This window comes from Parambassis ranga, chromosome 3 (genome assembly GCF_900634625.1).
Source record: "Parambassis ranga chromosome 3, fParRan2.1, whole genome shotgun sequence".
Classification (NCBI taxonomy): Eukaryota; Metazoa; Chordata; class Actinopteri; family Ambassidae; genus Parambassis; species Parambassis ranga.
In genome coordinates, this window is record NC_041024.1 from 16,332,248 (window position 1) to 16,476,426 (window position 144,179).

The 144,179-nt window shown below is 41.3% G+C and overlaps 1 protein-coding gene across 1 annotated transcript; it reads left to right on the plus strand.

Annotated features, from left to right (window-relative positions):
• Positions 1 to 5,217: 5,217 nt before the first annotated feature.
• celf6 (CUGBP Elav-like family member 6) lies at positions 5,218 to 116,694 on the plus strand. Its single transcript, XM_028401043.1, has 13 exons — positions 5,218 to 5,452; positions 13,746 to 13,828; positions 83,056 to 83,104; positions 90,953 to 91,081; positions 94,943 to 95,022; positions 102,874 to 103,017; positions 103,925 to 104,069; positions 105,460 to 105,609; positions 106,422 to 106,484; positions 107,098 to 107,178; positions 109,870 to 110,013; positions 113,622 to 113,771; positions 116,625 to 116,694. The coding sequence occupies exons 1-12, from the start codon at positions 5,272 to 5,274 to the stop codon at positions 113,747 to 113,749; spliced, it is 1,377 nt and encodes a 458-aa protein (XP_028256844.1). The 5' UTR covers positions 5,218 to 5,271; the 3' UTR covers positions 113,750 to 113,771; positions 116,625 to 116,694.
• Positions 116,695 to 144,179: the final 27,485 nt, after the last annotated feature.

Below are 144,179 nucleotides of genomic sequence, written 5' to 3' on the forward strand. Positions count from 1 at the left end.
GAAGTTGCTGGGGTCCCGGGTCTCATCTGCCACAGATTCCATCATCCCCTGACCTCTCATCTCCAGTCAGTCTCTCTTGCCATTCATATTGCAATAAAGCTTTATGCCAAAAACCACGAAACCCTGTCCTGCTATGTAATGCTGATGTCTCTTTAGTCCTGAAGCATGTGCTCCTTTCTGTGCATGCAAGCACTTTTTAGCATTACTGAATTGTGTTTCACATTTGCAAGACAGAATAACTAGGTCAACTTATCAAAGTAAGGCCATAAAACAATACCAGTTCTGAGTGGCTTTGAAAATAGCTTTGATACATTTTACATCAAAGGATACTCTACAATGATATAATAAACCTTTGACACATTATAGCACTTTCCACTGGAGTTAAAAAAAATCTAAAATACACTAGCTATATGCGAATAACAACAGTTTTAAAAGTTGGATGAACTTCTGTTACAGACAATGTGCTCACACAGCCCTAGGTACTTTGTAATCCATATCAGAGCAGTCTAGGTTGACAGAAAAGTGGCATCAGTTTTGCAGTTACAGCCTAAGGGAAGGGTAGTGAGAGGAGAGAGTGAGTGTGCACGTATGTATACACCTGAACATCACACTCTCACACACCACACATACAGTATATTAACACCATCCAGCTTCACAGTCGCAATGCGTCAAACTCTGGCTAATCAGCAACACTCAGTCTTAGTAACCACTCTTTGAGTAACACATCTTTATCTATTTAACTTTCTTTTCACAAGATGACCTCACTGACCTTACATCTACTGCTGGCTAAACTTTTCAATAGTTCTGCTAGTGGATATTGAGAGATATTCACTGCCCACGCATACAGTACACTGATTTGCAGTGAATACCAAACAAAAAGCAAAATGCTGCATTTCCATGCAGTACCAATAGAAGTAAAACCCATATGACTGCACTCAGGGGAAGCCTGCACAGAGCATTGTGGGATTCATTAGTTGCCAGAAAGCAGATGACTCACTGTGGTCTCTCTGACCTCTTATTTGTTTTTCACTCATTTATTCCCCACCTAGCATCACTGGTGAACTTAAACATGCAGACTGCTTATCATTCAACAGTACATCGACAGCAGCACAGGCGAAACACTACCCATAAAGGGAAAATAGACATGTAATTCACCCTTTCAAAATAAAAATGAGCAAAACTTAATTTAGCAAAAACATTGTTCAGGCTAGACCAACAATCACTCCTGCATTTTCCCCACAGCACAGCAGCAAATGAACTGGCAAGAAATTGTGTTTTAAGAGAAAATTATGGCTTCTGAGTGAGTGGTTCTTTATCTTGCAGAGCCTGTGTGCGTGGGGGGGAACGGTGCACCCCTCCCTCAGGCAGAGACTGCAGTTGAGGTTTGAGGCTGCTCTGGTATTACCATATACACTCACAGATTCACAAAAAATGCTGTCACACCTCATACCGGCTGTGCCATGAATATCAATGGTTGCTCTCCTTTTGGACTCTACAAAACAGACAGTGAAAAATGTTCATGCATGACTACGTTCCACCTGGCCCACTCCATATATCCAGTTTAATGGGATAATGAACACACAGGATAAAGGAATTGTGCATGACACCAAGCTGTTATGCACAATGCATGACTTATGTCACTGATTTGGCTCCTTCAAGGGACTATATTTTTGGTCGCTGTTTCAAGTGGTGTGCCTGTGACATTCCAACAAGTCACCTTGACAGAGGTGTGAATAATTTGGGTAATAAAAACACAAATGGCACCCGCTCAGGTCTGGGAAATAGCAGTTGTACTGTGTGAAATACTTTGGGTAAATATTTTTTTGCATTAGTCTAGAAATGATTTTGCTGACACATTTACAATGTTCACACCCCCCTCGATCCCAATTCTAGTAAATCTGGTAAGGGAAAACTCTTCACACAGTACTAATGAGAAACTGCAGTTTCCATCCAGAAAATATAAGAAAATAATTTGAGTGAAATGTGTCTGCCAGGAGTGCGTGATCCTTGGGGGATTTCTTGTCGTCTGTGTCATTCTACTTGCAGGTTCATCCCCACTTCACAAACCCAGCTGGAACTATTCTGACTGCTCTTTTGTCTGAAAGAGGAGCAATCGGCAGAGGTGCCCTGTGCAACCATCCAGGTGCTGAGCTTGGCACAGACAAGAAGGAGAACCCTGTCAACCTTTCTGATACGCTTGCCTGTGTTCGAACAAAGAGGATGCTTACACACAGGCATAATTGAAGAGATCATGCAGTACCTGTATTTCCTCCTGCCAGGCAGTTTCCAAGTCTTCACAGCTGTGCAGGAACACTAGCCCGCAGAGAAATGACAAAAAACAAGGAAACAAAAATCACAAAGCCAATAAGCAGCATTGAAGCTAAATTAGCTATGTCTTACTGGGAAACAATGGCCCTGATAGTATTGACAAGGGAGACCCGTCGTTTTTGATCCCCATTCCGAGAAAAAAAAAACCCTCGATGTGTTTTTTTCTGAGATAGTCTACAAAGATCTGATTAAATAGAAAATAAATAAATATTCATAACAAAGAGAATGCAGTGCCAGATGTTACTGTTGCTTTCATAATACCATTTTCCCCAAAGACCATTCACTCTGACAGACATCAGGAGTGAACACATACAAACACACATATCAAACACCACCTAATCCATCAAAGCTGACTTCTCTTCTTCCTGGTGAAAAGTTCACTTGGTGCGTTGTGACACTTCCCACTGGGTTGACCCCCCAACAAATGTCTTATCAATGTGATTTTATTTAAAGGTGGCGACCCAGTTGTATATTTCTAATAGATAAGACAAATCCTCTGATAGCACAAACTGTAAGTTACTGTGGTACAAATGCAAATGTCAAATTTGCATTTGTACCACAGGAGGGGAAAAAAATGGTCAGTTCAATTACTGGCTCATGGGATATGCTGTATTTGTTTCATTTTACATGACAAAGATGTTTTTAATCAGTGTAAATGGAATTTAATTAGACAATAAATAGAATACAATTGAATATTATGTCACAGATAATTAATAATCTCCGTACTGCGCATACATATCTGACTCAAGATAGATAGATAGATGACTGTTAAATATTATTGTGAGGGTACTTTACTAATTAGCAAAACCAACCAATCTTTCATCATTACTGTTTTATTAGAGGTTAAGTATAGTTTAGTTATTTCCATACTGATCCTTGAAGACATGTTGTTTCCCCTTATTTACAGTTTTCATGAGAAACTGGCCACATGAAATCAATTACTAATAAATAGTATCTACACAAGTGCTGTCATATTAAGCATAATTACTCCGATCAGTATGAGCTGGACTGGCCTTGTATTGATGTTACATTCCCATCTGCATTAATTAGCCCTTTCTGCGTACAGAATAAACTGGCCGAGTTATGAAACACTGCCACAGCACGTGCTCACTTGCATGAATAAAGAAAACGATTTCAAACACAGTAGTGAAATATTCCCTGGTCCCCAGTGTCAGGAAAAAAAAGAAGGTTTAGAAATGTGCACAACAAATAGAGAGGAGGCATTTTAAATTTGTAGTGCAAACATGTACTGTTAAAAATTGTAGTTCCAACAATCTATTTCACGGTCTATGAGTGTCAGCGTTGGTTCAGCACCATGGACAGTGACACACAGCAGAGGTCTGAGCTGCCATTGCTACAGAGTACAGTCCAGCATTCTGTGTTGCTTAACTATTCATCGTCTACTCCAACACTAAGGGTGGCTGTGTGTCACGTCTCAGCATGCTACAGTCTTTTTAATTATTCACCCAATACCATCATAACACCTGATAAAGCTGCCATTTTCTTTCAAATGGTGCTTTTAAATAAAAGCAGCCTGAGGTTTCAAACCACAGACAAATATGCCGACTAAATCCCAGCTGCAATGTTGGGACATGCAGTCACATCAAAACATGTATGACATTTTGCTGCATATTCAAAGATTGATAGTACCTTAAGCCCTGAGTGAAAAGAATAGTCTGCATATTCAACAGTTTATTGATGTGATGTTTTTATCTTACATGCAATATGTATCAGAAGAGATCCTGCCTCAACAAGAGAATTTCTGCTGCTCAAGTATCCCCGAGGAATAATGCAATGTGTGGACAAAATGTTTAACCCTCCAGTTTTATTATCCTTAAAATTTAAAAAGACCGTTATTGATGGTACAAGATGTCTCCATTGATTATCTTAGGATTCTATCAAAATCTCTCAAAATGCAGACATTTTGAGAGAAGGGGTTCTCAACCCTCATGTTGGTCTCTCTGTTGGCCCTCCCAGACAGTTAATAGCATTCACTTGGTGTCTAAGGTGTAAAATAGTCCCTGTTAGATGGTTAGAATGAAAACCAGCAGGCACGGGGCTCCTGAGGACTGGGATTGAGAACCACTGCTGTAAAGATCATTTCTACAAGGCTTCACAGCAGTGTTTTTCATGACTGGTCCTCAGGCTTACAGCCCTGCTGGTTTCCTTTCTAAACATCAAACAGGGACTTTTTTTGTGCCCAGTATGCCAGATGAATGCAATTATTTACCTCTGGGGACAGAAAACACAGACATATCTGGTTCCAAAAAATGGACTCTTTAGTGACACTAACTAATAAATCCTCTGAATACAGAAATAAAAAATGAAAGAGCAAAACACCAAAATCAACACATAAATGTACTTTGCTGCTAAGACAAAAGTTCCTGATATAGGCTGGAGGAGAAATACAAATGCTGCCCTTGCATCATTTAAATGTTCCAAGCTTTCCACTCTACACAAATGTTTGCGTTTCTTACTCGGCCCCTTGGGGCCTTCAGCCATCCTGCTCTCCCATTGGCCTGGGCCGCGCTCATTATGCAAATCAGGCGGTGGGCGGGGTCTGTTCAGAAGAGTACGAGTTGACGTCACGGGACTGAGTGGCAGTTTGGAAAAGGAGGGGTGGTGGTGGGGGTTAAAAATGAAAACACCAAAAGCATAAGGAAAAAAAATAGGTTGACTCCAAACAAGGAGGCTTAGGTTGTAAAGGAAGAGAGGAGAGAGTATACGGACTAAAGAGGAGAGGGGAGTGGAAGATATAACGGAGGGGGGAGTGTGTGCACTGTGCAGTTGACTAGAGAGAGAGAGAGAGAGTGAGTGAGAGTGAGAGTGAGAGAGAGAGAGTGAGAGAGCTGCCCGCCGGCCCATTGAGGAAAGATGGCTACAGTCACTGCAAACGGAGTGCAGCAAGAGAATGGATTCAGCACCACGAACAGCGCCGGCAGGATGAACGGGCTTACCATCGGCCAGAACACCATTCCAATGAAGGACCACGACGCCATCAAGCTTTTCATCGGCCAGATTCCCAGAAACCTGGAAGAAAAAGACCTGAAACCCCTGTTTGAGGAATTCGGAAAGATATACGAACTCACTGTACTGAAAGACAGGTTTACGGGAATGCATAAAGGTTGGTTGTTTTGGTCTCTTTACTTTTGATGATGCTTTGAAGGCTAAAAAAGAGATGCACAGAAAGAAACACAAACATAAAGACACAGATGCAGTTTTAGTTTCGGAACAGAAGGCGCGAAAAGTGTGTTAATTTGCAGATGTTTGGGACAGAGAGTGGGAGCCCCGTAGAGCCTTTACGCGCACAGATCTATGAGGCGTGAGAAGGGGAACACGTGGAAGTGCGTGGCTTGCAAGCACAGGGTTAATTGTTACCGCGTCCAGCCAATCCACGTGAATACTACAGCTGAAAACGCCTTTGTGTGTTTACATTGACTATCATGTGCTGAGCGTCGCTGCTTAAGGCCAAGTGGAGGGGGGCGGGACAGGCAGGAGCGCGACGCCGTGTTATTTCTGCAGCTGCATGAAATTTCTTCACAACCTAAAAAAATCCACTAAAGATTGTCAGAGATAAATAGGAAGAAGGAATAAGCAAAAGGCATCATCAGGCAATCAGTCGCGCTGATTAAGGTGTTGCTGGCATGCTGCTCTGACCTTTCAGCGGGCTGATACGCTGCCTACTTTTCGGACGTCATTAGCTGTGGAAAACACTATTTACATGGCAGCTGTATTGTAATGGTGCGCCGCGCAGTCAGGAAGTACAAAGCAGGATAATAGTAGAGGCTGAGATCCAGCGTGCATCGTCTCCTCGCTTGCTCTGCACACACACACAAACCCCTTAAAGCCCCACTTCGTTGTCCAAAACGACCGGGATCTGTATTCACTTTGTAATTAGTCAGACAAGCCACGGATAATCAGGGATCGATCAGTTCTAATGATAGTGATAATAAGGAATGCCAGTATGTGGTTTAGTGTTTTTGTTTCAGAGAAGCTTTGTAGGGTGTTTCAGTGGCGAATAGAATCCAGCCCAAGTCCAACATTTAAAGTTCAAGTCTGGTTCTTATATATTGCTTTTTTTGCACTATTAAATGTTTACATTTAATTTAATGCATTTGAACTGAATTGACAGTAACTTCATGTCAGGTTATATTCAATATTTATTCTGTGTATTTTCAGCTAGAATAGTCTTTTATTTTACTGATTTTACTGAAGTTACTATTAATCATATGGTTCATGATATTTTAGATCAACATAAGCAGACTGCCGAGTCTACAGTTTTTATCTCGACTAAGACTGTAGTAAAGAAAAATTACCACAATACTTCCACTGCTGGGTTTGCTTGATACTACTGTATAGATAGTTGTTAATTTGTATTGTCTCTCTCTCGCACACACATTGACAAATCGCACACATTTACATGTTTAACATTTGAATCCACAATCAATTTATTTTTCTCTAAAAAAAATTTAGAAGGTGAGCATATTGTGCAGGAAATGTGAGTCAGTGGCTACAGTTCATAGTCGTGTTGATCAGCACATGTAAAGTGCGCTCATGGGAGAGTTAAATGTGGGCTCAGCATTGCTTATTTGTGTGTGCAGCCCTGAAGATCTCATGCACCACCTGTTCCTCCAGCCATCAGCCGCTGGTGTTCAGCCTGCCTCTCCTCTTTCTTGATGGCCCTCTTTGAAACACAATGATCGATTAAAACAATATTTCTGATGTTCGTGATGTTTACGCCTGTCCTCGACCATCCCTGAATGTCAACACTCTAGAGGGTGGTTGCATCGGGAAGGATAATCCTGTTCCAAAGCCACACTGTATGCCCGTTCAAATCATCCTCCAAGGCCACTCTGATGCATGCATTATGCCCACTCTTATCCCACATGACATTCAGAGTCACTTTGGGAGCACAGGCGTGCACTTTTAATAAGATTTCCCCAATGCATTATATGGATGAGTTTTTCTTATTGGTCACTCATCTGAACCATGTTCATGTCTCCTGGTGCGCCAATGTGCGATATTTGTACACTAAGGCAAGAATATACACAGCAGGAAAATGGGATTAGTGTCGTTAACAAAACTGAGGCAGGTATGGAGTGAAATCAGCTCAAGGAGAATAAACCACTGACTAAATGGATATTCTGACACAGACAGAAGCTTTTATGGAGGAATTGTTCTGAAAGTTAGAACACTTCAATTTAATTACAAAATAAAACCAATAGCTGTAAATAAAGAAAAGTTTATAGCACTAACAATTGTTCTGGTTCTTGACATACTGGAAATCTATTTCCTATTTTACTTCCTAAATTCAACTGTAACCCTATATTTATTCAGTCAGTGCTCTCTGTGCTTGCTAACACACCACTACAGCTGCATAGATATGGTTGCATGTTGGATAGAGGGCATAACTTATTACAATTCCCATTTGGATTACTGCTTAACAGCCAACATTATTAGGTTCCCCTGGGTTCTACTGAGTTTATTCAGCATGTAGATATCTCAGCCATCAAAGGCACCTAACTGCTCCAGGATTCTGGGACACTCATTAAATATATAGCTTCAAGTCACTTTTAATATTTTTTGTATTAACAATGAATTCAATGGACATTTGTTTGCTAAATGGGTCGTGATAGTGGAGTAATGAATCCACAGAGAATTATTAGGTGACCCATCAGATTGTTGGTTTTCTCAACAGAAATGTCACGTTTTTTCTTTATTCTCTTACTATTTTTGGCAGCAATGTCTTCAATTAATCAATTCTATTCAAATGAATTTTTAATAAAACTGCTTACCCAGCCGAAAACATGACAAAGCCATTAGGCATTTTGCTTAGAAGACACTGAAAATGCAGTCAATACAGGGCAAACTTTGGTTTTAAATTCATCAGATTATCACCTAACACACTGTGAGTAACAAGCCAAGTCTTCTTACATGTTATTTCAACATTACATTACAAACACTGTGTGGTTTGGGAGTGTTAACTCACACTATGCAGCCTCAGAAACACCACTTAGTCCAATCCTTATTTCTATAAGTGTCAATTAAAGCTGCAAAATGACACACAGAGTAGCTTTAAATGTGTGATTTTCCATATGTGCTTGACAGGTTTATGATGATATTATTGTCTCCACGTTGTAATTTTCACTGCTAGCAGGGCCAGACACAAAGTGTCACATCTCTAGCAGTGAAATGATTTTCAGTTTACTAGTGGTGTGTCTCACTAATACAGTAATACATCATATTTGTTCAAAACAGGGACTGAACAAAATGCACCTGGTATATAAGCTTTAAAGCTTCAGGCTGATGATAAATTATCTATAGGACTCCAGTCAGTGAACATGTAATTCTCCTCATCCATTTCTGCTGGTTGGTGTTGAGACATGCATGCTTTAACCTCTCTGGGATCAGATGATAGTTTTTAGAGACTCATTGCCACCGAGCAGAAGTCCCTCAGGTGATCTTTATTCTTTACAGCTATGGTGCAACGGATAGTTTGATTCCTTGATGCTGTTGTGTGTATGAATGGCAATCTACACAGACAAGCTGTAGCTGTGTATCTGCCATCAACATATAGTATGCAGCTTGAGTCATTTCCTCTGCCTTACAATACAAGGCTTTGCAATAATCTTTTGTAGATATAGTAAACAGTGTTTTAAAAAGTAGTTTGTGTGCTGCTTGGTTCCCAAACATGGATAGCAGCAAGCTATTATGTCACAAGGGCCAGGAGGCTCCAAATACCGTAATCTAACATTATCACAAATTCAATTCACCTTTTTTTTTTAAACACAGCAGAGCGGAGGCACAGAGGAGCGTGTTAGGATATAATCAGCTCACCTCTGCGATCCCTAAAAACATAAAGTTTATAAATATTTAGAACTGTGACACAAATTTAGTTTGACTTGTACTTTCTAATCCATCTTCTAGCTGAGTTTGTGTTTGAGAAAGCCGTGATTTGTTTCAGATAGGTGGTGTATATGGCTCTTGACATCCGTTAGTAAACTACACCTAAGTGATGATTTGTAGCACAACCTTTTTTTCACAGCCAAAGTCCTGTGACACAGAATTGGACCGTAATTATGAATTTAATGTTAATCCTTAATTCTTAAAGACAGATCAAAATATGCTCATGACTAATACATGTGGATTGTACTGCAAAAATTTCCACAGATGTTTTGTGCTTTGTAAATTCTTTGGGTTTTTAGGATATCTCACGGGACTTGTCTGAATACCTGGGGAATTCTACATTGTATGTCCTGTCCTGTATGCTCGAGTGGATGAACGTACACTCAGAGGATTTTTTTTCTGTTTCTTTTAGCAGATGATTACAGTATTTCCTGCCTTGTAGCTGTTAGACACCGTTGCCTTTAATGTCGGCTTGATAGTTTGTGTGCCGTCGGGGAGCCTTATTCAGTGCGTGGGATGACTTGACACTATTGGCGGGCATGGTGCTCGTCGGTATGTGGTGAAGCCAGGTCGTGCTGTTTAACATCCATCATTTCACTGAACACTACATTATCATAATACTTAGTGTCAGTGCCAGAACGCATGCATTGTTCAGACATGCTGAATGTTGGTGGGGGGCAAATCTTTTGCTTGAGTAGCGTTATCTATCAATCCGTCTCTGATGCTGAGAGGAGGGACTCTGAGCTGCACCACACAGTCAGAAAGAAGAGATACAAAGAGTTGTTAAATATCCTCATCCATTCTCCTCTCCTCAGTAGGTCCTTGCAGTGTAATTGGCGATAAATAGCCTGCCAAACTGACATAAAAACTCTTTTAGCCACTAAAATGTCAAAAGTAAACCACAGTAGGGTAAGGTCTAATTCTAAATGACTTTGAAAGCAACTCCTATTCCTTGAACGTCTAGTTTCAAGTTGTAGACAGTTCACTTTTGGTGTTGGCCTCTGAGTCACAGAGACATGCTTGTACTGGGTTTTATCTACAGTAGGAAAGTTGTAGAGGAAGCGTTGGACAGTGACTGACAGTTTGTGTAAGCTGAGTGACAGGTGTAGCTTAAGTTTACAGATGACCTCTTTGATCATTAGAAAAGGGGCTATGTGTGAACCAGACAGCAAACGGCTCTGAACAGCCTGCTCCGAATGTAGATGGATGGAACAACAGAAAGATAGAAAGATGCTCTGCAGGTAATAGTGTGGTTAACACAAGCCGAGGAAGCAGCAGATGAATCGTCATGTTGTATTTGTCTCAGTACCCATGAGAGGGTCAGGCTGTCACAGTTGGCAGCATCTAGTAAGAACTTTTTACTTTTTTTTTCCCACATCGATCTTTTTTGTAAATTAATTTGCAATGTTTTTACCAGTTTAATGAAGATTCTTGGATCAGACATGTGTGAAGAGACTGAAGGAGATGCTCATGATTCATGAATTCACTGCTAATGAATTGAAATTTTATACAAATTTGTTCTGGAGTAATTTCAATTACAGCTACCTGATGCTTTAAAAAAGCACAATTTACTCTTAATGCTTGGATGCATGCAATTGTGAGCACATACTAATTTCCATTTTAAAACAAATTGTTAGAAAAAGCATTTCAGGGGGAAAAGTTCTTTAAGTAATTACCCAAAACGTGTCCTGCAAACGCAAATACTAATTTTACATTCCTGCTTTCTCTTTGAACTGGTTTGCAGGGTTTACTTTTTCATTTGCCTTAAATACAATTGGTTGAACTTTTGTCCCCTGCTGAAATTATGCTGTGGTAAATTGTATTTGATTACCAAAGTATTATTTTCACCCCACTTAACCCTCTCATCACAGGAAGCCACAATTCCTTCTGTTCAACCACCACCAGAGCTTACCCTTTATTTTAGAAACCTATCCATCTTCACTTCTCTTCTTCCTCCTCCCACTTTATGCAGCCAGAGCGTTTAGTCAATATTTGATCATATCAGTACCAGCTCATGATAATAGCATGTAGCATAATAGCATGTGTTTTTTAATATTATATAATGTAACAACATTAGTGCTACTGATCTAAAGCTTGCTGTAGTTCCTTATAGTATTTGTGGTGGTGATAGTTCCAGGGGAGAGCAACAATGTTTTTATAACTTGCATATAATCCCTTGCCAATTAGTCAATTTCAGTTTTGAAAGTGACAGCTCTAACCTGCTACCAGCTGCTGGATCCCTGCCTTCCTTCTCTCAAATAGTATCACTGAGTCTCTCCTCATGTTCTCCAAGCTTAATGCTCATCTGTTCCACAACTGGCTTTCTCAGTCATTGGCTCCTTTGGGCCTCAGATATCCCCTGAGCCAGCAAGCACTGCTGGATGTGAAGCTTTCCTAAAGTCCTGCAGACGTTCACCACTGAGAGGGAGCTGAGGCAGGCAGCTGTTCTGGATATTAAAGGCTACATCGCACACAAGATGTCCAGTTTAAAAAAGTTATTTGTAGCATTGAAATTTTTGTGTTAACTTCATTTAAAATTTAACCATGGTTTGAAACACTGGTGGAAAGAGTGTATTTTTCTTATTAGTGTTATTACGATTAGTAGTGGTAGTATAAAATATTTATTTATTCATTTATTTAGCTGTTGTGCTATAGAGTTTTGAAACCTCATTGTTCAGTATTCTGCATCAGCCTGTTCTATTGTGTAAAATAATAAACAGACTATATAGATTGTAATATCACTGATTAAAATGTGCCATTTTAAGGCAGGATAAAAGAAGGAGGGGCAACCAAAGGCCATTCAGTCAAAAATATTTTACTGCTTTATGACTCTCTACAATGATTTGTGATATGGACAATTTATTGTTAAGAATGATGAAGTGATGTTAGGATTTACACTAATCTCATCAGTAATGTGCAGCAAAGCTGCATGATGAAAAATCCCAAATATATGTGAGGGCAGTGGTGGAAGTGTGTCACCATCAGCCTGCAATTCCCATAAGCCTTTGCTAGGACATGCCTCCTGGGAGGCCTGGGCTCATGTTCCACAGTTTTGTAATGTCACAGAGGATGAAGAGTGTTTCCCCAGGCTCTCAAACTTTTTCTGCTTTGCTGTGTGGCATGCTGTTTCATCAGTGTCGTTTAGGTGATTTTTCCTCTTGAGTAACCGCCTAGTTGTGGAGGTGGGTGAAGGTTGTCGTGAAAGGGAGCTCTTTCTTGGCCAGATGCCAGAGTGTGTTGTTGGCTTTAGGGATGATAGGTGCTAGGCATGCTGGATATCATCTGTATGTGTGTGTCTGTGTGTGAGACTCTTCTTCTCCCATGGGAATCCTTGGCAGTAGGTGTGACATGTAGTAATGGGAAATTATGCTGCACAGTGCAAAACCTCTTCTGAATGGGGTCACCCATTGTCAGCTCCGCCAAGCGCGTAACAGAGCAACAACTCAGCCTTTAATGAAAGCTGTATCTAATTTGTATAGGGACCTATTTACTTTAGTTATTTCTGTTTTTCCACTTAACTTAAACAAAGGTTTCTTTGCAGCGGCTCAGTGTCAGCTCATCGTCAGAGGTTTTTTAATTACTTGGCAGCTAAAGAAGTGCACACTGTTGTGTTGTTCACTATCTATGAGAGTGATTATTCATCAGAAAGCAGTATGCATATTTTGCTTTACTAAGTGAAAAAAAAATCATCCAATCTGGGTGTGACTAAGCATTTTTCATCACTACTCTATTTAAATTTAACCTTGAGGAACACAGCGGCTTTTATAACTATGCATCAGACACCTGTCTCTGTTTTGTGTTTCAAAAGTCAATTTTACTATTTCTCATTGAAAGGAAAAAATACAAGCAATGAGGACAACATTTTATTCTCACAAAATTGTGAAAAAATATAAGAGTTCACTAAATCTCATCTGAAAGGGTTGTCACATAAAAATTTGAATCTTATTTCTCAACCAACATGTTATTTTCTCAGAGGGTATAGAGCTATAGAGCTATTAACTTCCACATTCCAATTGTCGGGGTATATGAATTTCATTTTAATACAATACTTGTTTTTGGCAATGGGTTGTAAAACCCCGGTAAGGAGTATAATTTGGCCATGCGTAGGATGGAATTGCTTCAGTGAAACCTTAAATCTCCGGCTCCATTTAGAAGGTTAAAGCATGAATTCAAGGGGGGGGTGCATTAACTCTGAAACAGAGGTTAGGTCAGCTTTACAACTTAGTGATGTTTTGAGTAGTATCCAGTAAAACTCAAACATGTTTAAATCAACAGTTTGTGCAGTCTAAATGGGTTTAAATGAGAGCAGACCCTCCATAGCCTCTAACGCCTGCATCTCTATCATTACAACAAAAACATGACTACAATTCTTATGCTTGTGATTACAATGCATGTAATTTTCTTTTAAATCTACCATACATCCTAAGCAAGTGTTCTTTGTTTCCTGTTATTATTAAATATTGTTGTGTGTGTAATAGGTCTATCTCTGTCTTGTCTCCCTGATACTACAGGATGTGCCTTTCTAACATACTGTGCCAGAGAGTCAGCACTGAAGGCCCAGAGTGCCCTCCATGAACAGAAGACTCTGCCAGGGGTAAGTGCCCCCAGTCTGCCCTCTGTCATAGGCTAAAGCCCTCGGGGCATTCAGCCTGGCGACATTAACATAGGAATTATATCACACATGCCGAGGCACATTGGGACACGGTATACATTAATACACACATTCAGGCACATGCAGAAGTGGAAACAGATGGAGAGAGTCACTCATACCTTCTCAGCCTCTGTTTCTTGCTCGTTTCTCACACACATCCTTCATTACACACACACACACACACACACACACAGACGTGCAGACATACTAAAAGAGTGTGAGTGGCCTATCTCACCTTGCAGTGTCTTATTACACTAATCACCCCGCCGGAGATATTTGATAAGCGCTCCTTCATAACAGCCCGTGCCGTCCTTCCCCTGTCCTCTCACAATATGGCTGCCGCAGACACTAATTGCCTTGAGGAATTCCACTCTCATTATCACATATAATCAAACAGTAAGTATAAACAATCATTTTTACCATGTATATCACCATCTGGTGTTTTTGTTTTAATTCTCTTCACTGATCTTTTTTTCCCTCCATGTTCCATTGTTTGCCTTTGGCAGGCGGGTAACTTTTTCAATTAAAATAATGGCCTCTTCAAACGACACAGGTAAAACGTACCCAGTAGTGGGCTCTTAAGCCCACCCAGGAGGTGATCCTGAACCTGGGATGAGCGTGAGCTTGTGGTGTCTATCTGTACTTGATGCGTGTGAGGGGGATTCGACTCACACATCAGGGGAATTATCGAGGTGTGATTGAATTACGCCCGCGGGTCCCTAAGAAGGAGAAGCTGTTCTAGTACCCAGGCTCCTCACTGGCCCCCTCTCCTCCCTCCCTTTTTTTCACCACCAAGACCACCTCCCACGTTGGGTCTTTAATCAGAGCCTGAGGATATTCATCTAAATCTCCAGGGAAAGAAAGAGGTAGAGAAGGAGAGGAGGGAAGAGATGAGAAATAAGAGTGGACACGGGTAGGCATATGGACAGGTTTGTAAAGGGGGGCAGAGGTGGTTGATGCATTTGGGGTGGGGGTGCTTTATGTTCTTCCTCAGTGTTGGGTTAATCAGTTGTTTGCACTTCACTGCATATCACAGACACTTCAGTGAATGTTAGGTGCACCTGCACACTGCAGTGAAAGTGATCCTGGGAGACCGGGCTCCCTGGATCCTCACCGCCTCCCGCAGCTTCATAATGAGATGATTTCATGATGGGCCTGGATAGGTGTTCCTGTCTTTATTGCCCTCATGGAGGGACATTCTTGTTTGTCTTCTATCTAGAAAGAGGTTAATGGCATGTACTGTGGGGTTTGAGTAAACATTTCCCCTGTACAGCTCACAGCGAGGGGTCAGTCCTGCAATCTCAGGCTGAGCACAGCCTGCATACAGAAGACTAATAAAGATGCTCTGTCTTCTGTGTGTGTATGTGTGTTGGAAAAATAGAGTTCAAAAGAGAGGGAGAGACAGAGAGAGCAAGCGAGAGAGAGGAAGCAAGGAGAGTGTGAGGGAGACAGACAAAGACTGGGAGAGGTGACACTTCTGGACAAGCCTCGTTGTCATTGTCATGGCCTGATGGTTTGAGATGCACGGCTGTAGAATGCTGCCATTTCACTGGCTTGTCTGCACAGTGCTGCAGACACGATTGTGCAGTCCAGTTCAGGCTGTGTGATTGTCAAGTAACCAAATGCAAATTTTACTCCGATGAGACGTGGTATTTAAAAAAAAGAGACAGATTAAGCAAAAATACGACACACAGTGCTGGAAAATGTTTTGGAACCTAGGTAACTCACACAATAGAGGCTGCAAAGTCGGGTTATGTGGTAAAATCAGCCTAAATGTGGATCTGGATATGAAATTTCATAATCTTCATTTATTCATGTGTTTGATTCGTACTTGAAAACACTCAAAAAAAGAAAAATTGACAAAAAAAATCAGACAACGCACTGTGACTCCTTTATGCATCAAGAAAGCAGTTCTTACTGAATGTTGTGTGAAGATTATCTGGAAATAATTAGTCAGTCAGGAAAAATCTAGTTCTGAGTAATTCTGTAGATTTAACCATTAATAGATGACAATAGCACACAGAAGGTCTTTTCAAAATCTACAACACAGTGCTTTTGGGACATAAATTTAACTCCAACAACTCCAGCTGCAGGCTATTCAAGGGGCATGACCCTCTGCAGGAATAGCTTATAACTGGTGTGTTGTATTTTGTGTGAGGAACAATCACAGCAGACTTGTGTCTTGTTTTCCATCAAAATCATAACCAGTCTATGTAGCATAAGAACGCCTGTCTGTTTGAAGTGTAAAATAAACTATATCCTCTCTTCTTGTCCACCGAGCTCTAAGCGCATCAGCTGGCCTTAACACTGGAATGTTTGTTCATCAAAAGCACTGTAATCACACGGTGTACTATTTACTGTGGTGGCCATGTCATAGCTGCCATGATGCTATAATAGAAATAGCCATATAAGTTTCAAGGACATTGTTGAATATAGAAAAAGTCCATCAATCATTGTGGAGGGATGAAAAAGAATGTGTGCCTGATGTAAAATGAAACCATCACCAAGCAGAAATCTGTTCTTATACAATCTGAGACTACATCATCTACTTGTGTGGCCTTCGTGTATTATTTTCTCTGCTGTGAAGTGTGTTTGTCTTAATTGTTCCATCACACTGCAGATATTTCATTAACACACTGTGCACTCACAGAATGAGGAGACTATAAGCTTAACAGTGAGACAGAGCAGGGACGGAATTATTGTCTGAACTCAGCAGGAAGCTACAACTATTACATCATTTCCAAATTGGCTATGAGTATTACGTTTTTCCATAATTCACATCCATTTGCTAAGTCTTGTACTGTGTGCAACACACTTGAATTGCCACTGGGGAATCCGGCTCTGTCTGTTGTGGCTGAAACAAGCTTTGTTTACATTGTTTGATTAATTGCATGTAAAGAGTATAATGAGCTCTTGATGTCCTGTGCATCAGATCCTGCTGCTACAGTTTGTACAGTAAATGTAATCAGAGATTCAGCCTCTTGCCCTCGGTGAGCTTGTGGTGCTGTTGTGTATATGTGTGCGTTCCCCTCCATAAGGCAGGGTGCTGCTATGTGTGGACAGGTCGGGTCATACCAGTGAATGATTTCTCTCTGGACATGATTATTTTGTAAGACATATACATATACCTTGGTTAAAATGTAGTTTATGCACAGTGCATTTGCATTTCTTTTACATTGAGACAATTTGTCCACATAGGTAATGTGTTGATCTCAGGGGGGAAAAAAGTCCTGATGACCAAACACTTTTCTTTGATTGGCTATAAACTTTATGGCAGTTATATTTTCCTTTTGTTTTACCATCTAGCAATAAACACTGCAAGAAAGTATAAATAATATTTGCAATTGCAGCAGCAAAATATTATTTACAACTGTTTGCCAAATAGCCTCCCACCATGGTACTATTGGAGCCATGAATCTTCAAATGAATCTTCCTCTCTCCTTTCAGGACTGTGCTGCTTTTTCCTCTCAGACCAATTAGCTCTTGGTGTTCGCATGTAACAAGCATGCTAATTGGGTGCTACTGAAGCCCAAAAGCCAATTAAAAATTTCTAAGAAAAAAAAAAACATCCAGCTTCTCTTTGTCTCTTGCTCACTTGCTCTCTTCCTCTTCCTACTCTCACTTCTTCTGCTTAATTGTATCTCTACCAATTTAACTCCCTCTGACTCTTTTTTTCACACTCTTTCTGAATGTGTGGTGATGCCACAACCTTATACGTGTCACTTCCAAAGAGATTTCTGTGGTGGGATCCACATTTTTTGGGGTTTCTGAGTGAGCATATCAATAGCACCTGACCCCTGTATTGATGATGAGGCAGCCAAGCGCAGCAGTGAAGAAGATAGGACAGAGAAAAAAGTTACAAACTCACTTTCTCTTCAGGTGTTTCTCTTCAAAACTGAAAGGGTAAGCTTGAAGGCTTCAGCTTGGGTAGCAAAACGCTGGGGCTTCTAACAGTTTTTCTTCTCCTTCTGTGCATGAAAAGTGCAGAAAATTGAGTTCAGTACGTGTCACACAAAAATGGGTCAGGGGGAGATTGTGCAATACCAGTATTATGTGTCACTAAGCGCAGCGCCATGGGGCCATGGATCAGTGCATCCGTGTTCTTGACACTGTCTCTGCATCACTCCACAGACATGGCCACCCTACACCTGCCGTATGTCTGTGGCTCAGTGCATGCTGAGATTAAGTAACCAGCATTTTAACTCTACACCATACACAGGTAATGTATATAGATATAATCATTTGTGTAAACATCAGTGATGGGAGGATATAAATAAACAGCGTTACTTTTTTCAGACGAATTCAAACGAATTACTGTTTCTAACGTTACAACACTGTTACGCTTACTGACAATAAATTGCTGCGTTACTATTGGGCTCAGCTGCAACGTTTTTTATTTTAAAACCACATAAGTAATGACAGGCTAAGGTAGAGGACAATTTCATGGTAAACCAATCACACGCAGAGTGGGGCGGGTGCACACACATGCACATACACAGTCACACATACCAACGAAGAAGAAGTCACACATGTTGCTATGGCCATCGAATTCTAAGGTATTTTTTTTATAAACTGAAGCTACAACAAACATTACTTTTCCCTAGTTGATATAAAAAGCAGAATTGTATATGTGACCTGTACATTTTGTCCAGGAACGTGTGTTTCCACTTCGTTAGGAGCAATCCTAACTCATGAAGCAGCTTCAACTGGTCATGTTAGATACTGTTGATAGCAGCCCAAACACAGGTGATAATGCCAACTCCACTAACAAAGGAGATGGAGCCACCACAACCAAGCAGACCAAACTTGATTTTTCCACTCTACAAAATGTTGTGGGAAACGTGCTGCTGTTATCAAAAGTTCTAAAACATCCATTGTGTTTTATTGTTCCAGGAGCCTTATCTCACATCATCCCACAGCAACATTAAAACAGTGTAGATCAGTGCACAGTGTTTTACGCTAATGTATACTTTTGAGTGTCCATGTCAGTCATTTGGTATATTTCTTTAAAGTAATGTTGGAAAACATACTGCTGTTTTATTTTAGTCTTAATAAACAATGCTCTTGTTCGTTGCTCAGGGGAACTGGTATAAAGGCAAGAGAAACAAGTACATACATGCAGTACAATAAGTAAACTCATAGTCAAAGTCATACGTGACATATGCCTTTATTCATATTTATCTAAAATGGTAATTGTATTAATTGCTTTGTGAGAAGCACAGAAACCAGTGTATAAGTTGCAGCGTCACAGCCTCTTGTCAGCAGACACACTGAGCCCTCCTCCAGCAGGTCCACTTCTGGACAGACATCCTGCAGTTTAAACTAATTACTTAGGCCACACAGGGCCTTTACCCATTCTTTGAAAGGGGCAAATTGTGTTTTGTTGTCGATCAATTTGTCCTCCGTGCCAGATTTGTCAACCTCCAGTGCCCTGGAGCAGTTGCCATTATAAAGGAAAAAAAGACCCGGGCACTGGACATGAGACCTCTACTAAGGCTCCCCCTGCTCTCCTCATCATCAATTACGTCTATATCATTTTCTTTCTGCTGCCTGCTTTAGAAAAGAAATTAAAAAGGGCCATTGTTTTTCTTATCCCCCTGGGATGAAAGCATTTACTACGCTGCTGCACTGTGCTTGGCCATCCTGCCGATTAGGGAGTGAATGGAATCACAATCGAGGGATGCACTCGGCATTGTCTCCTATTATGTGGCTGGTGGCCCTGAATATTGTGCAAAAATTAATTTCGTTCCATCTGATGGGATTTTCAACCTTGGAGAGTACAAAATGTTAATCCTAGTAGGCAGGCGGGTGGACATAGTGGTATGCCTGGTTGTTTTTACTGTGCGAATGTGGACAGGGAACAAACATAGTAGATTGTGAGAGTGCCCTTAACCAGCCTATAAAGATGGCAGGCTAGAGGCGATGGACAGATGAGCAGGAGAGATAGTGCATTTAAAGGCTACAGGGCAGGGGGGCTTTGGTGTCGAGAGGACAGCAACAAACAGGCCCATTTGTCCTCTTGATCTTGACCCTATATTGCAGTAAAGCTTAGGGCCCAGGTTCCTCAGATTGGAAAGAACTCCTACATGTGTGGAAAGATAGATCTCATTATTAAACTCACAAGAAAGTCACAGTGATTCTAACCACTCTGACCACATAGTACACACAGTAAACATATAGATTTGCTTTTCAAAAGCAAAAAATAAAAACTGATTACAGGGCTTAGATCAGAGACCACTAAGGATGATAGGTAGAATAGAAATCCTTGATTGACAAAGTATGATACAACTCAAAAATACTGAACCATGAAGCTCAGATAATGATTTCTGAGAAAAGAGAACATGCCTTAATGGCTAAATTTTATTTTAATGTGTTGAAGGCTGAGCAGTTCCTTCACACCTTTCCTCCATTTCTACATGTTCACTATCTTTCCCTCGCTGACAGGTGCAGTCGAACTCCACCGTGCATGCTCTCCTGCGCTAATTTATCCGCTTCTTTAGCTGTAATGAGGCAGAACTGGTAAATGTGGGGACAGCATTGTTAACATTGCTGCTTCACTGGGGAAGAGGAGACGCCTGACAAATAGTGGAGAGGGATGGAAATGAGGCCTGGTTGCTGTCATACCTCCAAAAATGATGCTTTTACTCTTTTACTTAGACTGGATTGCTGTCTCTTAGTTAAGCTGGAACGCTGGAATGTGACATTTCCTAAACCAATTAAACATCAAAGTTTGCGTTGCATCAAGATTGGGCTATTTGGCAATAACAACTAGAAAAAGAAATCAAAAGAGAAATCAAAAACAAACAAAAAACAAGTATTTCAGACTGGATTTCACTCCTTAAAGTCATCAAAAATTCAGCAATTTAAGTTAATTAACTTCAGTTTCATTTAATTTGAGAAGAACAAGGTGCAAATCTAGCATAAAGGTTTGGTGTTATCCAAAGAACGACAACAGGATGTCTCAGTAAAAACAGGTGTTGACGCCACAGTGAGCTGGTGTTTTCTTTGACAGTTACATTGAAAGCAGAACTACTACTTCCAACTATTCTTTTCTTTAACTTGAACATCAAAGAAATCCAGGCAATCTACACATATTTGTTCAAAACAAAGGGTAAAGAATCATGATGTCAGTCTTTTCAACAAATCATGCTGGCAGAACAAGGTATGACACGCTGCAGTAATAACGTGGAGAAGAAGCTGCTGATTTGGAAAACATCTGATGGACACTCATAGAGGACAAGGAGGTCTCAATGGACTCGTGAATATTATGGCTGACATGTTTCAGAGGGACTTGCTGGGGGGGAGGGGGCAGGGTGAAGCAGGAGAGAACATGGGAAAGAAAGGAAAGAGATAAACTGATGAGTCATCATAAGAGAAAGAGAGCGACCACAAGAGGAGACGTATTCTTGCATAATTAACACCCGAACATCACCAGGACAAACTCCTCCATCAGCGTGTCCAAAGGATTAACTGCGCCACGCTCCTCTTATCTCCCCCATTTCATTTAAGAAAGAAAATGACCTTGTGCTTGTTTACATGCTGATTAAAGACAGGAGGGAGAGAAGGAGACGGTGAGAAAGTCAAACTGTAATCAGAAGTGAGTTTGTTAAGTGAAGTATTTTTGGTGGTGCGCTCTCAGCAGATACAACGAGCTGCAGCCAGACTGTGTCACAGCAACACTGCAAAAAACAACCACCCCAATGTAGCAGCTAACGAGCAATGAGTGGGCTGGGACAAAAACAGAGTGTGTGCACGTGTGCGCTTGTTTATGAAAGCGGTGTGCGATAAAAAGTATGTTTGGTGTGTGGGTGGTTCCATTAGTTAGTCTGCCTGTTTTATTGCACTGGGAATAACTGCTGTTTCTGGGCTCCTGTGAGTCAGTCTATACACTATACTATCTGTGTGTGTGCGCTGTATGTGAAGGCTCTTATATTTCCTTTCTCACAAGTTTGAATTTTAGACCTTGGAAGAAAAGACTTTTCTGACTTCTTCAAGAGGGTGTCTTAATTCCTCTTTGGATTGGAATTAAAGAAGCCATGTTTGAGATTTTTTTTCGGATTGTTTCTTAACATGAAGACAACATCTCTCATAATCCCCCTACTTTGTTTATTTGTAAAATGTATTTAGTGTTACGAATTTGTGTGTCTTAACATGATCTTTACCTAACCCCTTACTGTGCACTTGAAAACTGACTGGTTAAGGTTAGGCATTACACCCAACCTTAACCAGTCAGTTTTATAACCATATTCAGCTGCCATTGAAATGTTAACCTTAAAACGTTAACCACAGGCAAAAATGAAACTTAGTTCATGGTGTTGGGGGACTTGAACCTTCAGCTCAGTGAGGGTCCAGCCTGTTGGATACCATCCACTGTCCCCTGCCTACCTCCTCACTAAGACCTTTTGCAGCTTTACTGGTCCCATACTCAGAAGACATAGATACATCCATAGGCCATTAGCATAAATGTAACCTAACTCCCTCTGACCTACATAGCACTAAAATTTCCCCCTGGGATTAATAAAGTATTTCTGATTCTGAATTCATATACATGACACACACAACATGCCTAAACATGCACACTATTCATATACAATTCCTTGATAATATGCAAGCTGGTGAAACGTTGTGTGTCTCAATGCACTGCAGGGCCATTAAAGGCTGCTAGCAATGTTTGTAATGGTCAACCACTGATGTTAAAATGTAGCTCTATTGTCAGAGCATTTTAAATCAAGAATGTTTTTGAAAGTAGTGTCCCTGCTATGTAAAACACTAAATTTTTCTTTCTTTCTGTCTGTCGTTGGTGCTGTCATAGCTCCTGTTCTTGTCACTACAATATTGGTTCTTTATCCTCCGCAGACAGTGACTCACACAAGCATAAAAAGAAAGTTCTTTGGATAATAACACTAAAAAAACTGAAATAGCATTGTAAGAAATTCTGAATCAAACCTTGAGATTTTACTCTTTTGTATCTTACACTATCTGCCCTACATTTCCGCAGATATTTTTTCAGGGACACTTTAAATTACTTAATTGGGATTCATTAGAAGGACATATTACATGTTTATTTTTCTATGTTGCTATTACATCCCTGGACTGTGTCAGGAAAAAAAAACTATTTATGTGCATGCAAAGAAGAAGGAATCTTACTTTGGTATGAGTCCAGCTGCCCTGATTTTAAACTCTTAGATATAACATGACCTGAATGACGAGTCTTCACAGACATTCAACCATTACACGTCATTCCTGAAGATAGAGGGTATTAAATATCCGATATCAGTGTGCACAAAAAGTTACTCATTTCTAAGCAGTGTTTAGTTCATAATATAGGGTTTTAGATGTAACTTAAACATTAAATAAAGCCACTCACATTACTGTTTTTTTCAATTAGACTGTTTGATAGCCAGAGAGAGGGGAAATGAGAAGAAACAGGATACAGAGGAATTGGGGTGAGATGGGGTTGCTCGGGCCCCCACTAGTTTCCGTTCAGTCAGCCCCGCCACTGCAGAGGAAGGCTCTGACAGTGAGGTGTCAGAAATAGCACCAAGGCTAACACCTCACCTCTTGCTTATTAATGCATCGCGCCCATATCACACTCACCTATCACCCACACACAAACACACACACGCTCCTGTCACACAAACATCATGACACACATCAACAAACTTCGTGCAGCTCAGTCACACAAGGCAGGTATCTCACCCAAACACACACACACACCTGTGCAGGCTAAGGGAAACACACACCTGTGCATGTGCGCACACACACACACACACACACTACATTGTCAGATCAATATTGCATTACTGTGGTATGTTCCCCTCTGAGAGGTTACAGTGATAGGTGAGGGGTGTGGAAAAGAAACCCTCTCTTCTGTCTGTACAGTGGCCAGACACACAGGGCAGATCTGAGGAGACTTCACAGCTCTGACAGCCAGTTTCACCTCCCGGCTTCATTGCTGTCGCTCTCCAGTCTCATCCAAGGCTCTGCCTCCGGCCTATGATCATTTATAGAGCGTGTGTATGATGTATAGAGTGCCTGTGTATGTGAGTGTGTGGGCTGGACTGTGAGCAATATGCGTTTTTGAACAGCTTTTAGGTATCCAATAAAAACTTTCCAAAGAATTACATTAGATGTCAATGGATTTAACACCTGCAGACTTCTTTTCCTTTAAAGAGTGAATTTAAAACATATTTCAAACATCAGATGATTACATTTCTTGATTTGCATTAATAGGAAAAGACATGCTTAAGTGTGTGCTTGACTGAGTGTGTGAGTGTATACTTATGCATAGGCTACCTGTCTAGATTTTTGTGAGTGTGTGTGTGGACCAGAGGGAGAGGAGTCCTTGATGCTGACTGAAGCTCCAGCTTTTCCATTTAAACTGTATCATTAAAACGGGCAGAGAGGCGAGGGAGACGGCCTCTCCACACCTCATAAAGTGTAAGAGCCATGCCAGGGAAAGTGCCACGCACCACTGCATTTACGGCGAGCCAAACGTACTTTTTACACACCTTGTCCTCTCACTCTCTTTTTCCAAAATCGCTTTCATGACTGTTTATATGATATTACTCACTTTTTGCTTTCCTATTTTTTTTTAGTTTGCCCCTGCTAAGTATTGACCGGTATTTCAACTGCCCCTTCAGTTCCCTCTCACTTTTTTTCAGTCCAATTTCTCCAACAAGGAGTTGGAGCGTAACATTGAAAGGGTATAATCAATGGAAAAGCACCACTTAGGGAGCCCATTTGATGCATACTGTAGGGCAGAGTTGATTCAAGGGTGTAGATTGAGTCAAGCCTCATTTCATATCCTCCCCAATTAGTCATCCAGCTTGTGCCCTCTATAACCCTGTATTCAGAAGAAGCACTGGGCCAGACGGTCTCTCGTTTTGCACTAAACTATGGATGAGTTATTTTATTTTTTAATTTTTATTTTTTTGTTATTCTTTTTTTCTACTATAAGATTTCTTTTTTTCTCTTTTGCCACTGATTTTCACCTTTGCCAAGGCAGACCCCCCCCCCCCTCTCCATCTTTTTTCTCACCTCCTCCTTCACTCCCACGTGCTCGCACCTCTCCAACTTTTGCACCCGTCCAGCCATTTTCCCTCCATCATAAATCTCTACCCAAATCCTACTTAAACCCGCATCAGCAGCTGTCCTTAAAACTCCATTATCTACAATTACTTCAGCATTAGGGAGCCGGAGCACACCTGCCCCCACATAAAAGTGCCCTCACCTGAAAATATTAAACCTGCCCGAAAGGGATTTGTGCTATTTTATTTTTTCCTCCTTTAGTTGTACCTGCGGAGACGCTGCCCTCATAGCGGGGCTCGTGAACCAAAATGCCGGCAGTCTGGATTAGTGCGTCTGATTAGTGGGTGGGTCTGTAATGTGGGTTGTGTGCACAGTATTTAGAAGGGTGGGTTTCTGAGTGTGATCACAGGAGGGAGGTCAATGGCCCTGCCTGATTGAAGGAGAGTGGCGATGGGCTGGAGTGTGTGACTGTTCATTTGGCTCATCTACTGTGTGTATGACTACACATCTGTGATAAAAGTGGAGGCCTTCTGCTTTTAGTATTTATTTTACCAACACCCATAATTCCATTACTGGCTGGCTTCATTCCTCCCTGGAAGGGGCTGGTCTTTATAAGTTTGCACAGGAAAAATAAAGTACAAGTATAAATTAGGAAAAAAAAATAGTAGCGCTGATGACAGTTAAAGATTTTAATTTGACAATTAGGGATACAAGAAAACTACAACAAAAAACTAAATTAAACCAACTCTCCCTCAGCAAATTATTAAATACACCTTAAAGTTAGTCAGAACTGGATTATCTTTAATAAATGCATCAAAATATAATTAACTCCATCTTATTTTTAAAAACTACCAATACCGTGAAATCATATATGATCATTCAAATTACATTTTTCTATATCTATATAGTATATATATATATACACAAGTATATATAATAAGTAATATGTGTACTGTACATTTCCAGTTGCAAAAGAGCTTCTGTTTACTTCAGTACTTTCAACTAAATTAATGCTGCACTTTGACTCCATTCCCTTGAGGAAAGTTTTAATCAAAATTAAATTTCACCCTTGTTTTTGCTACGAGCAGGTACAAGAACAGATCTGGTAATTAGCTGGTACACATGCAGAGTTTAGTGGTCAAATATGCTAATAAGGCTCTGACAAAGGAAGAAGCATTTGTGCACCACAGATGCTGAGAAAATAAGTCACAGAATAAGACACGCACAAACATCAGAAAAAAAGGTGCAGGAAAAAAGGTGGTGGTAGTGTGGTTTTTAAAAGTTTGCATGTCTAATTGTGTGTCAAATGTGTGAAGGGTGCTGCATGCTAGGTGCAAGCGTGGTGTGACTCACTGTTGGACACGTAGAGAGGCTGGCTGGTGGGGGCAATGGGAGGAAGGGGGGTGAGCGGACTCAGCTGTAGGTAGCCTGATCTGCTCTGATTGACAGCGATGGCAGATAAGGTGCTCGCAGAGAAGGGAATGTGAGCAGAGCTGCAGGCAAAGATAAGGGCCAAGATTAGCACCCTGCCACGTCACACACAGAGAGACAGAGAGGCCGAGTCCAGTGGAGAGTGAACGATTGAGATGTTGACGTGGAAAGGTATTGGCTACAGTGAATACAATGGGCAACCGAGAGTAAAGACTCTAAGTTTATTGTACATATGTGGCTGAATGAATACTGTGTGTATGTGTGTGCGTGCAGCTGCTCAGTAGACCATGTCTCAGGTAGCATGCACACACCCTGTTGAGTTGAGGCGGACTGGTTGAGGGGGCTTTGAGGAGGAGGGCAACTAATCAGCTCATAATCCAAGCGGCTGCCGTTTCCAGGGCAACGCTGCTGTACATTCATGCGTGGCAAACAGATACACTCTCTCCCTTATTTCTTTCTCTCTCTTTATGTTTTTCCCCACTGCTTTTTTGTAGCTGTTTGCTATTTCCCGCTCCTTCTTGACCCTTTCCTGACAATTTTTACCTCTAATTCTTTCCCTTCACTCTATTTTCAAGTCTCTCTCTCTGTCTCTCTCTGTTTTGTGCTGTTTTCTTTTTCCTTTCTGTAAATACAGAGACCCATATTGCCCTTTCCCTTCCTGCTCCCTTCCCAATTTTCTCTTCCTCCGTCCCTACCCCATCAAAATAAGGCCATATATCTCTCTCCTCTCCAAATATTCCTTTTTCTTTCCCCTGCCCATGCCAAGACATCCCATTCTCTCTATTTCCACCCCCCACCCATTTCCCCCATGTAAACATCAAGCCCATTTTCTCTGTTCGTTCCCCGTTCCACACTTTTTTTTTTTAAATTTCCTTTGTCTCCCCTCCGTTCTCCTCTGTTTTTTTTATTTTCTCTCTCCCTCCCTTTTTCCTGTAAACACTCTTTTGTCTTCACCCCTCCTCCCTCCCGTCATGCCAGGGGGTCCAGGGTTGGTGTATTTGTGCAGTGATGTTGGAGGCCTTGATGATCACTCTCTAGGAGATGATTATGTGGTCAGGGCCCTGCAGCCTCCTCTCCTGCCCCGCACGGCTGGAGCTCTGCTCCGCTTCTGTGTGTCTTGGTGTGTGTGTTGAAATGCATACTACGTATACATAAGATCATTTTTGAGTTGTGTTTATGTAACAACTGTTGTACTGTTGGGATAACAAAAGGAAATATCTCCACATTAAACATGTTTATTTCATAATTTTAAGATTTAGAATATTGAGGAATGTTTGTAGTTTGTAGTCTCAAGCTTTTGCTACAATGACAATTCCTGCTTGCTTGTGTTGTGTGTGTGACTGTGCGTACCACAGTCTCCCTCTCTCTTTGTCTATGTCGGCCACATATCTTTCCCCCACCGTATGTCTGCAGGGGAGCTGAGCAGAGATGGAAATGACACAAAACTGTAAATAAACCACACACATGTGCAGCACTCATCAGTCCCACCACTGCTATCACTTTCTCTGTCCCTCTCTCTCCTTCTCTTGACCTCTGTCTGTTTTTCTCTTCTTCAGTCTGCCTCCAAACTACCGAGCCCCACCCTCAGCGCAAACACAGATGCCCAGCGCCTCTGGCATTTTGACTAGCTGCTATATTTTTACCAGAGCCGGCTGTCTGATTACTCTGGTGTAAATGTGAAAAAGGTGTCGGTTGTGGCGTTCCAGCCAGCCAAATTACCCTCTATCTCTCTCAGTCACCAGTGGAGCAACTGCCTGGCTTGGCTCATCACTTTTACCTAGGAGCACAAGCAGAGGTTGGGCTGCGCCTCCATGCCACAGAGACAATCGATTGCTTTCATAAAATAAAATGGTGGACATGAAAGGAGCTTGATAAATGGCAGGCTATTTGGCCCTAATTGCAACCCTTTAAAATGTCTTGGTGATGATTTGAGCAGGCTTCGACTGAAGTTACTGAGATCAAAGTGAAGAGAAAAAGATTAAAACACACTGGCTGGCTGCGTCTTAACTGCATGTCTCCGACTCGTGACCCCACATGGCCTCTAGCTCGGAGGAACGGCTGATATTTTGCACCTTACAGCCAAATAAATCAAAGTCTCCACAGAAAGCTGTCTTATCATGAGTTACGCCAGTTTCTGGTTTCTGTTGCAGTTAATCATCATCCTTCAGCCTCAGCCTCATTATGGCTTACTAGTCCTGAATAAACATAGGATTGTAGTTGGAAAAAATGTGAGGGCCGGGTTATGGATGTTCATAACGCACATACTGATGAGAGTCAACTGTCAAACATATAAGCTACAAACACACTAAGAGCAAATTTAAATAAAGATAGATGACAGGCAAACAAAGGCAAAAATGACTTGCAGAGTGATGCTGTCTATCTCTGTGTGTGTGTAGGGGGAGTGATAGAGATAAATGGGGTTAGATCAGAAGGAGCCATTAGAACGATGGAGGGGAGCAAAGCCGGGGGGGAGACGGTGCTGGTCTGGCCGGTATCCCCTGAGCCAAGTCTGAGACGATGTTTAATCAGACCTGTGAACCTACGAGACTGAGGTCACCCCGACACACTCATTAGACTTGATGGGAGCACTGTACCACGACAGATGAGTGCAATCTTTACTCTGTTCATCCATCTCCAAAAACACACACATATAATCACCTTGCCCACCCAATCCTTCCACCTTAACTCCCCCTTACCCTGTAACCCCCACATTTCTTCAGCATATTTGTGTGTGCAGGAACACCCACCCTGGCTTTGTTTCTTATTTGTGGTTTTGGCAGATACACTGTACATAAGCAGTAGCTGGGCAAGAGCCAGGGATCTCCAGGAAAAGATGGGCCTCACAGCTGATAAAGTGGACAAAAGGAAATTACAGTAATGGATGGCTGAAGGCTTGTAGGAACAAATAAATACAAGGTTCCAAATGCACCATCAGATTAATAGCAGTCAGTCTGAAAGCTTCATTTGCTACAGCACTCCCTTAAATACATTCATAAAGACTAAATGTGATGTTTAATCACCATTGTCTGCCACCTGGAAATGACGATTAGCCATCTCGGACCAAACAGGTTGGAGTCTAGGAAGATGATAAGGGGGTAGACAGGGATATTTGCTGAAGCTAAGCACACAGTCCTGCATGCTTCCCCCACCTACAGTAAGGAGCAGAGATTTATTACCATGCAAATGACAATCCACAGCATATGCCAAGGAGTTAATTACATGCCAACCTATCAGAGGAGTTACATGGCAAAATAGATTTGGCATTGGCAGATTAGGATGGAATCAGGAAGAGGAAGAGAAGGTGAGAGAAAAAATGGAGGGAGGGAGGTGTTTGTACTGGTTGTGCATCAATTGAGTGTATTCCAGTAGTGGTCACAAACATTTGTTTGGACACACACGCATCCACAGAAACCGGCACAAACCAGGCAGGTTAGCCTGCAGTATTGTTGTTCCATCCAGAAAGACAATAAGTATAGTATCTGTGTTTTATTGTCTGTTACCTTTTTCTCACTTCACCACTCAACCAGTTGGAAATATAACTGTTTATATTACAGCACTTCTTTTGCAGGATGTTGGTTATTGAAACTGGCAAGGATGAGAACTGTCAATATAATGAGACAATATTCACAGCCCGTGCACTCAGCACACAATACAGAAAAAAACAGGGTTGCACAGGCATCTCTGAGCAAACAAGAAATTCTTATCCATTGTGCCAAAAGAAACCTACCTCTGCAAAAGAAAGGAGGAAATAAAGCATACTTTATATTTCTCTTACGGGGAAGAGCACAGAGATGTCCTATAAATCCTGATCGTGACAGCCATGTAAATATTTATGTTCACAAGCCAGACCGAGACTAACAGCAGAGGACATTGTGACTGGGGAACTGGGAATGTAGTCGTACCCTGCTCAGCACGTTAACTCAATATTCATCCTTCTCCCCTGCTCTATTTCGCCCTGTATCATCCATGCAGCAGGCCACACATGTATATTCATTACTGACCTCTGACTGTCTCAGCTGTGCAAACCGTGAGCCCTGAAGGCCAGTATGACGGCACTGGGAAGCTCATCATAAGTGCACAACAGTGGCTTTTTGTGTGTGTGTGTGTCTCCAAAATAAGAGGTAATGAATGTAGATGCAAGTACGACTGTCTGGAGAGGCCATTTGTATCTTTGTTTGCCTCACTGTAGTTCTGCCAGCTCTCTTCAGGGCAAGTGACTTTTGTGCTGTGGGTGGATGGAGGAGGGGGTGACAACATAGGAAAGGGCATGACTAAATAGGCTTCTGGGGATGCTGGGGGGAAATTTGCCAGTAGATAGCAGGGATTGGTGGGTGGGTGGTGTCTTCTTGACTAGACAGAGGATGGCAGTTGGTGTCAAAGCCACTTTTTTTTCCTCATTTTTGTTTTATAGTATTAAATGCCTTAAGGGCAGGACAGACAATATCTGTGGATATAAACACAACATTTCCTAGCATTTGTTACAGTTAATTTTTATGTGGAACTGAAAACAGCCCTTGAAAAGGTATAAATGTGTTGTACCTTTCACAATGTATCAGAAACTAGGTCAATTACTGTTGGACGTAATCATTAGTACACAGAGGTAGGGGGAGTTTAAAATCAGGAAATACAATATCTAAAAAAGAAGACCAAATAATAAAATTTCAGCTTTTTTAGTAGTTTTCTGGTCTGCACAAATTAAGTACTCTATCTTTATTTTTAGCCTACATTTGTGCATCACATTATTACCAGGTCAGGAATATTGAGAGAAACACATTATGTATAAATAGTGATGGGAGAATGTGTGTACGGATATGTTTTTGTTTGGCTGTGTAAATGTGTGTGTATGTGGGAGATGAGGGGACTGTTCTGGCCGCTGGGAGACAGGGGGTCTAACGAGGATGTATGGCTGTTTCAGCATCCATCTGCAGACATTTTTCTACCGTCATTCACTCCTTCTGTCTACCCACAACACACCTCATCCCACCTCTCTCTCCACACACACACACTCCAACAACATTCCTCCTTGTGCCATTATGTCCACTATTACAGCATTCTCCCAGAGCTGACAAATCAGAAGTGTGCTTGGAATCCAGAGCTGCAGTGGTCTGAGACTCATCTAAGCCCCTGTAATGGAGGTAAAAACTTTGTCAGTCTTTCAAGCTGCTGAGGTCCTATCTGTGCCTCTGGCCTATCTGGATTATTTGGACATGTACTTTGCTTTAACTATTTAAACAAAGGTTATAAGGAGGACTGATGTCTGCATGCAGTTGATTAATACCAGAACAGAAATGTGCCAAACATTTCAGCTTAGTTTTAATGTATACATGTATACATATACCGCATTTAAGTGGTTATGATACATCAGAAGTAGCTCTTAAGATGCCCTGTCACACAGTGGCCAACTGCAGCATAAAGATGGTTGGAAAGGTAATAAAGGAAGAGGTAACCACATTATCCAAACATCCATGATGCAGCACTGTTGAACATTTTGTGTGAATCATTTCTTTAAAAAACAAAGAAACAAAATCAGTGATTGGCAGTCTGGGTGTGGTCAGAGGGTTGTTATTCCCCATACATGCCATCAATTACTTCCAAGGTTTCTGTGGATGAGAATAGAATGTGTATTTATGTGTGTGGTTTGATGTGAAAGCTTCATGTCTCCGAATTGGAACAGCTGCTCGGTAACAACTCCATACTGTGAAGCACACCATTTTATAAGAGCCAAAATTATTTGGATGGATTCAGATCTTTAAACCGTTTTCAAAACATCATGTTCATGCAGATTTTTTTGGAGGGGGATCTAGTTTTGTGCCATTTTTAAAATAGGCAGGAACAACACTTGGCAGTTGATCCTGTTCCCTTGTGTTACCCACAGAGTAAAATGGGAGAATTAGAACAGAGCGTAAACTGTTTAAGTCGTTCATGTCATGTTTGTGGTACTTTAAGGCAGGTTTGACAGCGCACACACTTGTTGATTTGTACTCATTTACTCAAATGGGTACTTGTTTTTTAACACAGCATGGATTGAACTGGAAAAAATGAGATTGATTCTCATAATGTATATTTACATACAGTTTATGCTTTTGGAGTGTTACAGTTAAGTAAAGCTCATTTCCTGATTTAGGTTTTATTCAGGATAAGCTGTTTTCATGCACCTTCATATTTCCATCCCATGCACCATTGCAAACACGAATTGACAGACTATTACCATGTAAATAGAAATTACACACGCTGCAAATTGGATGAAGTGTTTACTCAACCCAGCTTTACAGATACTATTTCCATATCCCAACTATATTTTTGGCATTTCTTTAAATTTTATCTGAGGATGATACTTGTGATAATATTTGTTTTTTTCTCAACTTAATTAGAATAAGTATTAAGAGCATATGCTTGGAATTAAAAAAATGCATGAATAAACAAAATACAAGATGACAAAGCTGGTGGGCTGTGGTTTATAGAAAACATTTTTAACAATATTTTTTCATCACCAGCTATCACCATAGTACATACAACTGCAATATGGTCTCACATATTGCAGGGATTAGACAGTACAAAAGTCCACGCATGCAAAGAGTTCTCTCCTGAAGGTGTCTTCACGATCCAAAAGGCACTTGGAAATAGAGAGGATTTTGTGTACCTGTTCATTTGTTATAGCAGAAAATATAATCAAATTAAATTTCAAGGTCTGAGCTTAAAGCTCAACTAATCCAAATATTGAGCTGAGAAGCGCATTTTAATTAAAGCATTGCGAGCACAATATGGCAATGTTCTGACACAGGTGAAAGGTAAAAATCACACGAAAAGACAGCAACATCCATATCAGACGGTGTCATTTAAATCAATAAACTGCAAGACAGACTGATTTGCATCAACTGTACAAACACACTACTTATTTGGGGGGGTGGGGGCGGTGTCTGGGAAGAGAAAAGCTGCTCAGTAAGTTCCACTCCTCTCATTACTCATACTAATGCAAGTTAGCATATTTTATCAGGCAAAACAATGCAATCCGATTAAAAACAAATTATGACAGCACTGTTTGTTCGGAGGACTAAGACATTAGGCCAACTTATTCAGCTCAATTACTATATGACTTGTCTGCCTTAATGAATGGAATCCTCAGACACCAAAACAGTCGGTGTTTGAGATAATTAACTCACCCAGGATTCATTTGTCATACTGGATTTCTTTAACATACACTTGTCTTTCTGTCTGACTAAAACTCAACAATGTGTAGTTTGTTATTTAAGAGTGATGTTCTAAAAATAAAAACAAACATGCCTCAGTATGAAGTGATGTAGTGTGTGAATGTTTTCACACCTTGCATTGTTTGGCCCAAATGTGCTCATAATGGTGGATTTGTATCCAGCTGCACCCCTTTGCCCCTGAGCTGAGTGATGTCATTGTCACCAATGGGCTCACCAAAGTGTGATAGGTCAGCATGTTGCCTCGGCCTCGACTTGCTCTACAACCATCCTCTCCTCTCCTCTCCTCTCCTCTCCTCTCCTCTCCTCAGATTAATTTCTCTGTGACAACTCCATTTGAACCTCAGTCGGTGAGGGAGGACAAAACAGAAACCATAGCAGAGGGCTTTCCTACGGTCTTTCACAGATGCCAGGTTGAATCAAACAATATCAGCATGCAAGTGAAACACCCAGGACAATAATGTAATATTTGTCACGCACAGTTGCAATCACACTGACATATCCCTGCACGGCGCACTGTTGCACACACATACACGCAACCTCTCAAGCCCCAAAGCTTCTTGTGCCCCTGATGAGAGACAGTGCCTTGCTGGTAGTGGTGATAAAGCATTTCCAGGCTGTTCAGCCCAGCCTTAACCTCCTGCCTGTGTCTCTTCCGGCTCCACAGACCCAAGCCCCTGCTGGTTAAACCTATCGATCCCCACAGCCACACAGCTACACCCAAAGACAAAGCTTCTGTCTCCCCCGTTCTCTGTCTGAGAAGAGACAAAGCTGAATCCTTTGCCATGTTTATTCCCTCTGGTGTGTCAGCAGTGTGGATCTAAAACCTGTCTGTTCTGATGTCAGTGTGAGAGTGTGTGGGTCCTTGTGTGGATCATCAGAATAGGTCTGACACATTGTTTCCCTGAATGTGCACGTTTTCTCACAATGATGTGCATATGAAATGTGTGAGTCAGTTCATGATGGAAGGCCAGGGCCACATCTATGCCCTCCAACTTTGATTGCAATTAAAAGGCGGGGGGAAAGACTGTGTTAAAATGGCACTTAAGGAGCTGGGAGCTCAGCTGGCTAGACCCATTTCTGTTAGAGTGGCCACTGACGACTCCCAATTCTCTCAACCAATTATCTGAGCACTCATCTATGCACAGCGGGGCCACTCCCATCCCTTGACCAATCAGAAATCTGAATGCCTGAGGTTAGTTACTATGGAAAATTAGTCTGGCATCTTTATACAAAGTCAAAGGTGATTTGCTAAAGTGAAACTTATAATAATAGAAATGTAAATAAGTTTTGAATATCTTAGAAGCTTGTTATTAAAATACTTCAACAAGGGGTGGTGTTGAATATTTAAATGGAAGGGGGGGACGTTGATAGACTCCAGTTGTGAATAGAAAAGAAAGGAAAAGGAAACAGGCTGAAGTTCACAGCTGACAACCCAAGGCTAGTGTCAGATCAATATAAGGCTTCACCATCATCTCCTACTCACTTATAGTATGTGAGAACACACCCACTCATACGTGCGGTGCATGTGCATAGTACTCACATGTACAGTACACTATCACGAAAAATCCTGAAACATTGAGGAGTTATTTCCACATTATATCTAGGGCATCCATTTTATTGGAGGCCTGGAATTAAAACTTCATCCACTGGCAAAGAGGGCTCTGTGAGTGGCAATAATTGAGGGAATATTGCCTGTCTCGAAGAGCGAGCCACGCTTTTACGTGAGGGCCCAGAAAGTCATTTCATTTTTCTGCCCATTACTTTTTCCTTCTTCGGCTTCTTTCCCCCCTCCCATCCCTTTTTTTGAATCAAAGTGATGTTGAGCTGGTGCTTTGAGACTGGGGGATAGAGATGTGTGTGTGTGTGAAGGGGCAGTGGAAGGAATGGGGGGAGTAAAAGCAACGGGAGATGAGTAGGACTGATGTGACCAAGGGAATTACCTGAAAGAAAAATGGGGAAAAGAAAGAGGAGGGAACACTGATGGGAGTGAGCAAGTGCCAGCATCAGGAGAAGATGGGTTGAGAGTGATATATGTGTCAGAGTTGTGTGTGTGCGCATATATTTGGTGTGTGACACTCTTCCCTTTGCATCCCACCTAACATGCCCCACCCTGCTCTCCCCACTCCTCTCCCATCCAGTTCCATCCCTTCCTCGTTTATTTCTCTCCTTCCTTCTCTCCCTCTCTGGCCCACTGTTTACGCTGACAGTAATTTGACAGGCGTGGGGTTGACAGACTTGAAGGCAGCAGGGTAAGCGATTGTCAGGCCTGGTGTTGTTGGGCAGCTGCTGACTGGCTGAGGAGCTGGCAGTGAGATTGGGAAGCTGCGACTGGCCAAGGGATTGATGGGGAGACGAGGGAGAGCTGTCGCTGCGGTGATGCGATGGAGTGGGATAGACGGCCCTAGAGAAGCCCAGAGGGGGTTTGGGAGGGAGTGGTGTTTGCAGTGCAACCTCAGCTCTGCCTAAGATGTCCAAGCAATGCCCAATTGGTCTTGTCTGTCCCTGGATGGGGGGAAAAAAACTGCCTGAGGATGGTTATGACACTGTGCCACCTCTTTGATTACTACTCGACAATCTCATACAGACAGTACTGAGACACCTCTCATACCTCGGCCTTCACGCAAATACTTTTCCCATCAGTCATCAAACTGCACAGGCGTGCGGACAGTAACATATTTTTTTCTTTGAGCTGCAGTTTTGACCATACATTTGTGCCAGACAGGATTGAGTAGATAATATCTAGCCAGCCGGAACAACAGACAACCTCACCATCAAAAATACAGAATGAAAAAGTGAATTGTCTCTGCGGCGATGTGAGCTTATATCAGCTAAGCTCTGTTAGTCACCCCAGTTAAGACTATCTAGAGAACAAATAATTCAATTAAAATGAAGAAAAAAAAGTGCAGGTGAAAAGGGAGATAAATAAAGGCAGTTATTTGATGGAGAGAAAGAGTTGTGTGCCAGCTGGACCCAAAGCTAGGGAGTCCCCCTGAAGGGTTCGCACATACTTATGTAACCTATTGAGAGGTAGCCAGGTGGACACACACACATACACACACTAAGGACATAGTGGATAATCTGTGGGGTCCCAGCGTTACTCACCACATTCATGCAGACTCACACTAGCAGCATACACAATGCAGCAGATGCCAACCTGGCTTGACTTCACAAGTGGACAAACAATCTATACACACATTTTCTATACACATGCATCCATCCACACACACAGCAGCAGCAGCAGCACTCTTGGCAACCTCAGCAACCCAGAGGAAATCAGCATTACTTAGGATTAAAACAAAAGGGCCTAAAGCTTTGACGAGTGGTGCATGCTTTCTCATCCATTCTAATCTTTTTTTTTTTAACTTTCTCTGGCTCTCGACAGTTTTCATGGGTCCTTTCCTCTCCTCCGTCCCTGCTTCTTTCTCAGCTAGCAAAGAGTGTATGAAAGAGTGGAGGATTAAACTTGTTTTCTTGTGGATATCAGTGTATTTGTAAAACTGTGCCATGTGGATTTACTCAGGTTACAAAAGTCTACAGGTCATGGAATTCACTAAAAATACAACTAAGTAAGCTTCTACCTCAAATAAGAAAAAGAAAAAACTATATAACCTACAGTTACATGCTTTTTATCCACCATCAGCAGTAACCTAGTACTGCTGTACCTGTGGACACATCAGAGGGGTTTATGGGATCTTTATTTCTGATTGCACCCTTGTGAGCTGACAACGGCATAAATCTCAGCGGTGCTTTAAGCAGCAGCATATGCAGCTATGAAATGCTCAGGGAGGTTGTTATAGTGAAAAGGGGAGAGGAAAAATCTTCCTTACATCAGTTCGGTCTACGTGCTTCCCTAGAGAGTTTCTCTCAGCTTCCACGCTGCAGAAAATGTCTGTTTGAAATGTTACTGAATTGCTCTTGATCATTAAATCTTATTGTTGTGAATCAATTGGATTGAAGGATGGCATAACTTTAAACTTCAAATGAAGGGTTCAAGCATTTTATTTTGTTAAAAAAAGACAGACTGATCATCATCAGACTGATTGGAATGGAGGTTTTAATTTTTAAGCCAGTGCACAAATAAAGTTTGACAAGTTTTATTTAATCAGAGGTATATCAACTTATTTGGAGCTAAGCTGTTTTCTTACTGTAATTCATCTCTAGAGATAAGACAGTGACGCAAAATGGGACTGCTTCTTTTCTTCACATCGATGTATGTGCTCCAGCTATATTTATTTGTGTGATAAAGGAATTCTAATTAACCATGAGGCATGTCTATAACGCCTTCAAACTCTTCATATTCTGTATTATGTGCCAAATGTAACTGTATTTTCTTTTATGATCCAGCAGCTCTATAAAAACCACTGAATGTATTTCTTTTGTATAGGTTAAGGAATTCCTGTGCCTGTAGAACTGCACTGTGATAAATCACTTGTTACCGAGGACATTTTTTGCAGTGTACAGATGCTAGTCAACACCATCATCACTTTGGCTTGTCCCAACCTGCACCTGCTGCTCCCTTACTAAACAGAGCTGAAACCTATTCCCATCTCTGTCTCTTAATCAACACTGAAACATCAAGTAAGGCTAACTCATTTTGGCAGAGGTGCAGAGGCCCCATGTTAACGTCCTCCCCAGTGCTCAATTGAGCAGGATTCCTCAGGCCTCTCTCCCTCCCTTCCTTTACCAAATCTCCTAACCAAAAACATTTTCTCAAATAAGGCTGTCAGAAGGCACAGACATAAGCGATATTTTGGAGAAATTTAGTCAAAGAAAAGGTTGAAAGGTACTATGGAGAGTATGTAAGAGAAACGGGTAAATATCTAACATGTCTGGAGGGAAATCATACATATATGAGTTTAGAATTAAGCTTAAGTCCTAGGTTGCTGTATCTTTAATGAGGGAAATGGAGACATGATCACACTGAAAATGGTGGGGCCATTAATTAAATATTTAATTAAATCTTTTCCTCTCCATTCCTGCTCATCTATCGGACGGTCTCTCCTCGCAGTGGTGTTTCTTTAACGAGGACTTTTCTGTAATGGACCCTTAACGAGGAGTGAGCCTCCCTGCCTGGCCCAGCATCTGTGCTCTGCCTTGCTGGGTAGATTACAGCGTGCTCCCGCCAAAGTGCCCATCACCACTCCCTCGCAGCCTGTTACTCCATCCCTAATCCAGCCTGCCGAGACGGTGCACTTTGTTGACTCTCAGGCCATATGCTCACCCAAAGATCAACTGAGATGGGAGGGTGAAGGGGGCACAGCTTGAGCCCACTGCTTTCTGACTTAGGGTGTACGTGTTTCCAAAGAGAGTGAACTCGTCTCCTCTCTCAGTGAAGAGTGAAGGAAGGCAGCAGCAGTAATTCATGGCAGCAGATGGAGATGTCAGATCTTATTGTTCTCCTGTGCGAAGTCTGAACAGGACTGGTAAGCCACAGTCGCTAATCATGGCCCCACACACAGTCCCAGGCTGATGTGGTGATTACGGGTTATATGGAGATGTCTGACATTATGGATCATGCATGCTGGGAGACCAAACTGGGCTTGGCGCTTCAGGGCACCCACTGAGAAGCAAGTCTGCTCTGTGGTCCATATAACCTGGATGCTGTGGGAGTGGCTGCAAGGGACCCACCATTGAGCTTTGACCTTTCTGTAGCCTCTTTATAATCTGGTATACTAGTGAGGCGTAGAGAGCCTAGAGGAGGAACAGAGGAGGGGAGGGACAGCTTCTGAGGAACAAAGGTGTATCCTACAAGAACTGGCAAGAATACGTCAGACTTAGCAGTGCAACTAAGATATAAAGGCTTAAAGGATCTAGACCATTTATTATATGTATACTGTCAGCAAATCATTTTTTTAAAAAAACCCACAAAAATAGCTGAGCAATAACCAGCAGATTGATTTGAGAAAATTATTGCTCATAAAAGGCATGTGTGCTTGTTAAAAACTAATTTAACAATGGATTAATACAGTGGCTTTTTTGAGTTGAACATGATCTAGTCCTGATTGCCACAGTATAATATTTTCACTGAGAGCTCAGAAAAAGGCCACATTTTTTTGGAGGGGCTATTGTTGCGGTGGGACTCATGAGAATCAAACTCCAGTTTACTGGTTGAAAGTGCTGTGCCTACAGATGTGTTGGCCTTGTATATGTTCAGTGCAGGGGCTCAAAAGAAAATAAAAAGGCATCTCACGGTTATAATGTGAAACTACTATGTTTGAGTTGCGGACAAACATATTATTTCTTAATTTTGACATGAGCTGGAACAGATTTAAATGTATTTTCCCTTAATAAGAGCTAAAGAAGAAAAGGATAAGGTTCAGACAGCAGGCATAACATGGACTGCTATACAGTTGGTAATCAAACCATACTTGTTGTATTTGTGATATGTACCTTTAATGTGAGGCCACTGGCATGCAGACTTTCAGTGATCTATCTTGAACACTGTCACATAAAGCTGAAATGTTGTTCCATCTCCATTTTCCAAGGTAGCTGGCTTGCTCAGACTTTGAAAGATTTGTGCCATTCAGCTTGTAATCAGCATTCTTGACCTGCACTGGGGTGACTAAGTTTGAGTTGCTTGCACAGCCTATTAGCTCTTTGTGGTTCAGTATTTGTTTGTCTCTAAATAAACAGGACGTTGTCAGTGGGAGGTCGGAACTGGGAAAGATGGCAGTGTCAGCTTCCATTATGGCTAAAGACTCATTTAGAGCACAGTCACTCATTTACCTGGCCTGTATCCTTTCACAAAAAGAAGCTCACTTCTTTGTCTCTATCATTACATCTCTACTATTTATCTAGTCCCTTTACTCTTTCTTTCTTTCATTCTTTCTTCCTTCATTTTTATCTCACTGTGTTCATCAAGACATGTTGAGATGAAGAAATCCTCTGATGATTGCAGCACTTGCGTTGGAGGAGAGAATTCAAAAGTATGGATGGGGGATATGCAAAGCGTTTTAAAGATTGAAAGGTCAGGCTGGTAAATTGCCTCTCTGTACATGAGTCTCACTAGTCCTTTGACTATAATGTGTAGGATTAATACTTTCTGCTGCCCTTTGTGCTCGCAGTGAGTGAGAGACTCTGTAATATGTGAGTGGCTGATTTTTGGAACACACTGCAAATATTTTCCCCTCCCTCCCAAGTGCTCTTTAAAAGAGTAGGTCTTTGAAAGCTGACGCAAAGGGAGATACTGTTTTGAAAGTTTAAGAGAGAGAAAAAAGGTGAAATGTCTTCATATTGGTATTGATTTTTACATAACAACTGGGATGTAAGATGCATTTCTTATTTTAACAATAATTTATGTATACATGGAAACATCTATCTGCATAATGATTTGCATATGTTTTTTTTCTCTTCTGCTCACTTCTCTGTGGATGGGCAGGCTGATATCTGTGGTGGGCTTCATTTTCATATAATTGAATCGAGGCCCTTCCCACTGCGAGGCAGGATTTGGTTAAGCTGAAAGTCCTCCTTGACTGCTGTTACCTCTGTGCAGATTCGGTTACAGCTGTTACCACAGCAGCAGCCTGCCAGGGCCTGTCTCCGTGGATACTTCCCCTAATTACTGTGTTTATTGGAAATTAAAGATATACCAGCTAATGAAACGCGGCAAACATTACCGCCAATGCAATGTCATTAATTCTAGCCTGGCTCCCATCTCCCTTGCGAGGCTGAGGCGGAAAGAGGTGCTGCATATTAGCATAAATATGAATTTTAGTCAGCTGGAAAGCACTTGAATGAAGAAAAAATAATGAAAAAAGGTGTGTTTTCATTCCTCTCTTTATTTTCAGTATCAGAATAAATAAATAGATGATGGTGGACTAGGCACAGGGAAGGCAGAGGACACTGATAATGTTGTGAGTGTCTCTTTGAATATGGCCCAGAAGCAGTATACAGGGTGGACATGGCTTGAACACAGAAGCATACAGCAATAGATGTCAGCCTTGTTTCCCTGTGGTTTGTCACCACCAGTACAACCATTTTCACAGCTCACTCCCCCCCAAGGCAAGAGAGGGCACATTAGAGTCCCTATATTATAAACACCATCAGATCCCAGGAGATTGCCCAAGCTGGCATGGAGCTGGTGCTTGTTTGGGTATCGGTAAGTGCTAGCACTTTAACAAGTCTATATTTATGCCTGTCAGCTTCACAGCATAATTAATTCCCATCATTGTGCTGTTTGTGTATATTTTGCATATAATAATCGCTTTTATGTTAACTTTTATATTTTGCTGCCTCAACTGTCAACAAGTGTAATCTCTAAATTCGGTGATGGTTTACAAATCCAAGAATAGGGATCTAGTGTGTCTGTTGCAATTTTTATGAAGCAGTGCCTCCTGTTCACTGTCATATCTATTTTCCTGTTGTCCCAGCCTGGATCTTTTACAATGCTGTTTTAAGTGATCTATTCAATTAATTGTTGATGGTGCTGCTATGGCATGGTCTGACTAGCCTATCGACCTCCTGGGCTGATGCTCCGCATCTCCCTTGATTCACAGTCATTGAGCTGCTATCTGCATTAGAACAGCCCGTTTGTGTTCAGAGGAGTAAACAGCACAATAATCTACAACAGGTACATGCAGAGAGGCAGTGAAAAGATACATTAAAAAATACATTAGATGGTTATAGCCTCATTCTCACATTTCTGTGCTTTTGCTAATGACATTTCATAAACACCACATTTTCTACAGTTAGTGGACATAACTCACTATAGAAGGAATCAACAGCTGAGAGTTGTTAGAATTTCTTGCCAATCAGCTTCCCAATATTTAAGGTGCTTATTTACAATATGTCTTCCTGCCCATACGTGGAGGTGCTCACACTTACATTTAGATTTAGACCATAGTTCAGAGTAAGACTGTTTCATTCATAGGTCAGCTTGGGTCATAAAATATCTTTTGCATGCACTCATAGGCAATCAAGACTAAACACACATTCACTATCTGCAGGGAATATTTGGTATTAGGGCAAGGTTGTACTGTAGGCAGCACATTAACAAGATGTTCCATTTCCTTCTCTCTTAGTTGTTTATATGAAAACAGCCCTAGTGCTCCCCTGTTCACTCTCTACCTTCTCTTTCCTCCTTAGGGTGCCTCATTTTTCCTTCACTTCCCCTCACATGTTTTCAGTTGCATGGTGTTAAAAGCGAAAGAGAAAACCCAGGTTTATACCAGAGAGGAGCATCAAAGATGAGAGAAAAGAAGAAAGCAGAAGAGTGTTTTACTCTTCTTGTGTTTTTTTTTTTCCTTTCTGTTTTCCGGTGCCTTATGAATAGTGCCTCCCTAGAGAGCAGGGCTGCTGAAGTGTCGTTCAGAGTGGACACAGAAACCCCAGGGAATGCCACTCTCTTACTACTTCCAGGGAAAAACTTGTAAGGAACTATTTTATCACACTGGCCCAACAGAGAATTCCTCAGTTTTTACCGTCTTTGTTTTTATTTGGAAAACATGTAGATGGTACTGTAAAGAGAAGAGATCAGAGGACACGGGAGACAAAGCTGTGGGATCTTTTTGTTCTGTAAAGATGCCATCTCCTCGCAGAGAGTTCAAGGATATGCATCAGAAGCAGTTTCATGTTGCGCACTTTGTTGTCTATTTGGCGCTTCACAGCTAATTACGCTCCCCGTAGAAAGTTACAGTCTCTCTGCATCTTTAAACAGTAAACACAACTACTCTGTCTGTACATTGCTGTAAGCTAGAATCCCTGCAGTGGCTTGGGGTGCTGCCTTGCCAGTTTTGTCCTACACACATTTCCTTGTGTGCAAATGTCCTCTGCACACCTTGGAGCGGTGCTGTAATATGATTAACGCAGAAGTCGTCCCAGCAGTGGCCCATGCTCCAGAGCACTGTGTCTGCCCTTTGGACCGTCTACAGCTGCAGTGATGAAACCAAACACATTTATCAGCAGCGCAGATATTAAACTGCACCAATTTCATCATCCCACTGCCAGGCACCACACCCTGAAAAAACAAAAAAATAACAGCAGAATCCAATTTGATAAAGCAATAATTGGATTTACAAACATCTGAGGAGAGATGTGATCTCAGATTATTTATTTAATGAAGTCTTGTGATATTGGCTATATGTAAATTGTTAACCATGGGAAGTGTTTTTAATAAATCCCCTGGCACATTTGCAGGAAAGTGGTGAAACGAATACATTATTAGTGTCTTCTGTTGTGAAACCCTGCTGGTGTGGACTGTCAGTGATGTGGGGGTGCTTGATAAAATTATCGACTGATTGATGGTTATGAAGCAGGGCCTGTTTAAGCGAGCTTTGTCGAGGGGTAGAACCCGAGGTGTGTTTAAAGGCTTCCAGTCAGTCGGTCTGTGAATGAAAGCTCTCAATAAATAAGCAGGTTAGGCCGGCCATCATGACAGTTCTCCGAGGAAGAGATGAGAAGAGGCATGTAGAAATGCCCTTTACTCTCTATCTATCTATCTTTGCCACTTCTTCACTATTTAATCCCTCTATCCTATCTGGGGTGAGTTGAGATTGCATGGCTCTTTCATTCGTATAACTTAACTCCCAATGAAACTTGTCCCCAGTGACTGTTGGCTCCTCACAGGCTTTGATTAAAGCCATTCTGCCTTGGGACAGCCAGCGTCTATAACGTGACGGCTCATTCCAGGCAGGCTTATAATGACATGAGGACTCTGGACTGTATGGAGCCCTCAGTGAAGTGTGCATTAATCGCCCGGATGGAAGAGAACATAGACACCCCTTACAATTTGTCTTTTGTGAGTGGCCTTGAGGGACTTATTCTCGCTTGCCCTCGATGGCATGCTGTCTTGAAGCTCGAAGCTCGTCAAAGAGCTCTAAAGTGAAATTTTAATGAGCTACAGTATGCATTACCCCCCAGTGTGACTTTTCCATTTGATTTAAAAAATAAAAAAACGAGGATGCCTGTGGTTGCTGTCACTGAAATTATCAGCAGTGCACAGAGCTCAAGTGTTCAAAAAGCATCTGACAAGAGTGGAGGAAATTCTCTCGTTTCTCTTATTCTTCCATACAACTTTCCCTTTATCGCCCAGCAGGCCAAGGATGATGGACAGACAGACAAATCTGTCCATTTCCTGTCGTAGCTGTGGCAACCTCTGTGCCATTCTTTCAGGCTGTATGGTATCGGCAGAATGACCTATTTTTATCAACATGTCCCCATCCCGCCTCCAGGCCAGATGCAGCTATGGCTCTGAGTAATGCGGAAGGAAGATCTGCTGTTTACCAAGCCACTGTCCCCTCCACATCTTCAGTAGAGGTCACCACAGCATGGGCTCTGTCACACAAACACACACGGACCCATCATACATACAAATGCTGAAACACACACACACAAAGTCTGTTTTTGTTTTTGTCTTATGTGTATATTCCTTAAATCATTTGTCAGCACCTTTTTTGTATCAATAAAAAGAGAAAATTTGAAATTGCCTCGCTTATGAGCACTGAAGGCATACCACTCAGAACCTGGTCTTGTGGCCCAGTGCCTCAGTGCAGACACTGAAGCCAGGACAGGCAGAGGGATGAGTCTCACTTTGTTAACAGTCCCTGGCTACAGCACAGCCCCTGTCGCCTGCTTTTGGAGGGTGATTTTTCAGCCTCCAGGTGTTTACCTGCAGGATACGCATCCCTCCTGAGAAACACATCAGTGTCACACACTAGCTGTGGGCAGGCACATCGCTCAGTGCTGAGTGAGCGAGTGAGCGAGACAGTGAGGGTGGGGCTGGCGGTGGCAAACAAACAGAGAATCGAGGGCAGCGCTGCTTTATGTGCAGCTCTGCTGGAGCTCAGACTCATTAGGTATGAAGCCATCTCAGAGCAGGCATCTGTATCCTGTGAGAGATCCCACCAGAGACTGTACTGAGAGAGCCATCAGATCTTCTACAGCAGGCCCTTTGAACACAAACTACTAGCCCCCCTTCCTTCCCTCATTCTAGCTCCCATCTAAACACAGAGATGGGATGGAAATTTAATGAGAATCCTGTGCTGCTTAAGCCTACTGCAGCTGCTGCATGCAGCACAGATAGAAATGTTTTGTTCGCTTATTTTACCCTCCATGTGCAGGCTGTGGGGTGAAAGTTGCAAATGGAAGGGGGAATAATAGATGAGTATCTGCTTGCATCTGATGAAAGGTCTAAGTGATACAAATGTGTCCCATTCCAGTGATCCATCCAGCCCTGTGTCATCACCGTGATTTGTGGGAAAGGTCGTGCAAGAAATGACTTTGGCTGAGGAGGCGAATCCCCTGTTTATATTTGTTGTGCTTGGTGCGACGGCCCGCAGAGCGATGGGCTGCGGAGATGGGCGTCTGGTGCAGGTGGTGTTTTTGGAGGATAGGGCTGATATATCATTTGCCAAGGTCGTACTCAATTAGGCTATTTGTTGAGCATAGCTGCATGAGGTTGGTTTAATCAACCGAGGAATGGAGACAACAACGACAAAAGAGGAAATAAATTAGGCATGGCCAGGCCACACTCCCAGGCACGCAGCAGCATGCTGGAGAAATGCTCCATTTAGCTGGCCATCTCCTTTCCCCAAGAACCTACTGTCCTCCTGCTGACACATACCACACACATACCTCTTTTTCTGTGAGTTTCCAATACAATTGAAACAACCTTTCCTGAATCATGACAGGACATAGACAAAAGGTCAATTATGCCAGATGGGCACAATTAGTGAATAAATAAAGTGGAAGCAACTATACCTGCAATGTGTGGCATACATCAAACAAAGTGGCGCCGCTATGACAAAGAAACAACATTTGTTTACCCTGATTAAACCAAGACCTTGAGGGGTGCTGAAGCACCTGTGTAAGTGGGTACAGCCCTGGAGGAGAGGAGTCAGACTGTGTTAATAGTGGCGCAATCAGCGGCCATTCAGGTTAATGGGCTTTCAGCTAGTCAGCCCTGGCTAATGTGTGATTTGGAGGGTCAGCCCATAGCTCAGCAGCAAACACTGGTCATATTCAACCTCGCCACAAGCAACCAGCGCAGACTTTTGCTTTCCCACCACACCCTCAGGCTTCTCCGCTGCTTATGACAGTAAATATTTGATTAAATAAATGAAGGTTGATTAGCTCTCAGAGGCCCGGCAGTGGACTGGGTTATGATCAGGTGTCGGTGACTTAGGTTTCGGTTTCCTACCAAAGGGACTATCTCAAAATTAACGTTGTCATCTGTTCACACTGCAAACAACGTTACAATGTAAGTGGGTGGACTTGAGGTTGATGCCAGATGATTAATTTGATTGTACAGAAACTCCATAGGTAATGTGACAGGCTTGCTGAAAAGATAAGGAGCAATGCATCGATCCCATCGCAGTGTTTCCTCATACTTACCTGTACCTTTTTCCTGCCTTTCTCTCTGCTTCTCTCTTCCTCACTTGCTTTCTGTGAGACCTCTTAAGCTGTGACATTTCCGTTTCCCTGGAGACAGAGCGTGCCAGGCGGTTGCCATAGCAACTCACTGCTCTTTAGGGCCCGCACAGCATTAGCTTGCCCCCCACCCATCCCTACCCCATACCAAGGATTGGGGGTAAGAAAGGAGGAGGAGGAGGAGGGTGGGGGGGGGCTCCAGAGAAAAAGCACACCTGCTGGCTTCTTGCTAATTGGCTATTTCTCTTTCTCACTACTTCCCTGTTTCTGCTTTAACTTTTTACCCCCTCCCTGGATTGCCTTTCTTTCTCCTCCTCTGTATTGCTCCCCATCCACTGTGGATGTTTTTTTTTTTTTGCTCACTATTGCTCTCTTTCGTTAACTCCTTCTTGTTCTCTCCTTTATATACACTCTGTTCTCCTTTTTCTTCTTTCAGAGCTCGATCACATCCATGGCCTCCAGCATCTGACATTTATCTTCATCTGACCCTGTCTGTTCCTTCTTCCTCTACTTCTATTTCATTTTCTAGCACAACTGGTTTATACTGTCATCATGCGGCCCTGCCACAATAGTTCTGACCCTTGCATGTACTGTACTTATTATCAGTTGCTTGTCAAAATGGTGATATAACAATTTAAGGGTTTTCTGATAGGCGGCCCTGATTACGAGGTAAACGTAAAAGGTTAGATGTAATCCTTTGTCCTTCCACGTAAGCATCCTCTTAACATTTAAAGACAAGGATAAATCTCCTTCTCACACTCACTGTTGTGCATTTCACCTTCATACAAGCTCAGTCATGGCATGGGTGAGTGTAAATTACCAGGGGGTGTGTGTGTTAGGGCTACGGTTAGTTGACTAGGCCCATCTCCTACTGGTGACTGATCCTCTCATTCTCGAGAGACTTCAGTAGATTAGAAATCATCATCTCTCTTTCTCACACCGTCATCTCTATGTCCTGATCCCCATGGATACTCAGATATGCTGCTCCTCCTGCGCACACCTTCATTCGGCAAACTGCACCATTCGATTCTTATCTTTCTCTGTGTTTCACGATCCCTGAATGTACCGTCTAACTGAATGACAGTCTGTCTCAATATATAATGCAATGTATTGTTTTTTTTCCAAACTAGAGATTGTTCATTAAAAACATCAGGAACTGTGTGAACTAATGATGTATTCTCAGTGTCAATCTAAATCTACATTTAATAGGGTAAATACAACAATCCTGAAACTCATTTTGGTGCCTGAGTCAATTTTTAATGCTGGGCTCAGGGTGTTTTCTTTGGTGGTACTTGTCACAGGGAGGCTTGACAGGTGGCTAGACCAGCCTGTCACCCCATCGGCTGGTGACATTTGAGCGATATGAAAATGACTTTGCGTGCACAACGCTGCGGCTCAGCCATTCCTATTCAATTAAGTCCATGAACGAACCGTCTGTGTGTTTTCCTGGCGATAAAGTCATAGCTGTTGACTTGTGAGCAACGCGAGTGACGATTATAAAATCTGTTTGCTGCCACACAATGAATGTTGAGCAGCCGGTTTGTCTATTTGCCAGTAAGAAGACAGGCAAATAGATGGTTATATCAGTAAAATGGGACTGAGGGAGATAAAACAACAGCAGAACCTAAAGGCTAAACCCAAAACAATACTGCTATAAATGTGGCATACTGGATAGACGATACTGGCTGTCCCAACATTTGTAAAGATATATCTGTTTCTGCTGTCAGTTTTTTCTACATAGTGTACATTGCTAAAGGTGTCTAAATAGGTTCACTCTGATCAGGTTACATTTATGTGGGTGACACACTTCAAACAAAAATGACAGAATGCGACCATAAAAGGCCCCGCGACCTTTTATAGCTTGCGTCTGCTTGGTCCTAGTCAACTTGGCCTATTTAGCCCTAGCACCTGGAGCTCACGATTACAGTATTGATCCATTGACTGGCTGGGCTTCATCTGTCCTACCCATCCACCTTTGAGCACTTCAATTATCAGAGCCATCACAGCCACACTGCCACGAGTGGCAGCTTGTCCAACACTGTAATCTGTCAGGGAATGAGATCCTGACCACAACATCATAGTGCCAAACACTCGCCCATAAGTCACCTTGATCATGAAGGGCTGACAGGGTTGTGAAAGGCTGCAGCTAGCCTTAAAGATCATTGCAGCTCTGCTTAGCTGTACAATTTATCCCACTTAGCCCAACCCAGGGATTGAGATTTCAGAGTTAGATTTAAACTGAAATCTATTGGTATGCTATATCCAAATAGTGCAGCCTGATGCCTTTCACAGAAACAGCTATGTGTGGTTGCTGTAACAACTGATAGGTCCACTATGTGGTGTTTCTGACTCATCAATATCGGTTTTCCTCCATATATTCCTAAGATATTCAATACAGTTCCTGTATGTACTTGTGAACCATGTATTCTACTTCTTGTGCTGCTCTTGTATACTCGTTGGTGGGTAGTGGGTCATGCTATGCAACTTATAATGCCCCATGTTAGTAATAAGTTGCAATTAATGTATGGAGAGTGTGTGATGTAAACTGTGCAAACAGTGAAAAGTAAAAAATAAATCTATAATTGTTTTGAAAATCAATAGTGAAAAATGGCACATGCCTTATTTTATCTAACTTAGTGAGTGTACATTTTTCTAGTCAGAAAACAAAGCAGTAAATGGTCTGTATGCAGGCTGCCCATGGGGATATTATAGACTGTGCTTCAAGTGTACAAAGGAAATTTCACAGACAGCATATAAACGGTTTCCTTCACAAGTAATGATTATTATGGTTACCATGGCATTTCCACCTGCTTTATTTGACAGTGTACAAGACCTGGCTCTCTTCTGGCTTTTTCTTAGTGGAATAGATTATCCCTAGTATAGATGGTATCTTTAGACATATATATGTATATTTATATATACGCTTTTTGAAAGGTCTGTGAAAAAACCAGTGTTGTATCTGAGAATCTATGTAAAAAGGCACAAATCCTCAAAACAATGCCTAATCATATTATGTAAGATTTCATAATCATATTGTAATTCATGAGAGAGGGAACAAACTAAACATAATTTACCACTCATCACAGGGACAGACAGGATAATGGATCACTTCCACACTGACGATAACACCACCAAGACAAAAACAAACACAAACCAACAAGAAGCAGATTGGCAAACATAACAAGCTGAAGGAGCATGCTGCAGTCTGTGTTCTGCGTTCAGCTCCTGTGATTGTTACTTGTATGTTTACAGAAGTACTACACTACACAGTTACTACTGTGCTCATACATACATGAAAATCAAGATGTACTTTATAAGAAACTACCATAAAGCTATGTTGAGGGCTGTGATGAAAGTGTTGTATGAATCAGACTTTTGTGACAGACAGCAGATATGAAAACACAAGGACAGATCTACAGAAGCAGCCCAATCTGAACTAGCCGGCCGGCGGGGGGACAGGATATTGATCTAAGATCCAGTCTGAGCTGGGTGAGACAGCACGGCCAACTACAATGCACATATGCTCTATAATAAAATCAGACTGCTCAGGATAAAGAAAGAAAGAAAGAAAGAAAGAAAGAAAGAAAGAAAGAAAGAAAGAAAGAAAGAAAGAAAGAAGCAATAGGAAGAGACTGTGTGCACAAGGTAGACAGTTCATGCTTATGTGAACAACTACATGCTGGCTTGTCTCTGTGTTTGAACGCCCCCTCCCAAGGCAGAGTGACTCTTGCCTCAGGTCTGCAGGTTTGTGACTCAGAGATGCAGTAATGGACTGAGCTGGGTTGGAAGCGAGGCCAAATGGACTGCATTCAAGACAGAAATTAGTCACCATGCTTCTCTTTGAAAACACCATAATGGTGCTACTACTTCTGCACAGAGAATGAGTAATGCCAGCAGTAAATGCAGAAACTACAATTTAACAATTTGAGGTTTCAACTACCAACAGACCCAGAGGTTGTAAAAAGAAAACAGAATAGTTGCAGAATAGTTGTGAAAAGATGTTCTTGATAGGTGAAAGGGCATTTTGTACATCATCACTTGTTTGCATATATACTGTATATATACATAGCGCTTTGCTTTGAATTTTGATCAAGCCATACACACTTCTCTAAGATTACTAACTAGAAAATACAGCATTTTCCCAAGTGCCTTGCTTGCTAAAACTTTGGCCCATTCATTTGTTTCATCTACATAATTTCACTGAGCTGTAATTACCATAACAAAGATTTGGTGTCCTCCGGTGACATTGCTCAGAGAACAAATTCAAACTCAATAGCTCTCAAATAACATCTAATATAAATGAGAATTGGCTGGAATGTTGACAGCTTTATGATATGCAGCAGATAAGGTAGAAAATATAGTTAGAGCTATTTTCACAGCAAAGTGCCTCTTAAAGCTCCGGAGAAGCAAAGCAGTGACAGACTCATCTTCAGCCTATAATTTCTGTTAGCCTTGTCTCTCATTAACAGAGAGCAGTGGGACTTTTACTCACTTCTGCATCCCCAGTAAACATGAGTCCTATTGAGCCAAAGTTTTCCTTTTATGGATAGACTTAAGTGGCTTTTAAGTGCTGCAGAACCTCAAATAAAAAGCCAACAAAGAATATAATCTTTGTCACAATCAGTCCTTACAAAGTCCACATTTTCTGATCACTTGTTTACACCTTACCTGTAACTCAAAACAAATGGATTATTTGTGATTATTAGACACCTTTATGAATTTTGACATTCACTTGCTATAGATAAAATGAAGACTCATTGGAGGTATAAAGACCAACAATAAACACAGATGATTTAGTTTCCTGTGGATGTTCATGTCTATAAAAAGATCATATTTGTATTACAACAAGGCTAGTCCTCTAAGGCTGGAAAATTATACTAAAACACCAGTACCAAAAATCTGCATTGTTCTTAAGTGGCCACGTGGCGGTGACTCATTCTTGCTATCATTTAGATAAATTGTAGAAAACCTCTGGGCAATGTCAGACATGACAAACGTGCTTTTTTGGCAACCAAATACTGCCAGAACCACCAGGTTTTACATGCACTTGTCCGATCAGCAAAGAAACTAACATTGTTTTATCTATTGTGAAATTTTGAACACCACTCAGACAGCCCACAACATGGTGTCTATCTGAAGGACATGATGTCATGCATTGTACCTGTTGGTAAGATAACTGTGCTCAGTCAAAGTTCTTTCTCAAGGTCAATCTCAAAGAGTTTAAATGTTGAAGAAAACCACATTGTAATATTCATTACTGTAGGTGCCACTGCACCCTATAATACAAACATCTCTATCCCGCAGTCATTCTGCTGGTTTTAAAAAAATCTTTGTCAGTGAAGGTGAAAAATGTATGATAAATGCCAGCAACAAAAATAAATAGCCAAGTCAATGTCAGGAGATCAAGGAATTCCTTTAAGTCGCAAAGCTGGAATGACAAGGCTAAGAAAGGAATTATCAAGATGAGCCTGGCCCTTCTTTGCCCCTGTCGAGCTTAAACAGGCACTTTGCTGTGAAAATTGCTCTAAGTCACTGTATTTTCTAACTTATCTCCCACATACCATAAAACTGTCAACACCCAACCCTATTTTCATTTATATTGGATTTTATTTGAGAGCACTGAATTTGAATTTTGTTCTGTGTGGGTTCAACTTCTTTGTTATGGTGAATTCATCTCAATAAAATTACACAGGAGGGCAGCACAGTGGCTCAATAGTAAGCACCAGCCCCTCATGATAAAAGATGATGCCCTGTTTATTTCTGTGTGGCACTCGCAAAGTTCTTTGCAATGGATCCTTGGGGCGCTCTGACTCCCAAGCCAAGGAGCAGTTAGGTAGAGCACAAATGTATCAAGCAAAGTGCGAGTAGTGTCCCCCTTCTTTATGAATACTACCCCCTGTGAGTATAATGACTAATAATCACAAGTGTTACTCTTATCATGTTTTTAGACGATTCTGTGTTTTCCATGTTTTTGTGCCTTAGATCTGAATGATGCCTGACAGTAACTTGTCCTTGTAGTGCCAAGCCCTGTGCCCTGGTTCTGCCTGCGCTGTGCCCTGCTCATGTGTTGTAACAGATTGTCCATGCTGTTTCGCAGGAGGAAGACTCCACCCTGCTCCTCTCTTTCAAAGTAACACAGGGATTAGTATCTGTGCAGCCTCTCCATCCTTTTATCCAGAGCTAACACCTTTACCATGACACCAGCCACACAAAACAAATGCCGGCTGAGCCTTGTAGCGCACACGCACACAGCACGTTCCACAACATGGGCACTCTGACTGCGCCTGGGTGTCAACACTACCCAACTCAATTACTTTAGTCTGCAGCGCACCACTAATCCCCACCCCACCCCTCCTCCACCCCGCCACTATTATTCCTGTACATCAACAGATTTGCATGTACTTTCACGCCACTATTTAGTTTGCTGTTTATTTTTAGAAGCCCATGCCTAATTAGGGGGAGCTGGTGTAGAACACAAGCATAAACGGCAACATTAGTACAGGCGCTAATGAGAGAAGATATTGTGGGTAAAGCTCAGTAATTTCATCCTGTACTCTATTATTATTCTTTCATTATCATCTCAGCGGATGGCTGACCCCTCTACCTCTCCTGCTTTTACACTCTTTCTCTCCTTTGCATGCTCTTGGGAGTCTTAGACTCCCTTCTCCCCTAATGTGTGGGGCTACTGTACTATATATTGAGTGTAAACATACACATTTGTTTAGGTTGGCATGTTTGTGCGCATGCTTGTGTATGACAGGCCCTTGTGACAAAGTGCAAACAACAATGAGCCATGGGGAATGATGTGAGAAAACCACTGAGTCGTCCCCTGCACACCTATTTTTCATATCAGCCATTAGATACAAGTCCTCATCTCCAGTTCCCACACCCCTCTGCTCTGCTGTTCACCTCATTGGGAAAAGAAGACACAGTGGAGAGAATCAAAAGTAATCAGTGTACGTCAGGAACGCTTCATAAACTCTATGCCCGTGTTGCAGCAATGATTTCCCCAATCATTGGCTGATTTACGTCTCTCTGATTTTATTTTTCACCATGATAACTCTCATCAGTTACCGTAATGCACCTGGGCATGTTCCATGCAGACGCTGATGATTTTTGGTGCAGGGTGGTGCGATTAGATGGAGTGGTGGGATGGAATAGAGAGGTATTGCACAAATTATCCGTCACACTAGCAACGTGTCTATAGAGGCAGAGCAGGGGATGTATTGCTCTGGGCAGTCAGCTGTGCTGGGCTTAATGCGAGCCAGCCTTGTCATGGGCTCCTTATCTTTATCAATTCGCTCGTATCATAGGGACACTTTAAAAAGAAGATGTAGAACTTGCAAGCAAAATATGCTGTCCCCTCGATTAGCGTGTAAACATGAGCAATAATTTCTACATATTTTCTCGCCTGCTGCAATTTTGACTCATAGGATCAAGAGGTTCTATTTTTATATGAACTTGGTGAGTGAGTTTTCCCTGATTCATCTTCTATGGAAGGGAAGAGGGTCTGTGAGTTGTCATCAGTTACCTGGTCATTGGTGGCAAGAAGCTGCTGGGCTGTGTGCCGTCACGCCTGTCTCCCCACTGGCCCTCTCAGGCTGGAGCCCCTCTGTGCTCCTCTGCCTAATCAGGCTGCTCAGTATGCAGAACAATCTCCCTGACGGCCCCAGTGCTCAGCCCCCAGTTGCTGACCTCCCCTAAAGCTATGGAGCCGAGCTGGGCTGAGCTGTGCCCAGTCAGCCGATGCCAGATGTCAGATGGGATGGATGGCAAAGATAGTTATGCAGGGGAACATGGCGGTCTGGATCAGGTAGTATTGGCAAAGGCTTTTATAAAGTTTGCCTACTGGGGAGCCTGATGGGTGGATGCCTGTTTGCCACATAAAAAAAACGTGTTAGAATGTTGATCCAGCCACAGGAAATTAACTGAAAAGGTTTCTTTTCTTTTCTTTTCCTTTCTTTTTTTTTTTTAAATTTTGGCTCAGGAATCATTTTACAACATAGTTCAAAACACACTTACTTATACATTTAAAACTCAGCTGACATGGTTCAAAACTACGGAAACAGCAAAGACTGCTAAACAGAAGAGTCTGAGTAGGTAATGTATGCAACAATAACTGCTATGCTATAACCCCAATACCTGCTTGATTACATAAAACAATATAACATACAGAAAAAATACGAAAAATAACATGTTAAAGAAATGTGTGCTTAAACTTCAGAATTACTGATAAACACTTGCCGTTTTTAGTTAAAAGAGCAAAGAGTTGCACTGTTTCTTTTGAACTCTTACGTTTGACTCATTATTATGGTAGCTGCAACACTATTTCTTTCTCCCAAATTAAGTTTCCAGTGGTGACAACAACTGTTTTAAAGAATATGTTAAACATGCCTAAATTTTCATCGTCTTAAATAGAAGAAACTTTACATGTCCTTCTGTCCTGTTTCACCTTGCCCCATCACATGGCCTTCTCTTAAATGAAAATAAAGACATTAGTCCACACTACCTTTTATAATCATTGTACAACATGGTTTTGATTATGATAGCATCTCTGGTGTAGTTATACTCCATATTAACCATGAAACTACAGCCTACATGTGCAGCAGGAAAGCTATTATTCAAGCAATTCATGTCAAAATCTAGTCTGCAGTGGCACTGTCAAGCTCACATGGAGCACCAAGTGTTTTCATAGCTGACAGAAAAAATGACAGCAGTGGTCAAAATTGAAATGACTGCTGTCCACAGATTGTTTTCTACCCAATTAAACAACACCATGTTAAAACAAAAACAATCTGTGGACGAAGCCAGAAACTTGCACTGGCTTGATGCATATTTGGCACTAGTAATGGAACACTAACCACATTATTTGTGCTTATACTGAACAGGCACAGACACTACCATTCACACTCCCTAATGAAGATGAAGCTGATGTAATCCAAAGCAACACAACACCCATAACCACATACTGATGTTCACACACTTACTATATGTCAGGCAATTTCACCAGAAAATCACATAAAAAAATCTCCTCCCTGGGAATTCAGAAGTAGAATTCCTTGTCTGCCTCTCAACATGTCACACTTTAAAAGAAGTCTGGGTATTGATCTCTGGGAAGAGAGTCTGTCAGACTTGCCGTGTGCCTGCCCCCGGCTCCCAGCTCAGCCAGAGCCCAGAGAGGATACTAAACCCCCTGAGGCTGATTAGAGGCATTTCTCTGGGAGACTCCCAGGTCACTCTTTAAGCTCCTTCCTCCTCCTGCTACAAGTCTGCTATGTCAGAAACCCAAGACACAAGGAAATGACTCTTGAGGAAAATGACATATTTTTACAGCTGCTTTTCCAGTTACACTAGGTTTTTGCCATTGTGTGGTATGTGTGCATGTGTGTGTGAGACAAAGTTCTGGATTAATTACTGCTGTTAGTCTCAGCTTTCCACTGGGTGTGTATGTGTGTGTGTAATCTTTCACCCGTTGGTCCACATTGTCACCGCTGGGCTCTGATGGATCACATAGTCTGATTCTGTCAAACACTGGTACCAACCCACTCACAATTGTAAGGAGAGTCAATTATGGAAGAGGAATAATCTGCTTCCTTATAGTTCATTGTGTATTATAATTCTACTATTATGCTCAGCTTACATTTATGTATTATTTAAACGTAATATGCCTTTTTTGAAAGTCATTTTTAATTGACCAGTATTAATATGATGTATGTGTATGCGTACGAATTACAGATCTTACTGTAATATTGCCAATGCTGATTTCTTTTCACCTACCTCTACCTTTGTACACATAAATCAACAAATAAGTGGATGTTATAACATAACATGGATGTTAGTGGAAGTTAGCAAGTTTTGAAAAGCACTTTAGGAAATCCAAAGCTCTCTCCTAAAAGGCAGCCAAGAAGAAAACTCATACACTGCTATATCAAATATTTTCTGCTGTCCCTTTTTTGTATTAAATCCTTTTCTATAAATCACATCTGTGCACCTGTTGCTGACATTCTAGACCTTAAATTGCTGCTGCAGATTTAAAGCCATTGGGAAAAGACCAAGCTTTGAAGGGAGTTTGTAACTGAATAAGCCTGGATAGAGCCTCAATCAGAGGCCCTGAAGTTGTGGTGCCATGCCTTTTGTCTCTCAGCAGGTCAAAGCAGGGACAGGGAGTCTACTGGGGGCAGACTGACCTTTACCTTATTGAGTTAAGCGTGATGAGATTACAGAACAACCTGAACTGCCAGGCCCATTACCACCATGTTCTCCATTAGTGACCTCTGGCTGGGACTAAACGCATACAGTACGTGCACCCGGGCTGCACAAAGACACACATCCAAGCACACAAAGACAAGGTTACATGTAATAAACCCATACACAAAGACAAACAAAGAATGCATACAACCACATATGCCTATGGGTACGTTTTTGTGCTGAGCTGAAATAATATTATTTCACAGAATATCTGCAACATTCAAGCGCATACATGCAAGGACTATATGTATGTAGGTGTACAAGTCTGTATTTATTGTGTAGCAGAGCCGGCCTGCGGGGCAAGCATGCTCTGTGCTTCTTTCGCCTTGTCGCGTTTGTCTGTTCCTATCTGCCTCACAGCCTCCTCTGCCTCCCCCACACTCTGCCTGGGGAGTGATTAAATCAGTGTACGCCTGTCCACAAGCCAAAGAGATTGGCATACACACACACACAAACACATACACACCACTAACACCCGCACAATCATCTAAACAGACATGCATTTACGCACTGTGACACAGTACAGGCCCAAATGTATAAATATACAGATGCATATATTTACCTACATCCCCCTGACAAGCATTTGAACACACAAACTCAAATATTTATTCAGTCTTAAACATGGTCTGCCAAAAGATCACATTCTCTCAACCTGTCACACTGAGACAGGGTATAGCAGCTAAATTTCTGTACTTAACAGTCTGCCTGTGTGTGTGTGGTTGTGTGTGTACAGTGCTGTAATTAAGCATGTCCATATTAAGTCCTGTAAGATTTGTCCACATATATTTTCCTAGATGGCTCAGTGCTGCTGGTTGTAAGGTTCTCAAAGATATTCTTAGTGTGTGTGTGAGTCAGAGTGTGTTACTGTATCTGTACATCCATGCAGTCACACAGGGCTAATTTGCCTCTTTTACATGCTTGGTTGTAAGTGTACTGATGAAGCACTGTATGTGTGCACCCTAAACATTAAGGTTGTCCATATGTGTTCGCCTCTGTGTGTGTGAGAGAGAGCGAGAGAGAGCGAGTGTGTGTGTGAATACGCATGCATGCGTGTGAGGCAGAGCGTCCTTATGATAAGTGACTCCCAGGCTGATTAAAGAGAACTCTTTCCCTCTATAATGAACACAGGAGATCCATCAGCCATTGCCTTTGAGGAACGCCAGGCACATCAGCAGCTAAAGTGCCTGTGATCTCTCGGATTTCAACCAACGTTGATTAACTTGGCAGCATATTAAATGGAAAGGTATTGAGCTGGATGGAACAGCAAAAAACACATCACTGAGAGTTTGTCTTGTAGGCGCTGTTAGGAAGTCATATTTGCATATCCGAGCAAAGTTAAAGTGCTTATGTTTGGGAATCAGTGCAAATATGATTAGAGTTTTTCAGGTCAGCAGAGTGGGTCAGAATATTATCAGGCTTACGTCTGGTCAGGTCTAATGAAGCAGAGGGAATGTCTACTTACATGTGCACTCAGTTGTACTGACTATGCTTATTTTACACACATTAACACATTAGGTCCCAAACTTCAGTCTGCAACACAGGAAATATGGGCCTTCAGGTTGTTTTTAAAGGATCAAAAGTACAACCATCGTTATTTGGTGCAAGTAAAAATCCATCACTCTAAAATATAACCATAATACAACTTGGCCTTGCATTACACAGTATTAGAATATTCATTGTAATGCAGTTGTCTACATGAAAGGTTCAAAACAAACAAGAATTACTTGAATTTTACTAGTTCATTTCTCACAGCTACAAATGGACATGTCAGAGGGAACTGAGCAGCATAGTAAAAGAACCATTTTGGTCAGCAGCACAAAGTGAAAATGTTATTACACAGACAGGATACTGTGTCATAACATTCAGTGCTTTGCATTAATAGGTCTTGTTCCTTGTAAGGACCACATGCAGTGTGCTTCACAATAAACTGCTCTTCCAAAGTTGGACTTGGGCAGCAAATTCTTTACTTTAATATTGTGAATAGGAGTGTCTGGCTCTTGTTATTGTGGTTACCAGATCATTTAAAGGTAATTTCAGTTTTGAGGCACTCATTTACCAGATATTATAATATGACTAAAATTATATATATAAATATTTGTAGTGAAATATATTTTTATTTTACAGCTGATTCTGTATAGATGTAGTCATCCTGAAGCTCTGTTTGATCTCCTTTATCTCCACTTGACAAAGGCCAGTCAGGTAGAAGTGTTCTAGATGTGTCTGTGGGTCCCTAGACTTCAAGAGGGTAGACAGTATGAGTTAAAAAATGCAGTGAGGGCAAATTGGGATTCAGTGTAAATGTACAAAGGTAAACTTCAATAAGGCAGCATTGGGACTAGTCCTGCTCTTTTATCATTTATTGGCCAGTGCTCTCACAGCCTGCTGGGAGTTGTCCCACTTATTCCACCATACACACCCTGCCACGTAGGTGAACCCTCCTAATATGGGATAGGCCCCTGCCTCTCCTGCAGGCTGCTGCCTGATCTGATATCAGGCCAGTGGGAAGGTTTGCACTCCAACTTCATTTCCCAGAAGGACTTACTGTTGGCTATACTGAACCCAGGGGCACATTGATAGAGAAAGGTCCTCAAATCTGATTCAGAACTAAGTGGAAAAACACGAAGAATGAATCACCCTCTGTGCAAGCTCATATTTCATCTCCAAATACGTCAAATGTAGCAAGCTGTCCTATTTTGAAGTCAAGTTGTGAGGGAATTTTAAGAAGTCGAGGCATTCAAATGTCTCCAAGTCAATTTCATCCTTCTTTTCCTCTAGTCAGTCATGGATTGTCGCTCCCCTACCATCGTGAGTAATTTGTTTCCTCATGTTTACAACATCAGACATGGCTTTTGATTACGCATTTTGTGTTTGGAAATGAACTTGTCATTTCAGCTGTAGATGGCACTGAACTGAGCTCTTGCTAAATGGACCTAGATGTCAAGCACTTTTGATCAGTCTACAAAGCGACTGACTCCATCTGACCTTTGGGAGGTCATGTGGATATTGTCATTGCACGCTGCAAAGTGCACATCCAACTCTCTTTTCCCTTTTTCCATCTGGTCTTGATAGACTCGAGTTTGCCTTTGTCGCATGGTATTCCACTGACACTCTCACCCTGGATTAAAATCTTAATTAACTTGAGTGTCAGCCTGTCTTCCTATAGTTGAAAAGAAGAGTGGGGAATGTAATACACGGGATCAAGGGATGCGCCCAAGTCTACTGCAGGGGGCACCCTTAGTGTGGCTGGCACTGCTGCTATGCTTTGTCTACTGAGCCCCCTCCCCTCTACGCTTCGTCTATGTTTATGTCTGCTATGAGGACCCATCACAACGTAGAGGTTAGGGTATGGATGAGGTGCCGATGTACTGAACTCAGACTTCAAACAGACACAAAACCTGCAGATCTGGCTCAGAGCATGACCTCATGTTATGAGGCCGACATGGCCACAAAATGAAGATTTCTTCCAGTTTTTCTTGGGAGGGTGAGCAGAGAGTATGAATGTTAGCCATCAGTCGTTGCCACGGCCGAAGGCACTGGCTAGTCGACAGCGTCTGATTGTGTGGGTCACCTTCATGACACGCCTGATCAAAGGCTGGCCATTTGCCGCTGGGATGCCTCAGTCTTTGCACCCTCCTACTTGCCTGACCTTGGCCTTGCATCATGAGAGTTTGTGTGGCAAATAAAGGCTATTATGGCACAAGCTAGTGCTCCTTTGGTGTCCTTCTCTACCCTTGTTTTATCTCGGTATTCTATTTGAACAACTATATGAGTTCCCCCACTTTCCATGGAGCATTGATAAGTGCTTGTAATTGGAGGATGGACATTTGTCTCAGAAAAAAAAGCCAAGATGGGCAGTGGGTGGTGTTGGAGAAGGAAGCAGAATGGATTAAATATATGTCGCTGTCAGTCATAATTTCTTAATGACAAAACAACAGCTTGTCAAAAATTTCCCAGACCTGAGCCCACTTCTCCAGGAGACTAGTAGGGCACTGTGTGGCATCCTCATGCTAAACTTTCTGTACAGCAGCCATCTGCCCATGACGGCTGTACTAGTAATAGATAGTTGCAACATCACTGCCACTCTCACACCAGCTCCACAGCTTTGTTTCTTTGTCAGTGTGAAATACCAATTGAACTGCAAAAGGAGCATAGACAACTCATGATCTGAGTACAAAGAATAGTGTTTTTCAAACCCTAGTATGACAGAGCTTTTATATGCTGAGGCTATTCTATCTGCTTCCTATGAAAGGCCCAGCATTTTTTTTATCACTCCATAAGCCTTCAGCTACTGATGCAATGGACCTCCCACTGCAAATGGCAAATGTCTCTTCCCATATTAAGCACTCATAGGTCTTTATTGAGGATCATTGCAATGGCAGTAACTTTTAGCCAAACATCAGTGTTACCATTTAAAAGCTGAAATTAATTCTGCAGCCAGGGTAAAAAGGTGAACAGTCATAACAGTAAACTCTTGCTGATTTATATAGCCAGGAGCAGTGTTTTTTCCGCCTTTTTTCTACTGGGTGAGAATGTCTTTGCATCCACAATGTGCATTAATGCACCACTAAGGTCAACTCGGCTCATTTAAAAAACAAAGCATTCAGTGAGTTGTAGGTTCATGGGTCTGCTGGCACACAGGAAAGATTTATTGTCTGCCCTGTGCTTGTGCTGCCGCTCCTCGTTACCAGCCAACTTTGACCCCATCCTGCCGACACCGCAGAGACGCTTAATCTCCACAGACAACTTCTGTATGAATACATTTTAGTCAGTGTGGAGTGCCACGGTGCCCGGACTAGTGCCCTGGCATGGGTTGACACCACACACCGCCAGGAGGGTTGGGTGAGGGAGAGAGACGGAGAGAAAGAGAAAGACATCTGCTCTGGTCACCCACCCTGCAATGCCCTATTGTACCAGGAGCCATAGCATCCCTGTGGTTTACTCTACTCTTTTCCTGTGTGAGTGAGCGTGTGTGTGTGTTGAGAGGTGGAATGGAAAGTGTGCAGGAGTAAGGGGATGCTTTGCCATATGGCCAATTCCCTGCTCGGGTTGAGAGAGAGAGAGAGAGAGAGAGAGAGGGCAGCAAAGCGAGTGCAGGCACTGGAGACAAACAGAGAAAGCACTGTGAAAAATGTCTATTTTTTACAACTCATTTAATCTTCTATTGCCAAGAGAATGTTATTTTCCTTAAAATCGAGAGAGAAACTGCTATTGTTGTGAGATGATCAGACTTGATTCCAAGGCAATCCAGCTTCTTTTCTACGAATAAGCTGACATTATCCCTCCACGTTAAATATGTAACTATGTGAGCTTGCAAGATCTTGCAATTAAATTAAACTGATTGGTATACAATCGAAACACACTCAGTGGGAAAATAAGCAGCGAGGATTTGTTTTTAACACTGAACCCCAGTTAAATTGAATTGTTAATATGATTACTTTTTGCAGTGTGGGCACCAGAGGCAAGCAGAGGGATGGAGCCACAAAAAGACCTTTTATCTTGTCATCTCTCCCTCTCTTCAAGAACGTGCCTGGAAGATGTAATGCTTTCTTAAACCCTGGTTCTGTATGTAGGCCAGCGGGAAAGCACTGGAGCTCTGAGAAAGGGAGTGGATTTGAACTTTTTAAATGCGTAGATGTTCCTTGTGTGATTCTAGACAGGAAAGCAGTGAGTAATTCAGACTTACAATTTTTTGTTTTTTCAACAATTGATCTGCAAAAATGTTTTGCCTTGCTAACTAAACAGCAACTAAAACACAGGGCCCACCAGTAGATCCCCACAGAGCAACCAGGAAAAATATTTCCCATGTATTGCTTTGGTTTTAGAGGGTAAATTAATTTCAATTTGGATCAAAACAAAGGTGTCACGCAGGCAAAACACTTTGTTTTGCCAAATTGTTGACTTGGTTTGGAGCATCCTCTATTTTACCTGTGACATTTTAGCAAAGGCAATTTATTACCCACCCATAATGACATTATGTAGAAGTTTTAACGGTTTTGGCATTCAATCATAATAATGAGTGGTAAAAACAAAGCAAGACACCATGGCAGGCACTGTTGCTTATGCTGTATGAAAATGTTTTTGAGTGAAACATTTCATCATCACGTTAAAAACACAGGGCAGAGAATAATGTATCATGGCACTTTATGGAAGATTTTTTAAAGTGATGTTGGGCTTGTACAAGGGTATGAAAATCAACTTTCAATCTCCCAAATGGCATGATGAGGTTGTTAAAGAATGGTTGATGTTTGTAGGAAATTCGTTCTGACAGCAAAGCAGTTGATTCCATCACTTGATGATTCTCGCAACTCAAGGCTTCATCAGATAACGTAAATTAGTCACTGCAGCTGCAGCACAAATGCCTCATGGATCAATGAAATCAGCAAAGAGATATACTGGAGGGTTGAGTTATTTAGTGTATCTAAATGTTTGGCTTAACTAAAAAAGACCTGCAGTAGCTCCTGACAACAATCTCATTTTTTTCTCATCTTTACTTTGAACCAGCAAAGTCAGAAGTTAGGGATTGATGAATTGCAAACTAGATGCTTCAATAAAATCTGTGCTCAAACGCTGGGGGAAATTCTTTACTAGTCATTTTAGTACCGACTCTCTCACTGAGACTGACTTAAAACAAGTGCAACAGACTGAGCTCACATTACAATAGATGCACCAGACATCATGAAATGCAACATTTGGTGCCACGGTGCACTGATAAGACTCTGACAGCAGAAAGATCAGAGTGAAGGACAAACACACGAGGGATACTTATTTTTTTTTTTTTTAAAGCAGTAAGGTGAGAAGAGACAAGGAGATTCAGCAGGGGAGAAAGTTTTTTATGTTTATTTTTTTTTCAGAGACAAGGAGAACGACAGAGACATTCAAAGAGAGAGAAGCCAATGATGCTGCTCATGCAAAGGGATTGCCACGCCCACTGAGCAGCCTGAGGCTGTGGAGTGAAGGAAGGATTTCTTCTGTTTTATCTCTTCTGTCTTCTTTTTTTTGAGGTTACACAGAGCACGTCCGTTTTTTCCCCCTTTTCTTCACTGAGGCAAAGATCTTAATCGCCCCTGACTGTAATCTACCAGAGTGGAACGCTTTTCTTCAATAGACAAAAAAGGAGCTTATAGATGCTGCACCCTGCAAGGGTATAACATCAGAGGGTTATGCTCTGGCAAAAGGGGATGGATGTGTAGTGTGTGTTTGTGTGTGTGTTTTGTTCCTTTGGTGTCTGTTGTAGTGATGTTTACAGCAGGCAGTGGACAGTACGGCACAGTAAAAGAGCAAAAGACGAGGCGTATGTACCTAAATAAAATAAAATAACATTATCCCATTTTTGTCCACACACATCTTTTAATGGTGATGAGCTTGTGCTAAACTTGAAACTTGAGTTTTCAAAGCAACACACAACACAGTCTAGATGCTGGGGTAAAAAGAGTAAATGTATTAATGACCAAGAATAGTATAATCCCCATGCAGATAGACAGATATATAAAACACAACTAATGTGCTGCCACTCACAAACCAGACAGAAAATGAGCTATTGCCAATTAACAGTCAGTGGCAAGTGTTGAATTATATAGCACTGAACTCATTTGTCTCCTTGACGCCTGTTCCTCAATATAGTGGATAAGTAACTGCACATTTATAATGTAGAAAAACCTGTAAGCAAGGTTAGCCCCGGCATTACTTGGACTGTGTTTGTCACTGCAAAACATTGCAAGAAAACACATTTCCATGTCTATATATAAACACTGCACATAGAGGTTTCTATCTTTACCATGAAATGTTTCAAAAACATACATTTTCAGTGAACCTAACATGCGCACGAACTGCATAGGAAAAGCTACACTTTCAAATATACCCAAGTTTGTGTGGACAGAGTGTTAGAAGAACATTTTGTGTACATTCCCTCAGGCAGTACTGATGGATGACAGTGATGCAATACGCATCCACATATCTGCTTCTAAAAGCCAAATATTTGTTTTGTTTGAATCTCTTTGCAGCCTGGTGGGTTGACATACGACAGTTTAGAGCATTTGAAAAGTCAACTTCTTTTTTTTTTACGCTGAAAATGTAGTTTCTTTTTTTTCCTTCTTCTTCTTCTGGCATATGAATTGTCCATATGTGGAAAAACCATCCATCTGGTGCTTGCAGCAGACTAAAACTGACACTATATGTTATTTGCAAAGTGAACTGCAATCATAGAGAGATCATTTCTGTTGCCACAGCCAGCTCCCCTTTAAGATTCTCTCTCAGTACTGTCCTCTCCACTCTTCTTTTTTCTCTCTTTTTTTTAATATTTCACTTTTGACATGGCTTATTTTTTTATTTTTGTTTTTTTTTTCCCTCTGTTGCCTCATTTTATTCTTGCTTTCTTTGTCACTTTCTCCTTCTCCGTCTTGCTTTTTTCCCCCTTGTTCTTTTGTTTTGTTGTCACTTTCTCTCTTAGCTGCATGTTTTGTCGTTTCTTCCTCAGTTCCTGTCTTTTTGCACACTGTCATAGACACACACACACACACACGCAAGCACACACACACACGCATACACACACACACGCGCACACACAGAGAGAGAGAGAGAAATAAATCTCTCTGTGAACATCCCAATGTCAGCCAGAAAGAATATAATTTTCACACAAAAAGTCACTTGCACAAAATATTCACAGTGCATTATTTTATTTTTTAAAAAATAACACTCGCCCACCTAGCTGAGAGCTGAATGCTGCTGCGTTCAACTTTCCAAGAATTCATCTGAGGTTCAGGCATAGTATTTAGGCAGAGATGTAAGTTTCTCAGAAGGGAAACTGTTATATCATAAAAAGATCATTTTACCCTGAGAGTTTTGTGTTATCCTTATCAGAGTGTACATATTGTGTATTCACTGGGTGCTTTCATCGGCTGACTTTTACTGAATGCTTCTGATGACTAAGCAAGAGCGTTTTTTTTTTTATAGCTATAGCCCGAATGTCCCATGTGCATCTGAGTAAGGACACAGGTGTGTGTTGCATCTGTCTTGGTGTCTGTGTTTGTACTACTGTTTGCCTTCCCAGATGTAAAAATTAAATATTCATCTGCGCTGTATTTTATTTTATTTTTAATATTTGTTTTAGCCAGAGCTGAGTCAGAAACCGTGTACACCATCTCACTGTGATACTCCCTTGTTAAGTGCTTTATGTTGTCCATGTGCCTGTGAACAGTGTGGATTGACAAATTGGATAGAATCTCATCAGGCGTAAATAATGGCAGCTATCTGTAAATAGCATTGGAGCAGGGGAGCAACAGATGCCGCTCCTGGTGAAGGAGAAAAGCCTGCTCTCCTCCACTGAGCCTGCTCCCTGCATGCTGCCACTCACGTATTTGGCTCCCATTAACACTGATCTATATTAATTCCTCGGAAAAAAGGATGAATAAGGAAGTTGATTAAGGAAATGAAAATCTATTCTGCTGAGCCGAAGCTCAATGTGTTCCAGTCTGTTTCACACTGTGGGATTTTTAAACCTTAATGGCTATCCAGTTAGTCACAGATCAACGATGCAAAGCCAGGATACAATGTTTATTTATCCATCTACTTATTCTTTTTTAAACATTAACCCCGTCTCCCTTAAGATTTTTTGTAGAAAGAAGTCGGATCCTAACTGATAACAATACATTTCTAACCTTACTTGTAGTCTGTACTCCATTTCTGCATGTGTGAAAACTCGGTCAGCTACAGTAGTTTAATAAAATGTACCTGGCATTCATCAATAGCTGGAATGAAACGCCCTCCCCCGTCCACTGAGGCTTGTATCCTCCCATTGATTTCTGGGCAGGCATTTGCTCACCCCAGCCAAGGTCCAAATGTAATTTAAGTGTTGTGTGGGGACGTGTATCTAGCATAGAACCTAACATGGTGTGGTCAACAGCCCCAGGCAGTGAATGAGCTCTCAAGTGGCAAACAGCAACAGCAAGACGTATTTCCTCTTCCAGCACACCTCACGCCTCCTCGTCAAATTAAACGATAGAGACTGGAGGGCTTTGTGAGGGCCTTCAGCAAGCTTTCACTCTTCCATCTTTAAGAGGACAAGGCAGGCCGACGACAAACACTGCTGCTCATACATGCAGGGGGGGAAAAAACACTTCAATTATTCCATATAAAATGGCAGCAGCTCTCGACCCTCTACTTCAGGAAATTAAATTTCAAAATGGACCATGGTTATGCGAGCAAAACAAAGGCGCTTGATGATTAAGGGTGGATTTTAATAATGCCAGATTTTCCACACAGGTCTGCAGTATATGGGAAATGAATGTAATAATATCTAGGTCTTGAAAGGTTAGTGAACTGAACAAAAAGCCTGGAGTGTAAAGTTTTTCACTGATGACATCTGATATATAGATTGTAACTCCTGAAGCCACTGTCATGTAATATCTTTTGATGCTTTTATGTTATGTTTGACAAGATATTGTTGAATCATATGTACAGTTAAACAGTCAACCTGTCACTGCCAAGTGTACAAGGCTTTTTCCTTTCTGATGTTAACACACTGCGTTGCTAATCACTATGTAGCACATAAATCAGCCAAAAGCACATAAATGTCTTTAAATGTTTCTAAATAAACTGTGAGATGCAGGTGCAAATCAGAAGATTGATGGGGGCGGTGGCAGATCTACTGTTTAATGTTTTTGTTTGTACATTTATGGCACTGTATTTACTGCGGGTAGCTGTGGCTTAGGTGATACAGCTGATTGTTCACTAATCAATAGACAAGATCCAAATGGCACAAGAGCTCTGCACTACTGGTGTGTGAGTGTGACGTGGAAGCAGTGTAAAGCACTATTAGGACCAGGAAGTTAGAAAAATGCAACATAAAGACAAATCAGTTTATTACATTATGGCTTCAGGGCAGTGCTTGGTCAGGTTTAGGTAAGAAAAATCCTTGAATCTATTACGTCTGCTGCCGAGGAAAACGTAAGTCTGGGATGCACATAGACATATTTAGAAACGACACATCCTTTGTTGCAGCTTGTAGATACGTACAGAAGGCGTCACTAGCTTCAGCATCCAACCCCTCAGCTGGGAGAATAATTGTTTCTGGAGGCTGATGGACTGTCAGGAGTCACACGAGCTTGTTTCCTCTGTTGTCTTTTCTTCCCCTCTCGCCTGGTGACACAGACAGACGCTACGGAAGCACCTTGTGTTCGCCGTGCATGGAGATAAACTGCATATTGCATTCTGTTTCAAGTGTTACAAATCTCTTGCAATAATATAATAAAAGATGTATTATTCATTGCTTCTACAGTGATGTTGGGGGGGTGGGGGTGGGGGTGGGGGGGGGGATGAAATATGCATAGGGCGCATATACTATTTCAAACAGCCAACATTGGGCGAGGTGTGATGGGTGATGAGGGAACATCACAACAAGTCTCTGGTGTCATCAAAAGCTGGAGAGGGGAGATAAGTTCAGTGAGGACAACATGTGCTGTTTCAGGGCCACTTCATGGCTGGCGAAATGAGCACTATACTTGGAAAGACAGGAATGCTGGTGTAAATAAGCATACATTTTCAATCTACTGTATGATGAGAATCCATTTGTGGTCCCCAGGTGTGACAAACAAAAGGTTTCGATGTGTTGTTCCAGATCTAACTGGTTTTGCTTTATTTCCCATTGAGATGGGGTGTGCAGGGAGTGTGGGATTGGGGTGCTGGGGGTGCCAACTAAGTAATTTTGCTGCCTGCACTCTGCTGAGGGTATAATTGCAGACCTTAAAAATACCCATTCTGTATTGGCACATGTGAAAAGCTTGAAGGGGGAAGGGTAGAAATTATCACTCATGTCGGTACACAAACATGTGGTGTGCATGTGTTTACGCGTGTAGGACAAGTAGGGGTGCACATTAGAATGAGATGTTTGTAACGCAGTGGCATGAATACAACCATACATATATATTAATGTTGCGAAATAGTGAGGGAAAAAATGTTGCCATTGTTTCCTTCCAAGAAACCTCATTACGACAGAGAGAGTATATTTATGAGGCAGCGTAAAATGCACTATATTTTTAGGGAACATATTCTATTTTATGTTGGTGATTTCCAAGTGTTTTTCTATTGGCCTGGGGGCCCTGTGAATGAGTAATAGACAGAGTAATGGCTTCATCCTCGCCGGGCTAAATTTGTTTTTCTTCCTTGTGCCTTGCAAATACAAAAAAAGAGAAAAAAAACTGCCAAAAAATGATAAATAGCAACCTCCCAATTACTCTGGCATCACCGTATTCAGGAATTTATGTTTACATTATCAAGATGTACCACTGCACTGCATGACAACACCTTGTCACAGAAACAAATGGCATTTACATTTCCTGTGGGTGGTAGCTAGGTGCAGGTTCCTATTCATTTAGCCAGTTTCCCTCCTGAAGTAATGGGAGGCCCTGACCTAGAGCCTCTCTGTCAGCCCATTAGAGAGCGTGGAGAGCATTGCATCGGCGCCTCTGCTGTTCTGCCACTCACAAACACCCCCTAGAATCAACACAAACAAGCCCAGAACGCTACCCCTCCTGCTCTCGCACACAAACACACAAGCACACACTGCCAGGCAAGATGAAGCTGGGGCATTGATTTTATAATGATGCCCTGGCTGCTTCCAGCCATGGAGGAATTGGAGCTGGCTGAGCTGAGCTCTTGGTGTGTGGAGAGTTTTTTGGATGGGAGCCCTGCTGGTTGCTGGGACTAGTCCGGTGGAGAGGCTAGGCTACAGACGTGTGCAGTCGGTGGATCCAGAGCATGTAGAACATGGAGAGGCAGCCGTGCCCAACTTTACAGAAACACCCGGAGCCAAGCGTCCCTCCTCAGCACACACAGACCTGCAACTGCCAATCAAAGCAGCCTCAGGCACTGCCACTGCCTTGTGCGCATAAATTAGCATGTATTTGCATAAGAATCCACTCGTTTAGCAGACCCACTTGGCTCTCCCCCCAAATGGCATTTTCTCGCTCCCCCTCCCTCTATCACTCACTTTTCCTCTCCTTATCCTTTTACAAGCACCGATAAGAGCTAGAAAACAGTGTGTTAACCCTTTTCAAACCATACCCCTCTTGATGCAAATTACATGTGTGAATATGCTTGTTTGTTGTGGGTTTGCAAATGAGAAAATTTAACCAACAAATGATTCCGAAAACAAACATGGGTACACATATTGTATACAGTGCACATTTTGGAAAATTGCTCTGCACGATGTGTGTGTGAGTGTGTGTGTGTGTGTTTGTCCCGAGAATCAAAAAAAGTTGTGCTGCAGCTACTTTTGTCTTCCACTTCAAGGTAGCACTGCCACTTATGGTTCATATAGCATTCACCAACATGACTGCATTATTCGGCAACAACTTTAAAGCCTTGTTTCACACGGTTCAGCCTCAATAGCCTGCAGAGAGCAGCAGTGCGTGCATACCTTTCTAAATTACAGCTTAGAAGACAGGAAAATTCAGTTACTGGTCAGCCGTTGTTGTAACGAAGGTGAGCTAGACAGAGGAAGAGAATGAGAGGACATGAATTTTTCAACATGAACAGTCAATCAGGACATCATAGGGCAGGCTTGGCAGGGATTAATAAGTAAAGAACAGAAAGGGCTACCCATTGCCCTCAGCATAAGTTTTGGGATGCAGTAATTGGCAAGGATTGTGCCTTCGGAGTCAACTTGAAGCCGTGCACATGAGCATAATGAAGGTTTCTCTGACTTTGTTGTACTTTTCTGCGTATTTTCAGCATGGTTCCTGCTTCTCATCTAGTACATTATTGAACGTGTTCTTTGGTCTATAAAGCTTGCTACGATTGCTAAGTTCTTTGCTCCAAGGTATACTCCACAGGTGTTAACATGGAGCATTAAACAATAGATATTCAAACACAGCACCATGTTCATTCTAATGAAAGCTGCTTGCCAAGCACATGCAGTAGTATTAAAAGAAGTTTGTCTTCTATCTTTGATACCCACAATAAATTGGTGTCATTGTTTGTCTTACCAACGACTCGCCCACATGGCTTACAACTTTGACCACAACCTCAAAAATACTGCACAAAAAAAACACACAAGGCTTGATTAGTGATTTACAAAGACATGTGTGGGAGATGCCACACATTACACACAAAATTCGTACACAACACGTCAATAATGAGATTTGTACAAATATTCAGATGATGAGTAACACCAGCTGCAAGAGAGTAAGTACGTCAATATACACTATTAAATTAGACATATTCAACCCTTGAGGACATCTGGCAAACTTTAGCTCATGCCTACGTGTTTACATGTGTGTGTGTGTGTGTATTTTTAATTTTACATCCAAACAGTTCAAACCCCAGGAGGTTGTACAGTCGCTCAGGGGAATGTTCTCTTTTCCCATGCTCCCTGCTGGTCCAGGCAAACGGCTGAGCTCTGTGTCACCATCTCCAACCTGTGTTTCCTTCCCTCCCTCATATCTAATATGAGTCACATGCACACTCAAAGAAACACACATACCCAAGGGGCCTAGCCTGCCCTGTCTCATCCCATTTCCTCAGTGGCTTTGATCCCTTACCCTCCCAAAAATACACCCCACCCCCTCCTTGCAGTGTTAACTTCCTGCCATGCTATTTAAGCTTCCTTGTCTGCCTGGAGCCTCCACAGCTTTGGTGCTAGCTACTGCTGTCTCCTAATGACAGTGCAGTGTGCGAAGATCGGGCTGGAGGTGGGGGTGTCGGACAACAGGAGCAGGACAAAAGGCCCTGAGGTACATCAGAAGATAAGGATGGCTCATTACTGTCGAGGAAGGGTTAATGTTCACAAACAGCTCTGAAGAGCCCCTCCCAGAGTGTTGCTGCTTGTTATGAGAGCTAATGATGTCAGTGGAGGCTCTGCTTGTTGATTAGCCTAAATGGAGGACTAATAGAAGTGCGTGAGTGTAATTAATGACTGAAGGGGAGCCTAACAAAGACCAGGGCACACCACCATGGTCGTGGGTGTTCTCGGGTGAAGTGTGTCCCCGGACAACATGGCAGGGCACCTTATCAGCTGGTCATGCTATCCTCATGCCATCCGAAGCCATGCCCTGCCATGCCATGCCACGACACCCTCTTCAGCACCCAGACAGGCTAGCCTTTGTGGCCAGGCCTAATTAGCTGTCACAGCAGGTGGAGCAGGGACCAGGGACACTCTGTGGTCTGCTCTCTGACAGCACAGGTCCCCGCAGAGCTCCCCCAGACACTGACCGCACCGGAACAATGTGCGTATGTGTGTGAAGGGCTGTGAGTGCATGTGCACATGCACATACATGTGTGGGGGCGTTAATGTATGTTTGAGGTAGAGTAGGAAAAAAACAAGACAGAATGAAATGCTGAAAGGCATGTCAAGATACAGTGCTCATATACTCCCTCACAGATGAGCAGAAAGACGATCAATTTATAGCAAATGTGGGCTAAAGAATATACTGTGTTGGCGTATGTGTTTTTGGGAAAGTTTAATTACATTTCAGTTAACTTTTGGCTGTGATTTGTTTAGACAAAGATAGTCACCCTTACTAGACACTAGTCAGCCTTTCCAGACACCAGAAAACTACAGAATCACACAATGCAATAGGCCATTATGGAGTGAAAATCGAGATGTACAACTGACAATACTGTGGCTGATATGTCAAGGTACATAAAGCATATTAGAAAATAAAATGAAGCAACACTAGACTACAGCTCCTAACTGACAGATTTACAGGTTGAAGCAGATGTGTGTGTGTGATTTATAGTGCATGTGAATTAGCTGTAATAGTTGCCACGGATACCCTAGACACTGAAGACTGAAAAAAGTAAATAACTAATTTAGGTGCAAAGATGTTTTCTCTGGGCAGATCTCTGGCCATAAACAATCATTCAGCCTTCCGCTCCCTTAATAGCGGCCCATTTACACGCTTCCTCTGTATCATCAGACCCCTGTCACCTCCCTCCCAGCACAATACATTACTTAGTGTGTTTCCCTCCAACCCCCTGCTGTGTTTGTCCCTCTTCTTATGCTTTGTGCATGTGTATGCAAGGAAGATACAGTGCATTCTGAAGCTCCCTTCAGTACGCTAAGGCCTGTGTAAGCTGCAGTAATACTTCTTTACTGATAGCTTCGCTCACACGCACACAGTCACACACACGCTACGGCTCTACACACTTCCTGGGTTTAATCTATTACCATTTTTATGTGGCTCAAATATTCAGGCCGTGTTAACCAATGCATCATTATGAGGCGTATAACTGCAAAAGCCAAAGGATTTATAGGCTTAAATAAATTATGTGATACGATAGTGCAAGTTTTATGAGTTGCAACTTTGCAAATATTCTTTTAAATAATAACAATAAAAGAAAAATATCCTGGAGCCAGAGTGTTGGAAGATGTGAGAAAATGATTCCTTTCCCTATTGTTAAAGGCTGTTTTAAAGTGCACAATAATGCTGGGCTATTCACTCTATACCTTGTCTTTACAATCATCACAAACACATTATATCATTATATGAATTGATGGGTTCATTTATAGCATTGCAGGATTTTCCTTCATCATAGTTTTTTCTTCCTGTTTTTACTTGTAGCATCATTCTTTTTTCCATGTTGTACTTGTGTACCTTTAATCTATCCTAAGTCATTTCTACTGAGTGTAGTCACATGTGGGGAGAGCAGAAACCATGGCCAAACACATACCACAACATACACGGTGATGCATTGTGCATTTTCAATGTAATATGTTCTACACATGGTCACTATACATCACCTGTGGTGTTGCGTGAGTAGGTCTATTTGATCCCATTTGGCAGATGGATCCAATTGTCGGGGCTGATATTGGGTTGTGACAGAAAGCAATCTAACAGCAGGCTCATTGATGATGATGAGTTCTGTTCCATTGCACTGAGATCCAGTCCAATTTCAAAAGCAAATTCAGCCATTCATCTTCCAAATAATTGTGGCATTTTATCAATTGCTCCCAGTCTTTTATCTATCACTTCGATTGATGTGATCATTTTCACAAACAGCCTTCTTTGCTAATGGCATCTTGCAACAGTCTTGCAGGGCTGTGTGCTTAACCTGTGTGTGTGTGTGTTAGTATTCAGTATTATGTTGAAAGTAATCTCTAAAGAAAGTGTTCAAGTCTATCCTTGAATATGACTATCCAAATGTGCGTGTGTGTGAAATAACAGTCTCCTATTGCTCATTAAAATAATGTTCTGTTCTATTATTATCATTATTATTATTATTTTATCCCTGTGTTTGCACTGCTGTCTGTATTTATTAGACCATTCAAATATGATAGTGTCTGTTTGATGGGCATCTTCATGGCCTTGCCTTCAATTACCATGCACAGCCTGTGAGTGCATGTTTATGTGCGCACAGGGAGGTTTATGAATTCATTGTACATTTTTATGTGTTGTGATGTACATGATGTGTGTGTGTGTATATGAGTACTGCATGAGAGAGTGTCCTACAATGGTAACCAGTAAGATGAAGATGAAGCCAAAACAGACAAAAAAACAAATCTACAAAAGCACCCTCTCATATTTAAGTGCATATGAGGGCATTATTAAATATGTATGCATTACAGATATTATTCTGTTTTTTTCTGACTGATGGGTGATGATGGGCTTACTGATCCAGTTTTATAACCTTAATTTCGGCACCTGTTTGACTTGCTTCACACATGATACCACCTTCTGATATTAAAGTCAATGTGGATATGCACCTGGAACACAATGAGAGAGCTGTCAATGTGGAGACGCCTTCTCTCAGGGAAACACATGATCACATGTACAATACATCATTAACCCAACACTTCCTACAATGTGCCTCTGACTCATGCATAATGATTATGCATTTACTGTAGGCGATTACTTTCTATGAGTTTGCTGTGAATTTTGTTAAGATGATATGGCAAATCTGAGGCTGATGTTCGCTGGTGTACAAAGAAGATTTATGATCATATGACATCCACATCCTACATTAATTTAAGGTAGTTAAACCTTCAGTTTCCTCCATTTAGTCAACATTGTTGTTGACACATGGTTCTTGGATTACACCAGTACTCACAATTAAAATTAAAATTAAACCATCATAATCACTTTTTGTAACCCATATATTCAAATAGGAGTGTAATGGTTCTCCTGTCCTCTTTGCAATGTTCTGAACACAGTCTGTTTTTTTCTCTGTGACTTTGCACATTTTCACAGACTATTTTAAAATGTGTTTGTGCTCTGGGCCCTTTCTTGCTCCAGTGTTGGATGTTGTACCAGAGTCCAGCACTATTCCCCCTGCTGCTCAGTGATTTCTCACCACTGACTCCTCTCATCAGCATTGTGGTGTGTATGGGCCCGATTGCAGACCTGACCGGCAGGTATGAGGGGAACGGAGCAGGATATACACTCATAAATCTGACAGATGCATGGTGTGTCATTACATTCCACTTATTATTATTCTCTCACTCCTCTTTACACTGTGAGCCACTTTACCTGTTTTCCGGGCCCAGCTCAGATACATTTGTACTGTGGCCTTGCAGAGTGATAGATGCTCCTGGGGCGCTTCCAGGTTATTGCTGCGATTCCTGCTCTGGCTTTTTGTTTGTGTGTGAGTCTGGGCATTTAACCTTCCGTACTGTGGCGTATGAACCCAAAGCATTGTCTGCACTATTATCAGCTTAGAATGTTCTTGGCCAGAGTTTACATAGATATACTGAGTTTCTTCTAAATTCTCTACTAACCTAAACCATATGTCACGTCAAATGTAAGAGGGGTTGTTACACCAATAATAAGGTTATATTCTTTTAAATTTATTGGTTTACATTCTAGGATTTTGTCTCCCTTCATTATAAATTTTGTACTGTTTTCAGTAAGCTGCAGAATATTGTTCATCATTTTGACCTCATGACTACAGTACTTACCGGTAGCTATGATTTGTGCTGTTACAGTTTTTAATCAGACAGACGATTATGTGTACATTATAGAATAAAGAATCCTTATTTATTGCAGCCTATACTGGGAGTATATTAAACAAGCACAGATATGTTTACATTTACCATTTTCATTAACCTTCTGAACTATTAAATTTAAGTAAAGGGAAAGGTACCTATGTAACTACAGTGAGTTGATAATAACATTGACTTATTTAATATAATTCAGGAAAATATGTTAGCACATTTTCACTTTTGATTATAAATGATGATTTTTTTTCTAAAACCAAACAGTGTAATTTATGTTAAATAATAACCAGTGTAGCTTTTCACACTGCATCTGTTTTGCATTTCTTCCTCCTCTCATTCTCTCTTACACTTGCATGTTGCTCCTTTCTTCTACCTTACTCCTTACAAATAAGTACCTCAGCCACACAGACACACACACATACACACGGCCCTGGCATAGTGTCCCTGCGGCCCAGAGAAAGAGAGAAAGAGAGGGGGAGAGAAGCAGTCGCCTCACAAGAGCAGACCTCATAAAACTCCCTGTCACTTTGACTAATTTGTTAGTCTTGTCTCACTGTGTCGAATCGTCACCCCCCCCTTTCCCCCTTGATGCAACTCTACGCTGACTCCCTCTGTCCTTCTTTCCACCCCACGATATCCACAGGAAGAGGAGGGAGGGAGATAGAAAGGAAAAAGGGGGGCAATAAATGTAATATAGTGTGCTGGCCATTGGTTGCAGTGATCTACACGGCAATCCATCTACAGTCAGAAGAAGAACAGAGGCTTTATAGAGCAGAGGATAACATGATGGCTCGATTTCTCATCCACTTTCTGTCTCTGTCCCACCTCCAGAGCAGCCCTGTGGGGTACCACACTGGAAAAAAAACAGAAATATTATGAATGCAGTCTGGGCTACAGTCCACACTGAAATTGGGTTGGACCGGGCCAAGCAGGGTGGGGCAGCATAAATTGGTTCAGATGTTCCACTGGGACCCACGCGCCAATACCGGATTCATAGACATAAATTAAAACCAAAAACCCTGCTCCAGGGGAGAATCAATTGCCAGGTAATTATGGAGAATGGGACTGAGATTATAGAGATAAAACACAAACACAGAGATTTTCCCTTATGACACTGCAGCATCTCACCAGGGATTACTGTGTTATCTGGATATGAGTAACTTTTTTTGTCAGTTCTGACCCCTTCCCACTTTGACCCTACCTAGGCTCCAAATAGGAGCTCGGGCTGAGAGCTAACAATAGTCTGCATTTCACCACCAGCAACCCTCTGCTGAGCTGTCAGCGCCCTTTCTCCCTCTTCTTCACAGTGAGGCAAACACAGCACTCCTTCCCGTGTTTTTGAGGGAGAGAGGCAGTTTGTGATCACTCCAGCTCTAACCTATATCTTCCAATACACCCCACCTCTCCTGGCTCGCTGGCCTCACAAGGAGGCTGCTGTGAACCCACACACCAATTTGAGAGAAAGACTCATTTGCTACACTGCCCGTTTCCCCTTCTAGGCAGAAATGAGGGGCAGGATGTCCTGATGTGTGAGCGATGGGTGTTGGAAGCATTAATTTGAGCTGGTACAGTACAGGCTGTGCCAGTACTGCTTATTTACCAATGATATGGGTCTACAGTGAGATAATTGTACTTCAGAATTCAATTTCTGGTTCAAAGGAAAAACAAGATCAGATAGCATGAATAGATTACGAATGTATAAAAGATGAAAAGGGGGAAAAAACAATCAAATCCACAAGCTTACCATGACATCCAAGTGAATAAATATTGACAAAACTGTCAATTCCATTCAATTACAGGCAGAATGCTCTTAATTCCCTAAACCTCATAAGGCACTGATAATAACGACAGAGGTCAAGCAGCCAAGTGCCTTTATAATGGTCAAAGGTCAAGGTTTTTTATCTTGATTCTCTGTCTGTCAGTGCCTGTGGTTATCACTAGACTTTGTTGCTTCTCTAAAAGTGGTCACTTTGTATTAAGAATCCTTTAAATGGCAACAAAAGCTCCAATGAACTCAGAATAATGACTAGAATCATCAAATATTGGATGGCTTATCATAAGACTGCTACCTGATGGGTTCAAAAAGAGCTACAATAACACCAAAGAAAAGATAAATAACTGGTGTCAAGTTTTGTTTTTATATTTGGCAACTTTAATTTTAAAAATTTAATTGTAAAGACGTTCTACATGCATGCTGTAACTTTTACACTTTTTAAAGTGTAGCATTCATGTAACATCAGAAAACTTCATAACAACTACCAATGCAATTTTAAACAGGTCAGTACGTAGTGAGTAGCAGCTTTTGATTTGAATGCATTTTAAAATGCACTGCACAGAATGGTGCGACAGAGCAGAGATGTAACAGTTCCAGTTAAAGTAAATAAGTTATTTGTTTTCTCTAAGGGAAGTCATGGGAGAAATTGTCCGTTTATTTAGGGCTTAAACAGAATAAAACTCAATCACGGTTTTGGCAGCATCGGCTTGTTACATTTAGCTGCAGCCAAAACTAAATGAGTCTAACTTTCTAAAACAAACAAAGTAAAGGCAACAATATGTACACTGTGATACTTTTTTTTTAAGTATTACTTTAACTACACTCATTTTACTGTGAGTAAAGTACTACAATGAAACACTGCACATATGGTTATAAAAAGGATCAATGTCTCCCTATAAAATCTTTTAATGACAGAAAAAGAAATTAGTGATCCAGTTTGTCTGTGAATGTTAAATTATCTAAAGGTTTATCATCTGCCTCTTGCCGCTCAGTGCCTTTGCTGCCATTCTCCTTTCGGAAAAGTATTTTTCTTTTTGGTCTGAACTCTTTGTTGGTCATATGTCACTGTGATTGGCACAGCTGTTTTAAAATTATGAGATGGGTAACATGAATGGCTGAGAGGCAATAATTCATCACCACATCCTCTTATTAATATAGCATTTCACCTAACACGACTGTCAAGCGTGAATGAACAAAAATAGCAGCTGTGCCTGAATATGCTTTCATTTTGCAGACTTGATACAAAAGTTCTGTTGCCCATTTTAATCCCATATAAAACTGGGCCCGATATGGAAATGCTCTGTTCATAGCCAGGTTAAACCATTGCTACAGATCATCATTGGAGTCCTGTTTTTGCCACTGGGACTTTTTAACAGCACCAAACTGGCTGATTTGTTGACATATGCTTTCATCACCCTGTCCTTTCTGAGTTGCCATGTCACCACATGGACTGTTCTATTTGTTTAGTAGACTAAACGGCATACAACTGAGATAATTTACAGAGCAGGACTTCACAGCTTGGAAACTGGATTGGTACTGATAACAAACTAAGTGAAGGAGAACTGAAAGAGTCTCAGCAGTAGTAGAAGAGTACAGGTGCTCACACTTACGGTCCACTAATGATCTTGGAGAGCAGTTTTCTGTATTTGGAGTGGTTGGTAGATGCAGGGTGCTTTAGCAGTGGCATTAAAAAAAATCATGGTCAAACATGGTCAAAGGCCAGCAGTGTCCTTGTCTGTCTTTCTCTCCACTGCACTGTTATCAATCAGACACACCAGTCACAGACAGATAGACTGAGAGCACACTCTAACAAGCGTACCGTCTGAACACACAATCCTTTACTGGAAAATGTAAGCAAGTTCCTCTCTTCCACACTGTTGGTTCTCCTCCCCTCCATGACTTCAGCTGACTTTTATTCATCATTATGGAATGAAAAATATAGATTTATCCCTGGAGATTAGAACAAAGAAAAAATGAACGTATAGACATAAAGGAAATAGAGCATGAAGGAGAGAAAAATATGGAGAGGAGAAAAAAGTGAGCGGAAGAAAGAGAAAGGCAGAAAAGAGGCAGAACTGGGCAGAAAGAGAGATGGCCTCTCTAAGTGCAGCAGCACACGGGCACAGAGCTGTGAGTTCCCAGGCAAGACAGCATGAGCTGCCTATTTGTCAGCATTGATCAACCCATTAAGGGGCTGTGGTGGGAAGCATATTGGTTTTGGAGGCCAAAGGGGCAGGGAGAGACAAAGATAAAGCAAGACGGGGGGGTGGTTGAACTCCTTTCAGGCCTCGGCAGCCACACATCTGCAGGATGAAAAAGCCTGTGGTCTTCCTCTCCAATGTCTATTCAGTTCATTTTTCTGGGCCCAACGGGAAGGTAGTAGATGTCATTTGTCTTATAGCATCTCTGGAGGCTTCATTGCATGTGTTATCGAAGCCTTCTGCCACTGCAATGCTAATAAGGAAATAGCTAGCTTTTCCGACATACAGAATGTCACTTGTCATCTTCCTTAGTGTGTGTGTGAGTGTGTATCTGTGTGCAAAGAGTGGGTGGTGGGGTGGGGGTAGGTCCTGGCCCAAGGGGAAAGCAGGCAGCCTCTTCGCCCAGCCTCTGATGAATTCATATAATTAACTCTGCCTTGATCTGTTGGCTAATCCTGCACTCAGTAATAAGGGATTAAAATGTCACCTAAGCCACCTGCTGTTATTGAGCCCCAAGACTTTTGCGCTTCTGTGTGTGTTAGAGAGAAAGAGAGAAGGGGGATAAAAGTAGAGTGAAGTTTAAAATTTTAGTGCAGTAAGCCTAAGTGCTAAAACATTTCCTCTGTCTGTTTAAGTAAATGCGTGTAGACGACATGATACAGTAGCTGAAAGAAGTAGACATCTGAACTCCAGCCATATCACATGGGCACTACTTACAAAGCAGTTTGGTATCAAGCTGAACTCCATAATTTGGCAGGAAGCTGGAGCAGAAGTTGTAGCAGACTTGCTCTAAAAACTCATTGTCACACTCACTAAAAAGGGACATAAAAGTGGGACATGCCGGAAGGTGGGAGTTGAGAAATCCTTTTTCCCTCCTTTCTCACTATGACCTCCTTGGACCAAGTAAAGAAAAAAAGAAGAAAGAAAGGAGTGCCAATTGGTTGGCTAACAGCCTGCAGACCAACGGCCAGCTTGCCATGCCTGCCTGCTGGCCACGTCTACTTGGTTGCCTAGCAACCCCAAGTGTACTTTTGGGTTGTTTAATGACTCTTGATGCTGCAGTGGCTCAGGGGCTACTAATGAAGCCTCCCGACCAGTCGCTCCCGTTTAAGACCTGGAAGCCGACTGATCACTGGATGGGGATCTTGGGACCTCAGACTACCTTAAACCTCTTATGTGAAACCAATCCTGCCCCCAACCTGAGCTGATATCAAGGCATACTCTATCTCTCACATGCACATACACTTACAAAGTGTACAGAGAGCACACCTTAAATTGTTCTGTCAAAGCAAATACTAAACCAGATCTCATATCCATTGTGCATGTACGAGTGCCTTCTAGCAGTCAAATAAAAACAGCTACATGTTTGTGAGGTCTGTAAAACCTGCATCACTTCTGAACATATAAAGAACATACATATGGCATATGGATGATGTTCATAGAGTCACAGTCTTTTGAGTGATGGATCCAACTGGAGGAGGCTGACGCTTCAGGAAACTAAGTGTATAAACTTTGTATTTCTGGTTATTGTATTTAGCGATGTTTGTAAACAGGGTGTGATTCTTACAGTGACAGTATTTATTGGGTTCTTTGGGTTTGTCTGTGTGTGCATTTGTGTAAAGCTCAGTGTTTTTGCCTTTGTGACACATCTGTCATCCTGCTAAGCTTTGCTCCAGTGTCACAACATATTGCTAGGAGAGTACATTACATCCCAAGGGAGTAACCATGTATACGCTTGTCTATACATGTCCACCATGCTTATGTCTATATTTAGCGATGGTCTGAGCTCATGTCAACTGCTGTCAAGTGCTGGATTGCCTGAGGGTCCAACACCCACTGTGTTGCCCTAGCTGACTGATCTGAGTGGGCAGTACTGTGTGCCATTCACTGGCACTCACATGTTGGACCTGTCCACGTGGCCTAGTTAGAAAGATAGGCCCACTGAAGTCAAAAAAACATAATGCCAAACATAAAACACAATGCCAAATATGACATGTGTAGGTGGCCTCAATAAGCAAGGGTCTTCGTGCATGGCTCTAAACACCCACCTTTTTTCACAGTTTCAGTGAAGGCAAAAGATTGTGCATTTTTATGTTTTATATACATGTTAGTCTTTTTCAAGTAAAGTAAAAGATCAAGTTTTTTTTTCTTCCTGTTTATTATATTCAGACTCAAGAACCAGAGGAGGTATTTTTCATGGCTGGCAGTTTTAAATGAGTCTTTTGTTAAGTATTAAGTAGATATAATGTTAGTTTGGCAATGTTTTGCTTTCAACTCACTATGAAACAACTCTACAAAGGTTGTTTATCCATGTTTTACTATTAACCTTTCACAAAATATTTCATAGCAACGTAGCCTCATGACTTTTACTGTCTTCCATGAGAGGGAGGGAGGTTTGGGGCTAGGTCGAACTGGCTGATCAGACCAGTAGCATATTGGTAGTAAATTGCAAAAGGGTCTCTGGGTAGAGAAGAATGAAGGCAGAGTAAGAGGGATTGCTGGGGGTCAGGGATGAGCAGGATATAGCTGGTGACTGGGAGTCTGGAGCCAGGAGGGGACAGGAAGAGCAAGGGCCAGCCAGAAAGGACCTCTCCCGGTGGGGCTGGAAGTGGCTGATGTAATGGCATTAATCTCCAAGTGCCATCTGACACCCAGTGTGGCTCCGTCATTGAAAAGTGCTAATTCTGCTGAACTGTGAGGGGAATTCAGGCATCTCTAGAGGCAGTGCCCTGGATTAATTAAACACGCTGGCATGGAGTACTGCACAGATTTAACCCTTTTTACGCCATTGTCAGGATTTGTGTTTAAATCAAAAGGCCAGGACAAGCTCAGGACATTAACACCAGGAACATTACCACATTTTGTGTTTTCTCTTTCTACTTAACATACTCTTGCAGCTGCTCTTATTATTTCCGGCTAACCTAGGATTTCCCTTCTCTCTCTTCTTTCTTCCTCCCTTTCCCTCTACTTCCCTCTCTCTCCAGATGAACCGGCCCATCCAGGTGAAGCCAGCCGACAGCGAAGGACGAGGAGGTAATTAACCTTCTCCAGGTCTCTGTTGTACACCCCCCTTAAAAAAACACATGCACATGCAAATACACAAATACACTGGAAGAGCGCTCACGCAATCCTTAATATTCTGCTCTCACTTGAGACACACTGGGAGTTAGTAGAGTAGCCCATAATATAGGTCACTTGCTTCTATTGACTTCCCATCTGTGCCAGCAGAGGGGCTGTCTCAGGTTCACAGTCACTGGGAGCAGTTCAAAGACAAGACAGGAAGACATGGAGAGAATGAGGAGAAGAAATACACAAAAGAGAGAGAAGGCAAGCAAATGAGAGTGAAGGATCTCCTCCCTTCGATTTCTGAGGAGTAAGAGTTTTCTGAACATAAACCAGCACACACAAGCTCATAGAAACAGTCCATACTTAGAGAGAGACAGTGTTCTTCACACAAACCAATCAGAAAGTGAACTGAGTCAGCTTCAGTGTGATTCAGTTTGTGATGCAAGACTGCTAGCTGAACTTTATATGAACATTCTGCATTCTGTTAAAGTAAACCCGTCTGATTAAGAATAATTGTGACATTAAAATATGCAAATCTGCTCAGACACTGCTGATTCTCTTGCACAGTGTCCTCCCTCAATCTCTAGTCTGACTGACATGGTGATTGACTAGATCATTCTGAGGCCATTTGTGACTAACACTACTGAGGTTAATGCAGATTAAGCCTGTTAAAGATTTACACGGACTGAACTGGATCTAATTGGACTGGTCTGTGTCAGCCTTGTGTTTTCATTTCAGAGTGGTGATTTAGACTGCCTAGGTCAGATTAGAGTGAGCCACTTTGCTGATTTATGTGGTCAAGTGTGAATCAGATGGCCCATTTCTATTGCCACACACACCCCAATGTAGATCTTATTTTTGTCATGGCAGCACTTTAATTAACGGCCATCTAAAAACAGGCAAAGTCTGACCGACAAGGCCTGGGAGGGAGCCAATCGGCATTCTCACCAAGATAAATTGGATCTGTGGGCTTAAGAGGGGAGGATGGATGTGTCCCAATATCAATTACTACCCTTTTTTCGGCAGAAAGAGAAGGGAGATGAACAGGCAGTGTGAATGAAATACAGAGGGCTCTTACACTGGCACAGCCCCTGCTAGTCTGTCAGATGAACTTTCTATATAGGAGGACAGGATAGGACACAGCACAGAATGAAATAAGACCAAGCAGACAGGCCCCAACAGAGATATTGAGCGTTAATGGCAACAGGAAGTCAGCCGACAGGCCAGGGAAGTAAACCACAGTTGCGGCTGACAATGAAATGAGATTTACAATGAAGGCTTGTGGTTAAAAGAAAATAGACAGCCCAGCTAGGGCTGAATGCAGGGATAGAGAAAGGTATTTGTCTGTGGAAGGCTGAGGACCAGTCAGGTACACCAATCCCAGTGGGACCTCTAAACTGTCAAAACCAGGTCTAAACCAGGACATTTGCACCTCTACAATGGAGACACATTTATCACTACCAAGACATCAGCAATTATCTGTCATGGGAACTTGTGCAGGGGTCTCGATTACGTGCCTGTGCAGGCATTAGGGCACATTACTCCATTTGGAGACTCCAGTAGCCCCTCTTTTATTCCCTGTGTCCCTGAGAGACATCCTCTCTCTGGGGATATGGGAGTGTCGGGAGAAGTAAAACCAGTGCTCAGAAATTGACTTGGGGAGGGGAGGACTGGCGCCACACAAGCCTGCCACTTGGATCACAGAGCAGATTCACTGACTGTCTATTACATATTTCTTTCTTTTTTCAAGAAAGAATGAACACATGGGCCATGAGTCTCACAGACTTGAAATCTATTTCTGTCCCTTGAGTCAAGCGACCTCTTCTGAACAAATTCTACTTTTGCTCTGTGTACGTAACACCAGTCTGCACATTCTATCATCAACCCAAAATTTGAACTCAGAGATATTGAGAAAATTGAAGCATGGGTCTCATTGCTTTATAGTCATTGGAGAAACAGCCCAACCATATTTCCACTTGAAACTGAAGCAATTTACTTCAATCCAAAGCAGGCAGAAATGAGGACAAGTAGACATCTCTGGGCCTTCCGATCCTGCCTTCTTTCTTTCTATTTCTCCCTCTCTCTCTTATTGGACTCCACTGCAAATGGGGAGATGAAGTGATGGAGAGAGAAGTGGGGATTCAGTACAAGGCCCATGGAGGAATGCAAGAGAGTGAGAGATGGAAGACAAAAAGAGCGAATGGGGAAGAGACGACAGGATGAGAAAGTTAACGGAGGGTGATGGAGGCAGCTGAGTGAATCTCAGCAGTAAATCATCTCAGAGCCGCCCCATCCCTATCTCCGCCTCGCCTCGCCAGGAATCTTTTTCCCCCTGACCTTGTCTGCTGCTGTGTCTGTGAAGAAAAGATGGGGCCAGATTATCTATGATTGGAGATGGCCATTATCTAAACACAATCTTGGAGCCAGGTCCCACTCTTCTAGCCACTGCTGTGAGACTGGAGACCACACTGATGAGAAGAAAGATGATGGGTCAGCCAGCAACACCCTCTCCTTTTATTAACGCTGATAAGATGGTTTCAACACTCTGCCGAAATGCCCAGCAACCTCCATCAACATCGACTTTTTCACAATCTGCCACTCGCCATGCATTTGTCTACACAATCCTCTTACCCCACTTGTTTATTAGCTCCTCATTCTTTTGTTTTATTGGCTGCTTACAGTGCCAGAAGCATTGCAGTCTCTGTATGTGATATTCAGCAGCACTGTGTGAGCCTTTTTAATATCGTGTCCATGCCTTTTGTCTGTCTGGCTGGGGGGGGGTCTTTGTGAATGGGTCATGTTTGTCCTTGCCAACCTGCTGCTCTTCAGAAGGCTGACCTCAGTCGGGCAGAGGAGAGATTGACAGGACCTTAAGATGTTGCGCACTGTGCTGTCATGCCCCACCCCAGCAGGTAGGGAAGAGCAAGGACTGCTGGCTGGCACAGTATAGCGGTCCACGGGGAGGGGCTGTCTGGAGGCACCTCACGCCCACAGAGAAGCGCGTACCACTTTACATGCAAATGAAGCCAAAAGATCCCTGTGTGCCTCTGGACACGATTGTACAAAACTCTGAAAAGTGAAGAAGAATCCTGGTACTGGTGGATATGTGTGTGAAAGAGAAACACACAAAGACACAGACACACGAAAGAATGCAGGGATATTGAATGGTGACCATTTCGGGGTACAATTTAATTTTTTGATGAGCTCCATGACTGGGCCAAGCCTTCAGAGAATATGCTTCTGATGCAGAAAAAGGAGACTATTTTGCCAAAAACTGCACCAGGACATTTCTCAGAAGTTTTGAATGCTTTGCGTTTTTGATCATGAAAACCAGATGGTTTAAAACCCCCCTGCCACTCCATGGGATAACTGGACGTGACATCTCTAGTGTTATGAGTAATGCTCTTGCAAACACAAAGTCTGTATTCTCTCATCATGCCTGATACACTGTCAATTTGAACGTTTGTTCTCCTCTGATTATTCCATTTACCACCTCACTATACTGGATAATCCACTTGCATACATCAGATAAGGACCAGCAGCAGAAAGGTTTAGTGTGTGGTTGAAAGTGGCACACTTGAACTGTACTTAAACGTATTTATTAAAGATAACAGAATATATTACATTATTGCAAAATATTTGAATTTAAAATATGGACACAATTAAAAAAAAAAACAATTTTAAAATTTTAATAATTTTTAAAATAAAGCTTTCCATATAGGGATGACAGTTAAAAAAAGATTTAGTCTTGCCTTATTATTCACTAACCATGGCACTATTCCTTACATGGGGACTTTTTTTCCTTCATGAAATGTAAAATTAAATTCTCATTATCTGAGCAGCTCATTCTGGAAGCAAATAAAACATTTTGAAATACACTAGATAATTAAAACCTAAAGTCTAACTCAGTATTAAGCAGCAGGTCCCAACGTTTTGAGCACCCAGTCTGTACGCCTACACATGTGAGTGTGTCTGGTAGTGGGCCTCCCAGGCAGCCGGGTACCGGCATCAGGCTTTTCTAATGAGTCCATAAGAAGCACAACTTCTTTGTTGTGCTGCCTGGAACATTACTCTGCATTTGAAATGCACCCAACAGACTAGCATGCATCTTTTATCGTTGAATGCAGCTGTCCATGCTTTCTGAACACTTACTACTACCAAGCTTCCCAGACTATACAGCCAGCGGGCAATAAGTGATAGAACCATGAAAGAACAAAAAAAAAGAAATATTTACCAAGACACAGGAGTAGCAGAATAATTCTTTAAAGAAAATATTCCCATTATTGGCAAACAAAAGCAGAAACTTTTGAAAAGTAGACTTCACAGCAACTGATTCTTTGCCTGAAGAGACAGAAAAGGATGAGGAATAAAATGTAGGGTAAAGAGGCAGACATGCAGAGAGCAACAGAGACAAGAGGAGAGGAGAGGAAAAGAAACGCACAATCTATATGCATATACTGCAACCTACAACACAAGTAGCACTTTATTCCAGTGAGAGAAGCATCAATCTTGACAGCATATGGCGTCTGTGCAAAATCCATTAATTTTTAATATACCGGGCGCTGAAATGAAAAGGGTTCCTGAGACAAGCAATTGTCAGATGTCAGTAGTGTTTTGATAACTTTTTTGATCTCCTTTTTTATTTGCATTCATAAAACAGGGCTGTCCACATGCCACCTCAGTTTGGGCATTGCTTGAGACTGACATGGAACCATTTTCCACACAATTGCTCCCACCTTCAGGCTGAAGATGAAGCACTGAGGGGAATGAGAAAAAAAGATGTGTAGATGACAGCATGTGTGAGAGGAAGCATGTGTGTACTGGCTGGGGCCTGAAACATCACTGCTCTCTGTTCTGCACTGTTTATAGAGAATATGAATGCATCTAGTCAAGAATTGAAATATATTTTAATATGCCATTTACTTCTTTGAGACATTAGGCACCAATACTGTAAAATGATATACTTGGGTTTCTCAACTACACACATGCACACACATTATTTTTTTAAAGTAGTGGCAATGTTTAAAGAGCAGATTAGAAAGGTCTCTTCAGAGTAGAGCACAGAAGTGCTGTAGAGCTCAAATGTTCTCCAGCTGTGTGGCGCAGCTCTGTTAGAAGGATAAGATGAGCCCCTCTCAATGAAAGATAAGTACAAAGAGGTCAAATAGTCATTCAGTGAGTTTTGTCATACTTCTGTATCATCAGTCAGTTCTATAGGAATGTCCTCACCCCTCTTAATGCAAATACGATACTGCACTTGAGAAGAGTATTTTTTTTTTCTTTTGCTTCTGCTCCCCACTTTTAATGGATAACTCACTGGAGTTGTTTGGAGTTAGGGAATCGTTTCTTTGTGTGGAGGGTGCAGTACAGAATATTTATTCATATTCATAAAATGCCAATTTAAAGCTTGTGAGTGGCCATAGGAGATGAGTGGGAACTTGCAAAATCCAATAAGAGCTGCTTTGGAGACAGGTGCAAAGTGGACTAATTAATAGCAATCTATACACTGGCCAGGGCATGCAGTGGGCCGACTGAGACACTCTTAGGTCAGGCAATGAAAAGATAGCAGCTCCAAATTCATTTTCTCACAGTGGCTCTCCCAAAGGAAGGCTCAGAAGTACACTCACACTTCCTTTAATGCCTTCACTGGGGTGTAATTTATTTTTGCGTTTGCCAGCACATTTGGAAAGTTCATTACCTCGCTCATGGCTTGTTAATTAGCCTTGTAAAGCCGCCATTAGATCTCCTCAGGCCAGGACCCAGATGAGACTTTTGTCCCAAAACATTAACACACTGCAGGAGGCCTGTAAAACTGTACTCTACCCATTTAAGTTGCAACACTGACACCTCAGTAAAAACCCTGAACGATTGAGGGACAAAGTCACATGTGGTGCAGATAAGCTGTTGCATCACTTCACCTTGGTGTCACAAGCAAGGGGTCAGACTTATTCCTTTTGACCACCTGTTCAGGAACCACCCTAGAGCTACGCATTATCTCCACTAGTGCCCAGTATCCATGCAGTCATCACTCGCTCAGTCTTTGTCAAGCCTTTATGTACGTGTGCTAATCAACTTAGGATTCTTGCTCTCTTCTAGCCCTGGAACTCCAACAGCAGAGTACCAGTAATGAGCATCAGACTCAGCTGGTGGGTTTTAGAAACCCTGCTGTGTGAGGCGTGACAACACGAACATGGACTGACACCATAGCTACAACACTAGCAGTAGAGACTAGGCAGCGTGGCCTTATTGATTATGCAGGTGCTCATTTGTGTGGCCAAGCGGGTAGCAGGCACGTGTCTCATTTGAACTTTACAGGAACAGAACAGGATCCGATTTCCCCACTGCAAAAAGGAAGCCCTGGTGCTTTATTTTTAGAACAGCTGCGTCTAATGGGGCCTGGCAGGTACAGGAGGCGTCACATCTGTCGAGGCCCAGGTGATGCTCTCGCCCTCCGCTCCTACCCACTCCTCGCCCGCTCCCTACCAGTCAAATGACTCACACTGAAGATCAACAGTGTCATTTCCAATAAACTCTTCTTCCTCTTCCTGCCACTTTCCATCAGTTCTGGCGATAGGTTCTTGCTAGTAGCCATTTCATTCCACAACACAGTGGAATAGAGGATGCATAATGTAAAAGATGTAAAGAAGATGAATGCTCTGTCTAATGCCAGTGCAGTGGGAAGATTAATTAGAAAAATCTGGCTTTATGACTGGCCAAAATGTAGTGGTAGGCTATAGAGCCCATACATCTGAGTGTGAATGCCCCCTTCTGGAGCTCAGGACACAACTAGGACATTGGAACTGGGAGACTGGAATAGATGGAGTTACCATTCAAACTTAATGAGGAGCAATTCCAAATGTTTTACTTGAGTTGAGTAGAAAAATGGGTAAAGTCAGTGTTCGGCATCCTTTAAGATAATGAATTCCACTAAACATTTTGACTGTACTCACTTTATAACATGTACTTAGCCAATCACTCATAATCATTCCCCACTTATAGATTTACAAAAGTTGTGTCTTGCGTTATGTGAATTTTTATGCAGCAAATAGAGTTAAAAAATGACATATCTGCAAACCTTTGGCTCATAATAAACTGCCAATGGTGGGTGTCAGTGCCAAAATTATGGCTAGTATGAATGTACGTTTTCATACATTTTTAAGAGAACAGTACCCCCTTGCATGTGTGTAAAGATGTACATGCTGGCATTTGACAGTTGCTGTGATGTGTAGATAATGTGTGATTTTCTTTTCTTAAACCCAAACTAGTACTCTGGTTTCTTAAACCTAAACAAAGGTGAACAAAGGTAAACAACATGAACATTATCCTGTATTTACTGCCCTCCAATGACATGGAGCTTGCTCTTTTTTATTATAAGCTCTACTGCTTTGGTGATGAAAAAAATGTCACAACATGATCCTGCTCCGTGTTCCCTTTCAACTTTGTGAGTTAAGCAACCAAACAATCTAACAGTTTGTCTACTTGAGCGAAATATTCTTGCTCTCTTTCTACCTTTACCTGAAACCCACAGCGCTCAAAACATCATCTGTATCAAACGTTATCCTGGCAGACTTGAATAGCTCACTGGATACAGGAATATATCTCACTCATACCAGGGCGGGGTGGCACACCACACAACAGTGCGATCAACAATAATAACAGCAGCAGCAGACCGCTGATAAAAGGGGGGGTTTGAGTTGCACAAGTTCTTCTCAGCTCTGCAGAATGGTGCCATCAGCTGTAGCATTTCTCTGTTTTCTCCTTTCTCCCACTCTTCTTTTCTCTCTCTTTCTCCCCCCTTCCTCTATTCCTATTCAGAAGACAGGAAGCTGTTTGTGGGGATGCTTGGCAAGCAGCAGAGTGAGGACGATGTCCGGCGGCTGTTTGAGACCTTCGGCCAGATCGAGGAGTGCACCGTCCTGCGAGGGCCTGATGGGGCCAGTAAGGGTCAGAGCCCACACACCTCCCACTCTGTTTTTTCCTTTTCTTTACCCTGTCTGTCCCTCTTAATCCGTCTGCCTTTCTATGTGGTACTGGTTCTTTTTACATTTTCAGAACCATGCTTTTCGTGCCTTGCACTCATTGACATTGTCTCTGATCTACTAACTCATCCTCCTCCCTTCAGCTGTTGCGTTTTTTTCATTGCTTCTTATGTGTCGTGCATGTGTTTCTATCATACCTCATTGCCACGTGCTCTGACACTTCCTTTCTCCCACTTTCTTTTTCTCACTACTTTCTGTATTTGCTTTTTTTCATTCTCACTCTATCTTTCACTTCTCTCCTCTTTTTCTGTCTCTGCTGAACTTCTTCTTGTGTTGTCTCTTCATCACGGCAACTCCTCTCACCCTGAGTTTGTACTCAACAACTACATCACACAACACCTCGTCTTTTTTGTGTACCCCTCTCCTCCTCCTGCTCCTCTTCCTGTTATCTAAAAAGTGGAGGGGTGTAATCATGTTTGTTTCCCATATTCCCATCATCCCTCCCCAGAGACACCATTGGACGATAATGTCCTCCTGTAAATAAAGCATCTACGCTCTGGGTTTTTGCTGCTGTCACTCACTGTGCGGCAGATTTGGCTGCATTCATGACCAGCTTATGCATTCTTGTCTGTGGGTTATGTGCTATTTGGTTAGTAGAGCGTGGTTAAATTAAAGATAGCTAAAAAAAGGGGGGGGCATGCAGGTGGGATTGTTCTGAGTTTACGTGGAAGACTCTTTTGATGGGTTTCTGTCTCAGAGCCACATTTGGGGCGATAATGCCGGTGATGTGACTCTACCTTCTTTTCTCTCTGTTGACTATGATTTATTCTTCCATATGAAGCTTCAGAATGTGTGAAAGAGATCTGTGGGAAGGTAAAGGAGGGGTTGATAATGTGCAATCTTGCAAAGCCCTCTGAGTATATCAAAGAGAAAGCCTGGCTGTACTGAACCACACACCTATCTGTGTCTACATCTGTTCTTCTCACTGTTAATCCGGGGTCTATTGCTCTGTCGCCCCACCGGCCCACAACCTTTCTTTCTCTCTAGCTTCTTTCCTTTTTTGCTGTCTCTCTCCTTCCTATCCGGCTCCCTCTCTTCCTGTCTGCTCAGATGCTTCAAGCTGACTGACAGCACATAAAATGAAATAAGGCCTGTGCTGGTGTGTCAGACAGGAGCTAGTTTTCTCCCTCATTCGTGCTTTCACTCCTTTTCACACTCCCTCACCCCACACCTCAACTCTTTCTCTTTTCTCTCTCTCTTCACATGCCATACGTTCCTGCTTTACTATTTGTCTCTATTATCACTGATTCGATCAGTTCTAGGTTCCACTGCTATGAAATAGGAAAACTGTAGAGTAATGTTAACTATGAATTCCAGTACAAGGCCAAGGTCTCATACATGTATAGGTATCTGGTCCTATCACTCACTGTGCAACAGTCCCACGCAATCATTACGGGATGTTACGGCAATTTATTTTTCCAGCCGCCTCGCTCAGGATGAGGTTTCCGTAATTTGAATGAGACAGACCTTGAAATTGACAGTGCTATCTGTTCCATGGTAGAGGCTTTGTCCCCTGTTGATGTAAATTTATGCTACTCAGAGGCTTTTCAGCACCCCTCTTCACCCAATAAAAAGGCCGAGAAGTTTAACATCCATCTCTCTATGGCGCTGCTCCTCAAAGTACTTTCAAAGTGCAACACTTGCTGCCAGAGTTGAATAGAGCCTCGAATTGTCAGGAATAATAGAGAGATGGCTTTTAGGTCTATAATTAAGTTGTGTTATAAATGTCACCCATCCAGAGGGATGGAATTCATGCATACATATTATTACCCCGGGAATTCAAAAGGCAGTGCAGATCCTCTTGCTTGAAAGCAATACAATCTCTCTTTTTCCTTTTTTCCCCAACTTTCGGAGCCATCACATTCAAAACCTCAAATGTGCACTATAATTTATGAAGCAGTAGCACTTCCAATTCTTTTGAGATGTTGTGCTCTGCATCCCTTAACTTTTTTAGGTCAGCAAAAGCATGGCTACAGTCTTTGATGAGGAATTTGTTAATGCTGTATACAGTACACTACACGCCGTTTCCACTGATGGTGTATCACAAGCCCTGTAGTTACAGTGTGTTTTGCAATGCCTGTGCTAAGGTGACTGGGACACCTGGGTGCTGGGTGACCTGGCACCATATTGGACATCTTGTAAAAGGGAACAACATTAAGATACCTCGCCTTCCAAAATCATTAAGCTTTTGCAGGAACAAATGTCTCCTCACAATTTCAGCCACAAAGGTTAAATGTGTTTGTTCCTTCAAAGACAAAGCTGCAGTCAAATGGTACACAGTGGGCTGATATATTTCACTTGGACAAATGAAGACCTTTCCTGCCTCTACCCGGAGGGGCGTTCAAGTGAAGTAAAAGGGTGCAAGAGTGCTTTGACAGAATCAAAGGCTTCTTTGACTTATCTGTTTGCCTCTGTAGATCTGTACAGCTTTGAGGACTCTGACAGTACAGAAAACACATGGCCTTTACCACTTACCACATTTCCATGCACAACATTTGCAAATGCTTATCGCTTATCACGTGGCTTCAATGTGGATCCAAAGGTTTGGGTAAAGGTGGAAATTGTCCTCCATTCCTCCATTGATTGCACACCTATTGCATGTCGCTCAGTTCCTTTTGATTTTGCCAGGAAATTATTAATGTGTTTGTTGGGGCAAGCTAAGCTGACTCCTGAGACAAAAGTGAATGGGCTGCTGCCAGACACGGAATATCTCCTGAGCCCTCCTATCAGTGTTTGTAGTTTAAATGAATAATCACAACTCCTTCGGTCATGTAGACTGAGAATATGTGCAACCATTTTAATACATATCAGCAGTTCACATTGACTCAACCTATTCTGTCTGGTTCTAAGACACTGCTGCTCGTCAATTAATGGATAGTGGGCAGAATTAATCCACGAGTTTGTTAATTAGGTATCTCTTGACTTAACACATGAGCTACCTGAAGGCACAGATAAGAATAGGACATAACAGAACACCCTGTGCGGTCTATGATGACCATAAAGCTTAGAGAAATAGCTCTTGTTTAATTTAATGGGTTTTGGAAATTACCACATTTCAGGTCCACAGCATTTCAGGTCACTAGATTTCTTTTTATGTTATATTATGTTAGTGGCTGTCCTCACCTACACATAGATGTAGAAAGCTCATATTGTGCATATTTATCAATTTGAATTTTTTTAATACATTTGAATTGTTTTTGCAGTGAGGTTCCATAATAATGCTCATCTGTTCCCTTGTTTTCTGGCCAGATTTTTTTATATTTTTGCTTTTGTGAGTTAGCACAACAGATTTAAGATGATTTGAATGCCCCTTGAGCAAAGCCCCCACCCACTACCCTCTATCTAAAATGATATGCGAGCAAAGATTTGGTTAGATAGGCAGATTATAATACCATGCCTTTGTCATCATAATCTCTTTTATGAGTGACTGCACACAAATCACAATGTGTAAATATTAAACAGATTAATAATCACAAACAAGTCAGGGTAGTAAATGCCTTGGCTCCATGCTCAAAAATGGAGGGAGTCAAATTAGAAATGGGCAAAGGACAGGATGTTCCAAGCAGCTAATGCCTTCACTACAATTAGACTGATTTATTCAGAGTTATGCATTCAAACACACAAACAGCAGAATATATTTACAAACCAGATAACATGAAACCAGTGTTAAAGAATGCTGTTTTCCCCCAACAATATTCAGGACCACCTCACTGATCCTGTGCCCCTCTCTCTCTCTCTCTCTCTCTCTCTCTCTGTGTTTATACAGGCTGTGCCTTTGTCAAGTTCTCCAGCCACGCAGAAGCGCAGGCCGCCATCAACAGCTTGCATGGTGGACAGACTATGCCTGTAAGTAACACGTTCACAACAAGTGCTGTCATAACAACTGACTTAATTGTTTCATCTTTATTTAATGCAGTTACAGTTGTTTTTAAATTTGATGTGGGCCATTTAAGAGTTTTCCAAAGATGTGATGTCACTTGTTGTGTTGTAGTTGTTTTATTTATGGCAGTTCTTTTGCCTGGGGTCAGAGTTTTATATATATATAAAATAATGTTTGAGGTACGCTGGTTTAAAGTTTTCAACAAAGACGGGTGGATTTTTTATTTTGAGACAGACACTGACCAAGTCTTGCTTTAATGTTTTCTTCTCCCCTTGCATACTCCCTCTGCAGCTTGCATGCCTCTTTTTGAAATTCAATACCGAAGGTCTTTGTAGTTTTTATGTATTAGGAAACAATCTCATACATTCAGGACAAACACATACACCAGAACATCAGAATATATTTATATATTTACAGTCACCAAGATGACTCTTTTTAAACCACAGCAGTCCAAACCCACATACATTCTCACTATGTGCCATCTCACACAAATGATTCCCACAGTCAGCATCTGCTACCTTAAAAGTGCACAGCTGCATACTCTGTATCTCTATCTTTTCACTCAATATCCATTTCCTTCTCCTGCTATTCAAACTCCCTTTTCAGCCGACAGATACAGAGTGTTTACATTCACAGGCTTATAAAGATATGATTACTGTGCTCTGAACATACTGCATATAGCATGTGCAGTACTGTATAATATGTTATTTATTAAAGTCGAAATTGACACAGAGGCACAGGTTGAATGATGGAAATAGAAAAATGAGGAACTCTGAATATATAAGAATTGTATGGTATCTAACTATACTTGTATAATTTGTTCTAAAAATGCACTTTGTGCAGTGACACGTTGATATGTTAAACACATATATATCAGTTTTAATCATAACAACGGCATTTATTATTATTCTGCTAATAGAGAAAAAGAGAGTTAAACAACTCAACAAAAGCCTGTGGCTTATCTTGTTACTATAGTAACATGCTAAAAGTTACTTATTACACGTCTAAAAGAAACAAAATATTTCTCCTAATCTACCAATGTCTGTTAAGAAACCCAAATAAAGTTAAATGAAACAACCATCAAAGGAAATTAAAGGGGTCAATGCTGCAATTATAATAAACTGACAGCAACTCAATACACAGATGACCTTACTAAACTATATTTTTTTTCTAAATGGGAAAATAGTCTTTATTTAATATATAATTAGGAAGCTTAGTTTACATTAAAGGCTTTAGAGGCTGTATCTGAACAGTGGCAAAGTACAAGGTGTAATAGAGATGTAAAAGGTGGGAAGTTTTTTCAAGAGAAGTTTAAAGGATGCCTACACTTGTGTTTAGAATTTCATATAGAGAGTTCAGAGAATGAATGGAAACATAGTGGGAAATACCCTTCAGTACCACATGTAGGCAATATGTTAGACAACTACATAACTAATGTTGTATAAAATCTACAAAGCAAGTATATCTGTGGTTTTCAAATTTAATTACATCAACATACAAATGTGTGCTATCACCAGTAACCTTATGTTGCCAATAATGATTACAGTTTGGCCTGGGTCAGGATGTTTTTGTTAAAGAATATTCAATATTTAGAGCACTTAAAAATCTTATCATAGGAAGCTGCATTACAAAGACTAGAAGGGAGGTTAACAAGTAAGTCAATATTATAGAAAAGAGTTATGATGGATCTTCAAAATGAGGTCAGATAATTAAGCTGTCCTTTACCACTTCCTGATATGTCAGCATCAAGTCCTTTAAAATACTCTAGAACGCTTGTAGTTTATCAGCCCCTCATTAACTTTCTTGTGTACATTTATTTAATCAAAGACTGGATGGTATTTATCTTGATGTGTTGTGGAATGATGGTGTACTATCAATATTGCTGCACAGTCCTGTTGTGAGTCAGTTTGCTTAAGAATCACTCACATTTCAGAGACACAGAACAAACACCTGCGTTTAATTCCATGGCTGTGGTGCAGACACACACTGACCATCACACAGAATTACTAATATACAGCATATTAAAGCAGCAGAAAACTCGGATGGATCAATATTTTGGTTGCAGAGAGGTGTGGAATATTAGCTAATGGTCCAGTTGGTCCTGTTTGATACACATGTACAGCAGTTGTAAGAGGCATGAAATAGCATTAGTTGGTGTTGTGTTGGTTTTTGTAGCTAAAGAATGAGGCCACCAAACCTGCAACTTTTGTCAAGCAGCACTTCATTATGAATTGGATACACTTCTGTTGAGCCTGAACAAGGCCACTGAAAACGCTTAAGGAGAAGAGATGATAAATTCCAAAGCATCTCCCTGCCAGTGCTGTGTGTATGTGTGTGTCTGCTACACAGCTGGACACACACATGAGCACACACTCTTTCTGGCAGACATCCACACCTTCACACACTTCACTGATGTTCTGCAATAAATATTTACGGATGCTTCCTGGCAGCCAGATAGTGTCCTGGAAGCCAGATGTAATTTACACATCTTTTTGATGCCGCCTCATTTTGCATTACATTGAAGTAGTGAGGGAGGGAAATAAGTGGTAGAGTCAGTTTAACTTTGTGTGTGGCTGGTTGTTGTGTACAGCAGACACCAAACTTTTTGGCATGTAAACCACAGAGGTCAAAATTTAATAAGTGTGGGCGACGAGCCAGAGGATAACTTTGCTGTCCACTGATCATGTACAATTACAACATGCCTCTTACTGAAATGTGATCATAATCAAAATATTTATCTTCTCTTCAAAATGTCTTGTTTACTCAATCAATAGAATATGTTTATATCCAAAAGATTTGCATAATCGAGTCCTGAGAGACTGTTTTGCTTTCTTGCGCAGGATATTTGGCTCATGCTGACTGTATTTTTGCAGTTAATGTATGTTGCCTTGTCTTGCAGCCTAGGCACAGCATTAGGTAAGGCCACTGAGCCACCCGAGGTCTGCTGCAGATGAACTGTCCAAGGCAACATATGGAGCCCCAAACAGACCTGGGGCAGATCAAGAGACATCCAAAAGTTCATTAATAATCTATAATATCCATATCTCTTTCCCTCTATCCCTGCACCTGTTATCCCCTCTCCTCAAATCCAACTTCCTCTCAGATTAATAGGCAAGGTGGCCATTAGTATCCAACTAAGGCTTTGGTACCGATGGGGGATGCAGTTAATTTGGATAATATCACTGCCACATGTCGTCAACAACAGACTAACAGGAGGCAGGATTCAGAGAGTGGGCTGCTCCGCTCACTGCCTGCTGCCAGCTGTGAGGTCTGGATGAACCTTGAACAAAGAGTTGTCTCTCACTCTGTCTACCTCCCCCCCTTAATGTTCACTCTACAGCATCTGTGTTACCTGGCACACACACATGAGCCATAAATAATACCTGCACCAAAATACACTGGCCCAAAATGAAAGGCATTAATGAAGCTTAAGGGCAAGAGATGTCGCTAAAGGCCGTGTGCTGATAGATCAGGTCATAGATTTAATTGATGTTTATTGAGAATTGCAGGTGCTCCAAAATTAACTTAAAATGTGATCGAGTAGAGAACAGGTACTCTCACTGGTTCATCTGTTGGATTACTGTAGGGCTGCTGAGGCACAGGTGGCAAAACTTCAAATGGCAAAGCCAGAGGCAGGCAAACAACACCCAGCAAATTGCAGACATTGTCATGTTTGGTGTCACAGCGTGGCTGACAGGACCTGTGGAGCTTGCTGGTGTTGGCAGCAACATGAATGTGTGTGATACTATAGTTCTGGATTAATGAGCGATAAGAACAAGCCAGAGAACACTGTCACTGGAGCACACGATCCATGAAACAGAATATGGAGCTTCGACATATAGAGATTTGTAGGTTTTGCGCTCCTCACAGTTAAAGCTGTTATTTGTGGACAATACAGTACAGCAATACCTTAGATGACAGTATTTATGCATTGACTGGAATGATGGAATGTGTTCAGCAGATGCTGCCATAAGTGATAGGAAGCAAGACCAGACCAAGACAGCGTTATACACTGCTAATGAGAAACAGCCCTCCTGTGAAGCTAGCAAAGATGCAGCAAGTTTCTGAGAGTAGAATCTGTGGCCCACAGGGGGTTCATCCAATTACTGATGCTGTTGAATGGTGTTATGATGCATTCAATTTTTACAGATTCCAAATTGGAAAATGTAGCATTTTTTAAAGTCTGAGACGAGTCTGGAAGTTTCACTTGTTATTTAAAAGTCGTTGCAATGAGTTGAGCAGAGACAGAATGTTTGTGGATCATTACGCTTTTTGAAATTCTCCCTTCACTGAGTATGTTGTAATATTGCATTGTTGTAAGCTGCTGTAGAGGAGTGTCTGCTTACCTGTACACACTTGACACCAGTGTCTTTGTATCACAATAATGCAGAGATAAAAGCATTATGCCATTTCACTCGTTCTACTTCTAATCCCTCAATTATTGTTGTGTGTTTTCCCATCTACACATTTATGGTCTATACAAAATCCAATATGGAAGATTTTCACAAGTCAAGTGTGTTGTTCAAGAAATTAGATTAGTTTTTGAACCTGTGACAAATTCCTTAGTTGTACCTGTCAAAAGTGAAGGCTCCCTGTTGGCCCTTATCAAATTCCGCGAATTCATTTTCTCTCCAGGTATGGGAGTCATGCTGGTGGAGGTTATTATTCTGTTTGTTTGTCAGCTTGTGATTTTCTGCAGCCAGTGAGGAGTAGCTGCTTTGCATCCAGCGCTTGTTGTTTGCCACCACCTGTTCCTTCATTACCTGGCCACATACTACCATTCCTTTATGTGGATAGAAACTCTTGATCCATGAGTGGGATCACATTCTGAAATCTGCTTTTCTGATTAGACCTTGGGCGCAGTCTGCTTGAGTTGTGAGGATATGAAAGTCTCCTGTTCAGGGATGAGGATGATGCAAAATTCATTCTTTTTTTTTCCATTATTTTTTAGGGGATATTTTGGCTTTTATGTTATGAAAGTAAAAAATGCTTGGCTCTAACATAAGTGGCAGTGCTCACAACACCTGCAGAGACTGTTGTAGTGCTTTAGACCTGCTGCCAAAACCATTCTGTGTAGACAGTGCAGAGTGGGTCTCCTCTCGTGCTGTCATCTACAGCGGAGCACTCTGCTGGGTAAAGCCAGACCAGGCCAGACTGGCCTCATCTTGAGTCACGGTGCAGTGAGTGCAGGCAGCCTCAGGCTTTAACACTGCCGATGCTCACAATGCATTCTTCATGAGGTATTAAATGAATATAAGAATACACAGATACACAAGGCAGAAAATGAATGTAATCTAAATGCCAGGTCCCGGTGCTATGGGCAGACTTGAACGACAACGCTGGAGGAAGATGTTTGCTCAGTGCCAGCCTCATTAAATCTAACAGCCCAGTCCCTTCAACTGGCCCACAAAGTTGAGAAAGAACGGAAAAAGGTCAGGAGGTGGAATGAAATGAAATTAGAAAAGGGAAAAACTGTGCCGTTAACGCTGCCATGTCAGAGTATTGATTTAACTAATTGAAATGGCATCGAGGGAGAAACACCAGATGGGTCTCCTCTGGCCTGAGGTGGGGTGCTGGCTGGCTCAGATAGGATCCCATCTGAGACACACTGTCCCTGGGGTCCATGCTGATGCTTTGCCTCATTCCATCCTGTTTCTCACAGTTATCTACAGCCAACACATTCTCTCAGTTGTGTTAATAGAGGGTTTGTAAGACATTTTTAACATGGGTTATATGAATAGGGCATTGGCTCTTTAGCTGTTGGATTTTTTTTGCAGGATTCTGATTGGAGGGGAAAGTTGAGCTTAGGGAAGGATAAGGCTTAGGAAAATGGTGACTGACTTTAGGGGATCGATAATCAATGTACCGTGTAGGCAGGATAAATACTATGTATTATAGAAGATTTGTTTCAGCAGGCATGGCTAACCATAGCAAAAAGCACAAGACCACCCTGGCAAACTTCCCTCCCAGTGGTGCTATCATTTGGCTGTTCCTGTTTAAAATTTAATGAAGCACTTGCTAAAATAGGACACACTTTTTGTAAGAATTATTATGAAATAGTATGAAGTATAAGGCCACACTATAAGACTGAAACTGTGGTTGTTCAGTTGCTGAATACACACCGACTTGCTAGTTATTTGGAACATTTAGTAAGGCTGTTTGTTTCAGTGACTTTGTGTTTGGGATAGTAATGTGCCCAGAGCACCTATATGGTGCTAAAACAATGGTTTCTTTACTTCTCAGAAACTCCAGTTGCCTTGGTTTTATCACTTAGAAAAACAATGATCTCAGTACTCTTAACTTCAGTGTTTTTACAGAATCACAGGCATTCATGCACAACACACAGTTGTACACAAATTTCTCTTTTTCTGTATCTATATATGCCTTGCAGTTCTCTCGCATTTTTAAATCCTACATCGCAAGAAAATATGAAAGTTTAAATCAAAGCCTGAATTTGTACTGACCCTGTCAGGATGAGACATTTTGTGAAAGATGAATCCAAGTTGTGATTATGGAGTCCTTTTCTCCCCATGTCTTTGCTTTTATGATCTTACTAATCATATCCTGAGTGCCCCCTGGCTGTCTCTGTCCTTCTGTCCTGGTGGTGCTTCGTGCTCTTTCCCAGCATGCACTGCCTGTAATTAAATAGGATCCTGGTCCTCTTGACAATGTCTGCGGCTGCTTTCTCTGCCTGGCAGCCTCCTCATCGTCCCTCTCTCTGTCTCTCACTCACACATAGACACTCTTCCTCCCTCTATCCTTGCCTGTATGTCACATGAGGAACTGACTCTGGTCTCTGTCTCTCAAATGATTTAATTGGATGCAAACTCAGGAGCACGGACATCAATACGGAACTATATCTGCCATAAGGAAGAGCCATTAGTCAATACTTCGCCCTCCACATGCCGAAGGCTTTTGTCAGACCTAATTACCCAGTACTGTATTCAGTGGAGCTGCACCAATGGGGAACTGGGACTCCTGTGGGATCTGGTTAGGATCACAGTTCACTCCCAGTGTATACAGAGGAGTTGGAAAGTTCACAAAAGCAAATATCACTCACTCTTCTCTTCCATTTAATACTGACAGCTAAATGACTGCAGTCATTAGAGGTGCACATGTAATTCTACTGGATTCTGTGGTTTAGGTTAGGTCTATACACAGGACATTAGCTGAAAGAAGTATTAAGCAACATAATTTTACAATTTCTCTTCTGTGTAGACATTGCTAATTACAATTGTGTTTTTAGGTTGTTGCACCAGATTGTAGGCATTAACAAGCTGTGGGTCATTCCCCATGGGAACCGTGCAAATTCCATAAAAGCTATTTTCAAGCACACAATAAACATTTAAATGCAATGCATGCATTTACCAACTTTGTGTCCAAAGTAGTCCTACCTTTGATTAGGTTATAATCCGATTTATCATGTTTGTTGTGATCATATGTTTGTGACTTGCAGAACAAGGATGCTAACCTGAGCAACTGACAGGGAAACTTACATGAGCATCCCACAGTGCTGTCGTTAAAACCATATCTGTCATTGCTTTGTTGATGTTCACAGGCAGCTTTAGCTATCAACAGCAGCAGCTCCCAATCTGGGTGACCATCTGAGGTGACAGGTATAATTTGTAACAAAAAAAAAAAAAAAAAAAACTGCTGGATTAGAGTAATCCAGGCGGGTACAAACATCTGTTGCCCTGCTCTCTTAAAAGTATGACAGTATCCTAAACAAGAGAAAAAAAGCCTGCCCTATCTTTAAAACTTAGCATAAACATGGCGGTTAAATTTGACTAACCTTGTAAATATATGTTTCCCCATAGGGTGCCTCGTCCAGCCTGGTGGTCAAATTTGCAGACACTGATAAGGAGAGAACCCTGCGCAGGATGCACCAGATGGCGGGGCAGCTCGGCATCTTCAGTCCCATGACCATCCAGTTTGGGGCCTATGGCGCCTACTCTCATGCTGTAAGTCTCAGCCCGGCGGGGGAGGAGACGGTGAGCTTTAAAAAAAGAAAACAAAAACTGTTGTGATTTGAGATTTGAACTCACTCTCTCTCCCACCAGGCATGTGGCACTCCCAGTGAACAGGTCCTTAAGTGATTCACACCATTAAACGGCTGTTACGGATACAAAATAACAGAAGCACAACAAAACATTCGGTTCTGCTTGTCTATTGTGTCTTTTTTATCCCTTAATTTGCCCAGGGAAGCTGCTCATCATGTATGCTCAGCAGCTCTACACTGTTATAATACCATACTGTTGTGAGCATTCACTTTCTATTACCACATTTCCTGACTTGATCTAAGAATTTAAGCTGCTTACACATACTTCTTCATACATAGACTGAGGTGCACTTCATTACCACGAACACACACCCATTCACCCCCTACCCCTTTCTCTGTCAACCAACCCCACCCCCCATTTCATATTCACACATGAAAGTCACAGCCTGAGTTTGGAGTCTGTGAGATTTTACACTCACACAGTAGCTAACAACTCACCTTGACAGGTGAGAATCGCCCACTCACACACCATCTCTCCTCTAATTCTACCACTGTGGCCCCTTTTTTCCTCTCTTACTTACACTGTATATATATTCCCAGCTTGCTAAACTCATCTCCTCACATAGCCTTTATCTTGTAACAGTATAATGAGCACAAGGCCGGAGCGGCGTTCCAATGGCTGAGAAACAAAGCTGCAGGGCAACACGGACCGCTCTGTTCAAGAACAAGGCATGGGCCAAGCAAACAGAGATGTGAGAGTAAACATGCTCTGATCCTGCAGCTATTTCACCCTCTTTTCCTTTTCTGTCCTTCCCTCCATCCCTCCCGCCATTTGCCTCTCTTCCCACTGCTATTTAATCCTACAGCAGATGATGCAACAGCAAGCAGCCCTGATGGCAGCAACACAAGGGTCCTACCTGAACCCCATGGCAGCCATCGCTGCCGCGCAAATGCAGCAAATGGCAGCTTTCAATGTCAACGGCCTGGTGGCTACCCCCATGACACCGTCCTCAGGTATACACGAACACACAGGCACCATTAACAGGCACAGGTGCAAGTGCTAGGGCACGTGCAAACACACACTATAGTGCAGGACGTCTCTCTCTATTTTTCACTGCTGCCCTGGAACATTTTCATCATTAGCAAGAATTATAGAAGCAGTAGTAATATATTCATTCAAGGCCTTTCTGCTTTTGCCCTTGTTCCATTTTTTAAGCTGTAGGCTCCATTTTCTGGGTTGAAGCAGACACTGTCAATGTTGAATTGAAGGAAGCAAAGCCTTGTACTGACTGAGGCATGATGGGAGAAGATGTACAGCATTCCTTTACACTCATTGGCAGCAACATTATAGTCTCTATCTCTCGCTCTCTCTCTCACATTATTTCTTTCATTCTTTTTCCCTCCCTCCTCTGTCGCTCTGTCCCTCTGTGTCTCCGTGACAGTGTGTGTTTTCTGGGAACACAGCCAATCCGATGACTTTGGATGCAGAGTCCTTGGCTTATACAATATAAGAGCAAAGATTTGTGTGAGATAATCCTGGACCCCAGTCTGAACTATCTTTTTGGCCCTTGTCATGAGGAGCTTTGATGGCTCGACACTAAGTAGGCAGGCTGCCTGAAGGCAGGGTCATTGCAAATGTATTAAATAAAGTGGCTTGATGCTGTACATGGTATTTGTAATCCACAAGGCCTACATTTTTCAGGTAATGCCTATCAAACATAATCCTACATGACTTAAATGCCCTTCACCTGGATAAGGAAAATAATAAAAATCCATCAGTACAAAAGGGCATTGACAAGGTGACAGACTTCGAATATCACTGCAGGGAGGAAAGGTGCTTAGAAGAAGAAGCGCAGGCTCCTACATGCAATATATTTTACATTTCAGTCCCTGTTTTGCAACCCTACTGCTATATCTGAATGGGAGCTTTGTAATTCCATATTGTGGTAGTGGATGTGCCTTTGCCCCTTCTATTGCCTTCTCCTACACAACCTTTAATAACACATTTTAAACCTTTTTTTCATATCTTGTACTGTGGGTGGATTGTGGAAACGATGACTATAAAAAGTAAAACTAACCAAGTTGTTTTGCTACCTAAACACATTCCAAGAGTGACTGAACAAAACGAAAACACTACAAATGTAATACTTGTTCCATTACCAATAAGTGTAAAAGAGACATTAGTGTGTTACTTTGATTTCAGTATCTCTTCATTTAGCTCAGAATAATTTTTTGTAGCAGCCAACAGTGCACCTTCCAAAGTATAATTTCTTTGCTTCATTCTAATACAGTAGTACAGGTGAGAAAAATTACATTTCAGTACAAAAATACTCTTGTCAAAGCTCTAATTTTGAGCGTGCAGCATGAGAAGCCTGTACCTTACTGCCTTCATGTCTGTTTGCAGGCACCAGCACACCCCCAGGCATCTCTGCCACAGCCGTGCCCAGCATAGCTACCCCTATTGGGGTCAACGGATTCAGTGCCCTTCCGCCTCAAAGCAACGGGCAGCCCACATCTGAGCCCATCTACACCAACGGTATTCATCCTTACCCAGGTGAGACAAGTTTACATAAAGACATGTATGACATGTATTTGTAACATACTGTCATGACTCTGTTGCTTTGACCCTGATACTGGTAGCTGCTTGCGCTGTGAGTAATCTATAAATGTTTGATCATTCTAGTGTTGTACTTGATTTGAATAAGAACATCACCTAATTGCCACAATGCAAGTACAACATGTCAGCTGTGACAAACTGAATTATATCACATAATACAGTGTAAAGCTGACAAGAGTCATTTTAACTTCACACTCTCATGACATCTTTTTCTGATTTGAACTGAAGCATTTGAGGCTTGAGGGTCAATCAGCAGCGTCTTTGGCAGATTTCTGAGAAGCCAGCCCCAGTATCATGATGAATCCATCAGTTCATCCATCAGTCAATTATGGTTAATTTGATGTGTCTCAGCCTGTCCTCAGCTTCTTAATGTTGTCTGGGACTGATTCCTGAAGAATTGACAGACACTCACTCCCCATCTCTGCATTATGCAGAGGCAGCTGCAATTGTAATGAACTACAAAGTGGTTTGTTTGGCATGCTGTTAATATTTGATGCAAACATCTGGGGCGAACAGGCATTTTGAAGAACTGAAAGATATGACAACCCAAATTTTTCCCCACTCCCTGTGTGATCTTACCCCCTGATGGTTCTCTACAGCTAAACCAATTTCTGTTTTGCTTTTTAACATTCTATCAATGTCTTTCTTTGTCTCTGTGTCTGTCCTGACCACTGTCTGTCCTTTCTTTGTTCTTCATTTTCTTCTCTGTCGTCCTTTCTTTCTCTGTCTCTCCTTTCGGGTATCTGCAGCACAGAGTCCAACGGTGACCGACCCTCTCCAACAGGCTTATGCTGGCGTCCAACACTACGCAGGTGATCTGTCTCTCCTACCTCCTCTACTCTCTCACTTACTCCATCTGTCCCTTTGCCTTTCCCCTCTCCCTTTCAGTTTGTCACATCAGTAGACACTATGACAGTTCAAGATACCCAGATGACCAGCCAATTTCCTCCCAGATTAGGCTACTTTACATTAGGATTGCAACGGATTTCAGTTGACTTGACAAAAAAAAAAAAAAAAAGAAAAGAAAAAAAAAGGAAGAAAAAAACTAGAAAAAAAACTTAATTCCAAAAGTACACCAAGACCTGAGGATTTGAACCTGCCATAGCCTCCGACATGAGAGATGACACAGACCTCTCATAAGCACTGCTTTGTGCCTGACACCAGCTCTCATTAACATGGTGTTAGTCTCCCTCTCTTTTCTTTGTGTGCCTGCTTAGTTGAACTGCTCTCCACTCCCCCTTTTGCCATTCTCTTTGTGTAGTGATCCACCAGCCAAATGAGCCCAGGCTCCCAGTCATAATGCAATTTATTTATGCAATGTCTAGAGGACGCAAATGAACAATGGAATAATGATTTGAGTTTTGTTGTGTCAAATATGAAAATGGAGATGTGAAAAATTCCACTCTGGTTCTCCCTTTGCAACAGCAGCCTACCCTGCCGCCTATGCGCCAATCAGCCAAGCGTTCCCCCAGCAACCAACCATCATTCCCCAGCAACAGAGGGAAGGTAAGAGCGAGCAAGCGCGCCCACCCAAGATAAAAGGTGATAATTGCCATGTTCCATTCTAATGTAGCTGTGCTGCTTTGAATTAGCGAGGGAGGGAAAAAGCTGGCTGGGGAAAATGTGAGAAAAAGGCTTCCCATTTAAAGAGAAGAACATTAGCAGTGAGATGGAAAGTTACTCTGTCATTATTCAAAAACTGCACTAATTCAAACTTGCAGCGTTGGACTGCTTAATCAGTCCATTACAATGTGTTTAAGTGGTTATAAATATTCATCAGATTAATTAGCTGCATGCATAATCATTTATTACCATTCCTCGTGTAGTGTTCGTTCTTATGCCACAGCATCAGATGTAATAAAGCATAGGATATACTGTGATGGTAAATCACTCCTTTTGACGCCATTCGTCAGTCTCAGTCATTCATCTATATGATTGCATGAGACAGCATAGAGTGGCATGAATATTCAATGTATGGACTTGAAATTTAGTGCTTCTAACAATCCCTGGAGGGAAAAGTAAGTTTGTGTTTGAATTTTTTGGCTGCATCGCTAGGGTCACAGTGTAATAGATACAGATGCAAACATATTTATTCACACATTTACACAGTGACATGATTTTATACTGTATAAAAATAATCATTAGAGACCCCCATCTCTGATATATTGGAACATTTTACTCATTAGCAAAATTACAGACATCATGGTAATGCAAACACACACACAGACACACACAGAGAGTTATTCTTGGTTTAGCCAGTGGCCTGTCTGAGTTCTGGCCTCCCCTGGGTTTTGGCTGCTGTCCCAGCCTGTCTCAGTCCACTGCCACAGACTGCAGCCCTGCCATATAACAAGAGACATCTAAACCTGAATACACATCCTCAGCCTCAACCTCCCACTGAAAGCTAACAATTTCAACAATACATTGTATCGGACTGTGTGTGTGTGTGTGTGTGTGTCAACAAAGAAAATCCTTCCAAAACCCAAACTATAATTTTAACCTGACACAACACTGCTCTTTCAGAAAATGGGTCCTTTGTTTTTACATTTGGTAGACGATCGTTGGCAGCCGTTGTAAAGCAATACATACCGCAGCAATTACTTACAATGCATCTATAGGTTTCCAACACTTTTTCCAGAGATCTGGGATTGTTCTGCCAGCACCAGCTGATACAGCCTTGAGCAGAGAAGAACAGTAACTTCTCGTCTTCAGGCTCATATTATGTAATTCTCCAGATTCAGAAAGACTTTTTTGTTTGTTTGTTTGTTTACTCCCTCATACTCCCGAAAGACCAAAACAAACATTGATGTATAATGGATGGAATGAAGCTCTAACACATAAAATATGTTTCATTGTGAGAAAAATATGAATCCTTTTAACATGTCTGGTACAAATAATGCAGCCACATCCACTTGTCAACAAGCACTTTCATCTCATTTTGTAATTTGCATCTTCACATTTTGCCCTGGTGGACAAATATTAAATTACTTATAATATTTAGTCAGTGGCTGTCTTGCATTGTAAGACGTTAAACCCTTGCACATGTTTGAAGAGCTTTAATCATTCAGTGAATCATTGGCTCATGTGTGATCAGCAATACATTTATTATACATCTATCCAATTAAAAATCATTTACTCTTCAGATAACACCTATAGTGTTAGACATATGGAGTTATCGTGTCATTAGAAAAAAAAAGTGTATCTATGTAAGAGGAAAGTCTGCAGCACACCACAATAACAACTTATCAATGTCCTCACGCACCAGCTGCAGACATTCCATTGCCTCAAACAAACCACTTCCTTTCAAAGCAAGACTTCTCCATAATGTGAGACACCTTAACAGACAGAACTGAGATTCAGCCTTTAACTGTTGAGAGGGAAAAAAAAAATCTCCAGTCTGTCAACCAATGCGTTTGTGTGTGTGTCCTCTATCTTGCCAAGGCATAGCAGCACTACAGCCAGCCACCACTGCAGCCCTCTTATCAGCCTTCTCACCAGACCCAGTCTCATCTCGTCATGCTATCACCCCGAGCAATGAGACGGGAGAGAAAGCTAGCCAGGCAGCCAGCTGCAAGCTTACTGTCCCTGAGTCCATCACATCTCTCTCTCTCGCTCTCTCTCTCTCCTTCTCTGTGTCCATGGTTTGCTTTCTTACACTCTTTCTGTCTCTCCTCACTTCATTCCTGCCTTTATCCAGATTGGCCTGTACAATATGTGGCAGCTGGGTGGATGAGTGTGGAGGGATGGAGAGAGATTGGAAGACAGTCCTACTGTCACATAGTAATTGGGGCAAAAACTTGCCTTATGTCTTAATGCACGGTCTGCCTCCTCTCTCTGTTTTTCTGTGCTTCGCTTATCCAGTACAACCATTCCAGTCTTCCTCTCTCAACCATTTCCTCCTTTTGTATCAGTTCTGATGATTTTGTGTCCCCTCCCTCTCTACTAATCATGTCAAACAGGGTCCAACAAAACAGAACAGTTTGACCCTTTAATCATAAAAAAAACAGGAACCAACTAAAAAATCTCCAAAACAAAACAAACATAATATGCAACATATTCGGAGTCTAGTGCTTATATGTGATCTTCCATTACTAAATTATTTAACCACCCATGTTATTGTGGTCAGCCTCACTCTCACTGGGCATCTCCTGTTTATGCTTCCACATAACCCTCCTGTTGTCTTTGTCTCATCATCAGGGCCAGAAGGTTGCAACCTGTTTATTTATCACCTGCCCCAGGAGTTTGGAGATGCTGAGCTCATGCAAATGTTCCTTCCCTTCGGCAACGTCATCTCTGCCAAAGTCTTTGTGGACCGGGCGACTAATCAGAGCAAATGTTTTGGTGAGTGGAAAAAAAAAATAAAAAAAAAAAATAAAAAAAACTTACAGTGACTGTGTTTGGTAATCTTCTCATGCCTCTTGTTGCTTCCCTGCAATTAGTGTTTGCTTTTGCTTTTATTCCCAGTGTCTGTCCTAATCAAGCTGCAATTAACATTTTAAAAGTGGCGTTACATGCCACTGCACAGGGGGGTGAGGAGGGAGATCGAGGAGCAGTGCTCCCTGGGTCCATCACACAGGCGTAACAAGACGATAGGGCTTGGTTATGGAAAGTGGGGTAATGAGAGAAGGTGATTGCAGAACAACTGCAATACACAAAGACTAAACCCACTATGAATCTGCTATAGAGCTACTGACACAAACATCTTCCCACAGTAGCCATTGTCTGTGCTTTAATTTATCCACCTCTCTATCACACCATTCCTAAGACTATTAGTATTTACTCACCTTCTCTGCCATTCCCAGTTTTCTTTACTCTAGAGAAAAACATTTTCCCAGACTCCCCACAACCCTCCAGCAGGGCAACCCAGCAGCATCCCGCCACCCCTCCCCTCCTCTTCTCTTGCCTCCCACACAGCATACCAGTTCATCAGGGTGGAGGCGGTGCAGGTGGAATCCATGGGCTTAAAGAGATAATAATAGACTGGTGTGGGCCTTGCTGTTGATTCAGTTGGACAGCAGCACCCAGGAGACAGGCAGAAAGAGAGGGGGGAGAGAGAGACTCCAAGCATTGACTATCTCTCAGTTTCTCTTCAATGTGGCATGTCTGGCTTTCTCCTTCCTCCCTCCCTCCCTCTTCCTCTCTCTCTCTCTCTCTCTCTCTCACTGTCCATCTCAGTTTAATCTCCCTGTTTCTCCCTGTGTGTGTTCTTCTCTAAACATATGCCTCTCACTATCACTATCTGTCAGTCAACGAGGGGGAAGGACAAAGGGGCGGCGACCTCATCAGTATCACCGTCTTATTTTTCACAGCGAGTAATTAAGATCTTAGCTGAAAAACAGCTAACCCATGATTCTTTTTGTAGTTTTTTCCTCAATCATGTCTCTCTCCTTTTTATAGCAGGAACCCCCAGGCTCTTTTGTAGAACATTAACAAATTAGGCAGAAGATGCTGTGCATTAAGGGGAATATGTTATTAGGCGTCTATGAAGTTGGATGCTTCATCTTAAAGATGTGTGCATTTAGCCTTGATCACATGGTTAACTGGTACTGGTACATCTACATAAAGGAGTAAGAAAAAAGCAGATGGATGTCCCACTCTACAAAATGTAGAGACAAAAAAAATATCCAGTTATCAGCATTACAGCAATGGCTACAGAAACAGCTTTTCATACAAACTAACAAGTCAAAAACAAACAAACAAACAAATAACCGCTGTACAGTGTGGTTTATTTATATTTGGACAGGTCAGTTATTTATACCTGTATTACAGACACACAGTCTGAATGTCCATACTTAAATTCAGTTTTCAGTTTTAACTATAAAAGCAACTAACTTTCAGTAGCATCTTATGTCTGTATCTTGACAGATACAGTACGTTAATTTAGAAAAGAATCTTGCATAAATAAATACTTCTAGAAACCTCTATGCCTCTATTGCAGAAAGCTACTTGCAAATTTCAGCAGAAATATCTATGTATATGTGGCCTCATTCTCTGCTGCACAGGTGAAAACAGTTTGGGATTCTGTGAGGAGATAATCAGATATTAAATGTGAGACAGTGTGTGTACACAAAACCTCTAGAATAAAAAATTTAGTAAACTGTTTGGTGATGTAACTTTGCGTTACAAAAATACATATGCCATAGACAATCACTGCTGGGAAGCTTCTATGGATGTGCTTATTTTCACTTGGGACTCTATGGATACAGCATTAGTGTTAATCCTCTGCATTTAGTCACTCAGTATTGACTTTTAAAAGTGATCAAAGCTCACCTTGTTAAGTGGAATTAGCTTAAAAATACATTTCAAAGGTCTTCAGAGAATGAAATTACACATACCTAAAACAGGAAGCTTTCTGCTTTTTAGATACCTGGATACCTAGGATGCTATATACCAAAAAGGGCTTTGGAAAATAGGATGTAAATGCTTCTACTTCTGCTCTGCATTTTTTTAAACTGGGAAATGCATATTTATTTTACCAATGTACAGATGTAAATCTGTAATGTATATCCACCAGTTAACACTTAATCTTTCACAGCCATGCTTAAACAACATGTGAAAACCCGGAGCACCTCCCTGGAGCTTGGCATTAGTAACATTAATGTACACTCCGCAGCATCACTGAATGTAACTCTTTGTGTCACCTGAGTGCAGGCAATGTAAGAATACTGAGCTGCAGTAAACTCAGCTGCTCAGCCTGCTCTTCAGCTTGTGTGTTTCCTATTGTCCCCCAGTAATGTGTGCAACCTTGTGTTTTTATTAAAAATGCATAACTTTACAGCGTGCATACAGCTTTCTGCTGATATAGGTGGTTGCGTTGAAAGCAATACCTCAAACAGTAGTACTGTTTGGAGTATAGAGTTGCAGAGCACTGAACAGTCAGTGCTGCTTGAAAATGTGAAACACCATCCAACAGTTACAAAACAGATGAAATCTGCAACATGCTCAAGCACATTATTTTACTTTTAATATTACTTTAATGCAGATTCAAGAGTTTGCGTCTTTGCCCTTCTTCGCCCCCCAGAATTCTATCACCTTTTTTGTCGTGTGGATGTAAATGTGAGGTATGGTGATTCATTTAAGTCAGGGATACTGCGAGTGTGTGTGTTTGCAGGATTGGGAGGGGGATCACTACCAACTGACAGGCCCTTCCTTGCTCAGTTTGTTTAAAGGGTTTGTAAACGCAGCAGCCTTATCTCACCAGCACTGACAAAAGCCTGCCCTCTCCCCCCAAATTAAATTGGACCCATAGCGGTGTGATCAAATCAGCTGGCAGGCGGAAAATTCCGGCCGTCAATCACAGAGGTGTCTGATAAGAGCCGGCAAGGAGTCCCGGTGTGGAAAGCTGTGGGCTCATTCCGCCTCGACACCCAGGTGATAACTCAGAGCAGCAGGCACCTCCGTCCTACACACCTTGTTCCTAGCATCTCGTCACGACCCCCGTGCCCTTTTACTGCCCTTTGCTCTTTACTTCGATACATGTTCAGTCACACACACACACACAGTCAGGCTCAAACACTCAGGTTACATTTACAGACACCAGTATGCTCTGAAAATCCAGACACGACAAGACTTTTTTCTCCTTCTAATCTTTGAACACCTTTTCATGTTTTTTGTTCACTGCTTAAGTTAAACTGTGGGTTTCTGAAAGCTCTTCTCCGTTTGATTTTTAATATCTGTGTTATTAGCCTTTGTGGTATTTTATGTAATCTGTTTAATTCTGAGATTTTCCATTAATCTGCTGAAAAGAGAAAACAAAGGCCTATTGTGTCATTGTTGAGAGTTAAAAGGGTATTTTTTCCTCTTTTCTTTCATCTCGCCTGTCTTTTCTCCACATTTCCTTTTCTTCTTCCTGTTTCTTTCTCATATCTCTATTCTTCTCCCTTCATGTGTTTTTTTTTTTTATTTTGCCATTTTGTGTGTCCCTATTTCTTCCGTCTTCTGTTTTGTAGGCTTTGTGAGTTTTGATAATCCGTCCAGTGCTCAAGCCGCTATCCAGGCCATGAATGGCTTTCAGATAGGCATGAAGAGGCTGAAGGTGCAGCTAAAGCGGCCAAAAGATGCCAACCGACCTTACTGACTCATCTGCTGTCCATACCCAGGTACAGTAACACCTGCTCCAACAACTCTGCACTTCACTTAGAGGAACCTGGTCATGAATTTAGACTGTTGTTGTTTGTGGACAGGAATATTACAATCTTAACATTTACTCAAAATTATATTACTCCCTTTTTAAAAGAGAATATATTTTATGCATGTTTTAACATTTTAACAAGAAGTGTAACCCTAATTAATCACAGAGCAATTCATAAACCACGAAAAAAATAATTTCACAGAATTTATATGAATTCCTCCCAATATGCTTTGACCAGCTTTAAAACAGATTATGAGGACTACATTTTCAAGGGAGATGAAGACAAAATTATAATTTACCAACCTTCCAGTATTGCATCTTAGAGAAATTCGACATTTCATTACAGTTTTGCCTAATCATACTAATAATACCACAAATATAACTACCCGTCAGCTAAAGATAATGTTGTGAATGGAAGCAAGTTGTTAAAAAGACATGTATACAAAGAAAAAAATAATGTCTTTCCTAAAATAGTTAGATTTCTGTTTTGTAAGCTCTAAGCTGGACCTTGATTCATGGGAAAAGTCATTGACTAGATGCACAATAATACAAAGTGGCTGATAAGGTCAGATAAGTAAATGCAGGATGTTCACAGTGAAGTAGATGAATATGCACAAACTCTTCTTAAAAACCTTTGATGGGTTCAATGAGTGATTTTTCCAAACTTTAAACAACTCTCAAGATTATCTACACTTAATAAAAGGTGATGGTCTATTACACATATTTATTTATAACTCAGCTCTATATAATGTGTAATTCATGTTTCTCTGTGCAAAAGTCTACACACTATGCTAAAATGATGTGGTCATTTGTAAAGTAAAGGGTTTTTTTTTAGATATTGGACCATCATCACCTTCCATTATGTGCCAACTCTCTCTTTTGTTACACCTACCTATTCTTTTTGGATTCTGATTGGCCTAAAGACAAATAAATAAATAAATAAATAGAAGTACTTTATTAATCCTAAACTGGGAAATTTCACTGTACATAGATCTCTAAAAGTAAAGAAAACTGTATAAAATTATTTACTAGAAAATAGAGATATAGGAATATATGTACAAATACAATAGTGTACATAAACATAAACAACTGTTGTTAACAAATCATATGAAGCCTGGCAGATTTGTGACCATGTAAGATTATCAATTTATCTAAATGATCACATTGATTATGTGCACTGGAAAAGCTACTGTACTGTAATTATTACTGTGCAGTAGCCAAACACCGCAGAGCAATGATCAGGCTGTTATGTTTGAATAGTAATAAAAAGTACATTTTTTAATTATAGTTTTTATTCTATTTTATTATTTGTGTCACATATTTGCTCTGTAGTTTCACCAAAGCAGTAGCCACATCATAATAATGTAATGCTGTGGGTGTAATTCAGCTGCATAGTTATAGCACTGCTGATGACTCTCACCAAGATCTGAAAATGCCTTTAGTCAAGTGTCTTTTGTTTTCACCCATAAAAAGTCAAAACATTACAAAACATTAAAATAAGGGTTTACTTATAGTAGCACCATCCCTCAATAGACTCATTTCACAGTGTCACACTTGATTCAAATAATAATCGCCCATCTGTTACAAGCCATGGCTGCCAGTGCAAAAATAATATAAAATCATGCTCTCCTCACGCAACTGGCTGGACAACTTTTCATTACAATAACATAAGCCAGGATTATATCACTCCACAAATAAAAGCATGGTAATAATTTGTTTGTTTTAGACTTGACTCTTTAAAAGCCACAGGATGGCATTAATGGAAGGTGGTATGCCAAACAAATGATAGATGCTCCCTTTATCTGTTCCCTGATAGCATTTGAATAGAGCTATGCCATGCTAATTGAGGAGAGGCTTTCAAAGCAGACACACTGAAAAGAGAAAGGGGTGGGGTGAATTTGATTTAGCATATCAATGAGGGACAAATGGAAAATATCCTGTAACAGCACTGAATGACAGTACAGTCATTGAGATTTACTCAGATTGCTTCCAAGTAAAGATGTTTTCCACAATAACACTCTGTCATTTAATTTAGGAGGTGTGTGTGAGCGTACTGGTATGTGTGTATGTTTTTCATGTCACCCTTAGTCTCTGGTCCAGTTTAATCCATCTCTGCGTTTTACTTTTGTCAAACACCACTTGTGATGTCGAGTTAAGAAAAAAAACAATTGACCAAAACTACGCACAATTCAAAACCTCTGAATCCAGAGTAAATAAAGAATCTATCTAAGCTACATTATTGATTAAAACCTTAGGTAACAACTCCCCTTTCTTCCTCAAACACTGAATTGTGCTTCGAAAGTTAAACATTCTCCTCTGCTGGTCTCAGGAGTCCTGCCACTCCAAAATTGCATTCTGTGTCTTAAAGATAAACTTAATGCAAAAAAAAGCTGAAGCCCTCACTATACAGCCACCTTCATAGCAAACAATGCAAAGCAAATCCAATTACTGTAGACAGGACAACTTTCTGAAATAAGGGTTATCTTTGTGAATATAAAAACATCAGTTCAACCTTTTAACCTGCAAATGTTGTCAGGCTCAGAATATTCCACCACTACACTGAGACACAAACAGAAAATGTATTTTTCTGTGCTGTGTTTAAGATTATTTGTTCTGTTTTTTTGTTTTACTTGTCATTATTTCAGTTTTATGGTAATACCCATAATAACCTCATTTGATTTGTCAGGCAGCATAAGCGCGAGTGTGGAACAAATATGGAAAAGGGTGCTTTGAATTTTGACTTAAGGAAAAGAAAATCCCACTGTTTCTTTCCTTCTTTTGCACCCCCACCAACCTGGCAACCTGACACGGCCAATCACAGTGTGAGGTGGCCTTTCTCCGCTATAGCCACACATCCCCCTCCCCACACCTGTCATGGGGCCAAGTTCCCACAGCTGTAAGTTGAACCCATGGTGTCATTTTCTTTTGGATGACGTCATGTGGTGGGACTGTGACTGCATTGCATGGCGTGGAGTTGATTGATATCTCTGAACTCTCTCTCTTTATAGTCTGCCCTCCTTTTATATATATGATATATATTGTATATTGGCAGTTTGTGGAGTGCAGTAATCGATGCCTTTCTTGGCTGGTACCTGTTACTGACGTGCTAATTGGTTGGTTGATTATAACTGGAAGTGGCCTTCAACCCTTTGTGCTATTGTACCGTGTGCCCTTGTGATGTTTTACTTTCTCTTGTGGGGTTCATGTGTATGGATGTACTGTATATTTTCTATTTCACTATTCCTTCACATTTACATCAGTGTTTTTTTTCTTCCAGCAAACTATTTTTTTTTTATTTAGTAAAGTCTGCGTCTTTGCAAAAAGGACCTTTTTCTCCCTCTGATAGACAGCTGTTTAGCTGAGAGATGGCCAAGATGACCCTATGTTTGTGTAGCCAATTAAATCTAACATTCACACACACAGAGCACAGGCAAATGTTGACACTCCACTTCTCTGTGGATTCCATCTGCACAGGGAGTACTTCTGCAAGATTGTTTTGTTTGCCTAACATGAGAATCACTTCCCATTTATTTATTTATGAGGGTGCAAACCAATTACACCGTGATAGAAGAGCTGCAGGCAGCACTGCAGACCCTCATGGCCAAATTCTGTCCACCATACTGTACAGAGAGATGTAAGCAGGGTGCAAAAAAGACATACAAATACAGGGATGAGTATTTGCCACTGCCTGTTGCTTGTTGTATTTTAGGAAGATTATGCCCAGGATAAACTACTAGACTTACATAAATAAATAAAAAAGGCAGCCACTGAATCCATGAAAAAGGTCCTTTCCTTGCAAGTGAGTTTGTTGCTATAACCCTCCAGGCCAACCCTGATAAGAGTTAGTCGTTTTCGTTGAACTCATTCTGCCCAATTCTTTCAGAGGCCCTGTGGGTGACTCTCCCTCCAGTAGTCTACGCAATGAACTCAGGGGGGTGTCTAAGCCAGGCAAGCCGGGAGGGATAAGGCTTTTCTGGCATCAACTATGCCTCCTTACTGCCAGGTGTCTTTTATAGAGCCATCTAAGTAGGTGGCAGTGTGGGGGTCCAGGGTGGGCATGATGCTGTGACAAACAAGGGGACATAAAGAAAAATATATTCTTCATCATCTGATAAAGTTGGCGGTGAAAGAGTTCTTTTTTAAAGAAGCTGTTTACTTAAAAAAAATGTTCAGTTATAAAGCCACTGTGTGTTTCTTCTGTGGTACATGTATATAGGGAGAATTGCTAGTGTCTCATAAAAAAAAGAGCATCTGTAATCGGGACTGTTAGTGCTTTATGTCGCTAATGGCTGGGCTCACTTTGGCAAACATTAGAAATAAGTTTGAATCTCTGCTCTCCCATCTAAAAAGCAGATCTATTATGAAATGGTAACAAGCTCATTTACAGGAATGGAAAGGTAGAACAAAGAGCAGAGTCTGGGCCCGCATTCCCGTCACAAAGTCAGACCCTTTCATGTTCACTCCCGGAGAGTGATTTGCTGCGATTTCGTAGCCTTTCTTCACCCACATCATAGCTCACAGCATATTAGGGATGATAGGCTGTAAACTAGATCTTTTATATCCAAAGCTCGACAGCACGGACACATTTAGTAACAGTGCAGTACATCAAGTCAACACAAAGGCAGAGAGAAGATGGTTGTTTTTTTTCATGGGATTCTAATTAGGGGCTATTTCTTGAAATATGTACATGTTGTTCTTATTGAACAACCATCATTTTTTTCTGTCATTCTAATTATCACACCAATTTAACACTTTTACACACGCCTGTCTTCTTTTCTTTATGTTTCCTTCTTGTTCTTTTGTAGTTTTTCTTTTTTCTATGAATTAACAAAAAGATGAATGACAGCAACATCTCAGGCAACATTCTTTCTTCATGCAGGGAGATGTAGTCAGTTTAAATTAGGCCTTCTTTGGATTAGTGCTGTCACAGTGTAGATGTCTGTTCCATATGGTTAAAACACAAATCTCCCACCCTACCTCTAGCCCACTTATTTCTGGTTGTGATTGACACACTCCTTTTTTTTCTCTCTTCCCCGTCTGTTTCTCATGCTGTTGGCTGTGCCTGTCAGTCTGTGTGATAACCAGGAGCCAGCAACCCTGAGCATGTTTGCCACAGCCTCACTGAATCCACTCTCCTTATTCTCCCCTGTTTCTTTCTCTCTCTCTCTCTCTCTCTCCCCTCCTCTCTCCCTCTCTCTCTCTCTCTCTCTCTCTGTGACACAGGATGAAGGGCCACAACACCTTATTTCCACAAGTGCAGTAAAAGTACAAAGACTTCTTGCTCTGCTACATATCATGAAGGAAGGGTGGTCCCTTGATCCTGCTGGAACGCCGCTGAAAGATTGGGTGACTGTGAGAAGGATCCCAGAGTTGTTGTCTCTTTTTTGTTTTTGTTTTGTTTATTTTTTGTTTTATTTGAGTTTTTTCTTTCTTCGCAAATGCCTCTTTTTTCCCTGTTTTGCTTTGGCGTCTGTGGAAGAAGATTTTTTGCAGAGACCAACTTTTTGCTGCTGTTTTTTAGACATGATGGGGAAAAAAAAAACAACAAACCTTTATAGACTCATTATGCTCAAAGCATGCATACTGACACAGGATATAGATAAACACACATAAACACGGAAAGCAAACCAAACACACGTTTAAAGATGCTACACTTAAAAAAAAAAAAGAAAAGAAAAAAACATACTTTGTACATGTATAAATAAGTGCAAATGCCAACACAAGTACTGAAGCAAACTCATGCGTGTGCACGCGCACACACACAACTACACACACACACACACACCAGCCTGCTGCCATTTTGGTTTTTGTGCCTACACAGGTGTTGTGCTCTGTGACAGGGCAAGCTCTGGATCGAAGAAGAAAACAAGAAGAAGAGGAGAGAAGTGGAGAATCCAGGATAACTTACATGCATCATTCCTTAGGAAATAGGGACCAAAGGACTAAACGCTTTTTAAAAGAATATAAATATATAAATATATAAATATATATTTAAAAACTCATACCTTGTAGCTGCAAGTATTACAATTTACTCGTAGACAAAAAAAAATCATTAAATCAATATCCAGTGGCCTACTGTAAGTACGAATAAAAGAAAATGGAAATAATGTATAAAAAAAAGAAAAAGAAATGGAATCGTAGTATAGGGGCTGATCATTTGCTCTGGATGCTGATTTAGCACCAGGTTGTAGAATAGTAAAGTAGATTAGAAAAAAATGTAGATTTGCTAACTTTTGCTGTTGTTTAAAAAAAATACTTGAAGTCGTAAATGAGAAGGAGGGGAAAGATGTTGGGGAGGGGTGACGTTCATCTGCCCCTGTTCAACCACAAGTCTCTTTCTCTTGGATATTAAGGTATCAGCCACTGGATATCTCGCTCTTCATGATGTATAAGTCACCGCACTCTCTGACAGCTACGAACGGACTGTTCTGTAAGTGGGAGGGAGGATGACGAGAGACAAAAAGACTGCTGAACGTACTGATGTCTGTGCTGGACAGGGTGCAGATGTTTAAGGCTTCTTGCTAGCCTTTGTGTTCAAGCGACAATCCACTGTAAAGACCAAGTAAAATGGACATGAGGTATCTTCAGTTTTATTTTTTATGTTTTTTTTCTCAACCTTTTATATTGCTATTACACATGACGTGTGCATTATGAAGCCACAAATGGTAAAAAGGAGACAGTTAAAAGATGGACAAGCAGATGGTTATACAAGGAACAACAAAGTGGGGGAAAGGACAGCTACTGAAACTGCCAGCAGTGTGAACTCAGTTTGGTCATGAATTGGCCCTTGTGGTGTCAGAGTATGGCTAGAAAAAACAAAGCAAAAAACAAAAGTATGCCCAGGACTGCTGAAAGCAACATGCTAAGGATGCATGTTCCCACTGGAGCAGCTTCAAAACTCTGAGAAAAGACTGAGAAAAATTCCTTTTTATCTCTTGGCAAATAAAAACAAACATCTCTGAAGACAAATTCAATTTACTGCATTGACAGCAAAGGAGTGCAGGCATTTAGAGCTTATGTAGCTCTGTCAAATGTAATGTAAATTCCACTGTTAACATGCTCCTTGATCTGCTTCCTTCATATATTATACACATGGAAAAAAGCTTAAACAGGCCACATCTAAATTCATTCTAACAGCCACTCCTCACCATCTTTCAGCTCTCCTGTGACTTCTCTGACACTGACGCCAGGCCAGACTGAGTAAAAGCACTCCGGCACTGTCATGTTTTGATTTAGAATCCTGTAGCCTTTATTTGGCCTGTTTTCTGGGTCTGGAAGGAGCCTCTTTTCTGAAACCATGATCAATATGTTTGGTGTAAGTCTACAGGGAGGAGCGAGGCCGTTTCAGTCACTATGAGCACTTCCCAGTTTGTTCAGCTGAACATCCAGCTCACATCCGTACACCGGCCCTCTCTGAGCACTGACAGCTGGCAGTAAGAGGCAGGGCTAGGCAAGGAGGAGGGAAAGAGTGGGAGAGGAGCGGAAGTCAACATCTCAACATCCCACTCAGTTCCTTTAAAATGATGCTTCGAAATTGACACCCAGTAATTTGACAGATAATATTAGAAGCTGTAATCAAGCCACTGATGGTGGTGAAACATTATAGATCTGGGCTGTATGGATCCAAAGACAAGAATTTAAGGGTTAATATAGCGGTGTTTTTTTTCTTTAAAAAATACCAGTCCACCTGGTGCATGTTTACTACTAAGACTCTACTCTGCTTCTTGCTGTTACCTCCCTCTTTTTCTCTCAGACAACTGTTCCAAATCACTGAAGGAGAGACTGATAAAAAGTGCCAGAGTTGTTGATGTACTGCCTTTGTCATTTAAATAAGCTGAAGGTCTTAATTTCAGTCCTTGATATCAGCATGCCATGTGCTGCCTCGCTTTCCCATTGTCCTAAGAGCAGTCAGACCTTTCCCAAACCACAGGACAACTGTTTAGCAGCTCTCCCCTTTGGAACAGAATTTTCCAACCTGGCCAGTGTCTGTGCTCACTACCCTTTAATTATCTCCTGTACCACATTAGACATGCTATTTCACCTTTCCCTCTAATCACACTGTAATCATCAGCCTCTATACATTAGCAGCAACCAAGTGAAAAATCACCAGGATAATCACTTGGACCAAATGACGGGAGAGATGGTCCCCTGCATGCACATGGATGACAGAAGGAAGATTAGAGAGAATTATGTTTGTGCCTACTCCCTGGCAAGGCTGCTGACAGCTGACCTGGCACCGATAATACAGCCGAATTTACCCGAAGAGAAAATAAAACCCTCCTTATCATAGAAAGATGTTAATAATGTAGTGTAAACTGGCATTACATCTTAAGAAGAAGGGGGATAGCAAATGTTTTCTTTATAATATTTACCAAGAGTTGCTTATTGCAGGGTTGAAGCTAACAATCATGCAATTGTGGCCTGCGTTATTGTTGTTCTTCTTCTGCCACAAAATTGGATCTCAGCAGTCAACTAGTCACCATTCTTTTTACAAAATAACTTGCAACACTTTTTTTTCCCTCTTGCTTGTATCCCTGCTGGGACACCTGCAAAGCACAGCAGTGTCCAACACTAAAAGAACATTTTTGAAATACAGTAATTCTTCAGATTTAAAATATGGTCCAACAATTTACAGCTTTAAAAACACATTTTCAATAAAAAAAAAACTTTTGGCGTTAAATGACACCATCCATACTATGCCTATCTAAGGTAGGTGGAAACAAATCCATGTTCTGCAAACTATTTGTGCTCATTGTTGATAAGATCATCATGGGATCTCTAGAATACACTCTGCAACATGAACCATGCATCCCTGCTCCACTTAAACTGTCTCTCCTACCGGATGCAGTACTAGTTCCCACTACTAATGGCAGGTTGAATCCCCAGTGAGACAAAACCCAACTCAGCCTAGTATCCTGCTGTCCGCTTGGCTAACAGTGCAGCATTCATGTAGCATCTTTGCTATGCCAGGGCTAAATTAGGCTATGTGAAATCAGCACTTCAACAGTTTGAACAAGGGTGCTTCCATTACTTCTACACCCAAAGGAGAATGGTGCTGAAGTGACATGCATTACAAGCAGAAATAGCTGTGAAAGAAGCACTAGAAACAAGAATAAAAGTTTGTTTTTAGTTCCTCTTATTACCCACTATTTTACCCACTGCCTGCTTAGCCTGTTTTTTTTTTAGGCTATGCTTCACCTCTAAGAGCAGTGACAAATGTCATCCCAGCAGGCACTCACCAAACTGTTGCCAAACTGTGATTTGATATTTACTCAGAAATTTGAAAAGAAAGGATGTAACTTGGCATTTTAGCCAAAGGAAGAATTAATCTAATTAATTATAATATCAAGCATGCTAGGAGGCTGTGTCAAAAAAATATAGCTCCGAAAACATTAAGAACTCTAATGCTTATGGAAATAGTTTGCAAAGTGCTATGTCCACATGTTTCCATAAAAAAGGTGATTAGGGACGCTGTACCAATCCCAAAAATCTGAGCTCTGAGCTTCAAAGGCCTGAGCAGGCACCGCCCACCATTAGATCAGCTCTGCCAGTACAGTGTTGTTGGTGTGATGCAGGGGGAGGGAGGGACATCAAATTAAAAAAAGTGCTTCATTAGATGCAATTAAGTGCAGCATGAGTCATTAACATTTATTATAGTTTTACAGGAAATGGCTAAAATTCCAAAATACCCCCTTTTCGGCCAGATTCCTAAATTATTCCTACATTATGCCACAGAGATAAAAACTCATCATTATATTAAGTTCTTATTCAGTGAACATCTGCTTCTCTGCCAATGCCGACATTGGGAGGGATACATACATAGTTCAACCGCTTTCTAAATTGTCACTATGCCCATCCTCTCGAGAAGCATGTATACTTACTGTGTCCCAGCCAATGGCAGGACAGAGCACAGGACTGCTAGAGCATGAATCCTCATCTCCCTGGGTGCATAACACTCACCCTAAAATAGCAGTGATTGTCAAGGAAAGGAAGTGAAATGTAATTGACTGAAAGTGGAGAGATAATTAAAGGAACCTGTTGGACAGGAGGGAAGAAATTAATGCCTCTCATTTAATAGCTGCTTTGGGAGAGAGCTTTTCCGCCATCTCACTTTAGCGCAGAAAAGGTTTTTGCTGTGGAAATGGGATTTTGTGTTGAAAAAAAAAAGATGGAGGTGGAAATAGGCACTGGTGGTGGGGGTGCTGTGTGCTAAACTGAAACTCCACAAAATCACTCCCAATACTCAGGGCATCAGGCATGATGATGTCATGATTAGTGGAGAGGTTCAGAGCCTTGCCTTACCCCTGATCCTAAAGGAGGTCAAGCAGTCGAACAGAGGGAGCTGTACGATAGTGGGCAGTGCTGAACCAGCAGAAGGGCTGATGAACCACCTAAATCATGCTTTGGATTTATAGTATCATCATCCAAATCCAAGAGTAGCAAAAACAAAAAAAAACAACGATACCACTGTCCAGCTATCAAAGTGAATCACAGAAGGTGTTTGATCATGTTTAACAACACAGTTGAAAGTAATGAAGACAAAGTCTTTTTTTTAATATTAATGTAAATAGCCTATAAAATATGAAAACAGAGGACGGTTGTATAGCAACTTGTGTTGAAAAGCCCAACTCTGTGGGACAATGATGTCACTATAAAATGTATCCACAGCAGTGCAGGGATTTAGGAGAGTTTTAGTCCTTTTAAGCCCCTTAGGTTTGGGCTGTGAGCATGCATCCTACAACCCTAAGTGTCGGACCAAGGCTTAGCAAGCATTTGACTTAGTGTCAGACCGAAGCCACGGCCCCTGAAGTGATCCGTTAATTAAGATTCTGTGTACACCGACATGTCATGATTTTTCTGACAGAAGAAAGATCGCCTGTGCGGTAATTGGATTAGTCCAATTGGGGCTGATGAACAGATATGACAGTGACAGTAGAGTTCATCCATCTGCATGCTTTCCACTTGACAGTGTGAAAAAGAAAAAAAGAAAAAAGAAAGCATCAGCCACACATTCACATTCTTTTAAAGTGAAAGTTCGGGCTACATAGCATTTAACAAAAAAAAGGCTACTTTTACAAAACAGAACTCCACATAAGAGTTTATTCAACATGTACATAAACGCTTTTGGAATTTAAACATTTAATACCATTGAAACTATGGTTAGGTAGGTTGAGGCTGGAGGAAGGGAACAAATGAAAGCAATTATTGTAGATTCCAGCAGAAACTCCTGCCTGCTTGACCCAATCTGCCACTGCTCTCCTGACCACACAGCTGCATTACATCTGTACATACAATATAGCTTATTTTTTACTTCTGTTAAACATTCTTTATAGGCCGTACAATAGATCATGTTCAAACATGTAAAACAGTTAAAAGAATAGTTAATATATTTCAATGAAAATAAGAAAAGGAACATATGAAATAATTTATAAGAAACAGAAGATGAATGATTTTATTTCTTGTATAGTGAAGCACTGATGTTCAAAAATGGGATTTTATACTCATGTTGCTAAATGGTTCTTTATTTTCTCTCTCTTTTGTTTTGTTATTATCGGTTGAAGCTGGGATAGACCCATTGTCATGAGGTTTATTCGGATATGCTTTGATCATTTTTCCTCTTTTTTTTCCTTTATTTTTTTGCTTCACAATCCCTGTGTGAATCCCCCTGTGGATGGACAAGTTCAAAGAGATTTTGCTCACTGAAAGCTCTTAAATCAATACATGAATTAACAAACTGCACTGTAAAAGGATGATTGATGGTACTGGTCATGTGGATTCAGAAAAAGAGTCCATTGCACAACTGAGTTGAAATGTCAAAAAGAATCTTATTTGAGGCCTTTTGTTGATTTAAGGTGGAAAACAAATCCAACTTTGCCATCAGATTGGTTTTGGGACCTATGCTGTTCTATGTTTGCTGTAATGCTCTTTTCTTTAAGCCTGTATTTTCTGTTTTTTTTTGAAAGGTTAATGCAATCATTGACATATCTCTGATTTTCATGTTCTCTGTTCCACAATGACTGTCTCTTCAACCGTTTAATATTTAAAAATCCATCCACTTAAGACATTATGCCAACAGTAGATGACACCACTTTGCTTTACTCCAGTCTGGTTGGTTTGTTAATGTGAGGAGGGAATTCTGCCTTAAACCCAGCCTGTTCTTTCTGACAGTACTACCTGTGAACAGTGGTCAGACACACTGTAATCTGGGGATGCCAAATGCTCTTTGAATCAAACACTTTGCCAGAGTCTGTGTTGCTTCAAGCCCATTGTGACACAAGTAAGGATGTGGTCATCCACCTCCATTTCCATTGGTTACAAGGACCAAAATGTAAACAGACTCAGCTAACTGAGCAGTTTGCTTTAATCAAGCATTAAGTGAGAGCCTCTAAAGTGTTCTCATTTAATCATATAGGTAATTTTGCAGTGTTTTTTTTGTTTTTGTTTTTAAATCATGAATCATTACATTCCCAGCTTCAGGATCTGATTTCCCTGTTTTCATTTGTTGTCATGCCAAATTAATTTATCAGAATATATTTAGGTCATTTCAATACACAATGAATGGGATAATCTTTCATTATTCAACCTGAACAAACTGAGTTACTGTTTTCTTTTCATTTTGTTTGAAACAGAGATGTAATTTGAATTAGCGTTGGCTTGGGTCCGTTTCCCTGATTGGGGATGATATCTCCCACATAGTGCTCCTGAACTCTGTAGTTCTCTAGTTCATTATATTCTGCTTAGACTAAAATAAAGCACAGTCCTGTAGAAGATTGAGCCTGCTTTGTCCTTTTTATCTATTCACATAGCCTGATTAAATAATTCCTAAAGGTTTGGATCCATCATGGTGTGCATGCATAACCCTGTTTGCAAAGAGGCGAGGTGTTCGCTGTCCTCTTGTCACTTGGATTGTGGAGAGAATGCATTTAGGACATGTCATTGTATTAATTGAGCTAACAGCGCTAACCATATCCGAATACCAAATTAGATGAGACGGTTAGTAGAAAATCGTTTAAAAAGGGCGAATAATGCATAATAAATGGAAGGGAGATTGGAAGAGGGAGGGGAATAAATTGTGAATTGATTAAAGGGAAATGGATATTCAGCTCTGGTCGTGTGGAGGTGTTACAGTAGAAACAAAATCAGGTGCAAGAGGTGCTGTCTGTGAATAAGAAGCAGGAGGTCAATCGATTAATCAGAGGTTTTCCTCTTGCTGCGTTTTATTGGCACAGACTTTATAGTAAGCAGGGTGAGGTCACATTGAAACCTATGGCCAATGTCCTTTTTATGGCCTACAGCCCCCGCCTACCTCGTTAACCCTCTGAGTGGGCCTGCTGTCACCAGATTGTCTTGTGAGGAGAGAAAATACCACGCGGTATTGGTTCTCACAACTAACCTGAACTCCCTGTGGACAATATGTGAGCTAATTTAACACGTTTTGTTGCAGATCAACATAATTCTGCAATTTCCAGCAGGTCCAACTGTCCATCACAGCTGAAGGAAAACATCAAAACTCTGTGACAGTAATTGCTCCCAGAATAGAGTATGACACCCTTGGGCACATCAATGACCAAACCTTCCCAAGACACTGAACATCGCTTCTTGTTTATGGGCCTCTCTGGTGTGTCTGTGTAGTAGCATTGATGTGGAAACAGATTTATGGATGCTAAATTTGCAGGTGATAAAAAGGGAAAGAGTGGCCAGTTGGGACACTAACTCTTGGCTATTCACATGTTGACTCCCGTGCTGAGTCTCTGGGGACCCTCCCTCATTGTGCGGCAGACACTCCATGATTCCACATGACAAACTGGATTGTTCCTCGAGTGAGTCCTGCTGAATTATTTTGGTCCTTTCGATTGCATCTCCTACCCCTGAGATTTTCCTCTACTGTTGCCTTTGAGCCATAAGCCTCGACAGCCACCGTTGTCGATACTCAATCTGTTCTGTAACCCCTAAAGCTGATGAAATGTGCTAACAGGGGTTTGTTTGTTTGTCTCCAGGAGGGGGGCCAAGGGAAAGAAAATGGAACAACAAGACTCTTTTGACAGTTCCATTTTTTTCCAATGTTTTGGAGTGAGGGATAATCATGAAGTATGGATTGGATAGGGGAAAGTTATTACATTTTGTTGTCTTTATCCTTGTTTGAGTTGTGAAAAAAAGGTCAGATTGTTCCAAACATGGTTCTTTGCAGTTCCTGGGTTTATCCTCAATTCTAACTCAGCTAGTCTCTCAGTCTGGAAAAAGAAAAATGGTTTTGTGCTCTTCTCTCAGCCTTGATTCCTTCTAAATCTTCAGTGTAAATTTGACAAACACACAACCTCCTCCTGTCTGGATGGAGTGTTTCTTGTGTGTATTTACTTTATTGCTGATGCTGATTGAGATGGGTGGGGGGACAGTATGAAGCTCAAATATCGCAACTGACAACACAGATGGACATAAAAAAAAACGGGTGATAAAAAGATCAGTCTCACTCCTTCAACTGTCCTCAAGCAGGTGTCTTCAAGGTTTTAATATCACATCAATCATATCAACAAATGCACTTTATGTGTGAAGGACATATTTCTGTTGCATATCTTTTTAAAGTGTGCTGCAAATGAAATTGGCAGCTAATAATGTACTTTCTCTCCTCACATGGTCCATTTAATTAAAAATACAGACCTATTACTATGTCTTCCAGATTGTTTTGCAGCTGACATTAATACGTAATTGACAGAAATGTACTCCAGACCATTACTTTCATAGGCTTTTAAATTCATGTCATGTGCCTCATTATACCAAGGAATAGCTGGTCTGTAGGTAATTGTGAATAATGGCCTTTCAACTTCTTGACTATGTCCTACACAAATATTTACCATATTGACTTATCTCTTGTCACTTACCATGCATTTAGCATTTGACTTTTATCGTCCATTAATCTATCAATGCATCCATTAGGGACACTCAAGCATTCGGGAGCCTCTGCACACTCCAGTGGGCCTATTAGCATGTCCTTTAATGGGAAACATGTTGCAAAGACTAAGCATAACTTACGCCACTCAGAAACCGAAGTGTGTCGTCAACACTTTATTTTTTTAAATTGAAAATTTGCATTTGTGTTCCGCATTCTCCTCATCATTTTAAAACTGAGTATTAAAAGGTCTTTTTTGTATCTACAAGTCCCTGAAGGAGCCTCTGAATGGCTATGACAAAGGGTAGCAAATTTCAATTCCATCCCTCTTAACATGCAGATTCTTAAATAACAAAAGATTATAACTAAATGAAAGTGTGAAGAAGACCTGGGTAAGCAAAGCTGCACAATCCCTTTGATCCTATTATGTATTACAAAAGCTTAATCAATATCTAATCAAGGGGAATACAGCATGCCATGTCTTACAGAGCTCTTTGTTGTCAGAGGTGAGGTTGCCATGGTGACTGGACAGGTGTGGAGAGCTTAGGCTGCAGAGGTATTGATGGAAATTAAGAAGCATTGATGAGACTTGAAGATGCTGGGATTGAAAAGGGAGATAATTAAAGAGAGGGATGCAGTGGGAGACATGGCTGAGTAGGAGACAAAAAGAGATTTAGGCTGAAGATACAGGAGGTGATGCAGACAGCTGGGACATATTTGTCTGTCTGCATTGCTTTCCAGCAGGAAGTTTATAACATTTTCAGCCCATAAGACTTTATGTGTTTTCTTTAAACAAGACAGAATGTCTTTCATTTTTTTCAGTTTGGAATTTGCCATCTAGAGTTTGCAGTTTTCTTTAACACTAGCAACTCTGTATTTTTTAAAGCCTATCACAGACTGAAGTAACATTAAAGGTTATGAAAACACACATTCAACTAAAACATCACAGATGAGGTAGCATAAAGACAAACAATAAAGACTGGGGTGGGACGGTTCAGGAAAAAAATCTGAACCGTTCGGTACACGTGTTTCGGTTTGGGGCGAGTGTTCTGTTCGGTTCTGGACATGCGCATCAAGTAATGCAGGGAGGCATTTTTACCATAGCATGGAGACGAGTGTTGCCAACTTGGCGTCTCTCTCGCTACATTTATAGCTACATACATAGCTTTTTTTTTTTTTTTTTTTTTTTAAATCAAGTCTCGGTAGCTTCACGCAGCAGGTTCAGCTGCAGGCAGAGCAGAGAGGAGACCCACATCACTCTGCGTCTAATCGTGCGCAAAGCTGCCACAAACCGTGACCTCAGAACCGTGATACGAACTGAACAGTGGATTTGGTGAACCGTTCGACCCCTAATAAAGACCAACAGAATTGTGAGTGGAGACTTCAACTGAGATTCAGAAACAACATTACACTGTCAACAGCAGTCATTTCATCATTTGCCTGGTGACAGCAGCTGTATATACCATACATCCAAAGTTCAAAATGTATCTTCGTGTACTACACAGGCAGCAGTTTGAGCAAAGAATCAATCAATCTGCTTAATCTACACTGAAATGTTGCTTATTAATTGTGCCAAGATGCCTCATAATTAGAATTTCCTTTTAATTCTTGATAAAGCAAGTTTAGACGAATATAAGAAAATTCAGGATATGATAGACCACAAGTGCATTATGCCCATTTGGAAAGTAATTTTATTGCAAACCACAATCTCAATTTATTCCAGCAGACCTTATTCCTATTAAAACCTCTGGCCTTTACAGTGACTAATATTTCACAAGGTTAACACAGTTCCTGCGAATTTATGTAACTTTACCAACTGCATATATTCCATAAATACAAAATGAAATGAGAACACATCCAGTCTAGGCACAGGCCTTCATTTTTATATCTCAATCCTTTCTCTCTCATTTCAAGGTAATTCACAGGGCGGTAAAACTGTAACAAGGGAAGATAAAGTGGCTGAGAATGAGCATGTTTAAAAAAGGCACCAAAACATCTGAGTCATGGCCGACCTGGGCAAAGTAAAGATGATGTCACTCTGGTGCACAGACTGTGCTCCAGAGGGAAACTTGTTGAGTATAGTGCGTCTGCATCGTGTGTGTTGCTCAACCCTTGACTCACTGGAGCGGCAGGAGTCCAGCTAGTTCTGTCCATTCTGGCCATCAGCCCTGCCCAGTCCCACAGAGAGCTGTCTGTCAACACCTGATTAACACTTGAGATAATAGGTCATTAAAGTTCCCCTTCAATCAATGAGTCCAATCGAGTAATCAAGGCCGAGACTGAATGAACCCAAACCAGCATGGAGCCCGGTGGGAGCAGACTTTAATCAGTATTGGAGAGAGTGTTGCTTTCATCTCTAGATGTACACAGAATAATGCTGCTATGGTTAAAACCACACAATGGCAAATTCAGTCATTCTTTTTTCAATCTAAAATGAAAATTACTTTTGTGGTGATAGAGTTTCATGACACTTGTACTGTCAAACTCAGTTTTAAATGTAGTGCATCATTTTAATAAACCAGGAGTTATTGGAGTGGGTACTTGCTTTTTTGCAGTAAGTAATCCACTATGTCTTCTTGTTTTAAAGAGTTTTGATGACCTCAAGAACTATACGCTATCTGCTACACACACACACACACACACACTTCTCCAAATCCCTCATTTTTGATTAGCTCTGGCCTTTGTGTAAATCTCTGGCTATTAAACAGGTCAGTGTTGTTTAACCTGATTAAAAACAACATCCATTCTCATGAATCAAACTTAAGTATTATTACATTTTGATTACTCACAAATTTTATTGTTGCACCACATTACTACACATGGATGATTACTTATTTCTGAAGCATGACACGCCTCTATTTCATTGGTGTGTCATATCATGTGTTTAGTCAGAGTTTGTTATAATTAAGTACAAACCAACACACAAGCATGCAGCTCAGTGTGCGCGTGTGAACCCACACACACACACACACGCTTAGAGGCACTTGAGTGAGTAGCCGTTGCCGGCTGACAGCTGAGCTGAGCTGAAGTGAAAGCACAAGGCCCAGTGACAGAGAGAACAGAGGGATCAAGCATTATTATCAAAACGACTCCAGTGCTCCCTACTGCTGCCTCACAGCTTCCTCCAGTCAAGCCATTCGTTTGTTTGTTCGTTTGTTTGTTGTGTCAGTATGGATGGACCATCTTTTTGAATCAATGCCCCTTTTAACTTCTATTGCGTGATAAAAAAAAAGAGATGAGCCAAAGACAAAAAGTACAGAAAATAACAGAGGTGAGGGCACCGCCTATTTGTCATCTTTTTTTAATCTCAGATAGGAGATTCTTAATATCTAATTCACACTTCATTTGTCTTTGTCTAAGAAACTCACCAAGAATTGCATTAAAAAATACATCTCACTCCTTTTCTTTTTCTTTTTTTTGTTATTCTGTCAACTTTCAATGAATAACGTGTCCAGGCATGTACTTTTTCCACTAATTCAGCAGTGGTTGCTCCTGTAGGAACTGGCACATGATGCCAATGTGCTTCATAAAAAGACATATCACTGCAGGGAAGTGTGCCTAATTCTGCTCTGAGAGTAGCTCTTGTAAAGAGACATTGTGGCTAGCCTACTAATAGAGCTGTGGGGGGAGAATGATGCAACTCAGAGGCAATGCTTTAATTTGCCCTTGGTTTCGCACACGCGTCTAGGAACAGCCACTCTGTTCCAAAGCTGATTGGCCCGTTTACCTTTAGACACGGGCCAACCACTAGCCTGCAAGGTATGAGGTAGCTGGTTTTAGCAAGTGTTCAATTTTGTTTTGCTGTGCTCCTTTTTGGCCTGGGTAGGTCAAATGAGGTAGACGCAATCACTGTGGCTGCAGGTGTAATACTGGAGGGATTATGTTCACCCTTACAGTCCTCACAGTGCACATATGGCTCTTTGCCTTCCATATTACTTCTAAATGTTTAAAGTTCATTCTTATCAGAAGATGTTTGCAGTTCAGTCCACTGGGTCCAGAATGCTATTTGTATCTTAGCAACCTGTGCAGCAACAGAGGAAGATCAGAGAAGCTACTTATTAACCTGTTGCTATGACTACAGCAGTAGGCAATAACTCAAGACGGTGCTTTAACCCTTTTTTTTCCCTGCTCTGCCACCAGCTATCAAACAGACACATAACATTCAGAATATTTGGTGAATGAAGGAATCTGATCCTTCCTGTGTTCACCTGTGTGTCTTTGTGTGTGTAGTTTTCTTGGGTACATCCCCAACAGAGTATGTTTGCTCTCTAAATCAAAGGAAGTCAAATATCCAGTGCTCTAATACAGAAACAAAGAACAAAAACATCCATGTGCTAAGAATACTTTATGACACATGCATAGATGTCATGTATTTAGTACAATGTCTTGCAAGCCCTATCAATCGGACGTACCCACATGAAAGGGGGCAGATGTTTCCTGCGTTTTTTTTTTCTTTCTTATACCTCCAAACAGGAGCAGTGAGCAGTGACAAATGCTTTCCACATGCAGGTTGAAGCGTGAGTGTGAACTGATTTGAATTGATGTTATTCCAGGAGAAATCAATGCATTTTTTTAACAGCTGCAATTACGCCCCTCACGTCAATTCATCAAGAGATTTGCATGAGGTAATTGTTGGCGCCACGTCTACTGATGCATTTTTATTACGTTTCAATTAGGAATTGAATCCAATTAGGGAAGTCATTCCAATCAACAAACAGGAGTCTCGCCTCAAAGCAAACCCTACAGTATGAAGAGGCTGCTGAGCTGAAGGGTAGACACTGCGCCCATGGTCCAGCTATTGTTTAATTCAAATCTATTTTCATTAGCTCTCACAATGCATTTGTACACAGTAATAGAAAGTAAAAGCTGTTTACCAAAAAGTAGTAAAGCAGTCTTCTTTTTGCTTATATTTTAATTTCATTTGTTTTTCTTTTTAGTTTGAAAACAATATTAGGGACCTAATTAATTTCTTTTATTTTTTTTTAAATTTCTCTTCTTTTGTTTGGTGACATTAAAACATCAAAGTAATCCCACAAGCCAGCCAACAACTGAGATTTCAAATTCATTATTAATAACAAATTGTACAGCAATTTAAATACCTCTAAGAAGTCCTGTCTTATGATTGTTGAATTATTTAAATTCTGTAAGAAACACATATGAGGGTGCAGATAAGAAATTCAACTAATTCTGACAAAATGAAATGTTTGTGAACTACGAACAGGATGGTACATTTTAATTTTTCAACCCGTCTGTCAGTGACTGGTGTAAGTTTAAAAGAGGATGAAGCGTTGCTTGTGATCCTCGGTAAACCCTCTGTTATTCTCACAAAATACATAAAAAGTGTAACCTTCAACTAACCCTGATATCTGCTTCCTCAGCAGATGACACAATAGTACTGAAACGCACATGCAATAACCCAACCTGAAAGAAAAACTCAGAGGGCCGCTAAACACTGTTTACTTGCTTGTGAGAATTATCTTTCTAATAACACTGTCAGAAGTAAAAAGCTACCTATTCAAAGGAAGTGGAGAACTTTGATTTTGAGGTTGGCTTCTCATTCTGTGAAATCATGTTAATATGCTTTAAAAAAATAAATAAAATAAACTTTAAAAAAAAAAAAAGCTGAAAAGTTGTCTTGAGGTAGATGAAGAGAAGGTGATGGTGACTATTCTGGCATGGAAGCACAGTGCCTTTGATCTCAGGGCAGAGTAAACTGTGCCAAGTGGTTGTGTGCACGGTGCTACTGCCCCCTGGGGGCGTGGCTAGGGATAATCGCAGCTGGGAGCGGCAGATGGCTCCTGCAGCTTCAGCAACAAACAGCACTCTTTCTATCCACCAACAAGGAAACTCGTGAGGAGTAAGCACTCCCATGGGTTTCTTTCTATCATCACCACACTAATCGGATCAGCCTTAGAAAGAGAATGGCAGCTTGCGTAACACAGGTGGTTATATAGCCATGGACACTAATAAACAGAGAACTGTCTCCATATGAAACATCTGCAGGAATATGAGAGAAAGTGTAACAGGTCTATTATGCTTGTCTTACTAGATTTTATTTTACAATAAATATAGCAACATATTACAGTTAAAACATATCAGCTTTAAAGCATAACTGTGCATGATTGTGTCATTTTTGTTCTGAACACAGAGTTAATTTGGAAACTTTGGCCATAAAGTTTCCATTTTATTATGTTTTTTGTTCCCTTTCCCTAGGAAAAAAAGGCTCTGTGTAAAGGATTCACTGATTGAGGTAGTGCTTTTTTTCTATAAATGACAGCAGGCTTTTCAAAGAGTCAAAGTAGATTCCCCATCTCCCCCTATTTCCCACTGTCACCGTCTTTCACAAACACACACATATAGCAAAAGATACACTCACAAAGACACACACAGTGAAAGACGTGCTAAAATGCAGCTGCAGCAAATGGAGGTGTGCAGATTGCCCACTTAGACTGTTACATTATCATTTTTTGTGTTTACTTTCTATTCTCAGCTCTCATTTTCAGCCTTTCTTCCGTGCTCTCTTTGTGCCTCTGCTCGTACAGCCTCTGTCAGGTGTGTGCGTCTATTTCCTATCCTCATTGTCCTGTCTCTTGTCATCCTTTCACCCGTCCCTCATCTCTCCGCCATCATCAAGGACCCGGTGGCCTCCTACGTAGCACCAGTAGAGAGAAGGGTCTGTATCTCGGCAACGCACCTAGCAACCATTCCTCGTAACTATGGATTATAACCTGTTGCCAAGGGAGACAGAGATGGAGGATTGATTTTTTTCTCTTTTTTTTCGGAATGAAATTTAAAGATGCATGAATAAACAACAGGATGGGACATACTAATATTTATGAATGGCAATATTCTTTATTTACATTTTTAGTTTGGAGCCTTTTTAGTGTGATATATACAACCCTATATTCAAAGGGAACAATATTTGAATTGCATTAAGAATTTATGTATGAATTCCCTAACTACGTTCACTTTCTTATGAACATACAACATAATTTGTATTTTTTAGAATTGGCAAAAAAGATGTACATTAATGAAATGCAGGAAGTAACATTACAATGTGTTACTTTTGTCAATTGTACTAAAATTCCATTGTAATGATTTGTAGGTTTAATTAATTAATTTTATCTGACATCAAATTATTTTATTTTTATTACAAAATTACCCCTCGCCTAACTGTACAGGGGGATACATAATACCCCAGTATTTTAATACTTAGCAGCAGTTGTCCTTACTAACCTCCCTAGTATTACATCTTGCTGAGTGGTTTATGGCTTTCACTCAGCACTCCTTACAGGTCAAGTATCGGGGCACCGCAGTGTGTCAGATCTACAAATGATGCACCATGCTTAATGGTTGCTAAGGTGTTCCTTTTACCTCGGACACATTTTTTCCACAAAGGCCGTTCCTTGCATGCCATAAACAGTTAATTTTGAGAAGGGTTTGCTGGTAAGGTTTCCTTATGATATCTGAACATACCGCAGTGCACCAGCACTCCTGGGCTTTCTTTCTCTGACCTCTGGTACAGTCATAAGGAAGTCTTACTTTCACATTCAAAGATGAGCAGTTTTATCTGGTAGATTTCTTAGACTTTTATAAAAAAAAATGAAATGAAAAATAATATGCTAATAGATCATAAAAACTCACTTCACTTGTGTTGACTTTCATGGTTCCTCATCTGCCATTTCTGAATGACATTTCAGTGGAAATTACAAGCATGAAGCCATTTGATGTGTTTTTATAGCCTTTCTCCAATTATCTCCATTTTCAGATCCTCCCTTAGAATGTTGCCACAAAATTTAAAAAGTTAACATTTATCAATTCTGGAATATCTTCTGCTGACAGTTCTGAACATGACAATTGTTATTCCTGCCTAACAAATCTAGTAAAGTCAATTAAGGCACAATGAGTTCATGACTTTAGAAGGAGTCTAAAACTTTGCACATATCAAAATTATGGCTTTTTTGACCTAATTTTTTAGGTAAGTGAAATGAAAGTGTGCATCAAGATGAAAAAAGACATTTTTAATATTTTTGTACGGGCTATAATTTACTTTAAAAATCTAAATATGTCATTTACCTAGGTGTGCTAAAACGAATGCATACAAATGAAAGGTGCCACAATAGGAAAAAAATGTGCACAAGAGGACACACACACACACACACACACACAGATACCATCCGTTCCTTTTCTTCATTTTGGTGCTTCCCAACTATTCTCTCTATCCTCCACTCTCTGATGAATGCTTTTACATGGCCACACAAACTTGTCATTAAACTAACCCACTATTTTCCATCACCTCTGAGCTAAATTACCACACTCTCCTTGGCATCCTGTGGACCAGCTTGTGGATATGAAAGCCCACAATTCCCCTGCTATCACCTCTCCGGGCTCTCGCAAGTGCACTAATGATAGCCTGCCACCGCAGAGCTGGTGGAATGGAGCCGTAATGTCCTTGGAAAGTGCAGGCTGGTGAGCATGCTGTGGGAGAGAGGCCCACTCTGTGTCAGGCTCCCTCTCTTTCTCTCTGCCTCTTGTGTGGATAGCCTGCATCCTCTGGCCTCTGTTTTAATGGGCAGATAGGTTGAACCCTGATGGCTGGATGCTTGTGATGGGGTCTTGAATCTGACAGAGGTCCATACCATTAGCTGCCAGTGTTCACCAGAGAGCACCGATACACACATGTATGAGGTTACAAATGTACACACACTGCTTCCACTGCCTCAACTCTACAAGCAGTTCAGCTTCTGTGGTATTTCTTGTACTTATTTAGCTGAGGAGCATACATGGCTACTTACAATGGCTGGACACATACAATACAAGCCACATAGACCACCATACCAAACACACACCCATTGAATGTTAAGGTATACAATCTATACTTTTTGATATTTTTTTTCCTTTAAATTATCTATAAACTATATATACATAAATTATATCTAACAACCATACTTTTTACATGATAGACTAAATCACTTGTGCTTATTATTAAACTACTTTACTACAAGTTTTTAACTGTGATGTTTTTATTTATATATGTATTTTTTACACAATAAAGTATTTTTAACACAATAAAGTACTCTTTAATGGGTGCAATGCTGTATAATGTTACATCTGTACCCTTTATAATCCAAAAATGAGTAAGATAAGGTTGGTGTCTTGCCCTGCTGCTCACAGTGCACTCCAAGGAACTACCAATCAAACTAAGTTGCTTAATGAATCCTCTGCTTATGCAGAAATTACCACTGTAAATGATTTTTTTCCCTTTGTGATGTCTCTGAAACTTAATCCCCAAATCTTAAAAGATGAAGCATGAGTTCACATTGTAATGACACTTGATGATTACTGACTAACAATAAAGTACTTCATTACTCTCAATAGAACAGTGAAAAAATACACTGAATATTTCATGTTTGGGGTCTGATTTGTAAAGAAGTAAAAACCAAATCACTCTCAGTGATTTACCACCACCTTGTGGTTGCCAGGGATTCAACACAAAACATAATGTGGAGTTATAAGGTAATACTATGTAAATAATAAATACAACAAGTTCACTTATTTTAAAATAAATAAATTAATAATTTAACATGTTAACGTGTCTATTCTATAATGTTTAGATTAAGCTCATTAAAGGTAAAATATCTGATGTGAGTTTGAGATTGTTTTAAAGCTGTGCTACAATATAACCAGTTTGTCAATTTACCTTTAGCACTGAAAAGTGTTCAAGAACATACATCGCTACCAAACAGACAATAAACAACACACACACATATAAAAAGGCTGTAATAAATAGTTTACAGTATGTACTATGTGCTTTCACCACTTGAGGGCAGTAAGACTCTGTAACAGACCCAGTATGGACAAAGTAGAGCTGAAGCCCTCCTGGGAACAAAGGATTAGTTGGTGGTCCAGCACAATCAAAAGACTGTTGTATGTAAATCATGTAAATCCACTATGGAAGAGGAGGGTTATGCCAGTCTGATTTCATGCCTGGTCAACCCACTGGAAAAAGGAGCTCAGGCCAGCAGACCCCCTGTCTGAATAGTTATGGGCCGAAACACCATTGTAAAAAGTCAGCCACTGACACAAAATCACTGTTCCTGCAAATGTTTTGTTACTGCAGTTTTCATTTGGGGATATCCTTTGGCTCGGATTCCATGTCTATCCATGTTCACTTACTGAGGCACTGTGAGGACACATGGAAACACGAGGAAAGTGCCAATGGCTTAAATATTGTACAACCTACAGAGACAGCATGGCTTCAGCTGGAAGCTGCTTATTGACTGGCTTGGTCTTTACCTTTTTATGTAGTGAAAATATATGAAGGTACCACATTGCCATTCCAGTCAGAACATCAGACACTAAAGGATGATGGGAGTTTTACAGTGTGGGTGAGCAGCTATGTAAATAATTTGGGAGAGGAGATAGGGATGCAATTAAACTGGCACATATAAAGGTTGGCTAAATGGGGACGTGTGGAGGAGTGGAAGCTTTCTCAAGCAGCTAATTGATCAATTAAGTAAACACTGGCCGCTCCTAAAGGGGTAAATGTGGTGGGACTGGAGAAAGGGTGCAAGATAAGGTGCTAATGAATCATCTGTGGCTAAAATATTAGTCTGAGGATGATAATCCAACAGAAATGGCTGCGGTAAGAGAGGAACACCTGGTGGTCCAAACCAAGCCACAAGTCATGGGTACCGATATTAGTGTGCAGGCATAGTATGAGGTGGTGTACATTTGTCATTCTACCCTTGTTTTTGTATTTAAGATTTTCATTATATATCTACAGAAGGGTAATTTGGCAAATCGGACATATTAGGAAGACACTGATGCTTGATATTTGGGCAGTGGTCAACACTTGGCAAATAAAATATAGCAGTTTACATTTAGCATTACATTATTTTAAATTGGAAAGCATTTCTAGTTCAGCTCCCTGCTGCTTTGCTGCAATGGAATTTTAAGAAAGCCAACAATAAAACACCACAGTGCGTAAGTGCAGGGCACCATAACAGAAGCTCCATACATACTATACGGAAATCAGAAACGTCCCAAACTATAGCCTCATATATCACCATAAAGCTAAACTGATCCATCTCCAGCATAGCCACAGGTAAAAAAAAGGAATTATGTCAGGGTCATTATATTATATTGAATAAAATGATACATTATTTGTATGCTGCTGAGCCTGGCCTAGCCTTTCTATACCTTATTTCATCTTTGAATGTGACCACAAAAGTTGCACAAGGTTGTGTTTATAGTATTTTAATGTGAAGGGCTTTTAACTTGTGTCCTTTGTGAAGTACTGTGTCAGACATTTTTGCAGAAATTGCTATACAAATAAATCTGACATAAATATAACTGTCCAATACAGGCTACCATTTCTGTTCCAACGTGAAGATTAAATGTCTTTGACTTTGGCTTACTCCGATCATATCTTGCCTGATAATGGGGCCCTGTACAAGTGCATTATCCCCACGCTTGGGAAGAGGGTAATACATTAACAAGAGACATGCTCTGATGTTCTAAATGTGTGGAGTAAGTGGCGCTGAACGAGACGGGCTCCAGCGCTGACAACCAGGTGGACAGGTCCCCACCCTCATTCCCTCCGTCTTTCATTTGAATAATGCATGCTAATTACCTACTTGCCGAGAGCAGAACTGTCACCCCACAGGCCCCAACAGACAATTCCATGTACATACTAGAACACATACAGACACACATGCACACTCAGTGGCACACATGCACACACTCGGTGGCTGTCACTGCTACAGTTCTACTTACCTCAGAAACCCTAGCACATCTACAATGGAAACTTCAGAAAACCTAGTTGAAATACTTGAGGGAATTCCATTAACAAAAGCATCTGTCAAGACAGTATGTAGGCTAATGATAGAGCACATCCACCACGCTGCTGAAAGAGCTGAGCATGGCACTTCTTATGCTACACTATTGAACATTTGTGTCCTAGTCAAAGAGATTGACAGCAAGGGTGATAAAATATTTTAGTGAAGTAAAACCGCTGTTACTTCAAATAATCTTCACATGATCTAAGGTAGCTAATCTCCTCTATAATTCAAAACTTGGACCTTCCCTTAAATGTTCCCAAGGGCAGTCTTCATGCATCAACAAAAACAACTTCTCAGCATCTCAGCAAAGATAACAATGAAATTGAATTTCTTTATTCTAAAGTATACAATAATTGAGCTGCTGTTGTGATTTACTGTATGCAGTATTTACACTTCTATACATTTAGAATCCCTTTCACACATGTATAAACACACCCACAAAAGAGCAGCCACTAATGCATACTCTGGCTCTTTCCCCCATGTGTTCAAATAAACACTCTTCTCTGAAGTATAGCATTTGCATCGGGTTGATGCTTATACATTTGCCGGTTCTCACTTACAGTATATCTTGGGAGCTAGGAGGTTTTTCATCCTTTTCATTTGAGGCTTGGTTATGCATAAAAACCCTCAGTTGGCTAAACCTGCAATTCCACTGATGAGCTTCCTGGCTGCAAACCCAAAACGGAGGTAAAAGTGGCAAATTGTGCACGGGCACGTTTTTTTTTTTTTTTTTTTCCAAATGAATTTACTATGTCTACACATCCTGTGTGTGTTTGTGTGCATGTGTATTTGCCGGCTAATCGCCAAACAAAGCTGCCAGCATTGGCATCTCGAAGTTCTGTTCCCTAAACAAAAACTGTGGCAATCTGGGACTAATCTGACCCTCCTGCGCCTGTGCCTGTGTAAGACTCGCCATTGGTATGCAAGACATGATGCGTCCTCAACAATAATTCGGGGATAAAATCAATGATGCTGTCAGTGAACGGCCCGTGGTTTTTACTGGCTCCATCAGTGACTTTGGGAGGTGTGTGTGTGTGGCTCTCTGACACGGAGGTTTGACAGATCTTCAACAGCTGTGTTGGTGGAGGGCCATGTGTGAGTGGGGATGAGGATGTTGACAAGGCTGTCCATTAAAGTTGCGAGTGACACATGAGCAGCAGTAAAGCTGGTCTGTCCCAACCCGATCATCACTGTCACCGCTTTGCCACAGTGGAGGGTTCGGCCTCGCATTAATGGATTCCTATTTGACGGATTCCACTTGATCACATCTCAGTTGAATCTCCATTAAGATGTCAACGCAGTGGTTAATGTATTTGAGATTTTCCCCCTCGTCCTGCTAAATCGTTATTTATGACACTTATTAAGAAGCGTAACCCAGCCATCAATTAATGTCCTGCAGGCATGCTAAGCAATTGGGCCCATTGGCGTCCGACCAAATGTACTGGAACGTCCATTAATACTGGAATCCACACACACACTGGAGCTCACATTCAAATGAGCACATTTACAGACACACAGATGCACTTCTATGGGCAAAGCGTTGAGTATATACACCATTTGCAATTTTGCACTTCGAGAAAAGGTGTAATGCATCATCAAAGGTAGACAAATCTTCCTGTGCTTATACTCTATCATGCGGTAGAGATGCTGTTTTGCCAAAGATTTTTTCTCTGATAGAAGAAAAGATATACATTTTTACATAGTAAAAATGTATATCTTTACTATGTAAAAATGTATAAGTGTATAAGTTTCACTGAAATTTGTCTGTACTTCAAATACAGCTTTCCACTGCAGGTTACATGTTCTAAACAAAATGATGTTATTAATTCTTGATTTTATTGAATTGTTAATCAAGTTTTGATCCTTTTCCTGCATCAGCATTTCAATTTGAAGACATCCCTGTGACGTCAATTAAAGAAAATAAGCACGGTTTTCATTATTAATGAGGCATTTTACCTCGCCATCTGTAAAATGTTCATCTGCACCAGTGGTTCACATACTGCAAAAAGTAAAAGGTCTTGAGGTTTAAGGTCAGTTGATAAGATTGTATGCCGTGAAATGCCAAAAATCTGTGAATTTCAGAGTATGATGGGTCAGTCTGATACTTGCTCCAAGGGAGGTTCACGCAAGAATGTTGAGGTTAATACAATAGAATGGTCTGGTAGCAGCAAATGACAATGGCTATTTAAAAGGCATTGTTGTGTATTTTGCCAAACAATTCAGAAGGTTGAAGCAAAGCGTCTGGGCTTGTAGGTTTTCCTTGAAGATGTTTCGCTGCTCATCCAAGCAGCTTCATCAGTTCTGTGTGGTGGGGAAACATGGTTTATATGTGGTGGAGGACCTCAGTGAGTGGGTCTGTTGTTTTTCTGGTTCCACAGAAGAATAGCACAACACAGTACTGTAACTAGTTTAAATCTGTTACATTGGTCCATTTTTAGCTAAATGTCATACTGTTTTAATGAATTAGTTTCATGTACTACAACAAATCCAGAATGATTACATCAAATGTTATGGCGTAGCCTTGGTAAGGCTGTCTTAGTATAAATGAATTAAAAGCTGTATATATATTGTTATTCTTTTCTACCCAAGGTACTCAAAGCACCTATAAGAAACTTGGCGACGGAGCGATGCATTTCCTTTTTTACAGTCAACACATTGAACACAGGTGAGCCGGGCGATGTGTAAAATGCTCGTGCAATACGGGGTAGCAGAGTCCGGTACATGTCAAATAGGGTCGCTCTTGGGCTTCTTTTTACCACGGGAGGCTGATGTTGGGGTGATAGGTGATAGGGTCTCTCTCTCTCTCCACACACACAGTGACATTGACTGATGTAGTCTACATACTGAAAAATTTGACTAATGTATTTATTCATCCAGTTTAGCCGCTTTAAAATCTGTGGGTAGCCAAACCCTGTCGGCCTCGCACCACGCTTTGCAGTTTTTCCTCCTCACATGCCATATTTCATCTTCTTCTGTAAGTATAGCAACGTGTTAAACTACACCGCTTACATTATGGCCTCGCCAACAACATAGGGTATTACACATGTCGCTGCATTGTGTATTAAAAGAAGGACAACACATGAGACGCAAGCATCACAACGGCCAATGCGTCACTGTGCGTTTGTGTCTGCGTGCCCTCACGTTGAGTATGAAACAGCCCTTGGGGTTAAGTGTCTTGCCTAAGGGCACATCAGCATGCAGCCAGAGTGGAAATCAGCCTTATGATTAGTGGACATCGGCTATTATCACATGAGAAAATTGGCTCTAGCTCATATTAGGCTTCACTGAATGCTGACATCTAACATTAAGTCCAAACTGTGATGGCGTAACGTTAAATAAAAACAATTTAACCTTTTGTATACACGCGGCCCGAGGACGGGACGGTTCATGTTTTCACTGCAATATCTCCGTCTGGGCGCAGCCATTTTGTGCTCTTTGTTGACAACCTACACCTCGTTGGAAAGCCACTTCCCTACTCTATTGATTGACAGCTCGTTTGACCATACAAAAGGATCGAGGGCCTGTCCCTAGCCAAAAGAATCCAATGAGCGACTATATCGAGCGAAGCACCTCCCCCCACTCTTACGCTTGTATTTTCAGCCCATTATATTTGACGCTGAATCTGATGCAATGGACGTATAGCCAATAA

Bases quoted from the DNA above. Each gene is read 5' to 3' on its own strand.
- celf6 (XM_028401043.1), top strand. From the start codon at position 5,272: ATGAACGGGCTTACCATCGGCCAGAACACCATTCCAATGAAGGACCAC. The intron at 104,070-105,459 runs GTATACACGAAC...GTCTGTTTGCAG, and splicing joins CCCCATGACACCGTCCTCAG to GCACCAGCACACCCCCAGGC. The intron at 106,485-107,097 runs GTGATCTGTCTC...CCTTTGCAACAG, and splicing joins TGGCGTCCAACACTACGCAG to CAGCCTACCCTGCCGCCTAT.